General features: G+C 40.5%; 1 protein-coding gene across 1 annotated transcript; it reads left to right on the plus strand.

Moving 5' to 3' along the window:
* Positions 1–20448: 20448 nt before the first annotated feature.
* On the plus strand, positions 20449–113079 carry Cdh20 (cadherin 20). The gene is made up of 12 exons (XM_052201004.1): positions 20449–20696; positions 40827–41203; positions 47657–47951; positions 48492–48611; positions 51475–51642; positions 54137–54324; positions 60964–61217; positions 82299–82435; positions 91408–91529; positions 95261–95378; positions 100787–101038; positions 111583–113079. Exons 2-12 carry the CDS (start codon positions 40958–40960, stop codon positions 112086–112088), a joined length of 2406 nt encoding a protein of 801 aa, XP_052056964.1. The 5' UTR covers positions 20449–20696; positions 40827–40957; the 3' UTR covers positions 112089–113079.
* The last annotated feature ends 31100 nt before the right edge of the window (positions 113080–144179 follow it).

Here is a 144179-nt window from a genome sequence, read left to right on the forward strand (position 1 = left end):
GTCCAATTAGTGTTGGGCATATACTCTTGGACATGTACCCTTTCACTGGAGCATGGTTGATCTATCAGGGGCCACATATTAAAAAAAAAACAAAAATCAAAAACAAAAAAACAAAAACCACCTGACCTTTCCTCAGCAGTTATCAACTGATCTTCAGCTGGAAGTGAGACTTCTAGAAGTTGAACCTCCCTCTACAGACTGAGATTTTTGTCTGACTTGAGCTTGTTCACATGTGTAGCTGCCCCAGTGTGTCCAGAAAGCCCTGCTTCCCCACAGTTATCCACTGCCCCTGGCTCCTAAAATTTCTGCACCCTCTCAGCAATGATTCCTGAGCTTTAGTAAGGGGGGGGGGGTGCTTCAGAAATTCGATTTAGAGATGAGCATTCCATAGTCTCCTATTATCTGAACAACGTGCATTCCTCTGTATTAATCACCACCTAGTGCAATACCAATGGGAAATGTTTTGATGGCAGTAGAGAAACACACTAATCTTTGTGAATAACAAAATGTCATTAGGAATTTATTTAATGTTATGTATAGGTTCTCCCTTAATGCCTTTCACCTGTCTATCCTAAGATTCCTAGCTTAAATAACAGTACCAAATACTTCATCTTTTGATCTTAAATACAATCAGAAAGTGGTAGGTGACACCCAGGACATTTGTTCTGATGTCGCAGCACTGGGCACGCCTTGGCAGGCTAGCCATTATTGTTGCTCACAGTGTTTACAGTTGGTAAGATTGATTATTAATTTTCTCCTCCAGTAGTTTACATTGCAACTTCCAGCACGATGAATAGCTGGCCTGTAGGGATAACACTCCAAGGTCAGTACCAGTTTGATGTCTCCGTGTTTGATGATGCTGGTCCATGTCTTCAGTGAGTGACAAGTTCCAGCAGCTCACCAGAAGTAACGGCAATGCCCTGTAATATTTGGGCGCATGTGGGTTCTCACGGGCCAACAGCTCCAAGAGTTCCTGTCACTGGGCCTTTTACTCACTAGCCTATATGTCTGAGCATTTAAATTTGCAAATAAATGAACTAAATTAATAACAAAGACAAAAACCTCGAAGTGTACTGCTTCATATGTTACTATATTTTAAAATCATCTATGTTCCTGAAGTCAGTTATGACTATCATATATGGGAAACAGGTATGCTATCCATAGAGGACAATCTTGAATATTATTCCAACTCCATATTGGTGACCATGTTGGTAGTTTGAAATTATATTTTGTTAGGAGTATTTACCCTGTGGACATCATCAATTGTTCATACCTTAATTTAGTGATGAAAATGAGTTTTCAATTCATTCAAGAGTGATAGAGTATCACCACAATAAGTGGTAGGTAATATTTAGCTATAATAAACTTTCTAAGGAAAAAGGATAACTGTTCACGACTGACACTATAGTAGAAAAAAACAGTAAAAGATTTGAAATTTAACTGACTACACAGAATTACTTCTATTTACACTAACAAGTACCAAATATTTTCATTATGTATAAACTAAATTTCTTGATTTTTATATCAGTAGATTGTGTAATTAGTTAATATATGCATATATGTTTGTGTGCATCTAATTTCTTTAAAATTTCTAGTCGTTAAAGAGTGCAATATTACTATGCTCTGGGATTGCATTATAGACAGTGAGATAGGTAGGTAAACAGATAATTTATCTACTTTCTCTGAGATTTATAATTTTGAGATACCTGTGGTATTGCCATCACATTTTGAGGTACTTTTTTCCCTTTATTAAAAGGGAAACATCATTTTTGCCTGTAGTTTACCATTTCTAAAACGTGTGCTCTTTTCCATTCAACTTTTTCAATGCTGCCATCTTTTAAAAGATTATTTACTTTGGGGGGAGCTTTATAGATAGCTCACCAGTTAAGAGCATGTGCTGATCTTGCAGAAGGGCCACGTTCACTCACATGGCTGCAAGATGGCTCACAGTCCACAATCATTCTTGGCTTTGGATCCAGGATGCCATCTTCCGACCTCTATGGACACCAGGCATGCATGTGGTAGACAAAAACACATGCCGGAAAAACACTCTTACACATAAAGCGTTACGTGTATGCATAGGTGTCTGTATAGGTGTACATATATCTGAGTGCCTACGGAATCCAAAAGAGGGATCAGATGCCCCCTCCTGGAACTGGAAGTACAGGTAGTGATGAATTGCCCAACATAGATGCCGGGAACCTGAATCTTCTGCAAGAGGATTCTTTGTTCTTCACTGCTCAGCCTTCAGCCCGATTTTCTTAATAGTGCCATTATTGAACCAGTATAGCTTTAAAATGCTTTTAGCACTAGAAGGGCATCTAACAGTCACACTTTGCTAACCTCTAGCTATTTCAGATAAACTTCAAGAAAAACTCATGCTTCCCTCATGATCATGCTTCATTCCCTTCAACCCTTATTTCATATTCCTTCTCACAGTCTCACTATTTCAGTTTTATTTGCCTGTGCCTTTCTATTCCTCAGAATAAGGTATTTGTATCTTTATGTGCATTACATGTAAAACTGTAGCATACATTAAAATTATTATGTATCACAAATGTTTTGCTATGCTTTGAATTATTACAAAGTCTTTCTGCAAAAGCTACTTTTTTTTAAAAGCTGCAAACCAGCTCAAGCAAAAACAGTAGATGAATGATTGCTTTTTGTTACCATCTTCACAAAAGTCTCAGCTTTTTTTTCTACCTAGAACTCAGTAGTGTTTATTTTGTTTAATCTCCCACTTCTATAGAAAGAAAAAGTAAGGGTGATATTATGAGTTCTCAAATGTCAAAGCCAACCAAAATTGCATAATATTATCAGTAAAAGCAGGAATGTATTTATCTATTCCAGGAGTCGATATATGGAAACAGATGCAAATATGGGTTTTCTAATACATTAAGCTTCTTTTACTATAGGATATGAAAATAATATTGGTCTCAAATATGCACCAGTTCTGGTATTTGTTTTATTATTCCTCTTACTTAACAGATGTGCTCTTTCATGTTAACTCTTTCTTGGATATGACAAAATTTAAACAAAGAATAAAATTTTTATATTAATAATTCCCTGGTAGAATTCACATTCTATCTTATATTCTCTTTCTCCCTTTTGGAAATTTTCTTACTATATTAATAACTTGTGATATCTTCTTATTAAAAAATCTCATAAAATATTTTTTGGTAAAATAAAAGACGTTTTTCTTCTTTAAAGTCTGTCTTATATCTTTTAAAAAATCAATCCCTTTATTTTGGCATAACAGCATATAAATAATTAAGTTTGTAAGAAAGAATGTAGTGAAGTAAGTGCTATCCTTTACCCATCTCTCTCCACTGGTAACTATTCTACAATAGTACAAGTATGTTGACAATGATACAGTGGAGATGTTGACATTTCCATCACCACATGGATCCCTTCTGCTGCCTTTTTGAAGCTATGGACTCTTTTGCGTCCCTTCTTCTGGTTTCCAATCCCTACTGATGGCTAATTTTACCACTGAGATTACAATAATTTTGTTTCTTGAATATCATACTCAAGGAATTATAAAGCACATAACCCTTACGAATGGCCTCATTTTACTTGGTATAGTTTTCTGGAAATCCATAGGTTGTTGTATATATTGATCTCCTTCATTGTGGAGTAGTGTTTTATGGTCTAGGTGTAGCACAAGGTATTTAGCCATTCACCCCCCTGAGGGTTGTTTCCAGTTTGGAGTTATTGTCAGGCAAGTGCCATAAATACCTTTCTGTGCATTTTTTAGCAAAAATAATTCTTCATTTTATTATGACAAATGCCTAAGATTGAAATTTTGGGGAAGAACCCACTGCAGGCTCAAAAGCAAGTAGTTATATATTTATCTTTTTAAAAGACATATCCAAACTATTTTGGGAAATATTATTTGCCATAGCTCAATATCCCACAAATTCAGCTAAGCCTTGGCTTCAAGGTGATGATGCTGTTGAGAGATGATAAATCTTTAAAAACAGGGCCTAGATGAAGTAAGCCGGGTCTTGGAAACATCTCCTTGAAAGAAATGACTCATCACCCCTCCTCCTTTTCTCAGGCTCTCTGTGCTTCCTACCCACCATGAAGCCCAACGCTTGATACATGACAAACATTAGTTCTTTTGTCTCTAGGAGGCTGAGAGAGAAAAAGAAAGAGAGGAGGGAGAAACATTGTATATACATGTATGAATGTGTATACCTGTGAATACACAGAAACCAAAAGTTTGCCTGCTCTATCACAGCTGAACTTGTTGCTTTGTGATGGGGTCTCTTTCTGAACCTGGGGCTAAGCTGGTGGCCAAGAGACATTGATAATCCTATTTCTGTCCCCTCCTGTATTATCTGGCTCTTTATGTTGGTGCTAGGATCTGAACTCAGTTCCTTGTCCTTGTTCAAGAAGCCCTCTTACCACCAAGCCATCTCTCCTGCTCTGGCTGCAGTTCTTTATTGTGTTCCTTCAAGTTAGTGCAGAGTGCAAGCTGCCGTGGGTGTTCCACAGGATTTGGGAAGTAAATGCCTATGGCTTCCCTAGCCTATACTCCTCTATTCTCTTTGTTGTTTGAAGGTAATAAGCACATGAGAGTCATTTCTTGTAATTTGTGTTTAAAGTCTAGGAACTATGTACCTCAGTGACAGATGATAGTCTATTTAGTCTTTCTTTTGAGCTATCACTGTTCCCCTTGAAGAGCTATTCGGCCTGTGCCAAATATATCATTGGAGGAAACAAATAAAAACCTTAAAAAGTAAAGCTGAAAAACAGAACTCTTCAGTACTTCAAGGAATTCTAAGATTAATACTGTTTTTATGTCCAAAAAAAAACCCTAAAAGCTATTGCTCAACAGACTCTATAATTGCATAACTATTGAACTCCCCTTCCCCCCCAAAAAACCAAAGTTTGGGATGAGATATCTTAAGAGCAGGACAAGTTAAGTAAAAAACAAAAACAAAAACAAAATCCACCTAGATTTGGATGAGAGCTATTCTATAATGGAAACACTTTAAAAACATAAAGCCATCCTAGCTAACCAATTTGGGGATAGCAAGATGCCATGGTAGTCTATCACAGAGTGACCAAAACAACAATTATTTTTTCTCAGTTCTGAAGAAAGTGGAAGGCAAAAGAGACAACATATCTGCTATCTGACAAGGGCCTCTTCCAGAATATCTATGGCCTTCTGATTGTATCGTCTTCTGTTTGAAAGGGAAATCTCTTTAATGATTTTATTATTTTTAAGAGGGTTTTGAGGATAGGATCTCATTCTATATCCAAGCTAATCTGAGCTCGTGGCAATCCTCCTGTCTCAGACTATCAACTACTGGAGAAAAAATAGACTTGAGCCACCACCTCAGTTCAAGTTTATGCTCACAAAGTTTCTAATCTCATTCTCTACCCTTCTCAGCTAAATCCTTCCCTGGGTCTTAATGTTCTAACACTGTCAGACTGGGAATTAGTATGTCAAGGCACAAAATCTGAAGAACAAAAGCGCATAGTCCACAAGAACCCACTTCTCAGAGAACTTCTTCCAGACAGAGACCCTCCTACATGGACTCTCTTTTCGGCTTCAAACCTCTGTAGTGATGTGAGACTAGAATACTTGCTCTGTCTTAGTCTTTCCTAACAATCCGTGTGACGGTAGATGTGTATTCAGTGTGTTGAAGCTTCATCAACACTGTTCTACCTGATTGTCCATCCTGTCTCATTTAACAAAGAATCAACCTTTTAAAACCTGTGCTCGTATTACCATTCTCATCATATAGATAAGGAAGTAGAGGCACAGAAAAAATGAACAAAGCCCCTATTCTACCACACCTTCCTTCCTGGAGGGGTCAGTTTCTCAAGTTGTCACTATTAGGTGTTGATGTCCTCTGTTGATGCTTGGTCTTTTGCTATCTATTGTAATGCAAAATAATGGTCCCCAAGACCTAGTTGTCTCCTGGAACAATCGTAGACCCAAGTGACAATATGAAACCTTCTCCCACAAGTTATTTCTGATTGCTGAATAAAGATGCCTACAATTTATACTGGGTAGAAAATAGGTGGGGTTTTGGGTTGCTGGGCTTGTAGTTGAAGGTAGGGGACATGAGGAGGAGGGGAAAGAAGTTAGAGAGAGGAGAAGAATGCAAGGAGTAAGAACCTTGAAACAATGGCCATGAGGGTTGTTAAGAGCATGTTCAGAGCCCAGATGGAACATGGCAAGTCATATTGTGGGGTTATTGGTGGGGAAGTAAACATAAGGTAGATATCTGCCCAACTCTAGTGTATTAAAGACTTATTATAAATATAAAAGTTGTGTGTTTTACTGGGAATTGAATATCTACGTTGGGGTAGAAACCCAAATTTGAGGTTAAATATCTACCACAACAGTCACCTGCCATTTGATGGGACAACATTAGTGTTAACAGGAGCCGTATTATTTCACAGACTTGTTTAAAGGGTCAAAGAAAGGAACATGCTTTGAGTTTTCCCTTTTTAGGTAGTTGTTCTAAATATACAGAGAGTGCATATAAAATGTCTTGTAAGACCTTAGTCCTCCGGGAGAAGCAGACTATTCTGGAGCCAGGCTAAGCCTCTCCGGGCTCTGTTCTACCCCCTCTCCATAAGTAGGCCTGGAGACCCCGTTGCTATGGCAACCTACTGCCAGCTTCTGGGTGGCCTAACACCATGGCTGCCTCCCATCTCTCTTACATCTAATTTTAAAATGTAAGTTCTACAGTGAACAATCTGGATTCATAGCCAACTCCTTTTATTAGTAAAGAAGTTAATTTCTCAAGCAAATCTAAAGAACTCACATATTGAACACATGTGTTAAAATCATTGTGTCCTTGTGCTCTGAGGATCTCCCCTGCCTCCCTTATGTCTTCTTTCCAACTCTGTTTCTTATTCTCCTTTTGCCCTCCACCCTCTTTCTATCTCAGTTAGTGCCTATGTTTTGAACCAACATATCACTTATTGTTTGTTAAATCTCAAAATAGGTGTTCTGCAGTTAAAGAGTGGAACATTGAAAATACCTCTCTTCAGAATGAAGTGGTCAACAGTGCTGCCATCAGAGGCACCTTGGAAGGTGTGTTTTCCTACATCAGGTCACCATAGCTCCCTCTCTTTAAAAGTCAGCCAGTTAATTCTCAGCTCTGTCACACAGTGGACAAGCAGCTGTCTCCATGGTCCTCTTTGATTCTGCATACAGCTGTAGAACCTCCCTCAGGATAGAGAAACCAGGCTACAGAGGTCACAGCTGATAGATCCTTTGGTTCCTTCAGGACTGACCAGAAGCAGAAAGGCCCATACATAGGAACTTAACGTGAAGCTAGACTAGGCATAAGCATTTGAGAGCAGAAGTCAACCTTGCAAATACATGCAAAGTAATGAAGGCAAATTAGCCTGGAAGTTGTGTTTGTTGTGTGGGAAGGTGATGGCAGACTAAATCTTCCAAATTTAAGTGTATTTTATGTTAATTGCTGAAAGCACATAGATGTGTAGCTTTAAATCTCACTCGCAGGGAGCTGGTATTGAGCTTGTTGATTTCTTTTATTATCCTCTCGAATGACTCCATTCCTTGTTTGTGTTTACTTGAGAAGCACAGATCTATTTCTGAATAGGTCTTCAACTTTAAGTGGTTTAAGAAACTTCTTTTTAATACTAGCTAGTTAATTGTATGGCAATGGCTCCTAAATGGAACATTATATCTATCAGTCTAAGTGCTGCTCTGGATATAACAGCTTCAGTCATGCCACTATAATTGTTTATTATTATTATTATTTAGAGCATTTGGAGAGCTGAAAATTAAATATGTCTCAATCCACTGCCATCCTAGCCATTGCTAGTCTTGGTGCTAAGAACGAATGAAATTTTACCAAGGCCTATAAAATTATTTTCTGAATTTTCTCATAAGGAAATGCAGGTCAGTATAGACAAATGTCTTTCCTTCTCTGCAAGTGGGGAGGTTTTGTGTGCACTGCCTTAAAAAAAAAAATGTGCACTTAGTGAGGAAAGATTTGAAGTAGCAGGAAATGGGCAAAAGTAACTAGTATTCAAAGGGAATCCCTGTGAGCTTGTGTGGGAATAGCCTGAATCCCATGTCACTTACTTTCCTTGTTGTGGTGACCTAGTTTCTGACAAAAGGCAGCCTGTGGGAAGAGGGTTTATTTTGGTTCCAGGTTTGAGGGTACAGTTTACTGAAGTGCGGACAGATGGCAGAAGAGCAGCTGTATGGGTGTGTGGCTGTTTGCTCTTATCTCGCTGGATCAGAAAGCAGAGACCACACAGGAAGTGAGGCTAGGCTATGGCCCTACTGGATCAACTCCAGCAACCTGCCTCTTAGCCTCCCCACCCCCCAGCCTGCCCTGTGCTGGGCCTTGGCTTTTCAAGGTTCCAAGGCCTCCCACAATAGCACAACAGCTGAGGACCAGGTGCTATAACCCAAGAACCTGAGGACCAAACTCCAGCATCCAGAAATGGGCACGTAATGAGAGAAGGACCAACAGAGCGAATGGACCAAAACCACAGGTCTGTGTGTGATCTTGTTCTCCCGAGCGCTCATCAGAGAATCCACCATATTGACAGCCGATTGTGAGCCTTACAAATGCAAATCCTCCAGGCCCTTTCACACTGATACTGACCTATACAAAATCTACATGTCTACAAGACCTCTGAGGTTTCCTTTGCGCATTATATCTGAAGAACCCAGGAACACCATCTCAGAAAACTCTCAGGGATGAAGAGAAAGTCTCCATTTAACCTCCAGGTTTACTTAGGAATGTGCTAGCCCTTCACCTCAGGGGATACAGGTGCAGTAGTGATCCTACAGGTAGAAGACTGAGACTTTAAAGACCCAATCAACCTGGGGCCTGGAGCAGGAGAGAGGATAGAAGGAGAAGAGTTGTGCATTTCATCCTGGCTAACTGTAGCAGAGAAAAGCTCTCCTTGGAGGTGCTTTACTGTCTTCGCTGTGTGATGTTATTGGATTTGATTTCTTTTCTTCCAGAGGACACACTGGTTTCAAAAGCAATGACCTAAATTCTTTATTCTATCCAGACACTTTCCATTTGGCAGCCCAAAGCAGGTTTTGCATAGACTGAGCTCACAGCTCACTGAATGGGATTAGAATTTTGAGTTTGAAATTCCACAGGCATTTTAGAGTCAAGAAAAGGTTTAAGGAAATAAATAAACATATACAGATGACCTTGTTATAATTCTTCCAGGAAATGCTCATCTCAAAGCCATCTTGGATTAAGTTTCTCTAGTACCCCTAGGTTCAAAAAACAGTTTATGCTAAATTTCATTTAGGTAAATGACAGAAAGAAAGAAAGTGTACTAGGATATGAAATATATGCAACTTAACCACAGCAGCAAATATGGCAAATGTATACAGTAGTGTGACCATGTAGAGATAATGAGACACTGTACCTGGTTTCCCTACAACACCTTGACCTTCACTCCTTACTAAGAGCCCACTCTCGGTGGCTATGAAGCAGATAAAGCTAAGCTTCATAGAAGGGATGAAGTTTACATTATAAATATATAGATAAGTTACTGTGACATGAGTCATTCTTGGATAGCATGTGAATGTTTAGAAAGCACCATTCATACTATGTTATGCACCATTCTTGAATGAAAATCGAATGGTAAATTGCCCCTGTGGTTGCAGTGCTGTGCCAATATTCCCAGACCAGAACATTCTCATCTTCCTCATGCACTGTTCTCACAGAGTTCTATCTGTTTGGGATCCTTTCCCTTCCTGTGGGCTCCTGGAAAGACACCTCAGAGTCTGTTTCTGTTTTCCTGCTTCCTCCAATTATCCTGACTCCTCCCTACAACCGTCTTATCCAGTAGAGCCCCATGCTAATAAACTAACATCCTCCTGGGAGCTGATTCATGATTATTATCAGACTTTGGCCAATTTCCTAACCCCAAAATATTAAATGCTAGATCCTCAACTCTGAAGTGTCAGGTACTGTCAATAAACATGCTTGGAGTGTATTGAAAAGGGGGGTGGAGGGGACTCACCTGGATTCTCCCTCCTTGTACTCATTCCCAGTCAAACACTATAGTGTGTGCTGCCTGGTCAATCCTGCCACTAGTGAAATGTGTGGGAGACAGGAGTCACAGGAATGAAGCTGTATCCACTCTGATCCAACGGGATGATGGACCTTAGTGCTAGAGCACGTGCCTCAGACATGCGCTGTTCCAGGTTCAATCTCCAGTACTGATTTTTTTTAAATTAACAAATATGCTGTCCGTGTGCCTTCCTCAGCATCTAAGATCAATTGCTGCTCTTGCATAGGACTAGAGTTTGGCTTCTAGGCGGCTCATAACCACCTACAATTCTATCTCTGGGGGATCTGATGCACTCTCCTGGCCTCTGTAGACACCCATAGTCACTTGTGTATAAATGTATACATACACACTTAAAATAATAAAGTAAATCTTTAAGAAAAATTTTAAAAAGCTTCAAAAGAAATGTAAACTCCTAAGCCAGAGACCAGGAAAATGAAATGTGCAGCCCTGCCAAAAGACAGCATTATCAGTCCTCAGGAAGGTTTGGCAAAGTAACCCTTCTCTTTTCTGCCCACACAGGCCCTGGAGACGCCTTGATACAAAACACACTAAAGGAGATAACATATGTAAAGCAGCCAGCTTGCAGCCCAGCAGATATTAGAGATTCAATAAATATTAGTTCCCACCCCTATTAAAAAAGAAGAGGACTACAGTGTTTGTATGATTCCTTGGCCGTTATCATTGTGCAGCACAGTGAGAAGTGTGTGCATAATTAAACATGTACCACTATGCCAATGTTGTTTTTAAATTTTATTGATAACATCATTATCCACATTATGTAAACTTAGAGTAGTTTTTGCTTATGTAACATGACTTTCTGTTCATAATTTTGCTAAAAAAAAAAAAAAGGCAGGCACATTTGAAGAGAAAAGCAGTTTAACAACTTCTCAGAATAGCTCCTTCTGTGTAAGCCCCAATGAACCCACATTCCTCTACCCTTTTCTTCCCCACAAACCTACCTCCTCTACACATTTTCTCTGTCCACCCTTTTTATGACATTTTGTCTTTTGACCCCATTTAAAAAAATATAAATTTAAAAAACCTTCCTTTGTCACTGCTGGAAAAGACCAAGGATTCTCCAGGAGTCTGCCCTACCGTCTTTTCCTGGACACTTTAATGCATGGTGTAGTTCAGCCTTACACTAGTTACCCCAGTTCTCACTACAGGAGCTGATGCACCCCGACAGAACAATGCTGGATTCGAACTCATTGATCAAAACACCAACTGGAGGTGACTGTGAGCTGTGATGCAAAGCCACAAGGGGCTAAAAGCAGCCACACCCATTTATCATTATCTGAGACCAGAAGGAAACATTAGCATCAGATTGAAAAATAGCAAGACCTCTCAAACTTGAAAGCAGACATTAATGAATACTCCCATAGCCGGAGTTGACATGGAGCTTGTGGAGAAACTAGGTAGAACTCTCCATTATGATCTAGATGAGAATTGTTCTTTTTTTTTTTTTTAATCTAGGAAGGCACTGACAGTAATTTAAAACAACTCCTCTACTGTATTTACTAATTCAAACAATCATCTTGACTCATAACTAATGTCAGAAAATGACAATATCCACACATGGATATCCACACATATCAGTGCAAACTAAGCTCTGTAATAAACACTGTCAACCAATTCTCTAGATTAACCCTGGGGAGTGTGTGTGAGTGTGTGTGAGTGTGTGTATGTGTGTGTGTGTGTGTGTGTGCATGTGTGTGTGAGTGTGTGTGTGTATGTGTGAGTGTGTATGTGCTTGCGTGTTCATTATTATCTCCATTTACATAGCTGTGTTCACATGCACATACGGAAGTCCATGCTCTGTGCTACTGGAGCTGGAGATCAGTAGTGGTCATCGTCCTCAGTTTGTCAGCCTTATTTCTGAGAATGGGAATCTCTCTGACACCGATTCATGAATTTATCCAGGCTAGCTAGAGGCCAATGAGCTTCAAGAGTCCACCTGTCTCTGTGCCCCTTGCACTGAGGTTGCAGATGCATGCCACAATGCCCAGCTTTGGCATGCATGGGTACAGGGTACATGGGTACAGGGATCCAGACTCAGGTCCTCAGGCTTGGATGCCAATCATACCAGCTAAGCTATTGCCTTGGGCCCAGTCCTGAAGAAAGCTTTAAAAGGGCTCATCATAGAATTTACAGAAGTTAGAAGATAAACTTTCTGGCCTGGTTATTCAAGAATATCACTTGATACTGTTTTAAATTGAAATTTAAATGGAAAATAACGTCATTCTCAATAGGCACTAGCATGAATACATACTCCTGTAGCCACGCGAAAAAGAAGCTATTTATTATAGTCATTCTCCACCTCCTGTTTCCCCAGTCCTATCAAAGTGAAAGCTACCATTTCCATTTCTTTGTTTGTGTGAGTATGCTGCAGGTGTGTGTGTGTGTGTGTGTCTGTGTGTGTGTATGTGTGTCTGTGTGTGTGTGTGCATGCATATGTGTATGTGTGTGTCTGTGTGTGTGTGTGTGTTTGTGTGTGTGTGTGTGTGTGTAGGCCAGAAGTTGACACTGAATATCTTCTCTAACTTACCTTCACCTTATTTTTCTAGACAGAGTATTTGAATGAATCAAGAAGGTATTGATTGACTGAAGCTCTTCAATGGTCACTGAGTCTCAAAGATACACCAATCTTCACCCCTTGGTGCTGCAATTATATTCATATACAATCACATCTGGTTTTTTTTCCACATGGGTATAGGATATCCACTTAGTCCTCAGATTTGCACAGCAAGTATTTTACTAACTAAGCCATGTTCCCCAGCCCACAGGCACCATTTCTAGTTAAGATACTCACACTGCCCATATCATAACTGTGTGGTTATGCCTTTAGTATATATATTTCCAGTCACACTGAATTAAAAATAGAAATGGCAAGAATAAGAACACTGTAGTCGGCGAGAATTACCAGGGTGGCAAAACAAAACAAATACCTCCAAAAATGAATAAATATTCTAATAGATATCTCCAAGACAATTTTAAATTCTAACTGTAGTATCTTAAAGTAATACTTAATTCTGACAGAGAATGACCTAGACTGAATATTCATTTCTAAACAGAGTGAACTTTAATAGGTTGCTTAAAAAATAACTATGTAGGTCTGACCAGATGGTTTAGACAAACCTTTTAAATCCAGAGAGGTTTAAATCCAGAGAGGAAAGAAAATGATTCCCAAAAGTTGACCCCTCAGGCACATGTGCACATACATACATACATACATACATACATCACACATACACACACACACACACACACACACACTAACACTGTAACAAGATCTGGATTGTATCCTGGGAAGCAGAAATACTGGTTATAAAAGCAGAATAAATCTAAAAGTAGGCATATTTCTTAGCAGAAGTTTACAGACTATTGTCACTGTTTGAATAGTAATTGTTGCATTTTAAAAATAGATACAGATGTAATATTTATGAGGTAAATAATTCTAAGTGATTCCATAGCTCCCTTTTAAATAAAAACAACCTAGCCTATTTATGTCATAAGTGTTCAAAGTTCTTTTCTATCGTTTACCATAGAAACTTATTTCTTTTAAATACTACACATTGTACATTTACTTAAAAAAAAATATGTCTTTCATGACATTATTCTCTGGCCACATAAAGCTACAGAATCTGCTGTCCGTATTGTCATTGTTTCTTCTTATGTCCACCTTGATCAATTTATCTCACTAATAAAGTATTAGAAACAAATTAGGGGTCAGGAAGAAGGATCAAGGCCATGGAAATCTTGATACAATTTTTCCTTGGATCAACAACCTAAGGCCTACATCTCAAGAGAGAAATATAATTCCATCGCCAAAGTTCTGTTTAGAGAGAACCAGTGTTCTCTCAAGCTAACTTTAAGGAAGGGGGAGACCTTAGATTATAGTGACTAAAGTAATTGATAGTCTCAGAGTCAGAAGGCTCATCTCAGCTGACGGAAGGCCTTTTGGAAAGTGAGAGCATCCACCATCCCTTGCCCTCCTCCTGCTCTTCATCCTCTTCTTCACTAGGATTCTGCAAAGCACAAACACCCTAACCCCCACTGAGTGTTCCATTTTCCCTGACTCCAAAACTTGCTTTGACTGGGATAAGCGGCAGAATCCACTGTTAGCAATAAGACTGCCGGGACCCCTCCTTTGCAAGGCAGAAATGCTGAGCTAGACCCCCCAAAATCTCCAGTGCCAGTGTTTAGTCTCTCTATGTAATGGTGAGTTCACCAGGGAAACATCACTCAGATATCTTCATCAGATTCTTGCATTAGGATCAATTGCAAATAGCTTTATTGCAAAATGTGCTTTCTAGTCTATCACTGAAGAATCACATGTGGTATAGTTTTTCTACCTGTCCTCTTGAGAGCATTACTATAGTCACAGTGGAGGACCATGTTTGTAGCATTTAGAGGTTTGATTTCTGAAAAAAATGAACGTGAAAAATAGTATTGATGTGACAGTGAAGATAAATCTTTGCAGCCTAATGGTAAAGAGACTCCTTTTCCCAGTGTCCACCAAATGCCGAGCTTGCAACATTAACAGTCTTGGGGAAGCCACCACTGTTGACCAAAACCTGACATGACATTCTAAGTTGGAAAGCTCCAAGCACATGATGGAAACATCCAGATCATTATGGAGAAAGTTGTACATTATGGTTCACATCCTAGGATTGTTGTGTTTCCTGCTTTGGGAAAGGCTGTACCTTCCCTTGTCTATCATTTGAGTGTTACACAGTTATACAGTGCAGTGTGCTTTGGCAGTGTGTAAGGTAATTTCTTACATGTAGTAGCTTATACTTCTGTGTATAGAAAACCTCTCTGAGCCATAGGAACCATTAAGTCATTTTCTCCTGAGCACAACCGTAGAATCTAAACTACACTGAAAGTGGATCCTCTGCTGCTTTCCCTTCTTGTCCTAACAGCTGGTGTTTGCAGAGCACTCCGTGTGGTCCAGTGGTCCAGCCTCAGAGCTTTGCCAATGACTTGGGTCATCCCTGGGGGACTGGCTTCTATTACTTCCAATGTGCAGGCATGACAAAGAAAGCACAAAGAGGTTAAATATTTGCCCAGGATCACAAAGCCTGTGAGGAAAGTGAAGATCACAACATAAAATTCCATCTGTACATCAAAGCAGGATGTATCCTCTGGAAAACCAAGTTCTGTGGATATCATGTGTCCCTTCTTCATACCTACTCCCATTATTAATCAGCTTGCTTCAACTGCATTAGTAAGAGCATTTGTCTATCCCAAGTGAAGCTGACTTACCTTGCAAGTTACATGATGGGCAGAGATGACAACTCTGGGTGGTATATGGGATTCTCAGATCCTGCCTTCTTCCCAAATAGCCCACTCTCCTTACAGTTCATAAGACTCGATGCTCCAAAATATGCTAAGGACATTCTGAGGAAGCTCCCTTTTGGCTTTTGTGTGAGGGCGTGTGTGTGTGTGTGTGTGTGTGTGTGTGTGTGTGTGTGTTCAGCATTCTTTTTTCCTGCCTTTTCTTTTCAGTATCTATGCCTCCAAGAGACAGTTAGTGAGCTCTGCGTCTAGCTCCTCTGCTTCTAGCTCTTTTCTGTCCTCTTATTGCCCCATTAAGTCTTCCTATGTCAAAGCACTGTAGTGCAAGTTAGCCTAAAAAATACAATGCCACAATGGACACACATCGTGTCCGCGGGACTCTCCACTTACCATAGGCATCACTTTAGTTGTGGAGAGTCGACCCTAAGCCATGACTTGCTGGATCCCTATGGCCATTTATTGCACACTCTGGCTTCCAGGTGACAATAACACAGTTCTTCAAGAAGACATGTTTGTGTGACTTTACATCTTGCTGAGTTCCCTTTAAGTATGTACTAATAAAGGGGTAGGGAAGAGTAGTGGTTTGGTACAATGTCAGGCAAGCGGATCAGTGGAATAGAATTGAAGACCCAGAAATGAACGAACACACCTATGGTCACTTGGTCTTCAACAAAGGAGCTGAAAGCATCCAGTGGAAAAAAGATAGTCTTTTCAACAAATGGTGCTAGTTCAATTGGAGGTCAGCCTGCAGAAGAATGGGAATTGATCCATTCTTATCTCCTTGTACCAAGCTCAACTCCACATGGATCAAGGACCTCCACATAAAACCTGACACACTGAAACTAATTGAAAAGAAACTGAGGAAGACCCTGGATGACATGGGCACAGGGGAAAAGTTCCTGAATAGAACACCAATAACTTATGCTCTAAGATCAAGAATTGACAAATGGGACCTCATAAAACTAGAGTTTCTGTAAGGCAAAGGACACCTTCAAAAGGACAAAACGTCAACCAACAGACTGGGAAAGGATCTTCACCAACCTTAAATCTGACAGAGGGCTAATATCTAATATATACAAAGAACTCAAGAAAGTAGAACCCAGTGAAACAAATAACCCCATTAAAAAGTGGGGTACGGAGCTAAACAAAGAATTTTCACATGAAGAACTTCGGAGAGCTGAGAAACACCTTAAGAAATGTTCAGTATCATTAATCCTTAGGGAAATGCAAATCAAAACAACCCTGAGATTTCACCTCACACCAGTCAGAATGGCTAAGGTCAAAAACTCAGGAGATAGCAGGTGTTGGCGAGGATGTGGAGAAAGGGGAACACTCCTCCACTGCTGGTGAGATTGCAAGATGGTGCAACCACTTTGGAAATCAGTCTGGCGGTTCCTCAGAAAACTGGGCATGAGGACCCTGTTATACCACTCCTGGACATATATCCAGAGGATTCTTCAGCATGTAATAAGGATACATGCTCCACTATGTTCATAGCAGCCCTATTTGTAGTAGCCAGAAGCTGGAAAGAACCCAGGTGTCCCTCAACGGAGGAATGGATACAAAAAATGTGGTATATTTACACAATAGAGTACTATTCAGCCATTAGAAACAATGAATTCATGAAATTCTTAGACAAATGGATGGAGCTGGAGAACATCATACTAAGTGAGGTAACCCAGTCTCAAAAGATCAATCGTGGTATGCACTCACTGATAAGTGGATATTAGCCTAGAACTTTGAATACCCAGGACATAATCCACAAATTAAATGAGGTCCAAAAAGAATGAAGGAGTGGCCCCGGCTCTGGAAAGACTCAGTGCAAGAGTATAGAGTAATACCAGAACAGGGAATTGGGAAGGGGTAGATGCAGGAACAGGGGAAGGGAAGAGGGCTTATGGGACTTGCAGGGAATGGGGACCCAGAAAAGGGGAAATCATTTGAAATGTAAATAAAAAATATATCAATAAAAAAAATTATAAATAAATAAATAAATAAATAAATAAATAAATAAATAAATATGCTCCTCTTCCTGCCTTCTGCAGAGGTTTCCATTCAAACACTGCAGACGACCACCCCCAAAAAACACCTGCCCCCCCCCCCCGGGGAAAAAAATCCCAAAGAAAACTGTGGTAATGGCTCCAAATATAGAGCTATATAGAGCTTTATATGCAAAGTCGTCATGACATTCAGAGCTGGGACGAACAGCGACAGAGCTGTGCTTCTGGAGAGATGAAGCCAATTTCAGGATTCAATTTTCAAAGGGAAATGCCATGTTTGTTTCATGTCAGCTTCTGCTTCAGATCAGAACAAGACAGAAAAAAAAAATGAACAAGGCTGAAAACGTTGGTCTGGCTGGTTGTTTGCAAGCGGAGCAGAGGGCAGACTGAAAGCCGTTCTGTTGACTGAAGCCCTGTTTTGCCTGGTCCTGGTCACTCCGGAAAGCCGCTGAGCAAACCTCACTCCTGCTGAATGAGATTTAACACATACACACACTTCCAAATGTTTATATAAATAACACTATTTTAAAAATACAGACTGGCTGACAGGCAGACAGGTGGTCTGGCTGCCTTCTCAGTTTTCATACAGGCTTGCTGCCCAGATTGGCAGAAGCCTTGCCTCCCCTCTCTTTCCCTCCCAGGCATCCTCGGGGGACAATGACACCACAGTCATATTTGCACATATGACCCTCATGCTGATGCAATCTCTCTTAAAGTGAGAGAATTCTGAAAGAAGGCTCATGTCATGTTGTAGATAAGAAGCAGTCTTTGGAGCATAAATGTGGATGAGTGTCAAAACTACCCAAACGGATATAGCTCTCTGTGGTTACATTGCACATATGCATTATTGTTCCCAGATACCTTGTATGCATATAAAATCAGTGAATGAAAACACACAGCCAGGGTCTGAGGAGATGCTCAGTGCCTGGTGCTTAGACTGAGGACCTGAGGCTGGCTGGTCACTCTAGCTCAAGCATCAAGCTCTGGGGTCAGCAGAAACCCTCACTCAAAAATAAAATAGAGACTGAAATAACACTTCTTTTTGAAATGGCATGTGGAGGCTTTCCAACACAGGAAAGACAAGTGACTTTTTCTTAACCCTTGTCTTGTTTTGTGTTCACAGCAGAAGGGACATGTTTATAAAGTCACGTCCAAGGAATGAGTTCTACTCTGGATCCAGATGCCCTCATCTTTCCCAGCTTTTCTTTCTTTCTTTCTTTCTTTCTTTCTTTCTTTCTTTCTTTCTTTCTTTCTTTCTTTCTTTCTTTCTTTCTTAATCATATAATTTTCTTTCTTTCTTTTTATTTATATTTTTACACTCCAGATTTTATTCCCACCTACCCCTCCATCCACCCTCCAACTGTTCCACATCCCACACCTTCTTCCCACTCTGTCTGCAAGAGGTTGAGGATGTCCCCACCCCCACCTCCCACCCTACCTGACCTCTAAACTCCCTGAGTCCTCCTACAGGGTCACCCTCCTCCTCAGCTTCTTTCTGCCTTTCCCTAATTCAACCACAAAGATCAACAGCTTCTGTCCATTGGTTGGGTGCAAATATCTGCGTCTGACTCTTTCAGCTGCTTGTTGGGTCTTCCAAAGTGCGGACATGCTAGGTTCCTTTTGGTGAGCACTCCATAATAGTGTCAGTAATAGTGTCAGGACCTCCCCTTGAGCTGGATCCCACTTTGAGCCTGTCGCTGGACCTTCTTTTCCTCAGGCTCCTCTCCATTCCCATTCCTGTAGTTCATGCATGTCCTTTTGTGTCTGAGTTACCTCACTCAGATGATTTGCCTGCAAAACTCAGGATGTCCTCATTCTTAATAGCTGAGTAGTATCACATTGTGTAAATAAACCTCATTTTCTGTATCCATTCCTCAGGTGAGAGACATCTGGTTTGTTTCCAGGTACTGGTTATCACAAATAAGGCCGCTATGAACATAGAGGAACACGTGCTACTGTGGCATGGTGGGGCATCTTTTGGGTATATTCCTAAGAATGGTACTGGTGGGTCTTCAGGTATATCTATTTCCAATTTCCTGAGGAACCTCCAGATTGATTTGCAGAGTATCATTTTCTGTCTAGTCTACCTCATTACCTTCTAGAAAAACAATTAACTCAAATAGGTCTTGAACAAACTCTAAATCACTTCTCCTGAGAAAAGACACTTATTTTCAAAATACAGAAATGAATTGGCAGGAAGTAGGGGTGTCAGTTTTAAAATCTGTTCTCAGTTGCTTTTCTTTAACCCTAATGGAAGCAGAGGAGACTACGGATTCAACAGGAGACACTTTTTTCCATTATGAAGAATGTCTTACTCAATGGCTGAATAATTAGAAACAGGATGATCTCTCTGGCCTTACAGGACTCTACACACCGAAGTAAAAATGAAAAGTTTCAGATACATAATATACAATGAGATTCTTGGGGAGAGTGAAGTACAGTCCCCACTGAAATTAGTCTTGTAGCAACTAAGAGACTGTTGGAGCATTAACATCCTCAGGCAAGCTCAGAAAACCCATATTCCTTGCTGTCGGTAATGACAGATTTCTCATGGAATATTATTTAATTAAGAATAATTTGAAAGAGCAGCTCAGCTGAGAAACTACATTTACTTACTAGAAACACTAAGTAATGGAAAAAAGTAAAGAAAGTAAAAAAAAAAAAGTAAGTGGAAAAGACATGCAATTTGTTAGCCTTTTACGTTATCTTTCTAAAATATCAGTAGCTTATAGATGTCTGCGCTAGATTATTTTCAACTGTCTCTGAGGTGATTATGTCCAAAGAACTTTATCCCTTACTGTACAATGCTGTGATTAGTCCTTAGCAGTTGGATTCAGTTAAGAAATCCCTTAGGGCTTCAACTGTTCATGGCCAGCATCCTTTTTCTGTCCCCTCTCCAGACAAGGCCAACCGCCAGCTCCCTTTGCTTGAATACCCTGCACCCTCCCACCACCATCCATCACTGGCTGCTGGTCACCTCCCAGATGTGAGGCCTTTTATCCTAGCTCCTCTATCAAGTCTGTAAGGCTATATCAGCTATTTGGTGACTAGCTGGGTTTAACTCAAAAACCCCACCCAGAGAGAAGCACTCCAACTCTAGTCAGTAGGGAAGCACAGCCTGCCTCCTTAGACTTTCTGGACTAAATTCACTGCATCCACAAGTCTCTTTTAGATTTGATTATAATTTAAAGACAGATTTCACACTGGCAAGGGGAGGACTACTCTAAATTGTTCGGACATCCAGTGGGAGCTGGCAGCAGGAGGTGAACTCCACAACTCCAGAAGCAAGCTTGGGGAAAATACAAAAATAGAATGCATTTACTCCGTGGAAGGAGGAAAAAAGTAAGTTATTCACCCTTTTGTCTCATCTGTGATTTCTATGTTGAAAACTCACAAACTGTTCAAGGTTAGTTACTGAAATAGAGATTTTTCTTGGGGAGCAAATGTGTCCATTTAGCTTCCTAGGAAGTCAAACAAAGCTATTTAAAAGAGTAATTTAAAATGGTTATTGAGGAGTTGTTAACTGTAGTCACTAGAGCCTATTAAATCCCTGCCAGCAGACAATCTTTATTCTGACTTGATTAGTGATTGACTAAGAATTGAGCTAGATATAAACCCGATTGTTTACCAAAACATTTTCTCCAAGGATTCTCAAGAGGAGCCTAAAATCTCCACCAGTCAGGTCATGTGTTTATTTAGGAGCAGATCAGGGTGGGCTGTATATACAGAGACCACGGACCACCACGGTGGATTAAAACTGAGTGCAGAAAAAAGGAAGTTTTCTCTTTGATTCTTTTGAGTCCAAAGTAGCTTTCACTCAAACAATATCAAAGGCATCTGATTAAACACTTCTCCCAGCAGGGTTTTATGGTAAGGCATATTTTATCATACAGAGTGCAATCAGACTGATGTAATATAGAATCAGCCAGTGAGTGCCTTATTTATTTTGAATGAACTTGTGGAAATAGGTTTTTGCCTCTTTCTTTAATTCTAATCTGAATCTTCTAAACAATTCCATTACTTAAATTGACAGGTCAGATTGGAAGCCATTAGACATATCAGGGCAGATGTCTTCTTAATAAGGCTTTCATTTTTCTTCACTCATTAACCTTCGTTTACTGTTAACACTTAGCACAGAAACACTTGCAAAATCCTTCTCCCTAAAGTGGATTAAGGGGTTTCATTGCTGTTAAATGGTTCTTCGCCTTATAGTCTAATAACAAACCCTGAGTTTATGTTAATTTCCTCTGGTGATGCCTTACTAGGGAAGATGAAAAGAACCATAAGAAAAAAAGATAATAAACTCAGTTTTGCATATTTTCCATTCCAGAGAAACTCTGGTTCCTTTACTGACATAATAATGTGTAAGAATGGTAACTGCCAGTGCAGCTCCCACTAGTAACATCTGAACATCTCCGTGGCACTATTATATGGTATTTAAATATCAGAAGAGGAGAAAATGCCAGCTCAAAGCTGGGAAAGCTGACTGTAATTCCCTAATAACAATCGCTGTTCCACACCAAGGAGCCAGAGATCCTGGCCTCTCGCTTGTGTAGTGTGCAAACTCTTCAATCAGCAGGTTGTTAGGGAAAGGGTTTTATTTTTTATTTTTTCTGTTTAACTGACACTTTACAGCAAGAGTGGAACTAATTAGGACTGCACTTTTTCAAAAGACAGATAATTCTTCTTGCTGCATGCTTGAAATTCAACATTTCTACTGAGCAAATATAAGTGAAATGTTATCAGTGCTAACTGCTGGGCAGACAGACACCCTTGGATCCTAAGGTTTGTGGAGTGCCTGAGGGCTCTGTGTTTCCAGAACTGGCCTGTGACAGGTCCTCCCTTCTGTTGGTAGAAAAATGGCTTCCCTGTAGTCAGTGCAGCCACTGTCATGCCCTGGCCAGGAGAGGTAGGAGGTTTCCTCATCTCTGCAGTCACCAGTCCCTGTTTACAGGTCACAGTCAGGAATGCATGGTCTTCTAAATCTCTACTTATAAGGTTGTGGTCCCTCATGCTGCAGCCTAAGCCTTGTCCGTAATGATTCTATAAGGCTGTTTTTAAAACATCCGTATGTTACTGAGTTGTGTTTCCACCTTTTCTCCCCTTTCCTGGGTTGCTTGGGTTCCATCATCGGGGCTTCAAGCTCCTTCCTTCCCCAAACCCAGGTAAGTTACAGTGCTGAGAGACTGGCACACTAGTGAGGAGTCCACTCCCAGGACCTACTTGTCTCCAAAATGCATCTCTTTCAATACTGCCATGGAAATGCCAAGAGCTTCTCTGAAATGAAAATTCATATTGCAAAAATACTGTTCACTTTGTACTCAATTCTTCCCAGGTTTTATTGAATTCTTGGCTGGTGCTGATACCCTGCTAATTGCAAGAATGTGGGGGTGCCCAATTTTGTCCTCGAGAAATTCGCAGGCTACTCAGGAAGTTAAATCACACATGTGGGCATGCTTAGATAAGGACAGAATGTCATATGGTACAGAGGAGATAGGCCCAAGGATAAACAAATGTTCCCTGGGAGAGATGTTGCCAAGAAAGGAGAGGCAGAGCGAGCATTTATGTTTAAGCAAATGTATGGAGGCACTAAATAATAGTGCATGAATGGGCGACCCTCCCCAAGACACAGAAAGAGAGCACAGGAAGGACAGGAGAGGAGAGACAATGGCTGATTCCAGGAATCACATTGCTGGGTTCTTTTATTGTTCGGTCAAAGAATACAAGTTTTATGAGCTACGAAATGAGAAACCATTAGAGAACTTGTGGATGATGAGTAGCCAATAAAGAAAAGTAGATTAGGCATGGATACTAATCATAAAGCTTGCAGTGGTCAAGATCTTGGGTGCAAAAACACAAGAGCAGAACCAGAAAGATGGCTCAGCTAGTAAAGGTGCTGCAACCAAGCCTGACATCCTGAATTTGACCCCTGATGTTGACTGATGTTGTATGTGCACACACTTGTACACACACAAACACACACACACACACACATGAGAGAGAGAGAGAGAGGGAGAGAGAGAGAGAGAGAGAGAGAGAGAGAGAGAGAGAAGCAAGTGAAATTTAAAAAAAAAAACTTAAGACATAAGAACTATTGGCATGAAGATATGGAGACAAAAGACACTTGGGTATTTAAAACTTAGAAAGTATCCTTGGTAGAATCTGTCAGGTTTCAGTAGCCAGACATGGTGAGAGGTGGAAATGTCATTCTAACTTCCACATTTCTACATGGATGACTGAAATTGCCATCCCAGGGCAATTTCACTCCCACATACACACCACCCCCCATTTCCCAACATTGGGGGCATCTATTGAGCCTTCACAGGACCAAGGACCTCCCCTCCCATTGACGCCTGACAAGGCACTCCTCTGCTACAAATGCAGCTGGAGCCATGTGTACCCTTTGGTTGATGACTTAGTGTAAACAGAACCAGTGGACTGCAGATGAGGAACATACAAAATGCATACCTAGACTCAACTATACTAGTTAGCTCGTCTTTAATGTTTGCTAGATTAACAGGTTGGAATTTTATGTCACTGCTTGTATTCTTCAGCATTTAGTATTTGGGAAAATCAAATATATTTCTTATAAATTAGCCATCTCATATTATCTGTGAATTTTTGGCTTGTCATTTGCCTTTTCTCTATTCTAGTGATCAACACTTTAACACCAAACATGAAAGCCCTCTATAGTTAAGGCACAATGTGCGCTGTTCTCTCATACCTGCTCCCTAATTCTAATAACCGATCCATTGTTTTTCTAGATATTGAGAATTATCCAGCCCAGTACTATAAAATAATATTCTCCTATATATTAGTATTATAAAAATATTATTCACTTCACCTACAGGTTCTCTTAATGGTTTGGGATTTTTTTGGTTTTGTTTTTGTTGTTGTTGTTGATTGGTTGGTTGGGGGTATTGTTTTTGGACTTGACTGATCTGCATGTGTACTTTGTCCCTTTTAACTATTTAGTATGGGAGGAACAAGTGTACATCTAATGACTACTTGCTAACTTTTATTTAACCTATAGATAATCAATACAAGTAATGGCATCTTTCTTGCCATACTGATTAAGATGAAGCTTAAAACAATGATGTGGCAGACCCTGAAGAAACTTTAGAACTTCTAGTCAAGAACGGTATGGTTCTGGAAGCAACATCTACATTATTGGTACTAAAAAGTCACAACTGAAAGATACCCTGGGAGGCAGTTAGGTGGCTGAGTTAGGAAAGGTGTTGAGTGCTGAGTCTCACAGCCTGAGCTCATCCATAGGACTCATGAAGGAGGAGAGAGCTGACACATGGATGTTACTATCTGCTCTCCATACATGTGCTGGGCTACACGAGTAAGAAAGCACATGCATTTACCCACCAATGCACACACAGAGAGAAAGGTTTAAAATAAAACAAAATGGAAATGGACGAATATAATAGTTTCAAGCTTCTGAAGGAACAAAACCATTAAAACCTAAATAAAATTGATCTAAGGTTTATTTTGAACTTAGAAACCATTAAAAGTAGGTACTTAACCCAAAATAAGTACTAAGACATAAAATATTTTTAGTTAATAGTGTTTAGTTGGAAGCTCCATTTTTTTATTAACTATATTCTTTATTTGCATTTCAAATGCCCTTATCCTTCAAATTTCCTCCTTCCCAGACAACTCCTAACCCATCCTCCCTCCCCCCTCCACTTCTATGAGGATGTTCCTCTACCCAGCTCCCCTCCCCATTTCCCCACACTGAAGCATCTATTGAGCCTTCACAGAACCAAGGACCTCCCCTCCCATCGATGGCCGGCAAGGCATTCCTCTGCTACAAATGCAGCTGGAGTCGTGTGTACTCCTTGCTTGATGGCTTAGTCCCTGGGACTGGGGGTGGGTGGGAGGGGGGCAGGAGGAGGGTGCTGGTTGATATTGGACTCCTGTTTGACTATTCTGTTTTTTCAAACCATATTGTGCTTATTTCAATAAGTCATTTAAATAAACTCAAATCAAGTTGTCCTCTAAATCTCAATTTTCAGAGATAACTGGATGTCAACTCATAGCTGCTGCATGGTATTACCAATAAGTATCACATAACCTCAGGCTGCTGTTGTTTTCCCAATCCCAGTTCTCATGTGGGATTTCCAAGCAGTTCTGAAACGGTCTTTAAGCTTCCTGAGGTACGGCCACTCCAGATCACGCTCCCACTGAAGTCCTGACACGTTTCTGATTCGAAGCAAGGATCTCTGTGGTAAAAGCTCCCATTTCCTTCCTTTGTGCTAATGCTCCGTGGCCTTTGGTCACCCGTGCCCCTTAACATGTGCACTAATATGCTCTGGTAAGAACTGCTATTAAAGAACGGGCACATAGATGAGGAGATCCTAGTAAGCTCCAGGCCCGGGGCTCCATCACTAGCCCTGCAAAATCAATGACTGAACACATAAATGAATTTTAAAATTGAACATGGAAAACATAAATTATATCAGATTAAAAACTTGAAGGCAGAAATAATAACCAGCTATTAAATACACTTTTTAAACCTAAAAATATTTATTGGTACTCCGGATTTTGTTTGTGCCCAAGATTGTACTGTCAATGGTACATGCATAAAGGGTATTACCTGTGTCTCCAAAATCATGTAATGTGGATAAAAGACAGATAATTTGTTATAATACAAAGCAAAGCTGTGAAGGAGACTATACAAAGAGCTTCAACATACTAGAGAGGGAAACACACAGGGAAGAAATACTTTTTAAAATTATAATAATCATCTATAAGATTAGGTCAGGATAACCTTCAACAACCTTTTAAAGGTTATTACCCTCATTCAAGGCTTATAACATGAAGAAATCTGTCTGCCTTATACTACGAGTGGCAGAACCATAGCTGGTGTCAAAGCAAGATTCTAGAATATATGTCATTCTCCATGAGAAGTGTTTAAAGGCATACATTAGAAATTTTTATTTTCCCTCAAATAGACAATTTAAAATCACACACATTAAAGCTTTGTTTTTGCTTAGTTTATATTTTATTTAAACTTTTATGATATTTATTTCTGTGTGTGTGTGTGTGTGTGTGTGTGTGCCCTCGTGTGAGCAGCACTCCCAAGTGTGGGCATGAGGCCACAGCTGCTTATCAGCAGGAGTCAGAGAGCGCCTACACTAGGAGAGTCTGCCCTTCTTTTCTTTTTCCGGTCAGGATCACCCATCTTGTGTTATCAGGCCTAGGAATAAGCAGCCTCACCAACAGAGCCTCTGTTTCGACTTTCATTTCAGATTCTTAGAGAGTACATTGGTTTTCTGTTTTCTTTTGTTTTGTTTTTTCTTGTCAAGATCATCAGCTGTATCTGTGTCATTTTTGTACACTAGAGGAATGAGCGCTAAATACTCACTGTGATAGTATGAGAGAGAAAACATACAGAAGGAACAGCATTGAACATAGGCAAGTCCAAAACCAGGTCTAAGGAGAAGCTAAAGCTTCAGCAACACAGTCACAGGGAAGCCGCTTGGCACACACAGCCTGAGCCGTGGGAAGCTGGGTCACAGCAAGAGCTCAGGGGCAGCCAAGGTGTGCTCTGAGAGAAACGAGCTCACATCCTTTATGCCCAAAGCTGCTTTGAAGTTTTGGACTAAAAAGAGAAAGTTCCTGCCTCTTAAAATAATCAGGCAAGGAATGATGAATCTTTCATTCTGAAGACTAAATCCAAATTTATTACCTTGTCTCTAATGAATGCCTCCTCTCCACTTCCTGCTGCCGCCCAGCACAGTCATAGCCACTGTGAGCCCCTTCTCCCCCCCTGGCCTTCAGTGGGAAAGCCCTGGAGATGCTGTCTCAGTATCTCACCAGGCCTTCCTCCAGCAGGACCGTCGCCCACAGATGCCCTCCCCAGTTTCTCTTGGCCTCTTAGCTGCTTCCCTTGCACCGCCAACAGCCTTTCTACAGTTTTTCCTCACTGTAATGTTGGCATGTCGGAACCTTGGCTTGTTCACTATAAACAGTTACATGTGTTGGAAACACATCAATCCAGTTCCAGCTGAAGGGGCTTGTGTCTGATTTCCTGTGGTGTATCTTGTTATTCCCCACTTTGCTGATTTGTCCAAGGATGCTGTGATATGCATTTACATGTCTGTGTGTGTGTGTGTGTGTTCTTGTGTATGTATGTGCGTTCATATTGGATGCCAAAGGTCAATGTGAGGTGTCCTTCTCAATTGCTCTCCACTTTATTTACTGAGGCAAGGTATCTCACTGAACTTGGCATTCTCCAATCCAGCTTGTCTAGCCAGCCAGCTTACTCCAGGAAGCCTGTCTTCACCTCCAAATACAGTCGGGCTGCTGTGCCCATCCAGAATGTATGTGGATTCTGAGGATCTGAAGACATCAGGATTGCATGGCAAATGTTCTACCTATAGAGACATCTCCACAGTGTTTCTTCCCTCCCTGGAATAGACTCTGATCTCTAAGATACTATACTCTTCTCCTCCCAAACAGGCTCTTGACATGTTAGACACTGAAATAATCTACCTCTGTCTTTCAAGGCCCAGTTCATACACGCCCCTATACCTTCCCTTTCTCACAGAAATTATATCTCCCTCTCTGACAGGCCAAGCATCTCACATCCAAGGGCCTGTGTCACACACCCTGTGATACAATCTGTGGTGGCCTGAGGAAGAATCCCAGCTCATCTTCTTCCTAGCTGTGGATCACCAGCAATGTCCATTTGTAAAACTGTAAAACTGACCCCTGCATGCCACACATGGGTACTTTGCAGAAATAAAAACTTTCCACAGAATTCTAGAAATGACAAAATGAACATAAAGGCCGTAAAACAGCCTGGCCTACAGTGAGCACTCCCTGACCTCACATGTTGTTCATGCTGCCAGGGATAGCTGCAGCATTGTCATGGCTGCTAATGATGCTACTGCATCAATGCTTACTTTGACTAATGTTTCTACCACGAGCATTGACGGCAGCCTTTCCCTTTAAACTGTAAACTTCTTTTTTTTTTTAAAAAGAAGTTTTAAACTTCTTTTTTCTACATTCTTGTTCACAATTCCAAATGATTTTCCCTTTCTCTGTTCCCCCCTTCCCATAAGTCCCATAAGCCCTCTTCTCTCCGCCTATTCTCCAATCAACCCCCTCCTACTTCTCTGTCCTGGTACTCACCTACAATGCTGCATTAAGCTTTTCCAGGACCAGGGCCCTCTCCTTCCTTCTTCATGAGAATGATTTGATATGTGAATTGTATTTTGGGTATTCAGAGCTTCTGGGCTAATATCCATTTATCAGTGAGTGCATTCTATGTGTGTTCTTTTGTGATTGGGTTACCTCACTTAAGATGATATTTTCCAGATCCAACCATTTGCCTTAAAAATTTCATGAATTCATTGTTTTTAACAGCTGAGTAGTATTCCATTGTGTAAATATACCACACTTTCTGTATCCATTCCTCCACTGAGGGACATCTGGGTTCTTCCAGCTGCTGGCTATTATAAATAAGGCTGCTATGAACATAGTGGAGCATGTGTCCTTACTGCATGCCTGGGAATCCTCTGGGTATATGCCCAGGAGTGGTACCCAGAGGATTCCCCAGCATGCAATAAAGTGTAAACTTCTTAAAGGAAACAAAGCCAACCAACATTGAGCACCTGTGGTTTTCAGGCACAAGCTTAACCATCTTGTCAGACACTGTGGTAGGAACATCATACATTGTTTCCTAGTTCAATGACCTTCTAAAATAGCTTATGATCATATCACCTATATATGACAGACTCAAGAACTTGTGTCATTACTCAAAATTATACAAATACAAAGCTGTGAATCAGACTTTTTCTAGGTAGCCATTCATCCTCTGATTAAATATATTTGATAGTAAGGTCTTATGTCTTAATCTTCTGTTAGCTGTGGTAGCACTTGCCTATAGCTCCAGCACTCAGGATTCTTCTGATCCTTTGGAAGTACCAGCCACACTCAGGGTCCAGAGAAAGACTCTATCTCAAAAGGCAACAAACGTCATTTAGATAACAGATTTACTTGTACTCCAAATTTTTCCTCCTACAGGTAAATTGTTATGGCTCCTCCTAGTTAACTGTCAACTTGACACAGCTTAGAGTCACTGGAGAAGAGAGTTTCAGTGAGGGACTGCCCAGATCAAATTGGCCTATGGAACTGCCTGTGGAGGACTATTGTGACTGTACCTTGATGTAGAAGGCCCCACTGTGGCAGCACCATTGCCTAGGCAGGTAGGCTTGAGTGGCATATGAAAGTTTGCTGAGTATACACCAGCCTGCAAGAGAGCCAGCAAGCAGCAACCACCATCATTTCTGCTGTGCTTCTTTGGCTGTGAAATGAGTTCCTTGGTTGGAAGTAATGCTTTGTGGAACAGTAAGTAAGACCTCAGCTAAAATCCTGCTTGAGTCCTGACTTCCCTCAAAAATGGACTATCACCATGGGCTGAAAGAAATTCGTTCCCATGCTAAGTATCTTTTGGTCATGGCATTTGTCACAGCTACATGATGAAATAAGAGTATTCTCAAAGGCAAATGGCAGAGAAAAACACTGAGTAGGTCAGTTGCTAGCAACTTCTTTGTTTGCTTTTTTTTTTTACTTTATTTCAGACTTTCTCATTATGATTATGTAGACCAGGCTGGCTCTAAACATGGGGCAATGCTTCTCCAGCCTGTGCCTCCAGAGTGCTGGGTTTACTGGCAGGTACATCACAACTGTCCTCTGCCCCTTCTCAAAGAACTTTCTCAATGAATTATGCTTTTAAATATTTTAGATACATGTTTTAATGCACAATGACAAATGCAACACAATTATAAATGTTTAATAAGATGAGACATTCATGAGCATGCGGGACAATTCGCAGAAATCAAAAGTGATCATTCTTGACTGACTATAGTCAGAGAAATTGCCCGTGGACCGAGCTGCAGTTCCATTAGCTTGATTACAAGTGAAAAGCAGAGGAGGGGAGGAAAGCAGGCCAAAGCCTCCCTGACTCCTCAAGGAGTAAGACATTTACAAGGGACTTTGTGTGCAAGGACAACTGGCAGTCTATTTGCTGGTCTTGGAGGCACTAACAGGAAAGAATGGTAACCTCAACTGCAAACACTATTTACGGTGGAGACGAAGAGCTGAGAGGGCTTGGACATGGACACTAGCAGCAGAATCCTACAGTGGGAATGTCTGTATTCATGACAAAGGAGTGGGAGTTAGAGCTAGAAGGTCAATGAGGTTTCACAGTGGGCACAAATGCACTTTTTTTATTCGATATATTCCTTATTTACATTTCAAGTGATTTTCCCTTTCCTGGATCCTCCCTCCCCAAAAGTCCCATAAGCCCTCTTCCCTCCCCCTGTTCCCCAATCCAACCCTTCCCACTTCCCTGTGCTGGTATTCCCCTACACTGCTGCACCGAGCTTTTCCAGGACCAGGGGCCACTCCTTTCTTCTTAGTGGGCACCATTTGATATGTGCATTGTGTCTTGGGTATTCCAAGCTTCTAGGCTAATATCCATTTATCAGTGATGCATACCATGAGTGTTCTTTTGAGATTGGGTTACCTCACTTAGGATGATGCTCTGCAGTTGGATCCATTTGTCTAAGAATTTCATGAATTCATTGTTTCTAATGGTTGAATAGTACTCCATTGTGTATATATACCACATTTTCTGTATCCATTCCTCCATTGAGGGACATCTGTGTTCTTTCCAGCTTCTGGCTATTATAAATAACATATATAATATATATATATATATATATAATATTAAAAATAACCTATATAATAACATAGCGGAGCATGTATCCCTATTACATGCTGGAGAATCCTCTGGGTATATGCCCAGGAGTGGTATAGCAGGGTCCTCTGGAAGTATCATGCCCAGGTTTCTGAGGAACAGCCAGACTGACTTCCAGAGTGGTAGTGCCATCTTGCAACCACACCAGCAGTGGAGGAGTGATCCTCTTTCTCCACATCCTCGTCAGCACTTGTTTTCTCCTGACTTTTGATCTTAGCCATTCTGACTGGTGTGTGGAGAAATCTCAGGGTTGTTTTGATTTGCATTTCCCTGATGACTAAAGATGTTGAACATTTCTTTAGGTGCTTCTCAGCCATTAGATATTCCTCAGGTGAAAATTCTTTGTTTAGCTCTGTACCCCATTTTTAAGGGGAATATTTGGCTCTCTGGAGTCTACCTTCTTGAGTTCTTTGTATATCTTGGATATAAGCCCTCTCTCGGATGTAGTGTTGGTAAAGATCTTTTCCCAATTTGTTGGTTGCCATTTTGTCCTTTTGACAATGTCCTTTGCCATACAGAAACTTTGCAGTTTTATGAGGTCCCATTTGTCAATTCTTGATCTTAGGGCATAAGTTATTGGTGTTCTGTTCAGGAAATTTTCCCCTGTGCCCATGTCCTCAAGGGTCTTCCCCAGATTCTTTTCTATTAGTTTCAGTGTGTCTGGTCTTATGTTGAGATTCTTTTTTTTATTCGATATAATTTATTTACATTTCAAATGATTTCCCCTTTTCTAGCCCCCCACTCCCTGAAAGTCCCGTAAGCCCCCTTCTCTTCCCCTGTCCTCCCACCCACCCCTTCCCACTTCCCCGTTCTGGTTTTGCCGAATACTGTTTCACTGAGTCTTTCCAGAACCAGGGGCCACTCCTCCTTTCTTCTTGTACCTCATTTGATGTGTGGATTATGTTTTGGGTATTCCAGTTTTCTAGGTTAATAACCACTTATTAGTGAGTGCATACCATGATTCACCTTTTGAGTCTGGGTTACCTCACTTAGTATGATGTTCTCTAGCTCCATCCATTTGCCTAAGAATTTCATGAATTCATTGTTTCTAATGGCTGAATAGTACTCCATCGTGTAGATATACAGCAGGTGTTGGAGAGGGTGTGGAGAAAGAGGAATACTCCTCCACTGCTGGTGGGGTTGCAAATTGGTACAACCACTCTGGAAGTCTATGTCTTTTTATTAGGGAATTGAGTCCATTGATGTTAAGAGATATTAAGGAACAGTGATAGTTGCTTCCTGCTGTTTTTGATGCAATTTTCATTTTTATATGGTTGTCTTCTTTTGGGTTTGGTGAAAGGAGATAACTTTCTTGCTTTTTCTTGTGTGTAGTTTCCCTCCCTTTGTTGGTATTTTCCATTCATTATGCTTTGAAGGGCTGGGTTTGTGGAAAGATACTGTGTAAATTTGTTTTTGTCATGAAAAATCTTGGTTTCTCCACTTATGGTAATTGAAAGATTTGCTGGATATAGCAGTTTGGGTTAGCATTTGTGTTCCCTTAGGGTCCCCATGACGTCTGCCCAGGCTCTTCTGGCTTTCAAAGTCTCTGGTGAGAAATCCGGTGTAATCCTAATAGGTCTACCTTTATATGTTAGTTGACTTTTTCCCTTACTGTTTTTAATATCCTTTCATTGTTTAGTACATTTGGTGTTTTAATTTTTATATGACAGGATGAATTTCTTTTCTGGTCGAATCTATTTGGAGTTCTGTAGGCTTCTTTTATGTTCATTGGCATCTCTTTCTTTAGGTTAGGGAAGTTTTCTTCTATAATTGTGCTGAAGACATTTACTGGCCCTTTCAGTTGGAGATCTTGACTCTCTTCTATGCCTATAATCCTTAAGTTTGGTCTTCTCATTTTGTCCTGGATTGCCTGGATATTTTGGGTCATGAGCCTTTTGCATTTTTCATTTTCTTTGACTATTGTATCAATACTTTCTACGGTATCTTCTGCATCTGAAATTCTCTCTTCCATCTCTTGTATTCTGTTGTTGATGCTTGGATCCATGACTCCTGACTTCTTTTCTATGTTTTCTATGTCCTGAGCTGCCTCTCTTTGTGATTTTGTTATTGTTTCTACCTCCTTCTTTAGATCCTGGATGGCTTTGTTTAATTCCTTCATCTGTTTTGTTGTGTTTTCCCTTAGTTCTTCAAGGGCTTCTTGCTGTTCACATGTGTTCTCTTGTATTTCTTTAAGGGAGTTATTTATGTCTTTCTTGAAGACACCATGATACCCTCCATCAGCATCATGACCTGTGATTTTTAAATCAAAATCTTGCTTTCCTGGTGTGTTGGAGTATTCAGGACTTGCTGTTGTAGGAGTTCGGATGGTGCCATATTGCCTTGATTTCTGTTGGCAACGTTCCCACATTTACCTTTTGCCATCAGGTTATCTCTAGTGTTAGTTGGGTCTGCTATCATTGGCAGGAGCTTGCTCCTCCTGTGTGTGTGCCTGTAGGCCTATCTCAGCAACTTTAGGTAAGCTACTTTCTCCTGGCACAAATTGCTGTGGTGCTGCAGAGCTCCTGGGTGCAGGTAGAGTCCTCATGTGATGTGTCCCAAGTGAACCTCTACTCTGGTGGAGCCTGCCTACCAATCTGTTGCACAGTCACAGAAGCAAAGATAACAGCGGAGACCCACTCTCTTGTAGTTGTATTTGGGTATGTACCTCTGTGGCCCTGATCAGCTCTGGATGCAGGCTGTGCAGGCGGATCCTCCGCTCTTCAGGGCCGCACTCACCTGTATAGGCTGCCTCTTCCTAGCTGGCTGCTGGGTGTATAGCTGGCTTCCTGCACTGCTTCGAGATGGGGTGCTGTGGCCAAGGCTGTTCCCAGTCCAGAGGCGGAGAACAGAAGGCTCTTGCCAGAGGCCTCCAGACTGGATCCTCTGCTCTGCAGGGCCGGATTCCCCAGTGCAAGCTGCCTCTTCCTAGCTGGCCTCTGGGTGTGTATCGCAAATGCACTTTTCAAATCCAGCTCTCAATTACATAATTCAAGCTTGCTTCTCTATTCCTATCACACACACACACACACACACACACACACACACACACACAGAGCCTCATCTTCATATTCTTATGTAAAATCAGAGCCAATCCTAATCTTCAGTTAAACTCTGCTATGTTTTCTTGCTACAACATCAACTCCATAAGCAAGTGAACTTTACAGCTGCATTTGCATAGACCATTTTGGCTGTAGGGAAGACAGAGAGAGCAGAAGCCTGGGAAACAAAGAGAACTGGCAATAGACTGAAACAACACCATGTATTATGTAACCAAACTTAGAACAAGCAAGAGTGCTGCCCACTCTCCCAGGAAAATCTCTGGGGAAATTAGGTATCCTCTTATTTCATTTTTTTTCTTAATGCCACAGCCCTTCAGTTCTGTATACACTATCGGTTAACTAACCATTTTCTTGAGAGGTAAACAAGACAAATATTGGCATAAGAGATGTCCACATACTGGTGTTATATAGCCCATTTCAGAGATGATTTTGAGAAAATGTGGTGAGGTGGCACAGGTGAGACCTGTGTAGTATTAGAATGGAACTAAAACTCCAGTAAGTGTGTAGCAGGGAAGTCCTGGATGCATTAAGATTTAAGGACCTCACCCTCTAAAGCAACTGCATACAACTCATATGAACTCACAGAGACTCAGTGAAGCAGCCAACACTGGCCTACATGGGTCTGCACCAGGGTCTCTGTATAAATCACAGCTTTCACTGTAGTATTCTGTAAGAGTCCTGAGCGTGTGAATGAGTGAGTCTCTGATCCTTCTGCCTTCTACTGGAGCACTTTTCCTTCTGTTGGGTTGCCTTGTCCAATTTCACTGTGATAGGCTTTGTTTTATCTTATCTCTATTTTGTTCTGTTCTGTTGTTCTTAGAAGCCTATCCTTTTCTAATGAGAGAAAGAACTGGAGTAGATCAGGATGGGAGGGGCAGTGGGAAGGAAGTGGGAGGAGTAAAACTAAGGGACACTATAATGTAAAACATAATGAGAAAACTATTTTTAATAAAAGGGGGAAAGAGATGAGGGCCTCAGGAGCAAGGGATGTGGGGTGGGTTGGTGAATTCATGATCATGATGAGGCTGGAGGTTTTACTTACCTGAAGACTGATGGGAGAGAGGTGTGAGTGGGTCCTCTGGAGGTAGCAAAAGTGCCTTCGGCTAAGAGAACTGCCTCTTGCTTTCATGATTCAAAATCATGCCATGGACTCTTCTCCAAATGGAGTCCCAAGGTGGCGAACAGATTCAGGAATATTCAAATGTGATTGGCAAAGTCACTGAAAATATTACCTTTGTGGTATTCCATATGGGCTATTTTTGCAAGCCATGTGTGCTCAAATATACAATCACTGTATGAGCGTTTTAGTTATATATGTTCACACATGTCATTTTCTAGAAATCCTGTAGTTTATACTGAAGGAATCTGACTCCTACACCTCACAAGAGACTTTTGATGGAGGCATGAGACAACGTGGGCTGCAGAGCCCCATTCGGATTTAATGTGGGGCACCTTATGGTATACTGTCATGTTTCATTGTGATATGTAAGATCTCCATGAAATTTCTCTTTCTTTGTTTTCTTTGAAGTGCATTTTTGAAGCTCTTGATTAAAATCAGCCTGATTGCTGTTGAAGTATAGCAACATAAAAACACTGATAGTAAATGACAAGAGAGAGAGAGAGAGAGAGAGACAGACAGACAGACAGACAGAGAGACAGATGTTGTGAATAGTTTTGGGCTTGTATTTTGATGCTAATTCCACTCCTCAGAGGGGCTACAGATGCGGCATTGCCCTGTGAACCTTACCTTTTCAAATAAAGGCTTGAGTCAATGATTGGGCAGGAGGAAGTGGGAGGAGCTGAGAGTCTATGGGAGGAGCTGAGAGTCTATGGGAGGAGCTGAGAGTCTATGGGAGGAGCTGAGAGTCTATGGGAGGAGCTGAGAGTCTATGGGAGGAGCGATGGGCGATCCATGGAGAGGCAGCAGAGAGAGAGAAGCTCATGCCTGGAGAAACAGCATGTTATATGGGATAATATAGATGGAAATAGAGTAGTGTAGGGAGATCTGCCCAATCTAGGCTTGTAGCTTGTTTTGTTAACTGATTGAGTTGAGCTGTCTTTTACCAGGGAATTGGGTTGGAAACAAAGTAGCAACAGAGTGAGAGAGAGAGAGAGAGAGAGAGAGAGAGAGAGAGAGAACATGGTTTCTCCTAGGTATAGTGGAGAAGAAAGTTTATTGTAAATGAAAGGAAGAACATATCCAAAGACAAGGACATCTGGGAAGTCCAGAGTGAAAATGACCCTGAGCTTGTCCATGTGAGAAGGGAAGCTGGGAGAGGGGAGACCCAGGAGACTAGGAAATTACATAGCAGACAAAAGGGCCAGGTAACCGAATTGACTGGATTCTACAGGGAAGGGCAACAGGAGGAAGAAGAGCCCAGCTCTTAGACAAGGGGAGTTTAGGGTAAGGGGCTTCATATGCCAGTCACACCCTGTGACAGGCAGGGACTGAGGGATGTTGGGAGACCCTGGTGGCCAGGCCCACTTGGATATGCTATATAGAAACCTCAGCCATTTGTTCTGGGTTTGAGACCTAACACCCCAGTCTTTTGTTGATAATAAATGGTAAGGGAGGACATAATATTTTCTATGACTGCTTCCTGCTGGCATTGGGCATCATAGTTAGGAACCAGAGAAAGCTGGAATGATAACCAAGGCCACCCATCTCACTCCCTGTGCAGGCTCTCCTCAACCATCTGGGGCAGGCCACTTTAGAACAGCTTGTAAAAAACGACAACCTAGGGCTAGCAGCTTTGGAGACATCTAGAGTGCAGAAGTTCAGACTGGTTGGAAATTCCGTCAGAAGCACCTGGGCTGGTGAGTTTGGAGCAGTTTGCAGTGTTTAGTGAGGTGGCCCCGGTAGTTTGGAGAGAAGAGTCCCAAGATGAGGGAAGAGAGGAATCTGTCTCTCGGGAATCGGCAGGTGAAAAAACATAAGAACACTTACATGGGGTCCCTTTGACCTGGAAGATATGGATCCATGTCAACACCCTGGAGTTTACATGATTTTTTTTATAAGTTTGCAAAGAGATAGAAGTTTTAGATATGTTAGCAGATATCACTATCAACACAGACTTCACTACTTCATTAAAAGCATCAGAGCCCAGCAGCAATCCAAGCCCCCCACCTTCCCACAAGGAGTCTCTAACAGTCTTCTGGAGAGACCCCATTTGAAGTTCTCTGAGCAGTTTCTCCATTTTCATGAAAAGCCCAGGAAAACTGGATAATGAGGAGAGAAATCAGAGGAAGACAATAAAAGCCCAGTTCATTTCAAGGAGAAAGCAGTAACCATCCTCCGTCTACATTTTAAATATCACAACGAATTTAAGTAACAAAATAAACAATTCACTGAGAACACACTTTGAGCACAACTTTAATTTCCTCCTACTGTGTTCATTACCAAGCTGTTTGCTTTCTTTCAGGAGACTAGGGGGTTGGGAACTTCTAAAAGATTCATTTAGCACAGAAGTCAATTTCCACTAATGTAGTCTTCACATGGCATGGGTATTCTCCCCAAAGCAGACCTGTGTATAGATATTCATGTCAGCGTCAGCACTTACAGAAACAGTAATTAGCCTCAAACAAGTAATCTATTCATATCTGTAGGAAAAATATAAACGTGAGAACCATACCATCTATAATTGCGAATGGTTAGTAAGTCTAAAAAGAGTGGTATTTTTCCCTTCTTTTGTAGAAAGCAACTATGATAAGAACAGTGTTACTATTGCACAGCACGGCTTTTCATTTCTGAACATTGAGGCAGGGATGTTGCCCATGCGTTTCACCCTGAGGAAGCAGAAACAGTTTGCTTTCCACCATTTGTTACTACCCAGTTCCGTCACCCAGAGTTTACATGCATGGGAACCGTCATTGCCGAATCAGAGGGGCCCGGAGATGACCGCCTTTCCCAGAATCTTGGAGAAGTCCACATGCCCTAAACACCCCAAAATCATTTTTGTGTATATAAAGTGAAAGAAGAGGAAACAAGAACATTACACTCATTTGTAGGGAGCACAAGTCGGCAAGAGATGGGGAGAAAAACTGACGCAATTGAACTGAGGTCAAAATATTCATCACAAGGTTACTACTGATTTTTTTAAACTCCTCAGATTGTACCTATAGGTAAGGTCAGGGGAGCTTAATTGGCAATAATCCTTGTCTGTTTATGAGAGCTAGGAGAATATAATGCTCATGACTTAAAATCCCTCAACATTGCCTTGCATCTTGCTCTGTTGATGAACTTTAGTCATGTGAAGAGAGCAGGGGCCTTTAAACACACACACACACACACACACACACACGCATGCTTGCACGTGTGCACATGCACATGCACACACAAACACATAGAGCAAGCTGCTGGGGGAGGGGGCAACAGAAAAATAAGAGTGCTAGGGAGAAATCATGTATAAAGCCCAGACATTAGCCAAAATGCGCATGTATGCACAACTATAAAGCACATTCTATGTTGATAACTGCAATCTATAAAAGAACTTTCTCTACAATTTCAGAGTTTTCCAGTAGCTGCCCCTTTATTAAGTATCTTCATAAGGAAAAGCTATGAGTGGTTACTATAGAATCGGACTGAGACAGAATCTTCTATAAAACAGTACTCAACACACATTAGAGACCTGTGGAATGATTTTATTACCATTCCAATCCTGAAGGACTTTGTTCCCAGTTCTATCCATGAAACATGTTTTATGTTTGTCTTTATTATTTTCAATATGCCCCTGGCAATTTTTGTGATTCTCCAAATTCCAGTGGTTACTTTTGTCATTAACCTTCATTATCCCATCATATCCTCATAAGAGGCCATGGAGTAGACAGGAGAATTACTGTTCCCACTTGACAGACAGGAAAGTAAATAGGGGAGCCTCTCACAGAGTCTACCATCAGAGCTCTTGACTTGTGGTAGATAAGTCAGGGGGGAAGACAGAAATGGAGAACAAATCTGTTGCTCTTGTAGAAATTTGTGTGTTGATAATACATAAATCATCTATTCCCTTTGTGACTTGCCGAGCATGGTAATCTGCCTACCAGTTTTGTGGAGTGATGCCCTATATTTCACCTTATATTTTCCAAAGAAAGCATATCTGTGCCTCATCAATTCATCTCCCATATTAAGGTTCTTCCTTCCAAAACACTTCTCCTTAGAAAGGGACCAAAAAAAAAAAAAAAAGAATTTCTGTTTCTGTTGGTGAATCCATAGAGAGAAAGAACTGCTGCTGTCTGAAAACTCACTGTCTAACAACAATACCACAAAGGAATCAGCCTAAATAAGGCACACCTGGCATGCATTTTCCTTAAGACACTATCTGTAGATCAGAGCTCTGAAGAGGCATGACTATTCCAAACCAGTTTCCTCAGACTTTCCTCTCTGTTAACTCCACTGATGTGACTTGTCACAAACTGAAATAACTCTATATGAATGACTGTGGAATATTTGTGAAGTTTTTCATGCTTCTCACTGGGGAGAATTAGAGAGGATGCTAAGCCGTCTCCTGGAGATTACGAGCGGAAGGCAGTGAGTTAGCATCGATGCATCTCTTCTGGACCACATTCAAAACAAAGGTCACTATTTAGTTGCACAGATCTGAAAATCTCAGGTGCACACATTCATTCCAAGGCACAGCAGCAGTTCTGCCAGTTAGCAGTGAAAATATTAAGTGCACAGAAAACATTTCCACTGCTCTGAGGAGTACCCTGAGTGCAAGGCTATCTCATCAAACCCAGGCATGGGAGGGAATAAAAGGCTGATGGGGTCATAGCCAAGAAGTGAGGCCATGGGTGAAATCTGCCTCGGCAGCCACAGAAGAAGTGTGACTGATGAAAAGGTGTTTCCGGGTAGACATTAACGTCCTGGTGCCTAAATGAGTCTTTCAGGCCAGAAAAGGAAATCTGTTAGAACAGTTCTTAGCTTACTGTGGTGGCATATGACTAATAGCACTTTAAAGTCCCCTGTGAAAGATATAATGATTAACTGACCATTCACAGCCCTGAAAGGTCTCATTAGCAGCCCCTATCAGTGCTCCACAGCTGAAGCAGTAGACTGTGAAACTTGATTCTCATGAGTTCAGAGAATGATTCAAGTTACAAGTTGTCATCTATGGCCACTTATAAATGAAGCCCAAGTTTCATAGCATAATCAATAACAGAGGTAGGAAGAAGATAATTGTCACTGGCAAAAGAAAAGAGTCCAATTTTGTTCTATTTTTTAATAAGCCAAAAATATCAGCTGAGCTAATATGTTAGTTGTAAGTAGATGTAAATTTTCAAACAGAATGTTCTTCTGAAGAGTTCAGGAGGCTTTCTGATTATAGATATTTTGAAGAACATACTATTAATTTTTTCAAGACAGTCAAGCCCTTAAGGTAAGCTACTGTTGAGAACAAGTTTTTCATGTTTTTTTTTAACGTGTTTTATCGTCTCCAAATCCAAATCCAAATATTTGGGACTGATGTAGAACAACATACTATGTTTTTATAATCAAAATATTATTTATTGGGAGAGATTTCATAAGGGATAGCCAGCTGACTCATTCAACAGAAGACAAATTATTTCCTGCCATTTCTGGAAAACTTAAAAGCAGTCCCAGAAAGGAATCCCCTGACAGTCTTTCCCTTAACTTGACAGGACTTCAGCTTGACTTGAATGGAGACCTCCTTTGGGAAGCAATGAGTGTCCAGTAATCTGTGCTGTGGCTTGTTTTGTTTGGAAACTCAAGCCCAGTGCTTGCCACCGGCTTCTGAAACTCCTGCAAGCCCATGTGGACTACGGGTAGAATGAGCAATGCAAAGAGCTGTCTTGGACTTGGCACATCTTTGTACTTGTGGGCACTGATGGACCTCACAACCGCTGTTCTCTCCAGCACTCCAATGCCAGAAGCCGAATTAGGAACACTCTTCTCAGAAAGGCCACAGCCACATCAGCGAAGCAAGAGAAGCTGGGTTTGGAATCAGTTTTTTGTCCTGGAAGAGTACACTGGGACTGACCCCTTGTATGTCGGCAAGGTAAGATGTGCCCAGTAGAAAGAGAAATGTTCAGGGCATCTGGTGTTGAGATTGGGTATTAAAGTGAGTTGAATATGAATGATCATCTAGCCTAGGTCTGAGGTCTAAGGAAAATGCTAACTAGTTGGACAGTGTTGACCACCAACTAAAATACAGCACTGCTTTGTCAGATAGTGGTCATAAAGAGAACTCTCTTTCTCTAAGCTTCCATTCAGTGGTAAAAAAGAAAAAAATCCACAAACACATTTTGCAGGAAAAGTTTCAGACCTTAACAAAAGCCACTCAACCCTTAATAGAAGTAGCAGGGACCTTCTAGGAATATCATAATTGAATATTTGTAGTGTGTGTGTATATGAGTGTGTGTGTGTGTGTGTGTGTGTGTGTGTGTAAGCACTTCTATAGGTTTAGCTTGAGACCTAAGTTTCATGAAAATCAACATCAAAACAATAAAACATTCTCCTTCAAAATTTCCTAGTATGACTGTTTTGGGGTTAGTTAGAGACAATCGATGAATATATTTATAAACTTTATATTCAAAGCCCCTTAATTTATCTATTACCATTTTCATTTTTAACCTTGGCTTTCTTTTCTGTCTGCCTTCTTTGGTTGTTAGTCAGAGACCATTTTATGAATGCAACAAAGGGAGAGAGAATGGGAGACAAGAAATTAATTAGAAAATAAATAATTCATTCTATTAAACACTTGTTTAGTGCCAAAGCTATAAGTGTGTGCTTCTGATACAAACACATGTGGTTCCATGCCCAGTCACGAGCTTCCAGAGAGCCCTGTGAGCCCAAGTCCGCAGTAGTCTCAACAGCTGCCTACAACTCCCTTCTCCTTTTCTTAAGGATTTTTAAAAATTATTTAACTGGAGGGGGGGGTGGAAGTGGGGATAGGTGTGTGTGTGTGTGTGTGTGTGTGTGTGTGTGTGTGCGTGTGTGTTCACACATGTGTATGTCTGATTGCAATGGCTGCGAGGCCAGTCATTGATTCCCTTGAAGCTGGAGTTATATCCAGTTGTAAGCCATGAGATGAAAACTAAATTCGGTCCTCTGTAAGACTGGTGACCACTCTTACCTGCTGAGCCTTCTCTCCAGACCCTTCTGCTCCCTTCTTAATCCCTGGCTAGACTACAACCTCCAGGAGGTCAAGAACATTCTTCTCAATTATCCTTAACACTAAAATTGTCACTCGATACAAAACCTTGGTGAAAACACAGTTAGTAAAGGGGAAAATGAATGACTACCTGCTGGAATGGTAAGGACTGAATAAGCTGACACACATAAGACGCTTAACATGGCATCTGTGGTAATTACTCCTTGTGACATTGGAATGCTCACTAGTAGCAACAGTAGTACAGAGTTCACTCTGGGAACCCAGCAGCTCCTAAAGTATACCTAATGCTCCTACAAATTAAATGTGTGGCCTCTAAATTCTCCATCATCTTCTCTATCCTTTCTGTACAATTAGTCACCAAAGATATCAATATCTCCTTGCCAGTTTCTCTCAGATTCACTTCTTCCCCTCAGAGTTTCTTCATTGTCATGATTTTCTGTTCCTTGAGATCAGATTAACTAAGCAGGCATCACCTAGTCTCACTGTGTAATGATTCTGTTGAGTACGTTTACTTTGTGAAAGCACCTACTGCAGTATGCCAACCTTGGGAATCAACACCTGATTCAGGGACATCCTCTACCTCAGACTCACGATAAGGGACAAGATGTGCCTTCTTCCAGCTTCCTCCCAGCACTTACCATGCAGCCCAGGTGTTTGCTCAAGCTACTCTCCTGATAGGCATATACTATGGCTGCCTCTCTAAAGTGGTGTTCAAGTTACCTAGCATCTGCCCTACAAACTACTTACAGCATGAACATTTCTTCAGCCTAACAGAGATTTGAAGACATCCAGTTTCTTGATAGTTGCAAAATAGTCCTTCATAGTAGAAATTTGTGGTTAGTGTGGAAATACATTTAAGAAAATAACATTAATATTCTGTAATTATTTTATATTCTCATATACTTTAGGGCCATCTTCCTTCTTTTAAAAGATAGAAAGAGGAAGACTGATTGCCAGTCTTGTCTGTATCGCCTCCCAGCCCCGGTACAAAAGTAATAATAGTGTAGAATAAAGTGATCAATAATCATGCAGAATGAAAATGTCAACTAATATTGTGGTAAACTTGGCTCATCCCTTCAGTCACATGCACACAAAGTAAACAATTATAACAATGCTGTGAAGTGAATGCAACAGAAGGAACTGGGCTTGGGGTGAGGGCTTTTGTCCACAGGGCAGGTTACACTAGTGGTAAATAACGCTCCATCACCATCACGCTTGCCCCACAGCCATGGGTTTTCTTCCCTGTTGTTCAGAAAATAGCTGACCAACGACTTGAAATTTAACCATGACAACATCCACACAAGTGCAGTGGGATCCGGGACCTGAAGACTTGCCTCCTGGGCTTCTCACGGATGTTGGGAAGTGTAGGCATTATATTATTGTGCCTGTTTAAAGATTATACTTGTATTATTAAAATGCTAATTTCTGTGCCCACATATCTGATGGTAATCCTTATTCTAAGAACCTCCTGCCCCAATGATGTGTAAACATTGCTATCCATTTCTTTCCTGATTGGTCAATAAATCTAGCTGATTAGCCAGAGATTCTTCCCACCTAGGGGAGGAAGAGAGAGAAGTGAGGATTCATCACAGGACACCACAGTCTCTAGGACACTATGAGGCATGAAGAGAAAACTCCTGGAGTAGAGAAAGCCATAAAATGCAAGTATCTCAGGGATTTTGGCTGGTTTAGTTTAGAGAATTAAAACAGAATAATATTGCTCAGTTTTTGCCCTAAAATTTAATAAATAAATACAACAGTCCAGTGCCAATTAGTTAGGAATCATTTGGGTTAAGAAGAAAACAAGAAACAAGTTATTAAAAGACACTAACAGGGAAGTATATAAATATCTAACAAAATTGAAAGGGAAGCATGCTCAACCCAGGGTACAGAACACCTACATACCTGGCCAGTCACCTGCCTCACTCCCTCACTGCGGTTTACCCTGCACTGGTGGGTCGCTCCACACATAAGACACTTAGATATGCACTTGTTCATGTCCCTCTCTCTACTTTCTTTTGAATAGAATTCATCCATCTTTCACTTGCTATAGTCAGCTTGTCGCCTAAAGCCCTGGGAGATGTCTTCGTAGAGAGCCTGCCAGATCATTTGCTTATTTCAGGGAGGAATATGGCAACAGTGATCAGCATTAATTTGTATGGCCTTGTAAAAATCCACACCAGGCTTCCCATGGATGTGGCAGTGTCGAGTTAAAGCTAGATTATATTGACACGTGAAAGGAAGGTTACTGAGAACTCTGCCTGGGTGCAGACCTGTAGGCACAAGTCATGAACAGGCTAAGCTTCACACGGCCACTGTCTAAGCACAACTATCTGCACTCACTGTCTTTCGAGAATGTCACTAGGCACTCAGAGACTTCATCCCAAATCAACACAGAGTATTATTGCTGTTATTTTTTTTTAGAATATACATCTACTTTCAAGCATTCCCTTATATTCTAAGATCTTAAACACTGTGGATAGAAGAGATATCCATTCATCTGTCTAGAAAATTTCTACAGGAAAGATGTCTTCCCAGAATGTACTTATGCATTGTAGCTGGAGTTAACTTAGTATTAGCTGAAATAAAGATGAATAAAGGTAAAACATTTTAAGGGCATTACCAATTTCCCAAGAGCCTTAGAGGAGTTACTTAGTGGGGAGGACTCATCCATGAGCCTGAAACTTTACCCAGGCAATACTCTTTTCTCAGAGACTTTCAGGCCCATCCTCATGCGGTGCCATCCACATTTAAGTTCTGGAAGCCCTAACCTCTGCCCCCAATCTGTTGCCCCTGTCAAAAGATCCCTGGTTATTTCCCAAAGTCACAGTACATCTGACACCCTAGTGCCCTCTCCTCCTTCATTGCTATTTAAATAACCTTCTGGTAGAGGAATTGTTTTCTGCAGGATCCTGGAGACATACAACAGTATTCCTCAGAATCAGCTCTGGCTAAATCTCTTTATAGCTGGCATGCTCCTTGTTCATAGAAGAGCCTTCTCATTTCACTGCAGGAGCCCTGTGCCCCTCCCCTTGTGCTCTAATCTACTTTCTGTTGCTATGTTAAAACACCCAGACCAAAAGAAACCTGACCAGGGAAGGTTTATTTCATATTACACTTCCAGGTAACAATCATTCACTGTGGGAAGTCAAGCAGAAACTCAAGAATGACCCAAGATATTAACAATGGAGGCTCAACTACTGTTCTTATATAACCCAGATCCACCACTACCAAGGGATAGCAGTGGACTAGGCAATCCTAAGAGAATTAGCAATCTAGCAAATGCCCCCAAGAGACATTCCCACAGGTCATCTGATGGAGGCAATTCTTCTACTGAGGTTCCCTCTTCTCATATGTGTCAAGACAACAACAAAACCTTCAGTACTTGTTGACACACTCAGAAGCAACCTAAAATATACTATTAAAAAGAAAGCAATATGAGATTACCTCCAAAAGCTTGAGGCCTGAGCCTGTACCATCTACTACATGACACCAGGATGATTGCATAGTCTTTACCTCCCGATAACTTATTGTCTGCAAAGTTTCCTCAGTATCTTCTCCTATGGGGAACAATAAGAGAGCTAATGTGAGCTTCAGCACTGATTCCATTGGACCACAGCCAGCCTTATCAACCTCAGGAAACAGAGCTTCCCCTCAGCACTGCCAGCTTTGGTTTCTGTTGTTTATTAAGCCTACTCCAAAGGCAGGGCACTCACACTTGGCCTGTGATAGCATCAATAGTGCTTTAGTGTATCAAGCTCTGAGTCCATCATAACTTTCATGCCTTAACCTGTTTTATTGCAAGTTAAATGCAATAGGCCATAAAGTTCTACATGTACATACACATATGAACAGATATTTTTCTTTCACAATTTAAGAAACTTATAAGTGTTTTGCTTTCTCCTTACAGTTCCACTCCTCTACTCAGGAGCATATTTTCAGAGGGAATGCATTTTTGTTTCTTGTGTCCAGTTCCAAACTAAATGTCTTTTACTTCTACACAATAAGTGTTAGCTTTTTCGCTTTACTTTTTAAGCTGCATAAATGGATTTTAGTGATAATAGTGTATACGGAATAAAGAAATGTGAGAACACCATATTCTATATAGAATACTTTTAAGCAAATATAAATCCAAAGCTACTTAAAGGCTGATTTTATTCTCTAATTTCCCTTTGTAGGTAAGACACAGCTTGGATGGTTGGTTGGCCTGAAATAAGTTTGGAATTAGCTCAAAACTCATGCCAGCATTTGAAGCCATCCCTGTCTGAAGAGGCTGTGAACACGTTCAGGTGTCCTTTAAGCATCAAAGTTCATAAGATAAAGTCAGTATCCCTAAACTTTAACCCTCAGTGTAGCAGCGCCAGGGCCCTTTCAATGCTGCAGGGACTCTGGCCATCAAACTGTGCATAGCAACAAGGTCTTTAGCTTGGTTTTACTCCTGGAGGATTAAAGAAGGCAGATAAAAGATGAGTATGTTAATATCCTTTCTCGTTGAAGATACATCATATATCATCACCATAATTGGCCCCATTTATAGCTTTCCTACTATGGGAAAGAAGCAGTCCTCTTTACATATGTTAATCTCTAATGATCCCAGAAAGCCTTGGAAATAAGTGTTTCTGCTGCTCTCCATTTATAATATAATAAAATCAAGGGTTTGAACAGTATGTTTACTCATGTCAAGGACACTCAGTGGATAACTGACACAGACCATATTCAGGTCAGATATGTTGGGCTTATAGCATTAAGCCTAACACTTGTCTGTCTATTGATTTAATATGGGGAACTTTGGTCCTTAAGTATGTGAGTTCTGAAAACAGACAGCAACAAAGTTAGTAGTACTAACTAAACTTAATATTTGTGCTGATTTTTTAGAAAGAGACCTAAAGGATAACCCAAAACCCCAGCATTCTTGCTGACCATTTGCCCCTTAAATGCTGGGATTAAAGGCATATGCCACCACTTATTTTTAACTTTAAGACATTTAAACTTGTCTGCTGACTTTTCTCCTTCTCGAATAAAAGGACAATCTTTCTCAATAAATTTGCTCTTATTTCTATAGATGTCTTCTAGGTTTCTCAAGCACAATCATTTTAAAGTATCAAGATCATATTATGTATTAATATCATAAGAATATGATATAGAAAAAAACCCTCCCATATTGCCCTTTACTTATCTCAAAACATGTTGGTTCTTTACAAACAGACTTCCTAAATACTGAAGGGGAAAGAAAATTCCTATGTAAAGGGAAGTCTTAAGTCTGTCCAAAAGTGAAAATTAACGTGTTTCCAATACCTGTGCATATTAATAATGACATTTCAGTGCTTTTGTCCCCAGCTTCACTCAGACATGGACAGGGGAGATGGATCCATCAAATACATCCTTTCAGGAGAAGGAGCAGGCGTCGTGTTTACCATTGATGACACCACTGGAGACATCCATGCCATTCAGAGGCTCGACCGAGAGGAAAGAGCCCAATATACTCTACGGGCTCAAGCCCTAGACAGGAGAACAGGCCGGCCAATGGAGCCAGAGTCAGAGTTCATTATCAAAATCCAAGATATCAATGACAACGAGCCCAAGTTCCTGGATGGACCTTACGTTGCCACTGTGCCAGAAATGTCACCAGTAGGTAAGGTGGTGGTGAGCTCATTTTTTACCAATAGTAATTGCACTGTAGGAGGTCCTACTCTGTACACATAGAAGAGAAAAGATGCAGAAATCATAAAAGTAAAACTAAAATGACTGCCAACTCCTTCAACAGGTAGCGTCCTGGAGCTATGGAGATACCAGAAGCAGCCACATTAAGTAATAATTTTCCAATGCCTTCTAGTTCTCGAGTTCTTAAGAATCAAATATATGATAGCTGGATGATAGATTATATTGTATTAGAGTAGATTAGATTAGATTGTTAATGTAAATATTGGTATTACCAATAAACAAAAAAGACCACATAGGCAACGTTACCTTTGCTGGCTGCTAAGAATTTAACACAAATGACTATCATCCCTATTGAGTAACAAAAATGGCAGTTATAGAATTGTGATCATGAAAGGGAACTCTCCCAGAGAAGCAGGCAACATCTGTAAGATGTTTTAAGGCTGCCCATGCAGGGTTATGCCAGCTCTTCTTCACCGGGCTTCATTAGGTGTCTCCCACTTCTCTCCCTCAGGCACCTCTGTTATCCAAGTGACGGCCACAGATGCTGATGACCCAACATATGGCAACAGTGCCCGGGTAGTGTACAGCATCCTCCAGGGCCAGCCGTATTTCTCTGTGGACTCCAAAACAGGTACATAGTACAAGAGTTAAGTCAGAGGTGTTTGCTTGTTCAATCATCCCTGTGTTCTGACTTGTCTTGTCAAGGACTCTTCATGGAGTGTATTGCAGAAAGAAGATGGTCATAGTCTTTAGGATTAGGAGTACACACTGTAATTGCCAGGGGGTGAGACAGTATGGATTACTGAGAGACACCAAAGCCTTGTCAACAGAGAAAGTCTCCTTACTACCTTTCAAAACTCCCAAGGCTATATTTATTTACAAAGCTTTAAGGTCGTCTATAACTTCAGAAAAACCAAAGAAGATCGACTCATTCTCCAGGGATGGTTCTACAGCTGGAATCACAGACTCTGAAACCAGGAAGAGCCTTCTGAGCCACCATGCAGCCCAGAATCACTAGGATTCGCTCAGAGGAGAAAACTGAGAAGTCAGGTGCTAGTGAAGCTCCTGTGACTATCAACATACCCCTAATGTTATCTTTGCTGAGCCAGCATCAGCTAAGCAGAACCCAAGGCTGGGCAGGCAGGTTTCAATGTGAGTGGAAATAGCACATGAATACGGCCCCTAAAGGCGCAGAACCTGGTCGGAGTCACTCTGACAAGGGAAGATGGTCAAGAGACTGATAAAAAGCATCATGGCAGAAAAGGAGACACCAGAGGAACCTGGGACTTCACCTGTTTCAAGAAATTTTACCTCAGGATTCACCAAAAAAAATCCACTTTAGTTTCTCTGTTGGGCAGAATTACTGTATCATTGTTGTCTTATGCTTGTGCCAGAATTTCTCCTTTTTCAAGAACTTTTGTAAACATTACCATTTAACCTCATAAGTAAAATATTTAAGAAGTACTATTACCCCAACTTTACACAGGGAAAGCAGACCTAGGAGAAGTACCTTGAGAAAAAATAACAACACCACCAAAAAAAAAAAAAAAAAAAAAACCCACAGAGGTAAAGTCACTGGTGAACAGTCAAAGTCACTTCTTTATTCTAAAGAGAAAAAAATATAACCTCTTTTATAACTAACCTGATTTTCCCCTACAAGTCATCAAGGTAGCCATGCACTCAGAAAATGCTACCATAAAGGCAGGAAGTGAGAGGGTGTAGATTAGTAGAAGGAAAAAGAAAAGATGGCAGTTAGGGACATCTATAAAACAGAAACTTCAATAATTCTATTAATGGGGGAAAAGAGGGGGAGGAACAAAGAAGTGCCTAAGGGGAGGAAAAATACAGGCAGGATCAGGGCCACGTGTCCTTGATATCCTCAGAAGTGTTTTACATTATTCTAACAGGTCCCAGGAGGAGCATCTGCAGAGTAGAGGTCAAAAATACATGAAAAGTTTGTCTTGCTTTGGCTAAGAGTCATTTGCAAAATAATAATAATAATAATAAATTAAAAAAATGCTGCACGTACCATTTTATAACGGTCTCAGTGACTGTGGCACGGAGATCATAGGAGGAAACTCAGCCGGGGTGTTGTTCCCACACACTTGCCTTTCCATACAAAAAGTCAGCTTCACCACAAGTTATATCGTAACCCTGTAACAATAATCACGTTACCTTCCCCTCCAGTATACGAAAGATGGCTTCTCTAAGCCGAAGGAGCAACAGGAGAAAAGAATGTCTGCACATTCCTAGCAGGATCGGAATCCTACATCTCTGTTCATCTGGTTTAGACCCCTCTTCCTCCTTTCTTATTTTCGGTTTCCCATCCCTCCTCTGCTCCCGGTCATTCCCCACTCCCACCCCTATCCCACCTCCCCGCCCCTCAACTACTCCATTTCTCTTCAGAAAAGGCGAAGCCCTATCAACCCCCCTGCACATCTTCTCCCATTGAGACTGGATGAAAGGGTCCCTAAGGCAAGCAACAGAATCAGAGACAGTGTTGGGAATCCTACTTGAAGACCAAGCTACACAACTCTGACACATGTGCGGAGGGCTGAGGTCCATTCAAGCAGGTTTCCTGGTTGGCAGTTCAGTTCCTGAGCTCCTATGTGCCCAGGATAGTTGATTCTGTAGGTTTTCTTGTGGTGTCCTTGACCCCCTCTGGCCCCTACAATCAATCGATCCTCCCATCTCCCACAGGATTTCCCAAGCTCCACCTTAGGTTTGACTGTGGTAGACACACCCCCCTTTTTTTTCCTTGATTTTTTGAGACAGGTTTTCTCTGTATAGCCCTGACTGTCCTGGAACTCACTCTGTAGACCAGGCTGTCCTCGAGCTCAGAGACCCCTCTTCTTAAATGATACCCTGTCACTACACGCACTGCTTCTGCTCTGAACCGCCTGGAGAAGTTCATTTCTTATGGACAGTAAAAAAAAAAAAAAAAATGCACAATACGAATATGCCTTGAGCCGCTAGTGCCCCTCCCTGCCCCAGGAACTCAGGAAAGCACAGAAGTAAGCAGAGTAAGGAGACAAGGAATTCATATTAGGAGCCAGTAGCTAAAGTCTTTGACACTACAAGAGCTGTAGGGCTGAAGGCAAAAAACGCTGACGGAAAATTACGTGAGATCACAGACTTGTAGACACAAGAAGGCTTTTCTGGACTCAAAGTCCAGGTTTTCTTCTGTAAAGACAGAGGCGGCTATAATCACCACAGACTGCGATTCCAGGAGTCTGTAAGAAAACCGCTGCTGCCGCCTGCTGTTCGGCCTCAGTAAAGTTGCCAAGGACTCCAGCCTCTGGGCCCTTCCTGCTGGGTGTTGATTTCTTAGCCCTTTGTCTGGTACTGGAGCCTTTCTGAAGCTGGGAATTTTAACCTCGAGTTTAATAAAAAAAGAGGTGACGTGCATCTCAGATAGGTATTTGCAGCACACAAGGAAGACATATGCAAACAAGTCCTCAGAAAACTAGCTTCGTGGTTTTACTGTCCTGCAGGTGTAATCAGAACAGCGCTGACAAACATGGACAGAGAAGCCAAGCAATACTATGAAGTGATTATCCAAGCCAAGGATATGGGAGGGCAACTTGGAGGATTGGCTGGGACCACAACAGTCAACATCACCCTCTCAGATGTCAATGACAACCCACCCCGATTTCCACAGAGTAAGTACCAACCAGAGCACACCGCTCAGCCAGGGGGATCCACGCTTCACTGAGGTTCAGATGTAAGGTCAGTTTGCCTTAAAAAGCTTTATGTAGACACTCCTTTGTAACACACCTCCCTTCTGGTTTTAGCTTCCCATGGCACCTAGAGGCTGGTTTGTTTGTTTGTTTGTTTTTACCTGCCAGGTTTTACCTGGTGGCAGGTAAAACCACCACACACACCAGCACAAAATGAAACACTACGATTAAGATTTATCAGGTAGGATTAAACTTTTATCGGCCACAAATCATTTCCATGAGTAAGATTTGTTTTTAAGCACTAGCGCTTTGCTAAGAGCTCATCGTCAAGGTGATTTTTTTCCATGGGAATTGGTTCAAAAAAACATTTCCTGAAACAGCCAGAGCTGTAGCTGAACACACCCCCATCTGACCACACTAACCAAGCAATGTGCAAGTTGGTGCCAAGTAGCACATGGCCTGTCAGGACACCAGGCATGAGGAACACAAGATACCAGGCCTGCCAGTCAAAGCCTAAAATCTAACCAGGAGCACACATTCTATTCATAAAGGGAAAGCGAAACAGAGGGTTTGCTGTGCCACCGACCCGTTCCCAAACGGTGCAAATGAAGAGTCTTACACTGACTCATCCTACAGCCTAGAAAAACTCAAGTATCACACAACAGTTTGTGAGAATGTGAGTGAGTTGGCTTCTTGTCCTCTACAAATGGCAATGGATAAAGCTTTCACAGGGTAATGAGATTGAAGAATAGAAAAGATTTACACCAGCACAGAAGGAAACATGACAGGATGAGGAAGCCACGGTCACTAAAGCACCATTTAGGCATTCAGCCCTGTGCAAAGCCAACAAAATCTTTGCCATATCAGAGGCCATCTGAGTAGAAAATTAAATGCATATATATATATATATATATATATATATATATATATATGTGTGTGTGTGTGTGTGTGTGTGTGTGTGTGTGTGTGTGTGTGTGTATAGAGAGAGAGAGAGAGAGAAGAAGGAGGAGAAAGAGGAGGAGGAGAAAGAGGAGGAGGAGGAGGAAGAGGAGGAGGAGAAAGAGGAGGAGGAGGAGGAAGAGGAGGAGGAGAAAGAGGAGGAGGAGGAGAAAGAGGAGGAAAAGGAGAAAACATGGACTCTTGACTATTAATCTCCTGGCTTGGGAAAAGGCTGAGGGTAGAGGGAATCAAAGATTCATCTGAGTATAAAATTAAATGCATATATATATATATATATATATATATAGAGAGAGAGAGAGAGAGAGAGAGAGAGAGAGAGAGAGAGAGAGAAGGAGGAGGAGGGGGAGGAGGAAGGGGTGGAGGAAGAAGAGGAGGAGGAAGAGGAGGAGGAAGAGGAGGAGGAAGGGGAGGAGGAAGAAGAGGAGGAGGAGGAAGAGGAGGAGGATTAAAAACCTCCTCTTTTTAATCTGTGTGGCAAAGAGAAGAGACAGTGCTGACAGAACAGAAGATGCATAAAAGAACTCATGGCAGGCAGGGGCATGACAAATTCAGATTTGAATAGTAAGTGACCACAAAACAATCAGGTTGAATGTCCTTAAGAAAGGTGGAGAGACACAGAACCAAGACAGTGGAACAAAGCTCCGGGGATGGAGGTGTGACTTTGGAAAGTGAAGGCCTGCTGGGAGGAAACTGGAGATGTCAAATGGCAAACCCAGTTCCAGGAACAGGGAAACACAAACAAAATGGAGATGAGGCGACAACACCATTGGTCAAGGGCTAGCTTTGTGTGTGAGCATAAGGACCCCAGTTCAATGCCCAGAATCACATGTCAAAAATGCTGGCACCCTTTTGTAGCCCCCATGCTGGGATATCAGAAGAGTAGGTCCCTGGCATTTCCTGGTCAGCTGGTAAGAAGCCTGTTTCCAAATAAGGTGAAAGACACCTAAGGAACAACACAGAAGGTTTACTAATGGCTTCTATACTCAAGTACTCACATGCCCACAAGAACAACACACACACACACACACTTAAACTATAAACCAAATGAAACCAGACTATTAGCTTAATAGCTTGCACTTTGAACCAGCCAGACCAAAAGACTCTCTAATTTACATTGATAAAGAGAGCTCAAATAGTCATGTGAAACCAGTATACACAAAATCGCCATGGGCATTAATGAAAGGAAAAAGAAGCAGAATAACAGGCAAGTGTTTAACAAATGATAGACACGAGTAAGTTGCTAAGTTGACAAGTCCAGCAATCAAGATCGAGTGGATCAAGGAAGTGTCTGGGAATGGCTGTTTGCAGTGATTGGTACAGCTTACTGATCCTCCGAGTGCCATTAGAGTTCACAAAGCACTCCTGTTGTGTACACCATATCAACATTGTGAATTCCTGGATACTTTGAATTATTGGACTTTTAAGATTTGACACAAAACAGATATTCTTAATGGAGGTTGGCAGGGGAGCAGAGGAATCTGGAAACATGCATTCTTGTTCCTGGTTTTCTTCACAGAACATTATCAGATGAGTGTGCTAGAATCTGCTCCGATTAGTTCTACTGTGGGCAGAGTGTTTGCCAAGGACCTGGATGAAGGAATCAATGCAGAGATGAAGTATACCATTGTGGATGGAGATGGGGCAGATGCTTTCGATATTAATACAGACCCAAACTTCCAAGTTGGCATCATAACTGTGAAGAAGGTAATTCAGTTTCTTTTTGCAAATCTTTTTAAAGGCACTTTGTGTTTGAAATTGTAGTGCAGGGTGGTTGTATATGAGGATATATTTTATTTCAAGCCCACTGATAAAATACCTTTCCTAGACCAATGAAAATTTCAGCAATTGAAAGTACTTTCAATCAAGAATCTGACCACCTAGAATCACATTACTAGGAGAAAATCAGCTCCCAAAAGCTTTACTCCTGACCTCCAAATTGCAACATGGCGTAGGCACACACACACACACACACACACACATGCACGCACGCACGCACATACACACACACACACACACATGCAAAAATGTTGACTCTGGCATTATTTTATAAAAAGGATTATTAAAAATATAAATGATGCACTTCAATCTACCCACTTAAAAACTATATAATAGCTTGATGCTCTAATGTTGTTAATATTTCAGTCAATACATAAATCTCACATCATTACATCAGTTTACCATAAAGAGCAAAGCAAGCTATAATATTATGAATAAATAAATAACACATGGCGCCTTTAATCACTTCTTGAAGATCCATAAATGCAAATAAAATGTGAAAAAAATCATCAAATGTAAAACGTCTTTGTTCCATCATAAGGTGCCATGTTCCTTAAAGCACATATGGATAAGTTCAGTAAATGAAAGATAAATTTTTCCTACTTTAATTTGTGTGTGTGTATACAACATATGTATGTCTGTGTGTGCATGTTTTTATACTCAGTACATTTGTCCAGATGCATGTGGAAGAAAGAAGTTGACAAACAGGTCTTGGGAATCAACCACTTTGTCTCCATAGCACTGACATTATAGACATGCACTGGTGCCTGGCTTTTACAAAGGCACTTGAGATCCAACTCAGGTCCTCATGTTTGTGTGATGAGTACTTCAGTGACTAAGCCAAGTCCTAACCCTAATTAACCTGTTAAAAAGACAGAATTTATGACTTAAATAACTGGACCAGTGGATAAAGCATGAGGACCAGAGTTCCCCAGATCCCACTTTAAAAGTGAGCAATTGTGGCTGCCTGTCTGACCTCAAGCAGTACTACAGAGCAATAGTGAGAAAAACTGCATGGTATTGGTACAGAAACAGGCAGGTTAATCAATGGAACAGAACTGAAGACCCAGAAATGAACCCACAAACATATGGTCACTTGATCTTTGACAAAGGAGCTAAAACCATCCAGTGGAAAAAAGCATTTTCAACGAATGATGCTGGTTGATCAGCATGTAGAAGAATGCAAATCAATCCACTCTTATCTCCTTATATAAAGCTCAAGTTTAAGTGAAAGACCTCCACATAAAACCAGACACAATGAAACAAATGGAAGAGAAAATGGGGAAGAACACATGGGCAGGAGAAAATTTCCTGACAAAACACCAGTAACTTATGCTCTAAGATCAAGAATTGACAGATAGGACCTCATAAAATTGCAAAGCTTCTTTAAAGCAAAAGACACTGTCAATAGGACAAAACGGCAACCAAGAGATTGGGAAAAGATCTTTACCAACCCTTCATCTGATAGAAAGCAAATATTCAATATATACAAAGAACTCTCTGGAGTTAGACTCCAAAAACCAAATAGCCCTTTTAAAAATGGGGTGGATTCCTCCTTGTATTGGATTGGAGAATGGATGGAGAGAAGAAGGTTTATGGGACATATGGGGGGGGGGGGTCGGGGAAAGGGGAAATCATTTGGAATGTAAACAAAGAATATAGAAAATAAAAATATTTTTAAAAACTGGGGTAGAAAGCTAAACAAAGAATTCTCAACTTAGGAATACCGAATGGATGAGAAGCACCTAAAAAAATGTTCAACATCCTTAGTCATCAGGGAAATGAAAATCAAAACAACCCTGAGATTCCACCTCACACCAGTCAGAATGGCTAAGATCAAAAACACAGTTGACAGCAGACTGGTGAGGATATAGAGAAATAGGAACACGCCTCCATTGCTGGTGGGATTGCAAGCTGATACAACCACTATGGAAATCAGTCTGGCAGTTCCTCAGAAAATTGGAGATAATATTACCTGAGGACCCAGGTATACCACTCTTGGGCATTTACCCCAAAGATGCTCCAACATATAACAAGGACACCTGTTCCACTATGTTGATAGGAGCCTTATTTATAATAGCCAGAAGCTGGAAAGAACCCAGATGTCCTTCAACAGAGGAATGGATACAGAAAATGTAGTACATTTACACAGTGGATTACTACTCAACTATTAAAAACAATGAATTCATGAAATTCTTAGGCAAATGGTTGGAACTAGAAAATATCATCCTGAGTGAGGGAATCCAATCACAAAATAACACACATGGTATGCACTCATTGATAAGTGGATATTAGTCCCAAAGCTCGGAATACCCAAATTCTCAGAAGGGGAAACAAAATACCCACAGGAGGAGATACAAAGAAAAAGTGTAGAAAAGATACTGAAGGAAAGGCCATACAGAGACTGCCTCACCTGGGGATCCATCCCACATACAGTTACCAAACCCAGACACTATTGTGGATGCCAAGAAGTGCGTGCTGACAGCATCCAGATATGGCTGTCTCCTGAGAGTGTCTGTCAGAGCCTGACAAATACAGGTGGAGAGAAGTGGATGTTGACAAGCAACCAATGGACTAAGCACAGAGACCCCAATGGACGAGTTAGAGAAAAGACTGAAGGAGCCGAAGGGGTTTGCATCCCCATAGGATGAACAACAATATGAACCAAACACTACCCTCAGAGTTCCCAAAAACTAAACCACCAACAAAAGAGTACACATGGAGTGACCCATGGCTCCAGCTGCATATGTAGTAGAGAATGGCATTGTGGAATATCAATGGGAGGAGAGGCTCTTGGTTCTGTGAATGCTTGATGCCCCAGTATAGGGGAATGCCAGGACAGGGAGGTAGGAGTGGGTGGGTGGGTATGGGGGAAACACCCCCATAGAAGCAGGGAGAGGGGATGGGATAGGGTGTTTTCAGAGGGGAAACCAGATAACGAATAACATTTGAAATATAAATAAAGAAAATATCTAATAAAAATTGCAAAAAAAAATCCTAGCATGGAATTTAAAAGTTAAAACAAAAAAATACAGGGTCCTGGGAATCCTGGTTAAGTGAGATCTTACATCAATACATATAGAAGAAAACAAAGACATGTCAACTTTGGGCCTACACACACATAAACTTGTAAACATATACACACACAAATATTTTTGAATCAGATAACATATAAATGAATATTGCATTTAAAACATTAATTTATAAAACATTGCTTTGCCACAACCTTACCCTGCTCTCTGCAGGGAACCTTACTCAAGCAGCTGCTCACCCCTGGTAAAACTCCTCAATCCACCCCACCACCTGCCCCAGGACCCTTCCCAAGCAGTCATGTACTTCTCAAGAGCCATGTTCTTCCCAAGGTCCACTGGTGACTCTATCCTGCCAGCTCTCCAGAGACCTTTCCCAAGCAGACACACTCATGTCATTGTGCTAAGATCTCCTAGCTCCACCCTACTGCAGTCCACTCAAAGACCTTATCCAAGCTGCCACATAGATGACCTCTGGTGGTAAGTTCCCTGCCCTCACACTGCCATCCTCCTGCCTGCAATATTACCCAAACAGCTCATTGCATGGCTGATAGGAGGACCCCAGCTACCCTGGGTAGACATTAAACTGGAATCACCCTTTCTGTTTTCATTTACAAATCAATAATCGTCCAAACAACTAAACCTCAGAAACTTCTTACCTGATCCAAAGCCAGTCAAGGTAGAATCACAGCAGCAAAAATACAGCACAGCAAAGAAACAGACTTATGCTAAATTCTTCCAACCAGAAATCTTCAGGGTCAGCAAACAATGATGTTGAAATAGTACAAAATGCTTACATTGACTTATAAATCCTCAAACACATTTATATAATTAGAATATTACAATTTATTGTTTTTGAAAGTTAATGACAATAATTTCATAGGTGATAAAATAATAATTTATTATATGGGAAAAATTAAAAGTATCTTCAACTAAAGAATGTCCAATGTTTTGAATAAATATTGTTTCTTGAATGCAAAAGTAGTCCATTAAAAAATTAGCCAATTATAAAATGGAGCTTTTCTAAAGGCTGATTGATTAATTTCATTTGGAAAAAAAATGTTCTAAATAATAAAACAATAGTGACTTATATTAAAATATTATTATATAAGTTAAATATAATTACTAGCATTTATTTTTAAAAACATTTATTAGTACTTCAATTTGAGTAAACTAAAAATGTCTTTTCTTGCCTCCCTTATCTCGAAAAAATTGACTTTGCAAGTCAGAATCTTCTCTCTCAGTGTCACTCTCCAAATTGTATACATGTTCAATCAAAACATATATCAATTTTTCTTAGACTGTTTTAATCCCTTTTCTGACCATATGAGCTGTCAGAAAATATAATTAAGAACAAGGCCAATACTTTGGGTAGATGGACTAGTCACATATAATAAATATTTTAAAGGCTATGACTGTTCAGTCCATATTTCTGGAACAACTCCCAGACCCATCATCTTCCTTTGTCATCAATAATGTCATATAAAATTGAAACAAAAGTTTTGCTTTTGATTTATTTCTCTTAGGTCTATTATTTGTCTAAAAGCACACTATTCAAAAAGAGAAATGAAGTTGATGTGAAAGAGTCGGGTATTCGTACAGCCACAGTGACTGCTCCACAGGACTGTGTGTCATTTTAGCTTCTAAATAATCGGATGATTGATGTCCAGTCTCTTGAATGCGTGAAATATGTAATTTTCAGAGTGTTCTTTGTTCTGTAGTATCATGAGGGTATGCCATTTTCTAGTTTTCAGCTTACCTTCCATCTGCCAGTGGAAAATAAGTAACTGTAGTCAGTCCCGTCTCCGCTGAGTCAGGTCATAAAACACAAAACTTCTATTCTTTTCTAATTCTAATGTCATGATTTACAATTCTCATCATTACTTTATATACCACTTAAAACTCTCCAACTGTATGTTATCCAATGCCTTGTTTGTCATTACTTGAAGAACTCTCCTAGAGGCACAGTTGAGCATGTTTGCCTCACCTGTATCAGATTCACTCCCTGCTCCTGTTTCTGTACCCTTCTGCAGATAGAATCTTTCAGAAGCCATTTTAGATAGCAATAAATTCCAGTACATGTAGTATCAAGATCAAGCCCAGCACTAATGTTAACTATACACAACTTGGAGGGTCACTAACAGCTGGAGCTCAACACCTGTTAAGTACACAGCAATTGTAATATAGCTTCAGCTAGAAAACAGCTGTACTCCCAAAATATAAGATGCAAAAGAACCTAGATGCCACACATCTCCAAAACAGTTAACACCAAATCCTTATATGCCATCACATAAATGTTAACCCAGTAACGTTTGTGGCACTAGTTAATGAAATAATACTTTTCTTTTTAACTACATATTGGATGTTTGTCCTTGCTACATACTGGGGAATAAAAATCCAACTGAGTCCTTGCTTTTGGCCATGAATCTGCAAAAAGAAAATACACAGAATTTTTGTAAAAAAAAAACTCACCCTCACTATATGGGTGCTGTGAACAGAACATGGGTCCTCTAAGAGAGCAGCAGTCATTCTTAACCACTGAACCATCTCTCTACTCTCCCAATTTTATATTTTATAATATGGAATCATAATAGAAAAACCTGGTTTCTTGTGCATAAGTCCTGGTCACACAATTTGTAAGTTTAGACCAACATCTAGCTGGCACCATGAATCCCTGCCACCCTAGTCCTGTCTTCTGTGCTTTCTGAAGCTTTGAAGTTTTATGTTGAACAGAATTTTAAAATGAAGTTTCAAAGGGACCATCTATATAAACTAAAGAAACGAAGGTTGATGTGGTATAGTGTGCCAGGAATCTTAGTGAGGCACTTAACATATTTCCTTAGAAAGAATCATTGTTGCTTTGCAAGTCAATAAGAAAACAAGTCTATCACATTTTTTAACCCAGCATACAAAGTGATGGGTTTCCCTATAAATTTTGTAGACTCCATATCATTATACTTGCTCATATTCATTCCCCTCTTTCCTTCCCCATTACTCCTCCACTCTCCCTGTCCCATTCCTCCTCCAAAATGGTTCCCCTTGAAAGAAATTTAAGAGGAAAACAAAACCATAAGCTTAATCACAGAGGGATCCTAGGACAGAACACGAACTTGATCTTAATTGTCCAACATCATTCCAAAAGAGAAAGCCAAATCACAAGGCCCCCCAGCCATTTTGTCTGCTTGGGACAGAAGGGTTCTGGGGAAACAAATCCTCTTCTTACAATTTGGTGAAGACGATGAGGTTTCCCCAAACTTTCTCTACAGACCATGCAGGGTAAAGTCAAAGAGTTAAAACTGAGCCTTCCAGATACCATCCTTCCTTATTACCTATGACCAAACTGATGTTATCACCCAGAACTTCAGAACAAGACTAAAGGTGGTCCTGTTTTTACTTTTTTCTTTTTTCCGCGTTTTGGCGAATCTGGGGTTCTCTTCTAACCATCAGTGTTGGGTGCTCTTGTCACTCAGGGCACGAACCCTTCCCGCTGACCACTGTTCCATGCTTCCTGCTGACCACTGTTCTTGTTGCCTTTCAGCCCCTGAGTTTTGAAAGCAAGAAGAGCTACACGCTGAAGGTGGAAGGCTCCAATCCTCACCTAGAGATGCGTTTTCTGAACCTTGGTCCATTTCAGGACACAACAACAGTTCACATCAGCGTGGAGGATGTGGACGAGCCCCCGGTGTTTGAGCCTGGCTTTTATTTTGTGGAGGTGCCAGAGGATGTTACAATTGGAACAACCATACAGATCATTTCTGCCAAGGACCCAGACGTGACCAACAACTCAATCAGGTTTTCCTATAGATTTCCCTTTCTTGATATAGTCCGGCATCACCTCACCGTCTACGTAACACTCTAGCAGTCTCACCTTTGGTTCTTCCTCTTTAAATCCCATCTGTAGAAACTTCTCTGACTTTTCTTGTTCTTCCTGATGTTCAAATAGCATGACAACATCAAGTAAATGAAAATTAGATGTCATCATGCCTTAGCTTCATTTTCATTTAGTTCAGATATGCACATACACACAACCTACATCTCAGTCAGAGCTCCACTGCCACTTGGAACTGGATCAGTCTTTGCTCATTTCGGGGTCCAATCCTGGGAATTGAATACTCAAATGCCAGGATGTCCAATCTTCACCTACAAAATGCTAATATCAGCCTCCAAGCTTTTACCACCTGACATGTGCCTAGATATTGCTAAACATCCTGGGGATGTGATGCAAACAACCCAAGAACAGACCCACCAACACAGAGCCACTGGAGTCACGCGCACGCGCGCGCGCACGCGCGCGCGCGCGCGCGCACACACACACACAGGTCAAATTCTTCAAAATCATTCCTCCTTTCAAACTTTATTAGTCTTTTAAGTTAGCACACAAAATAATGGATTTTGTAGCATTTTTACATGTTCATACTTTATTCTTATTCATCGTCTTCCCTACTACCCTTTACTCCATTTTTCTGATCCACCTCTTCCCCCACAAATAGTCTTCATTGCTTTCATATCAGAGTGATTCCACTATCCCATTTCCCTTAAGATATATTCTTTTTTTTTAGTCCCCTTTCTATCTTTATGTCATATTCCCTCACATCTTTCTCTCTCACACACACACACATACACACACATTTAAATCTAGGTTCCACATATCTGAGTAAACATTAGTTTGGTTTGTCTGGTTTATTTTGCATACCACGAGCTCCTACTCCATCTATGGCCCTGAAAAATGCGATGATTTCATTTTTCTTTTGTCATAAATGAATAAACTCCACTGTGTATATTAGCTATATATTCTTTATCTACTCATGGGTAAATAGATGTCTAGGCTGGTCCCACAATTTAGCTATTATGAACAGAGCAGCAAAAAACATGGTTGTGCAAGTATCTCTGTTGAATATGAACTTGGAATTCTATGGATAAACACACCCAGAGGAGATACAGCTGTGTCCCATGGTAGCTCTATTTTCAGTTTTGGAACCCCATACTGACTTCCACAGTAGCTGCAGCAGGTTACACTTCCACCAGTGATGTCTAAGGGCCTCCTTTCCCCACATCCTCAGCAGCATTTTTGTTTGTTTTCTAGAGATGAAATGCAATCTCAGAGTAGTTATAATTTGCTTTCCCTGGTGGCCAGAGTATTGAACGCATTTTCAAATGCTTATTACCCGCTTTTATTTCTTCTTTTGAGAACTGTCAGTTCATTTTATTAGCCCATTTCTCAACGTGGATGATTTGTAGGGAGCACTGGTGTTTAATTTTTGTAGCTCTCTGTGTATTCTAGACATTGATCTCCTAGCTGATGAATGGCTGGAACAGACTTCTTCCCTTGCATAGGGTACCTATCTGGCATGAAGATTGTTTCTTTTGCGGAAGCTGCTTGACTTCATGTAATCATATTTGCCAGTTCTCAGATCTTCCCTGTGTAGTTGAATTCCTTCCCATATCTGTATCTTGAAATACATTACCTGGATTTTCACTGGAAATTTCAAGGTTTTATGCTCTGTTAGGACCTGTTAAGGTCTAGAGCTGATTTTTGTAAAGGGTGAAAGACATGGCTCTAGTTTCACCACTGAGTGTCCTGATATTAACTGTTCTCAGCATCATTTATTTAAGTGCTTGTTTCTTTGCCAATATACAATTTTTTGACAAGTTTGTAAAAAAAAAAAATCAGGTGGCTACAGCTGTCTGGGTTTATTTCTGGGTTCTATTTTCTATTGTGTTGGTTACATGTCTGTGTTTGTGCCAGGAACTCGGTTATTTTGTGAATACGGCTCTTTAGCATAATTTGCCATCAGGAATTATGATACCTCCATTGTATTGCTTTGGATATTTAGGAGTCTTCTTTGCTCTTATTAGTATATGTTATGCATACTTACATAGCAATAGGCTTCAAGCTGTCATTTTTGTAGATGGACACAATGAATTGTTTTTCACTCACACTTCCTATTACCCTCTTTTGTCCCCCTCCCATTCTCTCTGATTCTCTTCCCAATTAGTACCCATTATGCTTTCATGCCTTTGGGGATTTTTGTTTGTTTGTTTGGTTGGTTGTTTGGTCGGTCAGTTGGTTGATCAGTTGGTTGGTTGGTTGATTGGTTGGTCAGTTGTTTGGTTGGTTGGTTGAATGTTTGGTGTTAGAGGTTTTCTCTGGGTTAGGAGTATCTAGTGAATTTTGTGAGGGTGCCTACAGGAACATCGGTATAGGGTAATTTGCAGTAGTGTGGGCATCTCTCAATTGGCTACACCTCTGAAGAAAATGTTTCTTCCTCCTCTTGCAATCATTATCTTCATATAGAATGGCAGAGAATGCTGAGACCTCAGGACCCCTCCCACTTCCATGGCAACATTTGGGTGGGTCTAATCTTCAGCAAGTAATCATAGCTGGTGTGACTCAAGCATGCAGTAGCCATATCATGCTTAGAGGACAGCATTCCTCAACACTCTATCACTTCTTCCAGCTCTTAAATTCTTCCCACCCCTCCTCTACAATATTCCTTGAACATTGAAGGGTACATGCAGATGCTGTTTTGCAGCTGAATATTCAATGATTAGTCTCATCATTTTGACCTGCTATTAGCCTCTGCAGTTGCCATAGCAGCTGACAGCAGCACCAGTCTATGGGCATAAACATTTTGCTTCCATATGAATTTGAAATTGGTTTTCCAAGCTCTGTGAAGAATGTAATTGGAATTTTGATGGGGATTACAGTGAATTTGGGATCTCTGTAATGTGGCCATTCTTACAATACTAATTCTATCGATCCGAGAATGGAGTACTTTTTCATATTCTAGTATCTTCTTTAGTTTCCTTCTTCACTATTTCAAAGTTTTCATTGTAAAGATCTTTAACTTCTCCTAGGTTAATTTCAGCCTTGGGTATTTTTAAGTGATAGTGAATTAACTTCTTCCTGCTTCCTTCCTCCGAGTTTATTACTTGTATATAGAAAGACTGCTGATTTTTGTAATTTGCAATCACTTAGTTGTAAATATATTCACTGTACATTCTTTCAAGTTTTATTAGATTTTGGCATTTTCACATTTAAAACAAATGGAAAAGAGCAAGTTTGTAATAGCACATACCTGTAATTACAGCACCTGGAAGGCAGAGAAAGAGAACATCAAGTGTGATCTGCATAGTGAGTTCCAGGCCAGCCAGAGCTATACGACTATAGAGTGGTGCCCTGCATAGTTATATACATTGAGTCCCCTATCTCAAAAACTAAATAAACAATCAAAGTGGGAAAGTACCACACATCAAATTTATCATTCAACATATTCCTTTATATTCGAGAAAAAAAAAAAAAAACAGACATGGAAACTCCTCCTCAGATCAGTAGCTTTGATGACAGACAGAATGGCCAGAGTCCTCTATACTACACACAGGCCTACACCTGTCTCTACAAGCTATATTTTGATACTGAAGATTCCACCCAAGATGCTTCTGCCTCAAGCCTGGAGAATTACTCTTGCAATCTTGGCTATTTAGGGTTCACTCTGGAAGCAAAGTGTAAACAGCTGGTCAGCAGGCTGATACCTCAACCTTCCACACCACTGCCAAGCCTCTGAATCCAGATTCACAAACGATTAGAATTCCAAGGCTGTTTGAGGCCATCTGTCACATTAATTGTTGAAAGCCACACAGTAAAATGAATCTGCAGCTTTAGTACAGATAAAACGTTTTAAACACACCCCCATTTATCAAATGCCTTTTCTGTCACCTGGCGGCTTCCCTCATCTGGTGCCGTTTTGTATTTAATGAAAATGTGCTTTTAGAGTTTAACAAGAATGGTTTTCTCTAGGGGATAACTACACCGGGGGGAAATCTGCTCCCTCTGACTAACTAGTAAACACATTACATGTTCAAGCATCAAAATGGCTAAAATTAATTTTAGTTCTCTAATTTTTACAAAAACAACAAATATTTCTGAATTATAAAAACCTTATAAATTTACATTTCAATCTTAAGCTCTTTTTTATAAGGCAACGTGAGTGAAACTATAATGTCCCCCATAATAATGAAAACAAAAGTGAAACAAATGTATCACAAATTTATATTTTCAGAAAAACATGATTATGTGCTTTGTGATGAGTTGTTAATTATATATTTATTGTTTTATGATGTAGTAGTTAGTTTTCATGTCAAATGTGGGACTACTGTAGAGGATAAAGCCTCATGGCAGAGACAAATGAAACAAGCACAGATATAAATGAAAAAAAAAATCTAAGTTCTAAAATAGAATATGAAAGGGACAGTATATTTCCATATTGTCTTCCAAATTTTCACTATATAACTCTATGTGATAATCACTGGAAACAAGATCTGATTAGGAGGCACACTGATAAGCAACAAATAAGTCAGAGACTAAATATTATTAGATGCACACGCATTTGCACAGTGCACACGCAGCACACACACAGCCTCACAGGGTATGTCTGGGATTCAGTACTACAGCCATTATCCGAAGACATCTCAGTGGTGGTCAGTGGCGGGGGCAGGGACGTACTCACGGCTCAAGATTCACTCATGAATGCAGCATAATAAGACAAGCAATGTGAAGGAACCTGTCTGGCTAACAAAAAATGTCACTTGAGATAGGCCCTTTGAAGACTTCTGTCAGCATGGGGTAGTCGTAAGGAGCTCCAGTAGGTTCCAAAGAGCTTAGACAAGATGAGAACTAGAGCACAAAGATGAAGGTGAGGGTCAAAATGCTGTTCTGGGGCAGGACTCTGCATTCTTGGCGAGAAACTGGAAAAACCAAGGTCCAATACTTGGAGATAGGAAGACATGGAGTCACATATACAATTGCCCCTCTAAATTTTTGTTAGCAAGTAATAGAGTTCACATTGGTGGATATAGGAAACTTGACTCTGCGCCATCCCAAAGCAATATAGAAAATAGCCTCTAGGTCCACAAAGGACATCAAGAGTTCTAAATTCTCAGATCTCAAAAAGGAAAGTATTGAAAAGTCAACTGTGTAGTTTTTATTTACTAAGCTATTTGGAATCACTTTCCCCTAGTATAGTTCTCAAAATTATCCATGTTATCCTCTTTTTATATAAAAGTTAATTTGAGGAGATAGAGAGATGGTTCAGTAGTTAAGAGGCTTTGCTGATCAATCATGAACATCAGAGTTCAGAACCTATCACAGAAAAGCTTCTGCAAATGCCTGCTAATGTCAGTTCCCAATGGAGTTGAAGCACTCATTATGTCTTTATATGAGCAAATTTTGCATACTTGCACAAAAATGTGCTTGTACACTCACATAAACTAACAGACACAAAGTATTATAAATAAAATTTAGAATAAAATTTAATCTTAAAATAATTTGTATATTATGTTACATAGCTAATTCATACACTTTTATTATAAATAATTAATGGTATGGACTATTAAAAACAAAGTGCATGCTAAAGAGCCTCCCAGGTCAACATACCACCTACAGTTAAAATATTATAAAGTAAAGGCCATTTAATACTTCTTTAAAAGGATTATTAGGGTTTCAATAATCTCCTCTCTGAAAAGCTTATGTGTTGGTCATTATTCACTAGTAAGGCTCCAAACACTGTAGAAAGTTAGGAGGATACTGAGCCATTTAGCAACTAGAAGCAGCTTCTGCTGGTATGGAAACAGCCAGGCTTTCTGTATCATCCTGAAATGTGTGAATCCAGCAAGCACACTCGTGACAGAGAATGCCTTCACCCAAGCAGACAAATGGCAATCCTGTCTGCTGACAGCAGCTTCGCATGTGTACCCTAAGCAGATTCTGCTCATAATAGGTAGAAACACTACAGCTGGAGACAGGAAAACCACCTATAGGATTCACTACTAGGTCCCAATTTTCTCATTTTCCATCTGTATCTGAACTTTCAATTTGTTCTCCTGCACCCCGGAAATTGGCCCAGTGCCCCATTCAGAGAAATGAAGGCCATTATTGCCTCACTGGAGCCTGGCTTGGGAAATTGAAGGGGGATTCTACTTGATGAGAGAAGCTCCTGAAGGCAGGCTCCTGCTGTGTGAACCAGGCGGTGCTGTCAGGGGTCCTGTGACTTGGTTATTCCCATCTCTTCATGCCCCATGCCATCTGTGACATTTGTCATGTGGGAGTAGGTTTATGACTCCTAATGGGACAGCCCCCCAACCCCAGAAATAACCCTACACCCTGGAGAGCTTCCATCCAGTTAATGTTCTGTAGACCAACTGTGGGGCTTTTCATGTGTCTGAGAGCTAAAAGACCAGAATGTCATTTGCCAACTTCTATTTCCTAAAAGAAAATTTAACTCTTAAAGCAGCTGATACATTTTGAGGCTAAATTACAAGTATGCCCTGAAAAATAGCACACTTGAGCTTATTTTAAAATAATTTTGTAAGTACACAAGTGTTTTTATTTAAAAGTTAACCATTTGTTATCATGTCTCCTCTTGAAGTGGTAAAGCTGTGTTCTTGGGCAATCTTCTATAATTCATATGTCAATAACAGCCAATAAGGTGGCTAAGGTGCTAGACATGAAGCTGAACTGTGTATATTTGATTCCCAGTAGTGTGACCTTGAATAAGTGATTCAGCCTCTGAAACCTCAAGATATTCTTATCTGTAAAACAAAAATGATAATAGTGCCTGACAGTGGTGGTATTACGAGGATAGGTGACTCACTACATATGATATGTTAAACTAAGTCTGGCAAATAACAAATGTCCATTAAACAGGATCATAGGGAGAGAGGTTAATTGGCTTCCTTAAATTTCGTAAGATTTAAGACATCATAACAGAAGTTATTCTATCTTAATTCATAACAGAAGTTACTTCAACTTCTCTGGATCCAACTCATCCACTACCCCTTTAAACCTGAACTCTCTGAGTGGCAATCATGAATCTCCAAAGAAATGTGTGTATTTGAAGAAAAGCATTTCATATACATTCTTATCTATAGATAGATAGATAGATAGATAAGATAGATAAGATAGATAGATAGATAGATAGATAGATAGATAGATAGATAGATAGATAGATAGATAGAAGCTTTATATCAATATTCGCCCTGATTGCATGTGATATTTTGGCATGCATATATCTCATTCGATCTCATTTTCTTTTAATCCTAATCACAATCAATCATATAAATTGCACAACTCACCAAGCTGCAGTATGCAAAACACTCCACTTTGGAATTGTATTACCAACAAAATTCCAGTTTGGGAGGAGAGACCTAGTGTGGCACCCAGCACTCACATCAAGTGGCTCACGGTTGCCCATTAGCTCCAACTCCAGGGGAGTCAATACCTTCCCCTGGCCTTGGCAGGAACCTGTTCAAATACACAAACTCCACAAAGATACACAATGTATACACATGTAATTCAAATTAAATTCTTAAGAAAATTGCAGTTTCTTTGCCTCAAGAACCTTAAAACAGACTGCAATTTCTGCCAAATTTTATTAATTTTTAATTCAAAATTGCCTCTGTAAAAACAATCTATAAGCACAGTAAGAATACCTGGAACTCCACATAGATAGTTTTAAATCTTAGTTGAAAGTGACTTAATTTTCCTAATCTTCATTTTGCTTATCTGATGATTAGGATAATTTTTCCAAAGATATGAGAATATTAAAAGGAGCTATGTATTAAATGCACAACAAGGTGACAACTGTTAAACACACATCAGTTATTACAAACATTCAGCCTTAAAGAATAGGATACTTTTGCATTTTGAATACTAGCTCCTTATATGTCCCCCAAACCTTGGGTTTTCTTTCACCTTTTAATTGTTTCCTTTGGTGTGTAGAATATTCAGTTTGGTGCAATTTCATTTGTTTACTTTTGCTCTTTCTGCCTCTGTGCCATTATGGTTATATCCAAAATATCATATCCCAGACCAATGTGATATAACATTCTTCTAGTAAATTTACTTTCAGATCTTAAGTCTCTACTTCATTTGCTTATTGTGAAGGGGACAAGGTAGGGTTATTCTGTAGGTAGACAGCCAATTTTCCAAATACTAGTCATCAATGTCTGTTCTTTCACCCTATTACATATTCTTGTTATCTTTACAAAAAATTGAATGAATTGATCATAAATATATGTAAGGTAGAGCTTTCAGATGTCCAAGCAAAGATGTAAACTGTGCAGAGGTGAGAATGAAAACTCAGCTCAGATTGACTTAAGGGAGTCTGATGCCAGGCACTTTATGATCAGTGTTTTTAAAACAGAATTTGGGGAAAAGTTTCCTGTTGTAATACAATCTCCAGTGCACAAGGAAGTATAATTACATTAAAACTTGATTCAGGGCACATACAATTTCCTCCAAGGAGATGGGTTCTAAAGATAGTCTTCCTATGCTAATTTAAGGACTTAGGGAAAACTCTGGCCTGGTCTCTCGATCATACAGTTAGCGCAGAGGTCATTTTAGGTCTTAACTGCCTCTGCCCAGGTTGTGGGAGCTTGGGGAGCCTCTGGAGGTGAGGGTCATTTAGATTACTAGCCAAATCCAGTCCAGGCTGTAGGAGCATTATAAGGCCTGGCCTAACAGATAACATAAATCACCAGGCTGTTAATCACTCACCTCCAATTCCCACCTTTCTGAAAAAAACACGTTGTATGTCCTTCCCTTTGAAAGAACAATCCTGGGTGCTTAATATTTCTGGGTTCCCTGGAGATCTGTGGGCACAAGGACCTTTATGCTCCCTCCCAACATATATCCATTCATTTCCAGGCTTTTATGTAGCTGTCCAGCAGCCACAGAGAACTGGGTACCTGAAAAGGAGTCTGGAAATGAAAAAGGATGGGCTGGTGAGATAAAGAGGAAGCCAATACAAAGGTTTCTGATCAAGGCACAAAGTTTAATTTTCAGCACTGTGTTTATATAGGGAAAACCCACAAATCCATCCTTGGTTTCAGCTGGATTGAAATTGTAAAGCTCAACAGGCAGTCAACTCCTCAAAGCTCCTGTAGGGGGCGGAATTGCAAATGCTGCAAGGGCCAAGTTGTAAAACCATCCAGGGGTTTGTTTAACCTACCCAAGGCTGGGGGAAGGGCACAATTCTCCCTTTTTTTGTTCTTTTAAAGATGAGCTGGACAGGGGCACAAAATTTATTTGTTTTCCATGATCCCATCTAGGGAATAGAGTGGCTAGACAGCTGGCTGATAGGGATTTTGAGCCGTCTTCATCACTCGTATTTCTAATATTGGATTGATATCTAGGCCAATCCATGATGGAGTCAGAATAACTGGTCACATTAAAGGAAAGAGAAGAGTCATTATAACTTCTCTTTTTGATTAATTTTTCTTAGTTTCTAAAGTCTCCTTGTTCTCTGTCCTACAAGTTCTAAAAGCTTGAAGCAAGACAGCTTGTCCAATTTGGGATATAGGCAAGCAAAGGCAAGTCAAGAACATATGTCCAATATGGCTTTCCTGTCACCATGGTAAGGGCACTCAGCAAGCTCACGGGTCGGCATCATTCTCTGTCCCAGCTGTAGCATGTCTCACCAGTCACTGTGGCAGCTAGCACATTCCTATAGCATCCTGCAGAAAAACACAAACATGCCCTCTTCCCCATATTAAATACCTGATCAGGATCATGCCATATATCAGAAAGTGGATCCTTCCATTTCCCCTAGGCGTAAGCATGCCTAGTTATAGGGTGCCATAGACACTCAGCAAAGAGTTCCTTGGCATTCAAATTTAATTTTTTAAAATAAAAAGCATGATTTAAATAATGTGGTATATGGGAATATAATTCCTCTTGTTTGTCTTTTAAAAAGATATTGTTTTAAAGTTTTGCATTACCTTGTCCTTGAGAATTATAAATAATATCAGTAATATGGGTAATATTAAATTTTTCACAAAACATCTCAAATCTTTAACTGTAATAGCCAGTTCTATTATCTGTTTTAATCTGATTTGGAACACCAAGCATAGAGAAATAATATAGGCAATGACTGATTATATTTTTAGTTGTTTTTCTTGTTAAATAATTTTAAGCAATTGTAAGCTATGAGCTTGGCTATATCTGTATACAAATTAAAAATTTGATATTTTAACATTTTCAACAGTGGCTATAACACATAATTTAATTATTTGTGAAGCAGGGGGAAAACTCAAGAGAATAAACATCTGAACCAATTATATATGTTGTTTTCTTGTTAAAACAGTTTTAACTAAAAAGCTTGAAAAGGTCTTAATAGTCACATCTGTATATTTTAATTTTCTAAAATCAGAATGAGTACCACCTATTTGTCATAATTAATTAGGTATGTCTTTGAGGATTAACACCCTTATGTGGTACAGGCAGAATCTGAGAACAGGTCTTTACAATTTGACATGTATATTTTCTAGAAATACCAAATTATTGTCACAAACTATTATTATTTTGATGATGTAAACAACGAGATTGTATGGCCAGTTGTTCTTGTGTAAGGCCTATAATCTGTCTGGTGTATAGTTCTATTGTGGCCTTGCCCTAAGAGGTCTGTCCAGGCAATCTAGTGTGAGCTCTTCAATGTCCAAAGGCAGTCCTTTAAAGTAACAGCATTTTCTCTGAATTTGAGTTGTATTTGTATAAATAGTTGTAAAATGTGAGAATTAGCAGTATGAAGAAAAGGAACAATTTTAAGCAATCGTAAACTATGATCTTGGCTATATCCATATACAAATTAAAAATTTGATATTTTAACATTTTAAACAGTGGCTATAACACATAATTTAATTATTTGTGAAGCAGGGGGGAAACAAGAGAATAAATATGTGAGCCAATTATATATGTTGTTTTCTTATTAGATGAATCATCTGCAAATATAATAAGCACTTTTTCTATTGGCTATATATACAAACTTAGAAATATAAAAGCATTTATAAAAGCAAATTGTAACAACTTGTCCTTTGGATGATTACCAATTTTGTCTAAAACATTTGTCATGTAATAGGCCAAATATCAGTATTTCATAATAACCAATTTAATTGTTGTTTGGAAATAAGGAATAAATGTTTCATCAGGTTTTTAAGGCATTTTTATATATATTTTTTAATATTTTTATTTTCTTATTCTTTGTTTACATTCCAAATGATTTCCCCTTTCCCGGATCCCCCCTTCCCATATGTCCCATAAACCTTCTTCTCTCCATCCATTCTCCAATCACCTCCCTCCTTTTCCTCTGTCCTTATACTCCCCTCCAATGCTAGATCAATCCTTTCCAGGATCAGGACCCTCTCCATACTTCTTCATGGGAGTCATTTGTTATGTGATTTGTGCCTTGGGTATTCAGGGCTTCTGGGCTAATTAATATCCACTTATCAGAGATTGCATTCCATGTGTATTCTTTTGTGAGTGGGTTACCTCACTTAGGATGATATTTTCCAGATCAAACCATTTGCCTAAAAATTTTGTGAATTCATTGTTTCTAATTGCTGAGTAGTATTCCATTGTGTAAATATACCTCATTTTTTGTATCCATTCCTCCTTTGAGGGGCATCTGGGTTCTTTCTAGCTTCTGGCTATTACAAATAAGGCTGCTATGAACATAATGGAGAATGTGTCTTTTATTGCATGCCAGGGAATCCTTTAGGTATATGCCCAGGAGAGGTATGGCAGGGTCCTCCAAAGTGTCATGTCCAGTTTTCTAAGGAACCGCCAGACTGATTTCCACAGTGGTTGTACCATCTTACAGCCCCACCAGCAGTGGAGGAGTGTTCCTCTTTCTCCACATCCTCGCCAACACCTGCTGTCTCCTGAGTTTTTGACCTTAGCCATTCTGATTGGTGTAAGGTGAAATCTCAGGGTTGTTTTGATTTGCATTTCCCTAATGACTAATGATGTTGAGCACTTCTTAAGGTGCCTCTCGGCCAACTGAATTTCTTCAGGTGAAAATTCTTTGTTTAGATCTGTACCCCATTTTTAATAGGGTTATTTGGTTCCCTGGGGTCTAACTTCTTGAGTTCTTTGTATATATTGGATATTAGCCCTCTATCAGATGTAGGGTTGATGAATATCTTTTCCCAATTTGATGGTTGCCATTTTGTCCTTCCAAAAGTGTCCTTTGCCTTACAGAAACTTTGTAATTTTATGAGGTTCCATTTGTCAATTCTTGATCTTAGAGCATAAGCTATTGGTGATCTGTTCAGGAACTTTTCCCCTGTGCCCATGTCCTCAAGGGTCTTCCCCAGTTTCTTTTCTATTAGTTTCAGTGGGTCTGGTTTTACATGGAGGTCCTTGATCCACTTGGAGTGAATTTTAGTACATGGAGATAAGAATGGATCAATTAGCATTCTTCTGCATGCTGACCTCCAATTAAACCAGCACCATTTGTTGAAAGGCTATCTTTTTTCCACTGGATGTTTTTGGCTCCTTTGTCGATGATCAAGTAATCATAGGTGTGTGGATTCATTTCTGGATCTTCAATTCTATTCCATTGGTCCACTTGTCTGTCACTGTGCCAATACCATGCAGTTTCTAACACTATTTCTCTGTGGTATTGCCTGAAGTCAGGGATACTGATTCCCCCAGAATTTCTTTTGTTATTGAGAATAGTTTTAGCTATCCTGGGTTTTTTGTTATTCCAGATGAATTTGAGAATTGCTTTTTCTAACTCTGTGAAGAACTGAGTTGGGATTTTGATGGGGATTGCGTTGAATCTGTAGATCGCTTTTGGCAAGATGGCCATTTTAACTATATTAATCCTGCCGATCCACGAGCATGGCAGATTTTTCCATTTTCTGAGGTCTTCTTCGATTTCCTTCTTCAGAGACCTAAAGTTCTTGTCGTATAGAACTTTCACTTGTTTGGTTATAGTCACACCAAGATACTTTATATTATTTGTGGCTATTTTGAAGGGTGTCATTTCCCTGCATCCCTGGAATGAAGCCTACTTGATCAGGGTGGGTGATCGTTTTTTATGTGTTCTTGGATTTGGTTGGCAAGAATTTTATTAAGTATTTTTGCATCAATATTCATAAGAGAAATTGGCCTGAAGTTCTCTTTCTTTGTTGGATCTTTGTGTGGTTTTGATATCTGCGTAATTGTGGCTTCATAGAACGAGCTGGGTAAAGTTCCTTCTGTTTCTATTTTGTGGTTCCTTCCTGTTTGAAGAGTATTGGTGTTAGGTCTTCTATGAAGGTCTGAAAGAATTCTGCACTGAAGCCATCTGGTCCCATGCTTTTTTTGGTTGGGAGACATTCTATGACTCTGTTTATTTCTTCAGGTGTTATGGGACTGTTTAGATTATCTATTTGATCCTGATTTAGTTTTGGTGTCTGATATCTGTCTAGGAAACTGTCCATTTCCTCCAGATTCTCCAGTTGTGTTGAGTATAGGCTTTTGTAGTAGGATCTAATGATTTTTTTTGAATTTCCTCAGTTTCTGTTGTTATATCTCCCTTTTCATTTCTAATTTTGTTAATCTGGATACTGTCTCTGTGCCCTTTGGTTAGTCTGGATAAGGGTTTATCTATCTTGTTGATTTTTCAAAGAACCAGCCCCTGGTTTTGTTGATTTTTTTGTATGGTTCTCTTTGTTTCTACTTGATTGATTTCGGCCCTGAGTTTGATGATTTCCTGCCTTCTACTCCTCCTGGGTGAAATAGCTTCTTTTTTTCCAGGGCTTTCAGTTGTGTAATTAAGCTGTTAGTGTGTGTGTATATATATTTATATCTGTTAAATCTAATTGATCCAAAGCTTCAATTAGTTTCACTCTGTCCCTGTTCAGTTTCTGTTTTCCTGATCGGTCCATTGAGGAAAGTGCAGTGTTGAAGTCACCCACAATTATTGTGTTAGGTGCAATGTGTGCTTTGAGTTTTAATAAAGTTTCTTTTATGAATGAGGGTGCCCTTGCATTTGGAGCATAGATGTTCAGGATTGAGAGTTCTTCTTGTTGTATTTTTCCTTTGACCAACAAGAAGTGTCCCTCAGAGTCTCTTTTGATGACTTTAGGTTGAAAGTCAATTTTATCTGATATTAGAATGGCTACTCCAGCTTGTTTCCTGAGACCATTTGCTTGTAAAATTGTCTTCCAGCCTTTTACTCTAAGGCAGTGTTTGTCTTTGACCCTGAGGTGTGTTTCCTGTATGCAAAAAAATGTAGGGTCCTGTTTACATATCCGGTCGGTTAGTCTATGTCTTTTTATTGGGGCATTGAGTCCATTGATGTTAAGAGATATAAAGGAATAGTGATTATTACTTCCTGTCATTTTTGATGTTATTTTTTAAATTTGATTGGTTAACTTCTTTTGGGTTTGATGAAAGAAGGTTACTATCTTGCTTTTTCCAGGGTGAAGTTTCCCTCCTTGTATTGCTGTTTTCCTCCTATTATCCTTTGTAGAGCTGGGTTTGTGGATAGATATTGGGTAAACTTGGCTTTGTCATGGAATATCTTAGTTTTTCCATCTATGGTGATTGAGAGTTTTGCTGGGTATAGTAGTTTTGGCTGGCATTTGTGTTCTCTTAGAGTCTGCATGAGATCTACCCAGGATCTTTTAGCTTTCATAGTCTCAGGTGAGAAGTCTGGTGAGATTCTGATAGGTCTTCCTTTATACGTTACTTGGTCTTTTTCTCTTACTGCCTTTAATAGTCTTTCTTTGTTTAGTACATTTGGTGTTTTGATTATTATGTGACAGGTGGTATTTCTGTTCTGGTCCAGTCTGTTTGGAGTTCTGTACGCTTCTTGTATATTCATGGGCATCTCTCTCTTTAGGTTAGGGAAGTTTTCTTCCATAATTTTGTTGAAGATATTTGCTGGCCCTTTAAGTTGTAAATCTTCACTCTCATCTATGCCTATAATCCTTAGGTTTGGTCTTCTCATTTTGTCCTGGATTTCCTGGATATTTTGGGTTACAAGTTTTTTGCATTTTGCATTTTCTTTAACTGTTGAGTCCATGGTTTCTATGGTATCTTCAGCGTCTGAGATTCTTTCTTCTATCTCTTGTATTCTGTTGTTGATATTTGCATCTATGTCCCCTGATTTCTTCCCAAGGTTTTCTATCTCCAAAGTTGTTTCCCTTTGAGTTTTCTTAGTTGTTTCTACTTTTGATTTTAGATCCTGGATGGTTTTGCTTAGCTCCTTCACTTGCTTGTTTGTGCTTTCCTGTAATTCTTTAAGAGATTTTTGTGTTTCCTCTCTCATGACCTCAGCCTGTTGGCCAAAGTTCTCCTGTATTTCTTCAAGTGATTTTTGTTTCCTCCTTATTGGCTTTTGTATTCTCCTGAATTTCTTTCAATGATTTTTGTGTTTCCCTTGTAAGGGCTTCTAACTTTTGATCCATTTTCTCCTGAATTTCTTTAAGTATGTCCTTCATGTGTTCCTCTACCAGCATCATGACCAGTGATTTTAAATCCAAATCTTGTTTTTCTGGTGTGATGGGGTATCCAGGACATGCTGTTAAAGGAGAATTGGGTTCAGATGCTGCCATATTGCCTTTATTTCTGTTAGTGACATTCCTGCGTTTGCCTTTTGCCATCTAGTTCTCACTGCTGTTAGTTGGTCTTGTCAATGCTGGACTCACCAGTGCAAGCTGCCTCTTCTCAGGTGGCCTCTACTGCACAGCTGACCTCCTGCACTGCCTGGAGACAGGGTGCTGTGGCACAGGCTGTTCAGATAATGAAGCAGACACCTGAAGGCTCCTGCCGGGGCCTGCTGGAGTCACCAGAGCACACTGACTCCTCCCAGCCGGCCTCCCGGGTGCCCCTCTGGCCTCTTGCGGGACCTGGAGATGTGGCGTTGCAGCCCAGGCTGTTCTGGATCCCAAAGCGGAGATCTGAAGGCTCCTGCCAGAGGCCTCAGGACTGCAACCTAAGGTCCGAGCCACTGGGAGCAAGCTGTGTGCTCCCAGTCTGCCTCAGGGTGCACACCAGACCTCTTGCACTTCCTGGAGACCTAGTGCTGTGGCCCAGGCTGTTCAGATCCCAAAGCAGACACCTGAAGGCTCCCGCCGGGGCCTGCTGGACTCCTAAGGCATTTTTTCTAAAATATTTTTATGATTTTATCTTATAATTTTTTTATTAACACATCAACAGTTTTATAATAGGATGTTTAAACTTTTCTTGGGGATGAAGAAAAATTAATCTACATTAATGGTCCCTTTTGTGAAATACTGTTGTGGGCACATGAATAGCTATAATGTAAATAGCCAACAAATAATTATAGTAGTTTCTTTTATTTTCTTTAAAGTTATTCATCCCTCACCAGTTAATTTGTATCCTCCTTGAGAACATCAAACAAAGGCTTAAGTTTTCCTGTGGTAAGATGAAGGTGAGGTCTTAGCCAAGTAACATCTCTTAGAAGCTTCCTAAAAGTAAGCAAACTATCTTTTCTTATTTGAATTTTTTGTGTCACAGTTTGTTTAGGATAAAACTGAGGTCCCAAATATTGGAAAGAATATTGTCATTGAATCTTTTCTGGAGCAACAACTACTCCCAAATTTTAACGCTTGTTGTATAAGAGTAAAGGCTTGTAGTAAAACTCTATCAGAGGAATTAGCTAATAAAATTTACACAATATAATGAATAATATACACTGAAAAATTTAAAGTCTTAACTTTTGTATTGAAGCAGAGACAATATTTTTTTTACAAAATGTAAGACCATGTATCCATCCTTGAGGCAAAACTTTCTTATGATATCATTTCATAGGTTACTTAAAATTATAAGCTCGCTAAAAGCAAACTCTTTACAACTATCAGGATGTAAAGGAACAGTATAAAAGCAATCCTTTAAATCTATAATAATTTTATACATATTTTTGGAATGGCAGAAGGTAAGCCAGGTTGTTATGTTCCCATAAATTCCATAATTTCATTAACGTTTTATAAATCTTGTAATGATCTCTACTTGTCTGATTTTTTCTTAATTACAAATATCGGTTAATTGAAATCTTGAGTTTATGATTGAATTGTAGACTGTAACTAATGGAACACTGGCAGTTTAATTATAATTTTTAAGTTTTTTTGTAATATTAGAGTATAACCATAACTTTGGAAAGTAAAACCAAATTTTAACCAATCTGTACTCTTTAAAATCTATGTCAAAAGTATTATTTTCATGTTATAAAGTTTGACTGTCAGTTCTTATATATGAATTATGACAGTGTAACTTTTAATACCTTATTAAAGAGACATTGTTTTAAATCGTATCTTTTATGAGTCTAGTTTCTAGGATAAGAATTACACAAAATATTATCCTAATTTAGAAATATCTTTAGAGACTTCTTGGGTTGGCTCATGTCATGTGTTGTTCTGAGTGACTCTAAGCATGAGTTATCAGTTTCAAGCTAACTTTTTTCTTGTCATTTTTACAATTTTTTAATCATACCTAATACCTTATAAGCCAATAATCTACAGCCAAGACATGTAAAACATATTTATAACTTTAAAACTAATCAGAAACAAAAATGAAGTGGCTACACACATCTTATATATTTAAACCAAACAAATTGCTTTGTTTTTTTCTTCTAGTTGTAAATTCAAGAGAAAAAGTACCTTGTCATTTGTTGAACACAATAAACACAAGTGTAGAGATTTTTTTTTCTAGGAGAAAACACCCATCAGCTTACTTGTCAGAGAACTTGAGAAGCTGATGGCTCCTTTAAGAACAGCTTTTTAGCTCCTGGCAGAGCCTCTCCTGTTGTGTTTGACTCTTAGCTAAATGTGTAGGGCAATTTCTCCATTTCTGTTGTGTAAATTGAGACTGTCTTCTAAACAAGTTAAACTAAATCAAGGGATGGAGAGCCAGATAACGTTTTAACCAGTTTTTAACATGAAACATAGAAAAAAAGTCATTGAAACAACGAAACAAAACCAGACACAAATTGACTTTTGAATGGATTGGTATACCAAAGACAGAAAATAGACAAAGAGAGAAGAGAACTTGATGTAACCAGAACTAAGGATATCTCCAATAGGAGCCAGATAGGAAGCAGGACATCTCTTGATTTCCTCCTGTTCCTAGGAGAGCTCTGAAATCTATTCTTTGTCAACATGTCTTAGACAGGGGACAACTGTTTTTCTAAAACCTATTCTCTATCTTTCTCATGTTATTTGCATGTTTACCATTTTTACTTCTGGAAACTATGTACAACATAAATATTCTTAAGCAAAGGATTTTTTAGCATCTGGTTTTTTGTTGTTTCTTTCTCTCTCTCTCTCTCTCTCTCTCTCTCTCTCTCTCTCTCTCTCTCTCTCTCTCTCTCTCTCTCTCTCTCTCTCTCTCTCGTTTAAATCCTGCTCCTCTTGCCTGATGTAGTTCTTGGCTGTGGACCAATGTCTATATAGAATTCCCATGTGCCATATGTGCTGTCACAGCTGAGGTGATTTCGGCATTGGGTGGACACTGACTCAGCCTAGTCTGTATTTTCTTTTGTACCTCCTATAACAACAGCCTCCAAAAAATGAAATTTATGGCTAGTGCTAGCAATAATGTTGTTTGTTGTTTACCATCTTGTATGATACTGTAAATTCTTTCGTTTTCTGTGGAGTTCTACCAAGACAGCATTCCTCAGTTGATTTTCCCCCCTCCCCTATTCAGCCCCACATTGGGTGCCACCTGTTGCTGTCCAGCAGCCGTGGAGAACTGGGTACCTGAAAAAGAGGCTAGAAATGAAGAAGGATGGGTGGGCAAGAAAGGAGCAACCAAGACAAGGTTTCTGATCAAGGCTCAAAGTTTAATTTTCAGCTCTGCATTTATATAGGGAATATCCACAAACCCATCCTTTGTTTCAGCTGGATTGAGTTGTAAAGCAAGCTCAGCAAGCAGTCAACTCCTTAGAACTCCAGTATGGGAGGGAATTACAAATACTGCAAGGCCAGGTGCCTCTCCAGCTAGGTTGTAGAACCATTGGGGGTTGTTTAGCCTACTCAAGACTGGAGAAAGAACATTCTTTTACACTTATTCTTTTGAACAGTGTCTCTATTCTATAACCATACTACACCGTTTTGATTACTTTGGCTTTGTGTTGTATTTTGATGCCAGGACAAATAATCTTATTTTCAGAAATGTCAGAATATCTGAACAGACAATTTTTCATAATACATAAGAGCCTTGAATATATGGGAAAGCCATAATGAATCAGAATTAAAAGGTGCCTCACCCATTAGAATAGTCATTCTCCAAAGCGTGAAATGTAAAAAGAATGTCCAGAAATGGGAACCTTGTGGTGGGGATACCAGTTAGCACAGCCACCTTAAAAAACAATGTGGTGATTATTCAAAATACTAGATCCACCCATCCCATTTCTGGACATATATCCAAAAGAACTACCATCAGTATGTAGAATAAGCATCTTCATTTCCATGTTAACTGCCACATTATTCACAAAGCCAAGATATGGAAATGACCTAAGTGCTTGTCAACAGATGAATGGGTTTTCTAGTGTGGTATTTTATATATACACAAGGGAATAACACTCAGCCTTTAAAAAGAAGGAAATTCCATCATTTACAGTAACACAAATGAATCTAGAGAACATTATATGTGTGAAATAAGCCAGTCACAGAAAGGCAAATAGCTCATGATCTTACTTAAATATAGAATCTAAAATGTTGAAGAGATGAAATGGTGATTAGCATAGGCTTGCACCAGCAAGGCTGATGGAGAAAGAGAGGCCAGTTTTGACTGAGGGAAACAAGTTTCTAGTTAGACAGGAAGACCTAGGGATCTATTGTACTAATGATAACTAGTTAATTATGTACTGCATATTTCAAATTTACAGGAATATAAAGAATAAATGCTTTTGCCACAAAGAAATAATATGAGATGATTTGTATGTTAGTCTATTTTTTTAATTCCACAAGATAGAGAAATATTATATTATATCCTAAAGTACATAATCTCTAAATAAAAGTAACAAATTGCTAACTTTTACCAAGGTGTACACGAGACTCTAAATGGTGGTACTCAATCAATTATCAAAATCCCTCATTTTTAAACATCCTGATGAATGAGCTTTCCTCCATCTTCCAAGATGGAGAGCAGATGAGATAATACTGGTGAATAGGGAGGAATCAGGTTGACAAACCAGACTGAACAAGATTTACAGGTCTTACTCACAACCAAGTTCACTAAAGAGACAAAAGACAGAGCAACATCAGAAGGAGTCATGTAATTCTTCCTTTGCAGAGGTTTGAGACTGTCCAGCCCAAGTGCCTGTAAGGCCCCTTCTTTTCTTACATAAAATGTACATTGGTCCAGACTGACACAGACAGTGGGAGCAGCAAGGAAGGTGTGTGGCCTAAATAAACAATGGCCTTTGTTTTACTGAACATTTACCTATAATTATCTACAGATTTTGAAGGTCATATGATAGCTTCCAGCAGATTGTTCCTAATAAATGCACAAAGCTATGTTTTATTTATAACCTGCAACCTAAATATACCTGTGTATCCCACTAAAAACATCCTATATAAGGAACCTTCGGTTAATAAATTCTGTGTCAGTCAGAAGTTGAATCATTACATATTCATGACTGGGAAGGCCTGGAGCAAAGCTTTCTCCCAACAGTGATACCAGTTCTAAGAAGCAGAACCATGAGTCTACAGCTTTGCCCTTTTTCAAGTTTCAGATTAGCTTTTGAAAATTTAGCTGAATTTCAAACACATGAAAGGAGAGGCTGATATTTGTAGTGTTCCTAAATTCTTGGAGCAGATTTAAGCTTTAAATAGCATAAATTACTTTTTATGTAAATTAAATCTGCCATAAGGGTCTCAGTGCTCTGTTTATTTCATTTTACGATACTTAGTAAAAAAGTTCTTTTGTTTCTCTTAAGCATGGTAAATCTACAGTGTTCTAGATATTCACAGTGCAGAGGTGACTGAACAGTCTTTCACACCATGTGTATACTCAGTTCCCCCATGTGCTATGCTCTCACGCTTATCCAATGAAAATAAGGTACATGATCCCTCTCTTTGCAGATACTCCATTGACAGAGGAAGCGACCCAGGAAGATTTTTCTATGTTGACATTACAACAGGTGCTCTAATGACTGCAAGACCATTAGACAGAGAAGAGTTTTCCTGGCATAATATAACTGTCCTTGCTATGGAAATGAGTAAGTAACATATTTTATTAGTCTCCACAGATTTACAAAATATAGAGAGTGAAAGTGTCTAAATCTTGTAACAAACAATATGTTTCTGAGGAGAAACTGAAATTATATGTTCTCCAAATAAATGATTGTGTGATTTAGTCCTTAGGTCATTTTATGGTTGAGTACAACATTGAGTTCAGAGCTTTATTGAAAAAAATTCTACATAAGTCAGAATTTAAATTACTATATGTTTATAACTGGGGAGGCCTAGAGCAAAGAACTCCTTTCTTAGAGCGATACCAGTTCTAAGAAGCAGAACCACAATACTATAGCTTTGTTCTTTTCAAGTTTCAGATTAGCAAAAATAACAAAAACAAACAAAAAACAAAAAACAAACAACTGTATTAGAACTACTTTTGCTGCATCCCTAAAGTTCTGGTAAGTTCTGTTCCCATTTCCCATTTTGTTTTTATTCTAGGGATTTTTTTTATTTCCTCTCTGATTTCAATAACCCAAAGATTATTAAAGAATATATTGTTTAATTTTAATTTCAAGTTTCTATGGGTTCTCTTGGTATTGATTTCTAGGTGTTTTTTATTGCATTATGATCTGGTAGCAGAAATTACTTTAGGCTCATTTTTGTATTTGTTAGAATTTTTTGTAACCTAACTTTATTTTTGAGAAAGTTCCATATGCTGCTAAAAAAAAGTGTGTATTATACATATGTTGGGTAAAATATTATGTAGATATTTAAAATGCCATTTGATCTGTCGGGAAGCTTAACGCTAAAATGTTTGAATATTTTAAATCCAGATGATCTATATCTGGTGTGTTGATGTCACCCACTGTTATATCTGGTTCTTTGTGTCCTATTATGTCCAATAATGCCTGTTTTGTCAAATTATGTGCACCAATATTCAATACATATATACTAACAATCATTTTTTGAGCCAAAATCTCACTGTGTAGCCCTAGTCTAGGCTAGACCTTGGTAGGTGAAAAGATTGCCCTCAAACTCAAAGAAATCTGTCTGCCTCTGTTACCTCCATGCTGGGATTAAAGGCATTCACTACCATGCCTGGCTACAAATATTGCATCTTCTTAAATGATTGTACTTTTACCTAACTTGTGTTACCACTATGTACCTCTTCTAATTAAAAAAGCATACTTTAACTATTCATATTTGCTTCCAGATTTCACTTGTTAGGGGTTTGTAATTATATCCTTCATTTTCAGCCTGTGTACCTTTTCATGTGAAATGAGTTTCTTGCAAAAAACAGTCATGTCTTCTTCTTGTTATTGTTGTTGCTAATGTTGTTATCCAATCAATCTGTATTTCTTAAAAGAAAATTTAAAGCAATTTACATAAGTTTTCTGACTCCTTTAAAATTTTCACTGTTTTTCTCACCGGCTTTTAATACTGCTTGGTTTTTCTTTCTCATTTCTGCCTTACTTCATTGGGCATGACTTGGCCTTTCCCATTCACCTCTGCTCATTTACTTATTCATTTCACAAAATTTACCCTTCCTGACCTCTCATGTTTAGGACTTTATTTCTTTCTCCTGTATATAATATTCATTTAAGCATCTTCTGCAATGTGGGTTTAGTGGTCAAGAACTGTTTTAGTTTATGTTCATTAATATCATTTCAATGAACAACAGCTTTGTTGAACATTGGTAATTTCAGTTGGCAGTTATTTAGCTTCAGTGGCTATTTTCAACTAATCACTCGATGCTGTCCTGGCTTTGGAGTCTCTAATGGAGAGTCTGGTGCTACATGGGTTTGTCCTTTTGAAGTTAGTGATTCCCTGTTGCTGTCTTTACTATTTCTGTCCCTGTGATGTCTCAGCATTTTATAACTGTGATGACAGGTTCTTCACTGAACATGGCTACTCAACACTCTACAGGTCCTTTGAGCTTAGATGCTGATTTCTTGGAATGTTCGACCACAATTTTATTGAGTAGGTTTCCTGTGCCTTTAGATTATATCTCAGCTCCTTCTACGCTATGAATTCCTATGATTGCTCGCTTTTTCCTGTCTCAGAGTTGTTGAAAGTTGTGGTTGTGGTCATTATTGATACCTGACGACAGTATTTCCCCAAATTCATCTTCAGTCCATGATATTCTTTCTTCTGCTTATCTAATTGTTGAAAATGATGCTTTTCAGAATGTTGTTTACATATTGCTTTTATTTATAACAAATGTATAGTGGTTTGTTTTTCATCAAAATGTCAATTTTCTTGCTGAATTTGGCTTTCTTATCCAGGCTCTGAACTGTCTTCCTTATCTCATTGTCTACTTGTTTGTATCCTCTCGCAAACCACCAGCCAAATGAATTCTTTATGTGGAATTTTAATCATTTCTTTCAATATTGTAGGATTCAGCTATTAACATGATATGATCTTTGGCAGAGCAAGCTATCTACCTCTTCATAATTGTGTTTCTATGTGGTGATTTGAACATTTGTTAGAATGGTTATCTTTTCCAGTTTATTATTGGGCTTAGAAAGCAGTCTTTTCTTGAGAACTCAATTCCAATACCACTCAAGAGAAGAAAAACAGGCCACTTTAGTAGTACCAGGACTAAATTAAAGCAGATACAAAAATACTATTAAAAAGGGTTATAGCCAACTATTCCATCACTGATAACCACAAACAAGCAAGTGGAAGAAATAATGTAATCTATGAGATTAGCAAGTAGATGGATTAAGGCAAAAAAGATGATTTGGCCAATAAATGCATTTACCACAAAAGCAAAGGTTGATTCTGGAATCCACATAAAAATGGAAAGAGAGAACTGAGATCACAAAACTGTCCTGTGACCTCCACACACAATGCCAAACATGACATTATATGAATTATATATACATCATGCATATGCATAGACACATATCCACACGTTTTAATTAATCAGATATGTGAAAAATAATAAAAAGCAATAAAGAGAATGAGCTAAAAATGAATTAGTAAGAATAAAAGAGAAAGGGAAAGAATGTTATAAAAAGAAAGAGAGAAAATAACACATTTAAAATACTATTGTACAAGAAAGAAAAATATATAGGATTAGAGAGTTAGATCAATGGTTAAGAGTACTTGTTGCAAAATCATTGAAAGAAATCCAGGAGAATACAAAAGCCAACAAGGAGGAAATGCAAAAAACACTTAAAGAAATACAGGAGAACTTTGGTCAGCAGGCTGAGGTCATGAAAGACGAAACACAAAAATCTCTTAAAGAAATACAGGAGAACTTTGGTCAACAGGCTGAGGTCATGAAAAAGGAAACACAAAAATCTCTTAAAGAATTACAGGAAAACACAAACATGCAAGTGAAGGAGCTAAGCAAAACCATCCAGGATCTAAAATCAGAAGTAGAAACAACTAAGAAAACTCAAAGGGAGACAACTTTGGAGATAGAAAGCCTTGGGAAGAAATCGGGGGACAGAGATGCAAATATCAACAACAGAATACAAGAGATAGAAGAAAGAATCTCAGATGCTGAAGATTCCATAGAAACCATGGACTCAACAGTTAAAGAAAATGCAAAATGCAAAAAGCTTGTAACCCAAAATATCCAGGAAATCCAGGACACAATGAGAAGACCAAACCTAAGGATTATAGGCATAGATGAGAGTGAAGATTTACAACTTAAAGGGCCAGCAAATATCTTCAATAAAATTATGGAAGAAAACTTCCCTAACCTAAAGAGAGAAATGCCCATGAATATACAAGAAGCCTACAGAACTCCAAACAGACGGGACCAGAACAGAAATACTTCCCGTCACATAATAATCAAAACACCAAATGTTCTAAACAAAGAAAGAATACTAAAGGCAGTAAGAGAAAAAGGCCAAGTAACGTATAAAGGAAGACCTATCAGAATCACAGCAGACTTTTCACCTGAGACTATGAAGGCTAGAAGGTCATGGGCAGATCTCATGCAGACTCTAAGAGAACACAAATGCCAACCAAAACTACTATATCCAGCAAAAATCTCAATCACCATAGATGGAGAAACTAAGATATTTCATGACAAAACCAAGTTTACCCAATATCTATCCACAAACCCGGCCCTAAAAAGGATAATAGGAGGACAACACCAATACAAGGAGGGAAACTTCACCCTGGAAAAAGCAAGATAGTAACCTTTCATCAAACCCAAAAGAAGTTAAGCATTCAAATTTAAAAAATAACGTCAAAAATGATAGGAAGTAACAATCACTATTCCTTAATATCTCTTAACATCAATGGACTTAATGCCCCAATAAAAAGACACAGACTAACTGACTGGATACGTAAACAGGACCCTACATGTTGCTGCTTACAGGAAACACACCTCAGGGTCAAAGACAAACACTACCTCAGAGTAAAAGGCTGGAAGACAATTTTACAAGCAAATGGTCTCAGGAAACAAGCTGGAGTAGCCATCTTAATATCAGATAAAATTGACTTTCAACCCAAAGTCATCAAAAGGGACCCTGAGGGACACTTCTTGCTGGTCAAAGGAAAAATACAAAAAGAAGAACTGTCAATCCTGAACATCTATGCCCCAAATGCAAGGGCACCCTCTTTCGTAAAAGAAACTTTATTAAAACTAAAAGCACACATTGCACCTAACACAATAATTGTGGGTGACTTCAACACTGCACTTTCCTCAATGGACCGATCAGGAAAACAGAAACTAAACAGGGACACAATGAAACTAATTGAAGCTTTGGACCAATTAGATTTAACAGATATATATAGAACATTCTATCCTAAAACAAAAGAATATACCTTTTTCTCAGCACCTCATGGTACCTTCTCCAAAATCGACCATATAATTGGTCACAAGACAGACCTCAACAAATATAAGAAGACAGAACTAATCCCATGCCTCCTATCTGATCACTATGGAGTAAAAGTGGTCTTCAATAGCAACAGAAACAACAGAAAACCCACATACACGTGGAAACTGAAGAATACTCTACTCAATGATACCTTGGTCAAGGAAGAAATAAAGAAAGAAATTAAAGACTTTTTAGAACATAATGAAAATGAAAACACAACATACCCAAATCTATGGGACACAATGAAAGCAGTGCTAAGAGGAAAACTCATAGCCCTGAGTGCCTCCAAAAAGAAAATGGAGAGAGCATACATTACCAGCTTAATGACACACCTGAAAGCCCTAGAACAAAAAGAAGCTATTTCGCCCAGGAGGAGTAGAAGGCAGGAAATCATCAAACTCAGGGCCGAAATCAATCAAGTAGAAACAAAGAGAACCATACAAAAAATCAACAAAACCAGGAGCTGGTTCTTTGAGAAAATCAACAAGATAGATAAACCCTTAGCCAGACTGACCAAAGGGCACAGAGAAAGTATCCAAATTAACAAACTTAGAAATGAAAAGGGAGATATAACAACGGAAACTGAGGAAATCCAAAAAATCATCAGATCCTACTACAAGAGCCTGTACTCAACACAACTGGAGAATCTGGAGGAAATGGACAATTTCCTTGACAGATACCAAATACCAAAATTAAATCAGGACCAACTAGACCATCTAAACAGTCCCATAATGCCTAAAGAAATAGAAGGAGTCATAGAAAGTCTTCCAACCAAAAAAAGCACAGGACCAGATGGCTTCAGTGCAGAATTCTACCAGACCTTCAAAGAAGAGTTAACACCAATACTCTTCAAGCTATTCCACAGGATAGAAACAGAAGGAACACTACCCAATTCCTTCTACGAAGCCACAATTACGCTGATACCAAAGCCACAAAAAGATCCAACAAAGAAAGAGAACTTCAGACCAATTTCCCTTATGAACATCGATGCAAAAATACTCAATAAAATTCTTGCCAACCGAATCCAAGAACACATCAAGACTATCATCCACCATGATCAAGTAGGCTTTATCCCGGGAATGCAGGGTTGGTTCAATATACGGAAATCCATCAATACAATCCACTACATAAACAAACTCAAAGAACAAAACCACATGGTCATTTCATTGGATGCTGAAAAAGCATTTGACAAAATTCAGCATCCCTTCATGCTTAAAGTCTTGGAGAGAACAGGAATTGAAGGCCCATACCTAAACATAGTAAAAGCAATATACAGCAAACCGGTAGCCAGCATCAAACTAAATGGAGAGAAACTTGAAGCAATCCCACTGAAATCAGGGACCAGACAAGGCTGCCCCCTTTCTCCTTATCTTTTCAATATTGTACTTGAGGTACTAGCTCGGGCAATTCGACAACATAAGGAGGTCAAAGGGATACAAATTGGAAAGGAAGAAGTCAAACTATCATTATTTGTAGACGACATGATCGTCTACCTAAGTGACCCAAAGAACTCCACTAGAGAGCTCCTACAGCTGATAAACAACTTCAGCAAAGTGGCAGGTTATAAAATCAACTCCAGCAAATCAGTGGCCTTCCTATACTCAAAGGATAAGCAGGCTGAGAAAGAAATTAGGGAAATGACCCCCTTCACAATAGCCTCAAACAGTATAAAGTATCTTGGGGTGACTCTTACCAAACATGTGAAAGATCTGTATGACAAGAACTTCAAGACTCTGAAGAAGGAAATGGAAGAAGACCTCAAAAAATGGGAAAACCTCCCATGCTCATGGATCGGTAGAATCAATATAGTTAAAATGGCCATTTTGCCTAAAGCACTATACAGATTCAATGCAATACCCATCAAAATCCCAACTCAATTCTTCACAGAGTTAGAAAGAGCAATTATCAAATTCATCTGGAACAACAAAAAACCCAGGATAGCTAAAACTATTCTCAGCAACAAAAGAAAATCTGGGGGAATCAGTATCCCTGACCTCAAGCAATACTACAGAGCAATAGTGTTAAAAACTGCATGGTATTGGTACAGTGATAGGCAGGAGGATCAATGGAACAGGATTGAAGATCCAGAAATGAACCCACACACCTATGGCCACTTGATCCTCGACAAAGAGGCTGAAAACATCCAATGGAAAAAAGATAGCCTTTTCAACAAATGGTGCTGGTTCAACTGGAGGTCAGCATGCAGAAGAATGCGAATTGATCCATCCTTGTCTCCTTGTACTAAGCTCAAATCCAAATGGATCAAGGACCTCCACATAAAGCCAGACACTCTGAAGCTAATAGAAAAGAAACTGGGAAAGACCCTTGAGGACATTGGTACAGGGAGAATGTTTCTGAACAGAACACCAATAGCGTATGCTCTAAGAGCAAGAATTGACAAATGGGACCTCATAAAATTACAAAGTTTCTGTAAGGCAAAGGACACCATCAAGAGGACAAATCGGCAACCAACAAATTGGGAAAAGATCTTCACCAATCCTACATCAGATAGAGGACTAATATCCAATATATATAAAGAACTCAAGAAGTTAGACTCCAGAAAACCAAACAACCCTATTAAAAAATGGGGTACACAGTTAAACAAAGAATTCTCACCTGAAGAACTTCGGATGGCGGAGAAGCATCTTAAAAAATGCTCAACTTCATTAGTCATTAGGGAAATGCAAATCAAAACAACCCTAAGATTTCATCTTACACCAGTCAGAATGGCTAAGATTAAAAATTCAGGAGACAGCAGGTGTTGGAGAGGGTGTGGAGAAAGAGGAACACTCCTCCACTGCTGGTGGGGTTGCAAATTGGTACAACCACTCTGGAAATCAGTCTGGCGGTTCCTCCGAAAACTGGGCACCTCACTTCCAGAAGATCCTGCTATACCACTCCTGGGCATATACCCAGAAGACTCCCCACCATGTAATAAGGATACATGTTCTACTATGTTCATAGCAGCCCTATTTATAATTGCCAGATGCTGGAAAGAACCCAGGTATCCCTCAACAGAAGAGTGGATGCAAAAAATGTGGTATATCTACACATTGGAGTACTATTCAGCCATTAGAAACAATGAATTCATGAAATTCTTAGGCAAATGGATGGAGCTAGAGAATATCATACTAAGTGAGGTAACCCAGACTCAAAAGGTGAATCATGGTATGCACTCACTATTAAGTGGATATTAACCTAGAAAACTGGAATACCCAAAACATAATCCACACATCAAATGAGGTACAAGAAGAAAGGAGGAGTGGCCCCTGGTTCTGGAAAGACTCAGTGAAACAGTACTCAGCAAAACCAGAACGGGGAAGTGGGAAGGGGAGGGTGGGAGGACAGGGGAAGAGAAGGGGGCTTACGGGACTTTTGGGGAGGGGGGGCTAGAAAAGGGGAAATGTAATTTGAAATGTAAATAAATTATATCGAATAAAAAAATAAGTAGAAAAATAAAAAAAAAAAAAGAGTACTTGTTGCTCTTGTAACAAATGTAGGCTCCATTCCCAAGACCCATACGATGGCTCCCACTCATCTGTCACTCCAGTCTCAGAGAATCTGACAATCTCTTCTGATCTCCACAGGAACCAGGCACAAATATGGTGTACTTAGATGCAAGCAAAACACTCATACGCATAACAAATCTTAAAAATGGAAAATATATATAAACAAAACAAGAACATTACAAGAGGAATAAAAATCATAAACGCTTCTTTTAAAAATAAAAATAATGGACTGGTGAGAGTGCTCAGTAGTTAAAGTACTCACAAGTTTAATGACCTGTATGAACTGGAAACCATGTGAAGGTCAAAGGATAGAACTAACTCCACACACGGGTAGTGGCAGGGGTGCCTACTCATATACATATATGAAAATACTACCATGTAAAATAAATAAATAGAATACCAAAAGCATAGCAACAAGAAAAACCCAATGAGTGAAATGTTGCCCTTTCCTGTAGAGACCCTAATGACAAACGCCCACACAGAAGACACTTGCTTGTCCCGGCCTCTGCATGGTCATGCTCTCAACAGGAAACACATGTCCTATGAGCATGTTATCATTTCCACATTTTATTCATTCCTTGACAAAGCAGATCGAATCAACACAGCTGTCTTTCTGCCTTACTGAGCTCTCAGCATCATTGTTCCTTATGTTCTCTTGAGACAATCCCTCCCAAGTGGGAAGTGTTGCTGTCACAATCAAAGTCCTCGATGTGAATGACAACGCTCCAGAGTTTCCCAGGTTCTATGAAGCTTATATATGTGAAAATGCCAAAGCAGGACAGGTAAGCTGATTACCTTGGTAAACCCCAGATGCACAAAGGTTACTGTTGATAACTGTCTTAGGAAGGGTTTCTATCACTGTAAGTAATCTTGGAAGGAATAGCTTTATTTCATCCTATACTTTCAGGTAATAGTCCATTACTGAGAGAAATCAAAGTAGGATCTCAAACAGTAGAGGACATTGGAGGCAGGAGCTAATGCAGAGGCCATGGAAGAGATCTGCTTACTAGCTTGCTCCTCATGGCTGACTAGACCTGCTTTCTTAAACAATTCAGGATGGTACTACCAACAATGTTCTGGTTAGCATATCAATCATTAATGAAGAAAATGTTCTACACACTTGCCTATAGGCTAATCTTATAGAAGCATGTTCCCAACTGAGGTTCCTTCTCCCCAAATGATTTCATTTTATATCAAGTTGGCATAAAACTAATCAACAATTGCTGAATTCATGATCAGCAACATGTACACAACAGAAAGTATGGATTAGAAAACAGAGTTTCCAATTTCATTATATCAGGTTCTAGTCACTTGTTTGTTAAGACAACTTGGAGTCCAAATTACATTTTGTGGTCTGAATAGTGCTTTAACAATACTTGTTACTTGATTCACAGAATAAATATTCTGGTTATGGAAGTAAGCCCAGTTTTACAAACTTTACAAACATATTTTAAGATATGTTTTTAAACCTAACCTGGTATTTCAAAATCCAAATGATTTGACTAAGAAGCATCCAGCACTACATTTCCAGTGGCCAAATATCAGGGTGTCTGTCAGGCACTGTACATCCTGTTCATCCACAACCTCCTTTTTCCTCCTGATGTCCTATGCTTCCTTTCTCCACTAAGGGTTGTAATGTCCATATTAAAAACTGTGGTCTTATAGAGTCCAGTAGAACAAATGAATGAAGGTCATTTATTATGAAAATTGGAAAGTTGAGAAGTCCACCTCTGGCTCAGATTCTGACTACAATGTAGCTTTAAACTCATGTTTACCCCTCACTAGGAATATCACCCAATGCCCTCTACACAACGCTGTGTCTCTAGAACCAATATTTACTTGAACTTTTAAAATCCTTAGCCCAACATTTCTTTGTCTTCTATCCAAAGAAAGTGACTTTGCTTCTGAAAAGCCAAGAGCCCTGCAGTGATTCAAATCCAAACTGACCTCAGCACTGATTCTTATATTGTGGTGCAATAGTCTGCATCACTCTTAAAAGCTTTTTCCAATGCTCCGATAATTGTATTTCCATATATATTAAATTTCTAGTCTAAGAAGGCCTAAGATATTATCCACCTAATAACAGTTACAATAAAAGCTTTGTTGAACAAGACAGGTCCATGGTAATGGCTGTAAAGAACCACATTAACAAGCCTGCAGTTTGGTACATTATGTTACACATGAAGCAAGGTCAGAGAGAAGACACAGGACAGAAGATGCTATGTTGAGGTGGACAAGCTCATATAGGCTTTTTAAGTTCTGACTAGGTATTCCAAGCTTTTAAAATTATTTTTTACTATCATGCTTTTTGAATACTATGCATAATATAGCATATTTTGTTTTACTATAAAATAATATTTAATATGAGTATTAAATATTTTATGCCATGGCAAAAGAAGCTAAATTTAGTCATGAACTTGGAGGATGCTAAGTAGCACGGTGAAGAAAGCTCCCTCTTTCCTCAAATCACAGCACTTTCTGTCTTGAAGGTGTTGGGACAGGAATTACACTATGTCAAGAGCATAACATCTAACCACCACTCCTGCTTTTGGAGCCAAGTATGTCCTCCACTTCCAAGGACATTGCTAATGGTCCTTGCGAAAGTCTTTGAAATGGACTCTCTGGAATTAGGCGACAGTGTCATAAGTCTATCCCATTGGTCAGCTTCAGCCAGCCATAAGGCTAAGCCTAGTCTAACGTCATCTCTGAGTGTATGTATGCTGTCCCCTTCCTCACAGTGGATGAAGGGCACACAACAGTGAAATGCATGCCTAATGACTACATAGGAAAGACTGCAGAGCGCTAAGCAAGATATCAGACAAGAGGGGCTAAGGACTCTCAGAAGAAGAAGGCCAATAAAGCTGGCCAGGGTGCTCCCACGATGAACCCCACCACACTGTCTATGTACCCTTTAAAGTCCCATATCTACGGTATTCTCAGTTTTATGATCTGTCTTAACATTTTCCCACTCTATTATCTATTCAAAACATTCCCTAAGAAACATTTCATCTCTTTACATTTGGCAATCAAAACTACAGGATTTGTCTCTCCGTGGAACTAGAGCAGATGGTGCCTCAGTTGTGAGCAGCACTGACGTGGGTCTGAATCATGTGTGGCTCTCTCCATTGCTCCCTGGCCCTTCATCTTGTTACTACTCCATTCCATGCCCCTTCAAATTCAATATTCAGCTCTCTCGGGAGGCTTACCCTGAGATGGAGATCTGAAATATGATGTTTTTGAGACCTATTAAAAGGAAAGGCAGGAGGACTAAGCAAAATAAAGTCTAGCTGCAGTAAAGATACATTAACATCCTCACAAAGTTCTAGAATAAGAGCTATCCCAAGTTTAAGGGGGAGTATGAGGCCTTTATTCTACCCCAGCATCTGCTTAGCACTGGCGGCAGGTTGCCCTGAAAGGATGTGGTAACTATGGATAAGGTGGCTGATGCAATAAGGGTGATCCCTGAAGAGACAGGCAGGCAAAGAGCAGAGGAAAGGGTCCTTTGAGCATCTGCACAGAATACAGAACTCCCTTGCTCCTCTGATCTTCAGCATGCTATAAAAATCTTAAAAGCCCACCTGGGTCCTCAAGCCTATTTGATATAGTCATTACTGTCCTGGAAGAAAAATAGCATTTCCAGCAGAAATGACAGCTTTACAGGACCAGGCCCAAGTTGACTAGGATCATCTGTAGTACAGCATGTTAGTGCACACCAATAGGAAAGAGCTAATGAAACCTCTTTCCATGCTCCATCCAACCACAGCCTACCAACTGATGCTCCAACCATCTAGTCCATGCTGCTTTCGTTAATGCTTTTTCAGGAGGTTCCATAGCCTTCATGAAAGGAATTCCTTTGAAGAATATTGTGGGAAAGACAGAACTTGGCCAAAGGGATCAAGGGGAAGCACTCCTACTCTCTATCACTAAGCTCTGTTTTTGTTTTGTGTTTTTTCCTAGCTAAGCTACACCCTCATACCTCTGACTACAGTCTGCTTCCCACCCTGACAGGCTTATGCACTACACCTTTCCTAACTTCCTTCCTTCTAACTAAGCATGAATGTTCTGAGGCCCATGCACCTTGATCCACACTCCATAGCTCAACACTGCCCTGGTTATTTGCTTTCTAGTGGTAGTTATTCTTAAGAAGGGGATTCTCCCCGATATCAACATAGCTGCCAAACATTCGATGGTGGTATACAGATTATGCAGTACCTTGTGACATTCCAATGGTTCTTTCACTGTCTTCTGTTTATAATACTTTACCTGACCAAGCTGTGGGGATATGCGGCTGAAGCATTTAGACATTGTTTATCATTTACCTATCAACATATTCAAGATCAAGAATATACTTAGTTAATTCTAAGCCGTGTAATGGCATGGAGGGTTTTCAGGTTACTTTTAGGACATCTAATGGGCAAATGACTTACTATTGCACTCCAGGTTTAGGGTTTCACTAGACTTTGTTTTTCCTTTGGCTCCAACTCACCCTGAATTCATTCATGTCCCTCCTCAGCTGATCCAGACAGTGAGTGCCGTGGATCAAGATGACCCTCACAACGGTCAACATTTCTACTACAGTTTGGCTCCTGAGGCTGCTAACAACCCGAACTTCACTGTCAGGGACAACCAAGGTAACCAGGCGACATGGCTCTCTGTGTTTTTCTACTGCTCAAGATTGACATTTTGAGTTACTACACCACATAAACAGTGTCACATATTCAGGCTTTTTAATAACAGGGAGGACATTAGTGCTAATCTGTAGTCTACCAGGTTTTGCTACATAACATCTAAGACAAAGAGTGCCCTCTGCTGTCTCTACAGCTTTCATTCCTCAGTTAACTGACAAACATTTCCTGATGAAAGATACTATTAAATTTACCACTGCTTTAGTCCAAATCAGAGCAACTATGTTTACGTGTTCTATAAAGACAGAGATGGCCAAAGTAAAAAAAAATGTCCTAAAAAAAGAAAACAAACCTTAAGCAACGTTTCAAATCAAAGATTTAAAAACCAATAAAAACAGGAAGAGAGGAGTAAAAAAGCTCCCACAGCAAAAGATGTACGGCTATGGGAAAGGGTAACAGCAGCAATAGCAGTAGCAGTAGCAGCAGCAGCAGCAGGAGCACCAGTAGTAGTAGTAGTAGTAGCAGCAGCAGCAGCAGCAGCAGCAGCAGCAGCAGGAGCACCAGTAGCAGTAACAGCAGCAGCAGCAGCAGCAACAACAACAACAATAACAACAACAATTATAACAGCAATAGCAGCAGTAGCAGCAGTAGCAGCAGCAGTAGCAGCAATAGCAGCAGCAGCAGCAGCAGTAGCAGCAGCAGTAGCAGCAATAGCAGCAGCAGCAGCAGCAGCAGCAGTAGCAGGAGCAGTAGCAGCAGCAGCAGCAGTAGCAGCAGCAGATCCCCTTAAACTGGAGTGAGTACTGAGAGCAGAACTTAGGTTTTCTGCAAGAGCTCTTAACCCCTGAACCATCATCCATCTTTCTAGGCCCCACAGGTCTCTTCTTTGATCACTCTCTACATTATAAACTGAGGCAGGACCGCTCACTTGAACCCAGAGCTTGATTCAGCTAAGCTAGCTAGGCAGCTTGCTCCAGGGATCCTGATGGCACCTCCTGAGCACTGAGGTTAAGAGTGGCTCACCATGCCTCGCATCCGTGCAGGTGCTGAAGATCAAATTCTGATCTTCACCCTAAGCAGGCCCCTAAGTACTCGTTTGCACAGCAGCTGTCTCCCCTTCCTACCCCTCTCTAGGAAAGTATTTTGAGTCAAAGTTTTGAATGATTGATTCACTTACCCATTTCATAGGAAAATCCTCCTATAAACAGTAGTTTCTCCCTCCTCAGGGCTGGCAGAATCTCCAGGGTAAGGAGTGACAGGCACTTTTTTTTTCTTCAAATGACAGGGCTTTTTTCTTCAAACTTTCAGCTAGGTGTCACTCTTTCATACTCGCAGAACTACCACCAAAAGCAACACACAGCAAAAGGCTGCACGGTTCTTCAAGGTGACTGCCAGCACCTGCTCACAGAAGCAGTATCATATAAAGGTGGGCAAATACAGAACTGTAAGAAAAGGAGGTGACTCCTCTCCGGAAAGGTTTCCCAAAGCCTTCAACATCTTCAATAGGAAGTGTGAACTCATCTCCATAAGACAGTTTCTCACACTGGTGGTGTCTTTTCCTAGGACCCACTTCTAATACAGTGTGCTTCCAATGCCTGCCTTCTACAGTACAGTAAAGCCTTTTAGTAAGGGCTGGGGAGGACTGTGGATCAAGCCCAGGGCCTTGCACATGCTGGGCAAGCCCTCTACTACCAAGCAACATTCCCATTCCACCCCTTTCTCTCCTCTGTCTTTTTATTTGTCATTGGCTTTTAGAGAGCAAATCTCACGATGTAAACTCACTGGACAGGAACTTACAGTACAGATCCTTGGTGGCCTCAGCAGTCCTGCTGCTTCTGCCTCCCAAGCGCTGGGATTATAAAGGCACACCATGTTCCAGCCCGCCTGGCTTTTCTTTTTCAGTCTTAAAACATGAAATGGATTAGATGTAGAAAATAAAGTTTCAAGGCCATTTTCTTATCTTTTCTTTATTTGGCAAATACACCACGCACACACACACACACACACCAGAGCTGTCACCTTAGGAAAAAAAATTCTCTTTCTAAAAAAGTTGCTAAAGCTCTAATTATCACTTTTAATGAAAACACTCCAAATGGCTAACATTGCCATGTAATATAAAATTATGGGTGGCATTTTATCTGGGTTTTTCTGGTGTTTTGTTGTTGTTATTGTTGTTTTTGCTGCTGCTACTGCTGCTGTTTTAGCTCTATGTCAATTTTTCTTAAAATCCTCATGCTGTAGGCTAACTTAAAGCAAAACAATAAAAATACAAGTTTGGTTTAGAGAAATTGATTTAAGAAATAAAATTATAAAGGATAATTAACAGCAGCTAGCTGTTAAGTCGGGAAGGCAGAGCCTGGGCTGTGTGGTACGTAGGTGAATAAATCCTCATACTCGTAGCTGCTTGCTATCATTTTGCACAGAGAAGAAAATTGAAAGCAAACCCATGTCAAAGCAGGAAATAATTATAACTATCTGAACAAGAAACTTAGGGTTTCCACTGCAGTGATAAAACTCCATAACCAAAAAATGACTTGGTGAGCAAAGGCGCTGTTTCATCGACAACTCTCAGGTCACTCCATCACTGAAGGAAATCAGATGGGAACTCAAGGCACAATCCTAAAGACAGGACCTGCTACCCTGGCCATAGCGGACACTGCTTACTAGCTCGCTCCCCACGGGTTGATGAGCAATGCTTTCTTGCACCACCCAGAACCCACAGCCCACAGTGTGGTGACCCCCATCACATCAATTATCAACCAAGAAAACTGCACCGCAGGCCAATGTGGTGAGAGCATTTTCTCAATTAAAGTTCCCTCTTCCAGCATGAGTCTAGCTTGGGTAAAGCAGACATAAAACCAGTTGACACAAGACTAATGCTAGGAAACTAAATACACAGTTGCATAGCACCATGAAAGGAGTCCACGCTTTAGAGTCTGAGAAACCAGAGTTCAAATGTCAGCGTCGCTACTGGTTAGGGACTATAAAGAAATTGTAATTGACCTAGGCTTTAACTGTCTCACCGTAAAGGTGTGGAACCGTTCCGTCCACAACAAATTATAATGAGGATTAAATAAGACACAACATGTACAGATCACAAAAACCGGTACTTTAGTTCAAACAAACAAACAAAAACCCTACCTGGTTAGATAAAAAAAAAAAAAAAAAAAAAAAAAAGCCTCCAGTCAGGTAAGCCTAACTTAAGGGAGACTGTATTAGAATTGTTTGAGTCACACCTGGGTTGTCCGCCTCACTCAGCTCTGCCCCAGGCTGTGTGGCTCTTGTATTCCTTCAATCATGGTTTCAGAACAAGAGAACAGGGAGAAGCAGACTCTAGCTCTTACCTGCTTATTCCTCATCAATTAAGGTAAATTATTTTGCCATGCCTAACTTAAGAAGAGTAGGAAAGTATAGTCCTTTATTCAGGAAGGGAAGGAGACCCAGAAATATTGGCGATCACTAGCCAGGTCTGCTTTCAGCCTTTAGTAATTTTGTGAAATTCTAGATCATGTGAAACATGCCCAGAAGCTCTTCTGTTAAGGGTAGTGACTTCTTGTTGGCTTGGATGTTTTAGTTTATTTGCGTTTTTCTAGAAGGACCTCACTCTGTAGCCCTGGCTGGCCTAGAACTCGGTAGTTGTCCTGGCCTCAGCCCCCTGTCCCAGCTTCAGGATTACAGGCACGTGCCACCACATCCAGCTTGGATTTTGCTTTTGAGTTACTCCTTATGTATCCCACCACATCTCTCAAATTGTTTGTCTGCCGAAATGATCGCAGTGTTGAAAAATAATCTGCTTTATGACTCAAAGCCATTCCAGGTAACTTAGAAAGATAAATTTAAAAATCCTTAATTCTAAAACTGTACAGCATTTGACGACTATCAGCACTACACCCACCCACACGATGAGCTTGGAGGAGCACACACCAGCTAAAGAAGGATTCTGCTCTGCTACACAGAAGTGTTCAGTCAGCTACAGTGTGAAGTCCAAATGGCTACAGGGGCCGATTGTCCAATGTTCTCAGTGCACAGAAATGAGAAGTGTTTAAGGCAGTGGCTAGGCTGGGGATATGGCTTAGTCAGTACGTGTACACTGCACAAGCCCGAGGCTGAGCCCAGACACCTACCACACCCTTGGAAAAGCCAGGGGTGGCGGTGCATGTCTCTGTGCTTGGCTCTGAGCTTAGGGAAACAGGTGGATCCCCGAGGCTCACTGGCCAATCTGGACAAACGGGAGGTCAGATGTCCAGGTCCAGTGAATGACACTGTCTCAGAATAATATGAAGAGTAGAGCAAGGCAAACACCCTACCTCGACCTCTGGTCTCCATACTTGTGAACATACATGTACACACAAACTTATACACACACATAAATACCTTGCATATAAAAGGATTTGCCTACAATGCCCTGAGTTGATCATTATATAATGAAAAAATATACTGAAGCATGACGCTATGCCTCATAATGGTATATGATTAACTCTTAAATAAAATTCTCACTTTTTAAATAAAAAGAAAATAATAATTTTTAACCAAGGTTGAAAAGATGACTCAGCAGAGTACTTGCCGCTCTAAGAGGGGAAAGGTTCAATTCCAAGTACGCAGGTGACAGTTGGCAATCATTTGTAACTCCAGTTCCTGGAGGCATGGGGCGCTGGGGTGCCCTAGGTTTGGGGGGGGGGGTCTTACATTTTAATGCTCTTTCCTGGCCTCTGCAGGTACCAGGTACACAAGTGGAATACTAGCAGGCATGTAGGCAAAGCACCATGTGCATAAAATAAAATGTAAAAATGGAAAGAATAGAATTCACCAGATTCATATTAACCGCCTAAACTCGGCCCACAGGCCAGGAGAAGTTACAGGCTGTGTCATATAAGCCAGGGTTCACAGAAGCGTCTGAAAATGAGCAGGTTCTTCAGGAACTTGCTGAAGCCAGGTGAGAGTTATTAAAGAAAATATCAAAAGACATAAATTCCAACCGAAATAGCAAAAATAAACCGTCTTGACCAGCCATCCACGTGGGTTCCTTGGCTTTCCTCCGCTGGAGGCAGAAAACAACCCAGGCCTTGGCAGGCTGCTGAGCCACAGATCCCAGTGACTGTTCATTCCTGTCACGTTTTCCCAGGGAACATTTGTTAGATCTGAAGGCTCTCAGTTCGCCCTGGGCGCTTCATGTCACAAAGGGTAAGACAGCCTCTCAGAAAAGAGCTGCTCTCCTAGGCCTCAGGGTTTTGCCTGAAAGCAAATGAAACTCTTGATTTTCAAACCTAAGCGCTGAGCCAAACCAATAGACATGGTTGTATCAGTGCACACAGTGTAACTCCTCTCCCTCTACCCTGCCCCTGCCTCCCTGCTTCCGTCAATCCAAGAATTTCTCTTTTTCTCTCCTTTTATTCCTAAATGCCTTTCTCCTTCAGATAATACTGCTCGGATTCTGACCAGGAGGTCCGGCTTCCGGCAGCAGGAGCAGAGTGTCTTCCACCTGCCCATCCTCGTAGCAGACGGTGGCCACCCAGTCCTCAGCAGCACGGGCACACTTACCATACAAGTGTGCAGCTGCAGTGACGATGGACATGCTGTGTCCTGCAGCCCAGAGGCCTATATGCTCCCAGTCAGTCTGAGTCGGGGTGCCCTCATTGCTATCCTGGCCTGCATCTTTGTCCTATTAGGTAAGTCGGTGGCCCCCTTGGGGCCTGGGGGTTGGGTTGTCCACATGCTTTGAGACATGAGCAGTTAACCGCCTATCTCAGCTACTCAGAACTGGTCTTCTTCTCCCAAGCTTACTTCAAAAGGTGGTAGAGTGATGCTTGGGGAAAAGTACAGACGATGAAGACAACCTCTTCCCTCAAGGCCTCTTGGGCAAGATTAAAGCACATAGGTTTATCAAGTATCGATGGCACATCTCCACCCCATGTTAGGCACTGTGATTAGAAGACAGGCACACTTTGGCCTTCACAGTTTATTTCAGATGATACAAGTTCACACTGACGTGATAGAACCGAAATTACATGGAAGAGGCTATGATAATGACTTCTCCGAGTCCATTTCAAGTAAGTAACAGCTAAATCACAGAGGTTCAGCAACAGGCCAATAGCCAAGTGTCAGAGGCAGAGCCGGCCGGGACCAGCGTGCAGGCAGGCCACACACTGCTCACACTTCCTCAGTGGCGCTCTTCTGGGCCCTCATGCCCATGCGCCACAGACAGCTAAGTGTCACTGAAAGGAAAGAGATACCTGATGTGTAGTATCCTGACAAGAAAGAGACCGAGGAGAGGCACCGCAGCAGGGAATCCTGGGAATAAGCTGTCTGTGGCACAGAAGTCCTCTCAGGCACTGTGAACACCTAACAGACAGCAGTAAAGCAACAGAACCTCTTTGCATCTGTTGAGGAGCACAGGGGTGAGAGCAGGCTGTGGGTGCGTCTTCTCTCTTCCTTCGGCCTCCAACGCTCTGGTGCCCACAGGCTGCAGTGCGGTGGCCTCAAACTAGACCCTCAAAAGCCAACACCTAAGCCATCTCTGGAATCCCAGACACCATCTACACATGTGTCTAACCTCCACTCTGCTGCTGAGTTAAAGCTTCACACATTCATCTTCCTTACAGAAAGCAAATGAAGAAGACAGCGCTATCATTCAATATAAGTGAAACCCCACAGCTTCTGTGTTGATACGCTGCAGTTCCAGCATTAGCGGGATAAGGCAGGAGGACTACCTTGAGACCATCCTGACCATCAGAACAAGTTCTAGACCAGTCTAGAAGCCCTTGGCTATATAATGAGACCACGTCTCAATAATTAAATAAATAAATAAATAATGAAAGAGAAAATTAAATTTCAGTAACTTTCTACAGGGAAAAATATAAAGCACTTGGAATTTACACACCCTTGATCTCTAGTTAACCTAAACACCGAGTGACTGAGCGCCACACGAGATAAAGAAATTCATTGTTGAAAATATCAGCATAGCGCTGATATTTTCTGCATAGGCCTTTGGAATAGACTTCTCAAAATACATGTTAAAATATAATGTAAGCTTTCATTGTATTTTGGGTGTTCTGTCTTACATTACAATTAAGGAATATAAATAGCCTTCCATACTCCTTTACCTGTACCAAGTAAAATCCACCTGCAATTCCTAAAGTGTCCATAAGGTGGCACTGGGAGACCTTGAGTGCAGAACAAGAAAAGCTGTTTTTTCCCTGTTAAGTAATCTGCTCTGCTTGGGGGAGAAATGTCCAGGTTGGTGCACAAAGGGCCAGCATTACAGAAAGACTGATTTAAAGAGACTGGCTCAGAGTACTATGCAAGAGATAACTTAGTTTGTAAACCAAGACCCAGTGTTTTTAAACCTCACAGAGTAAGAAGTCTCTAGAAGCTAAGGTAAATGTGTCATAAAATCCCAGGGGTTTCACACTTGCCTACACACTTCCAAGAGAACAATCCAGATTACATGGTCACACAACTCTAACATTTATGCTCAGGTTGACTTGTATACAGACACACACACAAACACACATACACACACACAAACACACATACACAAAGGAGGATAATTAAGCATGTTCATTTGGGCAGTGTTTACTGGTGTGGGGGGAGGTTCGTGTACCCAGTTCCTAGAAAACCTTGTGGGCCTGGACCCTTGTGGGCCTGGACCCTTGTGGGCCTGGACCCTTGTGGGCCTGGACCCAGTACCGACGGCATGCTCAGAACCAGCCTTCCCAGCGCTGGGGCTTTCCTCTCAGAACCTGCGCATTCTTCACCTGAGCCTAAAATCCCAAAACCTGATTTTAAAGCACAATGTAATGCTCATTATTTATAGCATCTTATGTGAAAACAATATTTTTTTCAAGAGATGACTAGTTTTACACATTGCCTAATCCTACACAGCCATCAGTGTTCTCTCCAGGACACACCCAGGGACTTTGATGGTGTGTGTGTGTGTGTGTGTGTGTGTGTGTCTGTGTCTGTGTCTGTGTGTGTAGGGGGTATTTCATTAAAAATAGATATTTTGCATATAATATATTTTGACTATGTTTTTCCTCCGATCCATTCCTCCCCAACTCTCCTCCCATCCAGATCCACTTTTTCTGTCTCACAGTAGAAAATAAGCTTCAGGAGATAATAATGAAATATAATAAGATAAAAAACAAAAACGTTGAAATGCAATAAAACAAACAAGAGGAACAGAACCCAAGAAGAGGCAGGAGAAAAACAGATATATGCACAAAAGACAGGCTTATTCCCACATAGAATATCCATAAAAACACAAAATGGAAGCCATAATTTAAACTCAAATGATTGGTAGTGTAATGTCAGACAAATAGCTAGATAGACAGACAGATGGACAGAGAGACAAATTAGGAAATAAAATTAAAAAGAAAATTTTTGAAAAAGGAAAAAGCCTTGGCATGACCTTGTACGACAAAGAGCCTTCATGGACACTGTTAAGTTCCATTTCTGTTGGCCATCTATGCTGAGTATGTGACCTAAACATGAGAATAGATTGTTTCCCCACTGAGACTCCATTGCAGAAAACAAAATTACCATTTGTAATTGGTTGACAGTTGCAGATTGCTTCTGGGCTGGAGATGGAGGCGCGTGACCATGTCCCCTTTCAGCTTTAGGACTCTAACTGGTGGGATCCCACGCAGGCCCTGTGCGCAAGAGCTGCCTCCATCTCTGAGAGTACATTTGGGCTTCCGGAGTGCTGACTTAGAGGGGATTGTTTTCTCGATGTCCTCCATCCCCTGTGGCTCTTATGGAGTCTGCCTACTCTTCCTCCCGAGTTCCTCCAGCCCTGCGGAGAGAAATTTGATAGATCCCATTCCAAGGTCTCCCACTCTGGATATCTCCTGACTGCGGGTCTCTACACATCGCCTGGCTGTGGGTCTCTGCACATCGCCTGACTGCGGGTCTCTGCGTGGGTTCACGTCTGCTGCAGGAAGCAGCTCCTAATGATGGCTGGACAAGGCAGTGATCTATGGGCAGAGCAGAGTGTCCTTAGGATATATTTTATTGCTGAGGTCTTTTAGTAGAACAGTAGCATTTGGTTTTACCCTAGGTCACTGGGCGGTCTATCTAGTATCAGGGTCTTAGTCACTGAAGCCATGGTAGGTTTGGGCTCCATCTCATGGACTGGGTCTTGGGTTAAATAAGATATTGGAGGATTATTTCCACAATATCTAGCAGGAAGGACATAAATTGTAGTGAAGAGTTGATGTTTACTTTTCTCTTTGGGAGTTCGCAGAGCACCTTCTATACAAATGACATTTTTGCACTTAAGGGTGAAGGCTCTGTGTAAGCACCAAGATCTGTGAAGAATTATGTTGGAATTTAGATGGCATGTACACTGAATCTATAGATTGCTTTTGGTCAGATGGCCATTTTTACAATATTAATTCTATCCATGAGCATAGGAGATCTTTCCATCTTCGGCTGTCTGCTTCAGTTTCTTTCTTCAGTGACTTAATATATTTATCATACAAGTCTTTCACTTGTTTGGAAACAAGTCTCACTTGTCTGGATAACTAGAGTTATCCAGAAGATATTTTATGTTATTTAAGCCTACTGTAAAGGGTGTAGTTTCTCCAATTTCTCTCTCAGTCCATTTGTCATGTATGTATAAAAAAGCTACTAATTTTTGTGAGTCAACTTTATATCCAGCTACATTGCTGAAAGTGCTTCTCAGCTGTAGGAGTTTCGTGGTGGAATTCTTAGGGATGTATATCTGTGTGTGTGTGTGTGTGTGTGTGTGTGTGTGTGTGTGTGTATGTATGTATACATATATATGTATAATCATATCATTTGCAAAGATACTGTGACTTCTTCCATTCTAACTTTGCATACTCCTAATCCTTTCAGTTGTCTTATTTCTCAAGGCTATATTGAGTAGGTATGTAGAAACAGGACAATTTTGTCTTGTCGCAGATTTTAGTGGAACTGCTCTGAGTTTCTTTCCATTTATTTTTATGTGGGCTATGAGATAGCTGTAAAGCACCTTTATTATAGAGCATGTCTCTTGTCACTTCCAGATTTTCTATCATGAAGGGATGCTGATTTTTGTCAGAGACCTTTTCTACATCTAATGAGATGATCATATAGTCTTCTACTTTCAGTTCTGTTTATATGGTGGATAACACTGATTTACATTTACCATCCCTGAAAGTCAACTCAATCATGGTGGATGATCTTTTTAATATGTGTTTGGATTCAGGTTGCAAGTATTTTACTGAGAATTTTTGCATCTATGTTTATAAGGGAAATTGATCTGTAATTCTTTGTTTGGTCTTTACGTGGTTTGAGGTTGGAGTAGCTTCTCCTTGCAAAACTAATTAGATAATGTTTCTTCTGTGTCCATTTTGTGCAATAATTTGAGGAGTATTGACCTTAGCTCCTTTCTGAAAGTCTTGTAGAATTCTACACTAAAACCATCTGGCTTCAGGCTTTTTTTTAGTTTGGAGGATTTTAGATACTATCTCTATTTCATTAACAGTTATAGATCTGTTTAGACTGCTTATCAGATCTTAGTTTAACTTTGGTAAGTGGTATATATCAAGAAAATTATGTTTCTTTTAAATTTTCCAATTGTTGAAGTACAGATTTTCAAGATCCATCACTGTAGTTCTCTGGTTTTTTTCAGTGTCTGTTTTATGTCTCTCGTTTCATCTCTAACTTTATTAATTTAGGCCTTTTCTGTGCCCTTTAGTTTAGATAAGGATTTGTCAATCTTATTTTCTCAAAAAAAAAAAAAGCCCTCATTTTCTCTGTTTCATTGATTCTATGTAGGTTTTTTTCCCTTTTTTATTGATTTCAGCTCTATGTTTTATTATTTCTTGCCCTCTACTTCTTTTGGGTGCAATTTTATCTTTTTGCTCTAGAGCTTTCATGTGTGTTATTAAATCACTAGTATACAATGTCTCCAGTTTTTTGTTTGTTTATGTAAGCACATAGTGCTCTGAACTTGCTTATTATAACTGCTTCAATGTGTCCCTTAAGTTTGAGGATATTGTGTATTCATTTCAATCAGTTTTAGAATGTTTTTAATTGATTTCTTGATTTGAGTCTTAACCCATTTTTTTTCAGCAGTGAGTTGTTCAGTTCCCATGAGCTTGTGAGCTTTCTATCGTTTCTATTGTCGTTGATGTCCACCCTTCATCCATGGTGGTCAGGTAGGATGCAGGACATTATTTTATTATATACATTATATTTTCAGATTTGCTTTGTGTCAGAGTATGAAGAAATTTCCTTGAACTGCTGAGAAGAAGCTATATTCTTTTGTGTTTGGGTGAAATTTTCTGTAAAGATGTTAGGCCAGTTTGTCTTGTGACATCTGTTAGCTCCAGCATGTCCCTGTTCAGTTTTTCTCTGGATGACCGGTCTACAGGTGAGAGTGGAGTATTACAATCTCCCACTATCCATCTGTGAGGGATAACATGGGATTTCAGCTGGAGTTGAGTTTCTTTGTATGAATTTGGATGCCCTTATGTTTGGGGCATAGATGTTAAAAATCACAGTGTCCCCTTGGTGGATTTCTCCTTTGACAAATATATAGTGTCCCTCTCTACCTCTTCTGATTAGTTTTGGTTTGGACCCTATTTTGTCATATCTGAGATGGTCACAGCTTGTATCTTAAAGTCTGTTTGCCCATATTATCTTTTAACATCCATGTATCCTGATGTAATATCAATCTTTGATGTTAAGGTATATTTTCTTAGCTGAGGAAAAAAAAAGGATCCTGTTTTCAAATCTCCGGTGTTAGTCTGCATCTGCTTACTTGGGAACTGAGGCCACTGATGTTGAAAGACATTGATGAGCAATAGTTTGTTGGTTCCTGTCATTTTGGTGGTGGTGGTGGTGGTGGTGGTGTGTGTGTGTGTGTGTGTGTGTGTGTTTCCCTCTTTTACTTGCTGGCCTGGGATAATTTATTCCTTGTGTTAACCTTGTGTTGAAGTTTTCCTTTTAGTACATTCTGTGGGACTAGATTTGTAGATAGACATGGTTTAAAGGTGGTTTCATCATGGGATGTTATTTTCTCCATCTGTTGTGATGGAAATTTTTCTGGATATAGTACTCTGGGCTGGCTCTGTTATCTCTTTAGTGTTTAGATGATCTGTCTAGGTCCTTCTGGCTTATATAATCTCATTGAGAAGTTGAGTCTTATTCTAATAAGTCTACCTTTCCCCTTTCAGCTTTTAATAGTTCTTTGTTCTGAACATTTACTATTTTGATTATTATATGCTCAGAGGAATTTACTTTCTTTTTTAAACTTTTTAAAAACGGTTTTATTTCTTATTTTATGTATGTGAGTACAGTGTTGCTGTCTCAGACACACCAGAAGAGGGCATCAGATCCCATTACAGATGGTTGTGATCCACCATGTGGGTGCTGGGAATTGAACTCAGGACCTCTGGAAAAGCAGTTTGTGCTCTTAACTGCTGAGCCAACTCTCCAGCCCAAGGAATTTATTTTCTGATCCAATTTATTTGGTGTTCTGTGTTCTTCTTATACCGTAATAAGCATCTCTTTCTCTGGGTTAGGGAAATTCTCTTGTGTGATTTTGTTTTTTATGATTTTATGATTTTGTTTTTCTGTACTCATGTCCTCATTCTTCTCCTTCCTCTATTTCTATTATTCTTAGACTTGCTCTGTTCATATTGTTACAGCTTTTCTGGATGTTTTGTGCCAGCCTATTTTTTTTAATTTAATATTTTCTTTGACTGAGGTATCCATTTCTTCCATCTTGTTTTCGGTGCCCGGGAGTCTCTCTTCCACCACTTGTATTCTTCTATTAGTGAGCCCGCCTCAGAGACTCTGCTCCAACTTCTACATTTTTCATTTCCAGATTTCTCACAGTGTGGATTTACTTTCTGGATTCTACTTCCACTTTCAGATCGGGAACATTTTTATTTACTTCCTTTCATTGTTTTCATTTTTACAGGTTTCTTTATGGGATTTATTCATTTTTCTCTCTGAGGATCATATTCATAAAGGCTATTATTTTAAGGCCCTTTTTGTGCTTTAGCCTCTCTCTCTCTCTCTCTCTCTCTCTCTCTCTCTCTCTCTCTCTCTCTCTCTCTCTCTCTCTCTCTCTCTTTCTCCCCTGCCCTCCCTCTTTTGGGACCTACAGTAGTGAGTTAGTGGAAGCACTTTGTTCTGTCTGTGACTGTGTTTTTGCACTGGGGTCTAGGCATCTAGGTTTGGGATGACGTTATTTCCACATGCTGATATCTGGTCTTGTCTTTATTGAGTGTTTCTTTCCTTGGTTTCCATTGCCCTCCCTCTGTTTCTTAGGGAATTGTGTTGGTTGTGTGTTGCCTAATAGGAAATTCTTATGGAATCCTGACGTGTTTGACCAGTGACGATTCCAGGTAAAATATGTTTCTAAGGTATTAGGAGCTGACACTTAGAAATGGGGCTGGGCTGGGAGGGTGAGGCCCAGGTGGTTCTTAGAGAGGAGGACAGGTAGCAGGGTGTTCCACCAGGATTTGTCTAGTCCCTGGATCGGAGCAGTGAGTGAGTGAGGAAAGGCTACATAGAGTAGTCTGCTATAGAGCTGGAGATGAGCCTAGGAGATTGGATCTGGAGGAGAAGAGAGAGACTGAAGATCTGAAGCCTGTGGGCCTCCTAGCTGGCCTGCCTGCTTCCCCGGCAGGCGTACCCAGCATTCCCGTGGAATGCGCACTGCTGGAGTGGAAGATAGGATGAAGCAAGAAGGGGTGGAGGGAACTTGGTCGGCAAGCTGTGTGATCCACCGGAAGTGGGGAAAGGGAAGGGAGGGAGACCACAGCTGGTGATCTGCTGCAGAGCTGGGGGTGTTAGAGAAGAGGAGGGAGAGGTGAGAATCTGCAGTTAGACTACCTGCTTCCCTGTCTGGAGTGGCCTGTGGAGTAGGAACAGAGCGTGGAGGGGGGTGGGGGTTTCGCCGGTGGTCTTCGGGAGCTGGGAAGGAGACTGGGGATTGGATGTGGAGCGAAGGCAGGAGAGGTGAGGATCCACTTAAGCTTTGTCTTCTCCGACTGGAGTTATTTTTGTTTTTGAAGATGGTGTCTTGCTATGTTGCGCAAACTGGCCTCAAATCCTCAAACTCCTATACTCTCTGATCCTCTAAGCTCAGACAACCAAGTAACTGAAACTAGACACACACACCATGCCCAGTCACTTTAAAACTTTTCCCATTTTCTTCCTGACATCTTCTAAAATGTCATTGCTATCACTTTAAGATCAAATGACCGGTCAACTTTCTTCTTAGTAGTTCCAGCAGAATTTAGTATCCTTGTCTCTATACATTATCAGCAACAGTCATAACCCAAAGAAAGCCTTCATCATAGCCTGGTTTGTATTAGCATTAATCTCATTAATACTGCTAGTCCACAGGACAACTTCATGTTAGAATTGTTATAATCAATGCTGGTTCATCATTGTTTAACATAGAACATTTAAAAATACATGCTTAGTGTTCAATGTATCTCACACACATGAATATACACTTAGAAACCTATGTTCCTATGCTGCTTTAGATATAAATCATGATCCAACCTTTCATACCAGATTTCAACCTCCCCCTCAACTCCTTAGAATCTTATTAGTCTCTTCTGAATCCCCACAATTCTTGTCCAAGTCTCATATTTTTACACATAGAGAAAACATTCAAGAGGATATCATTACTTTTGTGCATATATTTTATTACCAAGTAAGTATATTCACAAAATATTAGGTATTAAAATCACTAGCTATAATTTGTGTACTTCAAGAACTTTAAATCTGTAGTTCTGAGTTCTCTTAGCCAGTCCATAATCTCTTCCTGCACAGATGACAATCCTCTTCCTCCTCCTCCTCTTCCTCTTCCTCTTCCTTCTTCTCTTTTTTCTCTTCCTCCTCCCCCTCCTCCTCCTTCCCCCCGCCCCATCACCACCATCACCACCACAACTGCCCTTGAATAAACTGGGCTTTATTTTGCGCTGCTGTCAGGCTGTCCCTGTTCACCAGCTGTAACAAAGCACACCAGGAAAAAAAATCAATAGCAGTTCTATAGCTGAAGCCCCAACACGCTTCCTGGAAAAATGTTTTAAGTTACAAAGATAAACAGTTCAATGGGATTATCTCTATATCTCCTCTAAACCCCAGTGAACACACCTAAGGGGGGAAAAACACATTTGTTGGGATAAAATTTTATCCAAACCTTCAAGGGCACGGCTAACAATGTGGCACGCCTTTGGTAACACACTGAACTATATAAAATATCACTGCTCATTCCTTCCCTCGCATGAAAACTGCTGGCTTCAGAAAATTACAAATACCTCAATTATTAAAGGTCTTTAATTAAATAATTAATAATTAAAGGAATCCGGGGTTAGTGGACCTAAAGCCGTTCATTTATGTTTTTAAAATTATTTCCATTCATTTTTGGAGAATTCATGAAGCGTATCTTAAAGTCTTCCTAGATCTACCCACATCTCCAACTTTGTGTCCTTTGAAATAAATAAATAAATAAATAAATAAATAAATAAATAAATAAATGCTGGGATTTGGGCACCCTGTTACTCCCGAGTATGGTGCTATCCAATGGAAGAGGTTGCCCTACCAAGAGCCAAACCGTTAAAGAGAACTCCAGAAACTATGAACTGTCCATAGCTCCTCGATTGGGTTTGGAATCTGATAAGCTCCTTCCCACAATGCTCTTAGTTTTTGAAGAAGGCATGAAAGACAAATGTCTTTAGCTCATACTTAGTATAAATGTCTGCATTTATTATTTGGGGATGTATGGTTGTACTTATAGTAGAATCCTATTAAGACACTAAAGCAAAAAGGCAGAATTTCACCTAATGAGATTTCTAGATTACAGTAAATGTATATGAAACTCATTACTCTATAAAAGTGTATGAACGATCGATCCATAGCATATCTTCTACAGCAGGCTTCTGTGCTTTGTGTTATCTTACAGACTTTCATAATGGTTCATTGTGTGTCTACGCACAATTTTAAAGCAGCAAGCTTCTATGAAACTACGCAGTTTCTTAGGAGTCTAAGAAATATAAAACCTCCTTCACCCCAAGAGCTCTTAAATGCTCACAGTGAGGATCAGGCAGACCTGAACTAAACTCATTAACGTTTGAAATACCAAAGCTGTCCCGGGTGCCACTCTGAACCCTTCTTTGCCCCCTTGCTTAATTAACCATTTCTAGAGGCTGACCCATCTCGTCCTCTGTGTTCCCGTCAGTGTTGGTACTGCTCATCCTGTCCCTGAGGCGCCACCGCAAGCAGCCGTACATCCTCGACGACGATGAGAACATCCACGAGAACATCGTGCGCTACGACGACGAGGGAGGCGGCGAAGAGGACACAGAGGCCTTCGACATCGCAGCCCTGTGGAACCCGCGCGAGGCACAGGCAGGCGGCGCCCCCAAGACGCGGCAGGACATGCTCCCCGAGATCGAGAGCCTCTCCCGCTACGTGCCCCAGACCTGCGCGGTCAGCAGCACGGTCCACAGCTACGTGCTGGCCAAGCTCTACGAGGCCGACACGGACCTGTGGGCCCCGCCCTTCGACTCCCTGCAGACCTACATGTTTGAGGGGGACGGCTCCGTGGCCGGATCGCTCAGCTCCCTGCAGTCGGCCACCTCAGACTCAGAGCAGAGCTTCGATTTCCTCACGGACTGGGGACCCCGCTTCCGGAAACTGGCAGAACTCTATGGGGCATCGGAGGGCACCGCGCCCTTGTGGTGAAAGAAGCCCGGAGGCAGGGGTGCACCCAAATCCAGACGTTCTCAAAGGCTGCCTCTCGTGCAGGAGGCGCGGCCACCACAAGAGCAATATTGTGTTGGACAGAGAGGACGGTTGTGGAGCCAGCAGAGAGCTCTCTGGATCAGCTTTACTTGATTAGACTAAATTGAATAATCGGAAGGAAACCCAGGAGAAGAGAGAAGAATCTCCAATTACCTTTTTAATTTCTTTTTTGACACTGTATTCACAGGTTGAAAGTATTAAAGCTTGGCTCTTTTTTGTTTGTTTCTTTGTTTTTCCTATTCACCAAGGCCTTCATCACTTTTCCACCAAGAAAAGGCAGGTGCCGGTGTTACTACAGAGATAGTAGGTGAGGGCGTGGAGGCAGGGAACGAGTTTTACTCCAGAATCTATTTTATCTTTATTCACCATTTCAGATTGTTTTTCTGCATCATCAGATCTGCAGAAATCAACACACACACACACACACACACACACGTCAATAAAAAATTATTCCTCAGTGAAATCATCTTTCTTGTTCTAAGATGGGTGGTACATTATTTAACGCTTTTGAGACAAGGTTTAGACTCTCAGCCTTGCATGGGGCATGGTTGGGGAGGGTGGGAGAAGGAAGAGACATTAACTTGTGCTCACACTTAAGAGCTGACCCGAGAGTTGGCATCCTAGCTGATCCAGCACCAATACGTTCGCTGCGTACCATTGCGTGCGCTGTTCTCCTGGCAGCTTTTTATGCCTTCGCAAAAGCCAGAAGGAAACCAGGAAAGCTGCCTCTTTTGCGCTGTAGACGTCTCTTTCGTGTGCCAAATGTGGAGATCAGATGCAACAAACGAAAGCCAAATAAGAAGTATCTGACAAAAGCATGGGTTAGAAGGCTTTCCTAATCTGTGTAAAGTCAATCCAAGGGATGTTTACATACTGTAGATAACCTACTTGAACAGAATCAGTATTATAGAGAAGAAATGGATGTAAGAGTATTACCTGTAAAAGTTTTGTATATTTGTTAATAATTTTGTTAATAAATATGATGTACTACATCTCAGCACCTTAGGACTTCTTTTAATAAAAGCCAAATAGAAGGAAAGGTGTACTTTGAGTTTGCTTCGCTGTTGGCAGAGAGCTTCACGACCCTGGTTTAGCCCTGGGTGCTGGGACTGGGACTGATTCACCGTTGCAGTGCCAGTGTGTTCCATTTCCGTAACTGACCAGCTTAAAGACAAGGATCGAGGTTGATTTTTTTATGATAATGTCATTCTTGTATCTCTGAAAAAAAGGCAAACAACTATTTAATATTGATGACACAATCATAAATTTCGCTTGTATTTTTAGTTTTGTGATATGGAATACAACAGCAAAGAGGTAGGATAGCATTGTTTTCCATTTTGTGTCATTGCCAAGTCAAACACAAATCATCCCATTCACTGCAGAAAAGCTCACAGTTGAGCGGAAATAAAGTAAGTAATTAAAATAAGTAGTAATTAAAATAAGTAGTAATTAAGATAAGTAGTATATAGTATATGACTAACTGTATCCTTTTTGTATATTAGGTATTTAAGAAGTGCTTAGCTGACACAGTTGGGAGAGATCTCCTTCATTGACATATTACTGTCAAAGTATATGGATTATGATTATAATAATCTGGGTTATGATCTGGATTACAGTAGTGCTGTCAGATTTTTACCATGGGTCAGAATCACATGGAAGACTCATTAAACTGTCCCACCACAGAATTTCTGATTCAGGAGATGTGGAACAATTTGCCTTTGTATCAAGTTACCAGCTAATGCTAATACAGCTGGTGCAAGGACAACATTTTAAGAATTATGTGATATACTGCTCTCTCATGCGCTCTCTCCTCTCTTCATCTTCCTCCTCCTCTTCTTCTTCCTCCTCTTCCCTCCTCTTCCTCCTCTTCCCTCCTCTTCCTCCTCCTCCTCCTCCTCCTCCTCCTCCTCCTCCTCCCTTGCTCCCTCTCACTCTTCCTCCTTGCCCCCCACTTCTCTCTCTGGAAGACTCATATTACCATCCCAATTGAGGCCCGCCCTGTCATCATAGAGGTGCTGGTACTCTTCTCTAACAACAAAAACTATTTTTCAGGATGTACAAGTATGGTGGGCAAAGATTTAGGAAAGCAACTGAGAGTCTCCCAGCCAGCGGGATGTGATTGTGTGCATGTTGCATGTCACAGCCAGCGGGGTGTGATTGTGGCACATTGCATGTCACAGCCAGCAGGATGTGACTGTGTGCACATTGCATGTCACAGTCAGCAGGATGTGATTGTGTGCACCTTGCATGTCACAGCCAGCAGGATGTGATTGTGTGCACATTGCATGTCACAGCCAGCGGGATGTGATTGTGTGCACCTTGCATGTCACAGTCAGTGGGGTGATTGTGTGCATGTTGCATGTCACAGACAGCAGGATGTGACTGTGTGCACATTGCATGTCACAGCCAGCAGGGTGTGATTCTGTGCACATTGCATGTCACAGCCAGCGGGATGTGATTGTGTGCACCTTGCATGTCACAGCCAGCGGGATGTGATTGTGTGCACCTTGCATGTCACAGCCAGCGGGATGTGATTGTGTGCACGTTGCATGTCACAGCCAGCAGGATGTGATTATGTGCACCTTGCATGTCACAGCCAGCGGGATGTGATTGTATGCACCTTGCATGTCACAGCCAGCGGGATGTGATTGTGTGCACCTTGCATGTCACAGCCAGCGGGATGTGATTGTGTGCACCTTGCATGTCACAGCCAGCGGGATGTGATTGTGTGCACCTTGCATGTCACAGCCAGCGGGATGTGATTGTGTGCACCTTGCATGTCACAGCCAGCGGGATGTGATTATATGCACCTTGCATGCTACACTGACAGCCCAAGTCTCATCTGCAGCTTTCTGTAGGTGAACTTCAGTGTCCACGAAAGGCAAGCAGCTCTCTCTGGGCCTCCTCAAGGGTGACGTGCAATATAAAAATAAAGATATTTAACAAAGCGAGAGACTAAAACAGAAACATGTACCCAAACTTGATTCTACAGCATACCGATTGTGTGGAGTCTGGCAAATTAACCTCAACACCATCCTTCCTTTCTTCCATAAGCTCTGAGGATAATTTTGCAACTATTTCAGTTTATGGTGCTTGCTTTACGACGGGGCACAGCTGTTCTCTTAACCCCAGGGGGTTACCATGGCCCACATCCTGCAAAGTCAGTCCCCATGATAATGGGCATGAAGTGATTAAACAATTCCCTGTGTCTTCTAGTTCCCAAGAGGATGTTTAATAGTGCAACACAGGAAGTTTGAAAGAAGCCTGCAGTAGGCCCTCTATTGAGGCTCATATTGGAAACCGAAAGAGATTCCAACCCTCAGAATGGATTTGGAAAATCTTTTTCCCCTACCACAGTAAGCCACCACGCTCCCGCTTACAGGGAGCAGGATAAGACAATCACTAAGCAGGTAATGGACTCAAGTTAGGCCAGAGACTCATAAAATTACCCCACCGTTTCCTTGTCAGTGGGTGAATAGAGTAACTTATGAATGGCATGCAGGGAGAAGCAGCCCATGTACGAGTTAATGGATTTCATACTCAATAGAAACCTGCGGTCTGAGTGATAATGCAAGTGAAGATTAAAATTCACAATGATTTAATAAAAAAAGAACTTTCTAAGTAACAGGCAAGAAAGGTAGAGATGAAATGAAGGAATCTATAAACTCAGAAAACAGAACCCAAACATGGAAAAATCAGCACAGCTGATGAAAGGTTGATCGCGGCTCACCAATAATGTGCGACTAGACCTGGATATCAGAATGTCAGCATATAACAATAGCCCTGGGACTCTCCCTAACAGAAGTCACGCCACACAAATCGTTCTCATGGATCACTTCACTAGGAAGTCTAGTTACCGATACTCTCCAAACTTTTCCACGAAATAGAATCTCAAGGAACACTTCCCAACTCATTCTATGAAGCCACAACCGTGCTTATACCTAAACTAAACAAAGACCAAACAAGGAAGGAGAACTTCAGACCAATCTCCCTCATGAACACTGACGCAAAAATGCTGAACAAAATCCTGGCCAACCGAATCCAAGAATGCATCAGAACTATAATTCACCACGATCAGGTAGGCTTCATCCCAGGGATGCAGGGATGTTTCAATATACTGAAATCTGTCAATGTAATCCACTACATAAACAAACTAAAGGAAAAAAACCTACATGGTCATTTCATTAGATGCTGAAAAGACTTTTGACAAAATTCAGCATCCCTTCATGATAAGTCTTGGAGAGATCGGGAATCCAAGGCCCATACCTAAACATAGTGAAAGCAATATACTGCAAACCAGTAGCCAACATCAAACTAAATGCAAACCAGACAAGGCTGCCGACTCTCTCCCTATCTATTCAATATAGTACTTGAAGTCCTAGCCAGAGCAATTAGGTAGCAAAAAAGAGGTCAAAGGTATACAAATTGGAAAGGAAGAAGTCAAACTATCACTATTTGCAAATGATAGGAAGGTATACTTAAGCGACCCCAAGACTTCCACCAAAGAACTCCTAAAGCTGATAAACAACTTCAGCAAAGTGGCTAGATATAAAATTACCTCAAGCAAATCAGTAGCCTTCCTCTACTCAAAGGATAAACAAGATGAGAAAGAAATTAGGGAAATGGCACCCTTCACAATAGTCCCAAATAATATTTCATACCTAGGTGTGACCCTGACTAAGCAAATGAAGGGTCTATATGACAAGAACTTTAAGACTCTGAAGAAAGAAATCGAAGAAAGTCTCAGAAGATGGAAAGATGTTCTCCCATGTTCATGGATTGGCAGGATCAATATAGTAAAGATGGCCATCTTGCCGAAAGCAATCTACAGATTCAATGCAATCCCCATCAAAAGTCCAAATCAATTCTTCATAGATCTAGAAAGAGCAATTCTCAAATTCATCTGGAATACTGTTTCTCTAATAATTAAATAACTGTTCAGATGTTTCTGTAGGTGTATGCCAAAGCTTTTGCTTGACTCTTAAGAAGATTCTTGTTGGACAATAAACAGAATTAGGTTAAAAGTTCCACTGTTAAAATTATCTACTAATGGAATACATGTCTCATAATTCAACTTTTATTTTTAAAATGCTAATTTATCGTATGTATCAAGCCAGGTATGGTGGCACTTAACAGTTCTGGAAGAATAGAGTTGCTGCCCAGGCAGCTGTCTCCATTCGCTGAGTGTCAGGCTCAGTGAGTCTGTCTCAGAAGATTAGAAGAGTTAGAAAACTCTTGATGTCATCCTCTGCCCTCTGCCCTCTGCCCTACACACACACACACACACACACACACACACACAGAGAGAGAGAGAGAGAGAGAGAGAGAGAGAGAGAGAGAGAGAGAGAGACAGAGAGAGAGAGAGACAGAGACAGAGTCAGAGACAGAGATAGAGAGACAATGATGGACAGAGAGTGGACAGTAAAAGGCAGACACAGAAAGAGAGAGGATTTTTTTCTCACATAAACTTGCTTTCACATACAAGCATATGTAAATAAAAATAAGTTAAAAATAAAACAAAGAATAATTAGCATAATATCAACCTAGAACACAACGTTTAATAAATTTTTCTTCCTGGTACACAAAACTGATACATCCTGCTGCATTTCTCTGTCCGTGCTCTTAGCTGCTGAGGCTGATCAGATGACTAGAGATAGGATGAAGGAGTTTCTTCCATTCAAGTATTTTAGTTGTATAACTGCCGTGCTCATGAAACCAAGGGTTCTACCTACTGTTCCAGAATTCTGTAGACCCTTCTCTATATGCTGTCTACACTCACAAACTAGAGCCGTTACTCACAGACTCTTACCTGTGTTTCTACCATGGCCAGATCTTAGCCTTACTTTTACTATTTCCATTTCTTCCTCTTCTTTCCTACCGCCCATTTGACTTACCATCCTGCACTTAAAAACAAATTAAAAACCAGTGGCATTTAATGATAACTGTCTCGCTGTGTCAAGGACTTATAGGTCAGAAATTCACAAAGTGCCCAGGAAAGACATAATGTCTCTGGTCTACCAGGCCAGGGATCCCCACTGGAGATTGCAACGAAAGGGGTGATTCACTGCCTGGGACTTGACTCATACAAACACTCATTCACGCACATTGCTGGTGGTTAGATGGACTTCTTCATGCCATGGAGACAAAAGTTTCCCCCCAAAAAGAGCACAAAGACCATTTAGAAGGTGAATGCACTGCCAAGAATGTGGAGTCGAATAACATAGAAGAGCTACAGCTACATCACAAGAAGAGATGGTGTTGGGTTTGCTATGAGAAATTACCATCTGCAGATCACCTTTTCTGCTGTGCCTCTTTTCCTGGCCCAGGAATCAGGTTCTTTCCCTTCACCATTTCCGGCTCCTGCTCCCCTCCTCCCCGCAGGTTCCATGTTTACTCTATAGGTAAGTTACTCTCCTTTGACCACCAACCTTATCTTCACCACACAGTGGTTTCAGAAGCAAATGAGTATTTCACTGAGCATCACCTAGGGAGATATCTGACATGTCACAGGAGTGCTGGCTAGTTCTCTGTCAACTTGATATAAGCTAGAGAAAGGAGACAACCTCAACTGAGAAAATGCCTCCATAAGATCCAGCTATAGGGGCATTTTTTTAAATTAGTAATTGACGGCAGAGGGCCCACTCCATTGCGGGCAGGGGACCTGTATTCTATCTGAATACAGGCAGAGCGAGGCATAAGGAGCAAGCCAGCCAGCAGCACCCCTCCCTGGCCCCTCAGTCAGCATCAGCCTCCAGGTTCCTGCCTGTGTGAGTTCCTGTCCTGACTTCCTTTGATTACAAACTTTGGTGTGGAAATGGAAGCGAAATGAACTCTTTTGTCTCTGACTTGTTTGGTCATGGTATTTCACCACAGCAATAATATCCCTAACCAAGAGATCAAGCATATATTTTTCCAACATATAACTGGCACTCAACAAACTGTACATGTTTAATTGTACAATATAATGATTTGTATCCATTTATACACCAGTGACCAATCTCAGCAGTGACTGTATTTGTCATGTAAAATGTTTTCACATGCTCCTTTATAATATCTACTCTACCCTCTTCAACCCCAATTCTTGATGATAGATGTTATGTCTCTATAGATTGCTTTACACTTTGTAGACTTCTACTTGGAAGGAATCAAACAATATATATTTTCCTTTTACCTAAATTCCTTTCATGAGCAATAATTATAGATTTGTCATTGCCATCATATTCACAACTCACTATGCTTTCTTGTTGAATAAGATTCCATTGTATAGACATACCACAACTTGTATTTTTCATTTTTTAATAGATACTTGATCTGTTTATAGTTTGAAACTATAAGCAAATATGCTATGAGCATGTAAGTCTTCCTATGGGCATATTTTCTCTTCTTTGTAAATTCAGGAATGGAATGGTTGGATCACATGTTGAGTATATGTTTAAATAACAAAAACAAACAAACTGCAAAGTTTTCAAAATGAAGTTTTTCAAAGTGACTGTTGACATTCCCAGGAATAGTGTACAAGAGCTTTGGGTCATCCACATTCCAACAATAGCTAATATCTTTAATTTTAGTAATAGTAATAATAATAATGCACTATAATAGTATCTCATTGAAGCTTTAATTTATAATATCCTAAAACAAAGTTGAACTTCTCCACATGCTTGTCTGCCACCCACATATTGCCCTGGGTGATGTATCTAGATGTTTTGTCCATTTTAAATTAGATTGCTTTAGTGTTATTGAGTGCTGAAATGTCGTTATTATTTCTAGAAACAACTATCAGAAATGTGTTTTAGAGAGAGAGAGAGACAGGGGGGAGAAGAAAAATAGAGAAAGGGAAGAGGAACAGAGAGAAGGGAGAGAAAATGTGAGAAGGGAGGGACAGAAGGGGAGGAGGGAGAAGGAAACAGAGAAGAGAACCACTATCTTTTAACACTGCATTGCTGAAAGGACTTTCAGCAGCAAGATGAAGGGGCTTAAAAGGGGGGAGTATAGGGGGTTAGGTGAGTGTGGCTAGGTGACGTGGGGGAAGGCGGCGTGGGGCAAGGTGTCCAGGCAGGCCCTTGCCTGGGCACCTCTGCCCCTGAGGGACCACACACACACACACACACACACACACACACACACACAGACATGGTATAGAATAGAGTTTATTCAGAATAGGGGATGGGAGTTAGTGGTAGAGAGAGAGAGAGGTAGAGAGAGAGGTAGAGAAAGAGAGAGAGAGAGAGAGAGAGAGAGAGAATAGAGAGAGTGGAGGCCGGCCATGACCACGTGGAGGGGGGAAGAGCCCCAGGGGCAGAGAGGTGAGAGAGTGTGGGAGAGCAGAGAGCAAAAAGGGAGAGGAGGAGCAAGTAGCCCCTCTTATAGTGGGCCAGATCTCTGGGGTAGGGCATACCTGGCTATTGCCAGGTAGGTGTGGGGTGGAGCTTAGACAAAAATCCCAACAACTGCGTCTCAGATTTGTTGTGGGTTAACCTGTACACACACACCCAAGTCATGCTCATGGTCTAAGCTTCAGTGGTTCTGAACTTAGTTGGAAACCGGAGTGCTATTTATAAAAGTAATCAAGTTAAAATGAGGCCACACTGGATTCAGATGGATCCCCATCCTGTACACACACTCAAAGTGGGAGGTTTGAATGCCGAGACACAGAGAGGAGAACACATAAGGCTGGGGACATATTGCAGTGATGTCTCTCCAAGTCAATGAATTGATCCCAAGTTTTGGTAGCAACCTTTGTGTGAGAGGCAGAGCATCAGCACCAGAAGAAACAGCCTCTGTCGACACCTTGGTTTCCAAAATCTGACCTCTTATTTTACACGATAAAATAATTATGTTGTTTTAAGCAAACCAGTCTGTTTTACCTTCCCTAGGACATAAACTTAGACAATGCATGTGTAAATGTATGTGACACGTTTTAAAATTCATTGTAACATTAAAAGAGCAAGACTAAGTCCTTCACATGTTCCTGTCCCCTTGGATCCTCAGCAGAGGTACACACGTATACACAGCAGCTTTCCTATTAATTAACTGGTGTGTTCATTTTGTAGGATATTTTTTACTCTCAGCCCTGACATATGGCTTCAGGGGGCTCTGAACATGCTATTGCAATCTGGCAGGACGCAGGTGGCAACAGTCCTCTGCCGCTGACTTGGCAGAGTTTGGGAAGAATTCTCACTGTTGCAGGCGGGGAGGAGGGTAGAATAAATCACCAGATGGCTGGAGCCATACTTCCATTCATGTGACTCCACTGCTACAGAGCATGTGGGGTGTCAGGTTGTGGAGGAAGGACACTAGGCTGGCAGGAAGCAGGACTAGTGTCCACTGGTACTCAGGCGCAGACAAGGGACAGTGTTCAGAGCTCCAACACACTGATCAGCTGTGGACCATATGTGTAAAGCCAGGCAATTCACCTTTGCCTTGACACTCTGTAGGTAAAGAACTGTGATGCAAAGTGAAAGAATTAACCTTCAGATCCCAGTCTGTGGGGTTTCCTTCTGCCTCACAAAAGCATTCCTTTGCTGTCCTGGTAACCTGATGTAATCCTCTGTTGTTTTCCTGTCTGGTCCATATGCAATAAAATCAACTCATTCTAATTGCTATTCATCACTTCTCAACTGTAGAGCAATAGTGGTCTAGCCTGGTGCTTGCAAGATTAGCCTCATCAACCTCAAAACTAAGCATTTGCCACCTTCTTGAAACTGCCTGGTAAATGTTATGATGGTTGGTACACAAGGCACCTCTCTGGAGATGGATACTGAATAAATACACTCAGGAACCACAAGGGTTCCTGTTCTAAGCTGACATCTCTACTCCTTAGCTTCATGGTTTAGGGCAAACAGTGCAGAAGGAGGCTAGTTGTTTTTATACACAGTCCCATGTTAAAATGAGTGAGGTTCAGTGAAGTAGCTCAGGGTATTAACCATGCTTGCCAGCCCTACAAGCCTGACTTCCCAAGTTCAGTCCCAGGATCCCGCAGTGGCAAGAGAAGAGAGAAGTAACTTTTGAAATTAATCCTCTGACCTCCACAGGTACCCGAGAATGTGCACACACACATAATAATTAATAATAATAATAATAATAATAATAAATTTCAACAAAAATGACATTCAAAAATTAAGCTAAGTACACACAAAAAAACATGGAAAGAAATGGGAAGCAACTCAGGAAGCACTCACCTTGGAATGAGACAACTTGTTCTTCTGAGAAGAGTAACACAGTAATTGACTTCCTAAACACTAACTGGCAATGTTCTTTTTATGCTTCTAACTCCGAGGAACTACACATTGTCTTTAGTAGTATGCAACAAAATTTTACGGGTAAGGACACCTGGCACAGATGATGTGAGAAATAAGTGTATATGTTTGCTCACCATGTTCCATAATGTTTTCTATGAAAAACGATTATTTTACTACACTTTTGTCCTGGTTAACTTTGACTATCAGCCTAATGTCACTTGAGAGGAAGTTTCAATTCAGTATTACCCAGATCAGATTGGCCTACAGGCACATCTATGGGGAACTGACTTGGTGGTTGGTTGATGTTGGAGGCCCAGCTCACTCTCGGCAGCACCATTCCATGGGCAGGTGGTAGTCCTGAACTGTATAGGTAGCCTAGCTGCCTTAGCCTGAGTTGAAACTAGCAAGTAGGATAACCTTCCTCTGCGCCTTCTGCTTTAAGTTCTGACATGAGTTACTACGCAGATTCCCCCTCCGTGATGGACTGTAACCTAGAAATGTAAGCCCAGTAAACCCTTCCTCCACTAAGTTGCTTTTGGTCAGAATGTTTTACTACAGCAACAGAAGGGAAATTAGAACAACTATGTAAAGGGTATTTTTTAAACAAATGTCATCAAATAGGACTGTTATCAAGACCTTATATAACCCTAGACAGCCTCCTCTTGAAGGAACAGAAAGCTATTTCTGGAGGGCACTGGCATACTGCCACATTACAATATGCCCCATCCCTACAAACAGGATTCAAATCCTCTGTAAACTCAGGAGCACTCGCTATATCCAGCTCCTACATGGGTCTGAGCATATGCTATGAGCATGTCAGGCACATTTGGCAAACGATTATGTATGGGACTTGGCAGAGAAGTAAGTCTTCATTGTGGGATTTTAGCCACGGTCTCTCTGACAGCACCCACTGTGACACTGAGCAGATAAAGTGAATGATAACATATCCAACTTGGAAGGTCAATTCCTGCTCATATTTCTAATTATTACACACACCATCACCACGGAGCTCCCTGTAGCACTTTCTTGCTGTGAAGGTAGATTGTTCATTACTCAAGAGCTGGCCTTTCATTTTGGAAATCCATAACAGTGGGGCACAAGAAATCCCCAGACTGGTGCTGACTGGAACATTCATTCTCCAAGGAGAAGAAGGTAAGTGTGTTTGTCATTTTGTTGTTTATTTGACTTCTTGGGACAGAAAGCTGGTGTCTTTCCTTTTATTTCAATGTCATCCACACTGGTAGATGATCTTGAGACTCTACCAAAATAGAACTTTATTAAGATTTGTCCATTACTATCACCTTGATTTGTTTCTCTTCTGACGAGATGCTTTCCTGTAGGAGAAAAGAAAACAATGGGGATCTCTTGTCTCCAGGAAGAATATTGAAATGATATAAATAGCAACTCTTAGCAGAAAAGTCTTGATCATGTGCTCCTAGAAGAGCACAGACTATTGTTCCAAATACCTATTTAGGCAAAATGAGATCATCTACATGGGATCCTAATTTCTAATTAAATGTGTTCTTTGACCGTACTTATCTAAGATGTCTATAGACATCAAGCTTAAGCATATCCCAAGCTCTGCTCTAGTTGCCTTAAGACCAGCGAATTCTCATGTGTGCCAGCTTTTGTTATACAAACCTTGCTCCTAAATGAAAACTATTGGTTAATAAAGATGCCTGCAGCCTGTATCTGGGCAGAAGAGGTAGACAGGGCTTTGGTTCCCAGACTTGTCTTCTGAGGCAGAAACTATGAGGAGAGAGAGTAGAAGGAAGAGGGCCATGAGGTAGGTAGAAAATGACCACATGGCCAATGGGGCCGGCCAGTGGAAGTAGGAGCAGCCCAGGTGGAATCTGGCAGGTGATACCTTGGAGTTATTGACAGGAAAGTATACAAAGTGGTATAGAGCGTTGTATCTGCCCAGGTCTAAAGCTTTAAGGCTTATTATAAATATAACAGTTTTTCTTTTTTTATTGAAATTTTTTTAATCAATATATTTTTTATTTACATTTCAAATGATTTCCCCCCTTCTGGCCCCCCACTCCCTGAAAGTCACATAAGCCCCCATTCCCTCCCCCTGTTCCTCCACCCACCCCTTCCCAATTCCCTGTTCTGGTTTTGCCTTATACTGCTACACTAAGTCTTTCCAGAACCAGGGGCCACTCCTCCGTTCTTCTTGTACCTCATTTGATGTGTAGATTATGTTTTGGGTATTCCAGTTTTCCAGGCTAATATCCACTTATTAGTGAGTGCATACCATGATTGATCTTTTGAGACTGGGTTACCTCACTTAGTATGATGTTCTCCAGCTCCATCCATTTGCCTAATAATTTCATGAATTCGTTGTTTCTAATGGCTGAATTATTGTGTGTATATATACCACATTTTTTGCACCCATTCTTCTGTTGAGGGATACCTGTGCTCTTTCCAGCTTCTGGCTATTATAAATAGGGCTGCTATGAACATAGTGGAGCATATATCCTTATTACATGCTGGGGAATCCTCTGGGTATATGCCCAGGAGTGGTATAGCAGGATCTTCCGGAAGTGAGGTGCCCAGTTTTCTGAGGAACCGCCAGACTGATTTCCAGAGTGGCTGTACCAATTTGCAACACCACCAGCAGTGGAGGAGTGTTCCTCTTTCTCCACATTCTCGCCAACACCTGCTGTCTCCTGAGTTTTTAATCTTAGCCATTCTGACTGGTGTAAGGTGAAATCTCAGGGTTGTTTTGATTTGTATTTCCCTGATGACTAATGAAGTTGAGAATTTTTTAAGATGTTTCTCCACCATCCGAAGGTCTTCAGGTGAGAATTCTTTGTTTAACACTCTACCCCATTTTTTAATAGGGTTATTTGGTTTTCTGGGGTCTAACTTCTTGAGTTCTTTGTATATATTGGATATTAGCCCTCTATCTGATGTAGGGTTGGTGAAGATCTTTTCCCAATTTGTTGGTTGCTGATTTGTCCTTTTGATGGTGTCCTTTGCTTTACAGAAATTTTGTAATTTTATGAGGTCCAATTTCACAATTCTTGATCTTAGAGCATAAGCTATTGGTGTTCTGTTCAGGAACTTTCCCCCTGTACTGATGTCCTCAAGGGCCATCCCCAGTTTGTTTTCTATTAGCTTCAGAGTGTCTGGCTTTATGTGGAGGTCCTTGATCTATTTGGATTTGAGCTTAGTACAAGGAGACAAGGATGGATCAATTCGCATTCTCCTGCATGCTGACCTCCAGTTGAACCAGCACCATTTGTTGAAAAGGCTATCTTTTTTCCATTGGATGTTTTCAGCCACTTTGTCGAGGATCAAGTGGCCATAGGTGTGTGGGTTCATTTCTGGATCTTCAATCCTGTTCCATTGATCCACCTGCCTGTCACTGTACCAATATCATGCAGTTTTTAACACTATTGCTCTGTAGTACTGCTTGAGGTCGGGGATACTGATTCCCCCACAAGTTCTTTTGTTGTTGAGAGTAGTTTTTTTTTCATTTTTATTTTTATTTATTTATGAGAGTAGTTTTAGCTATCCTGGGTTTTTTGTTATTCCAGATGAATTTGAGAATTGCTCTTTCTTACTCAATGAAGAATTGAGTTGAGATTTTGAAGGGTATTGTGATATAACAGTTTTTCAAAGGTAGGATAGAAATTCTCAAATAATACTTACCTCAACAGACTTTGCAGGCCGTGAACATACATCCTTCAGCATTCTGTTCTGAAACACTGTTTATAAATGGTATTTTTATATTTGACCATGTTCTAAAAGTTTAGTCAGCACTGTATTCAGTTCTTTGGTTATGCCTCTGTATGGCAGGTAAAAAATTTTCTCTGAAGAGGTAAATAATGGTAAAGACAATATATAACCATTTGAAACTAAAACACCCATAACAGATGAAATCACAGGAGTCATTCCATCTGCTCACAGATACTCTCCTGCTCCTCTAGTGGACTTCATATCTGTACCAGCACACAGCTTATACATTAAATGCAGCCTAGCTTCCAAAGTTACTTGGATTTAAATGAGGAAACAAGAGAATCTGTATAAAAAGAGAAAGAGATTAGCTTATTCTCTTGACCATATGAGGGCTCATAAATACAATAGTTGTATACAAGCAAGGAAAAATGCGCTCATCCAGAACCTAGTCTACCATGGCCTTGGTCTGAGGATTCCTAGGCCTCAACTGAAACAAAGCAAAATAAAACAAAGCAATGTTCACTTGATTAAGAACTCCAATCTATAGTATTCCATAATGTAGTCCAAAGTGAATAGGTCATTGCCTCCCAGGAAGGGCTTCATTTCTCTATCCATGTAGAAGAGAGCTTTGCCATCTAAATCTATCTAGCTAATGGATGTGTATGTTATCCTTATGAACCAATGCAGGTTCTCTCCACCTGCTTGCCTTGAGGGACTGAGCAACTGCTAGATATTTGGACATTCGTTCACCACTGCTGCTTCCATTGCTGGGGAGTTAGACTACAGACTAAATAATTTCCAGTCTGCACCCAGAGCTGGTCCTGCCACAGCACCCAGAGCTGGACCTGAGCCACATCTTTCCATACCCAAATACTACCAGGAGGAGCTGGTCTCCCAAGAGTGATAACATGTGTGTAAGCACAGGTAAGACCTCCACTTCTGCTCCAAGGGACCCACCTAGAGCCCTCAGGACGCAGGAACAGGGGAGCAGCCTAGGACAGGATCTTTCCATTTTCCATTTGTACCTGAAACTGACCCAGTGCCACAGCTCTCCATACCCAAATTCTTCCTGGAGAGATCTGGTTTCCCAGGAGTACTGACACACAGGCTTGCAGGACAAACAAGCCACAGTCAGAGAGAGCAAGACCAGCTGACACCAGAGATAACCAGATGGCAAGAGGCAAGGGCAAGAACATAAGCAACAGAAATCAAGGCTACTTGGCATCATCAGAACCCAATTCTCCTGTCACAGCCAGCCCTGGATACCCCAAAACACCAGAAAAGCAAGACTCTGATTTAAAATATTTCACGACGATGATAGAGGACTTCAAGATGGGCATAAATAACTACATTAAAGAAATACAAAAGAAAAGGAAATACAGGAGAACACAGGTGACCTGGTAGAAGCCCGTTAAGAGAAAACACAAAAATCCCTTAAAGAATTATAGGAAAACACAATCAAACAGGTGAAGGAATTAAGCAAAACCATCAAAAATCTAAAAATAGAAATAGGAACAATAAAGAAATCACAAAGAGAGACAACACTGGAGATAGAAAATCTAGGAAAGAGATCAGGAGTCATAGATGGAAGCATCACCAACAGAATACAAGAGATAGAAGAGAGAATTTCAGGTGCAGAAGATACCATAGAAAACATCACACAACAGTCAAAGAAAATGTAAAATGCAAAAAGGTCCTAACCCCAAACATCCAGGAAATCTAGGACACTATGAGAAGACCAAACCTAAGGATTATAAGTATAGAAGAGAGCAAAGATTCCCAACTTAAAGGACCAGTAAATACCTTCAACAAAATTAGAGAAGAAAAGATCCCTAACCTAATGAAAGAGATGCACATGAACATACAAGAAGTCTACAGAAATCCAAATAGATTGGCCTAGAAAAGAAATCCCTCCCATCCCATAATAGTCAAAGCAACAAATGCACAAAACAAAGAAAGAATATTAAAATCAGTAAGGGGAAAATGTCAAGTAGCATATAAAGGCAGACCTATCAAAATTACACCAGACTTCTCACCAGAGACTATGAAAGCTACAAGATCCTGGGCAGATCTCATACAGACACTAAGAGAATACAAATGCCACCCCAGGCTACTATACCCAGCAAACTTCTTAGTTAACATAGATGAAAGACCAAAATATTCCATGACAAAACAAAGTGTACACATTATCTTTCTACACATCCAGCCCTACAAAGGATAATAAATGGAAAATGCCAACACAAGAAGGGGAGCTAGAAAAATCAAGAAATTAATCTTCTTTCAACAAACCCAAGATACCTGCACAAACATAACCCCACCTCTAACAACAAAAATAACAAGAAGCAACAATCACTATTCCTTAATATCTCTTAACATCAATGGACTCGATTCCCCAATAAAAAGACATAGACTAACAGACTGGATATGTAAACAGAACCAAGCATTTTTCTGTATACAGGAAATGCACCTCAGTGTCAAAGACAGACACTACCTCAGAGTAAAGGATTGGGAAACAATTTTCCAAGCAAATGGTCTCAATAAACAAGCTGGAATAGCCATTCTAATATCGAATAAAATTGTCTCAACCAAAAGTTAACAAAAAGGATAAGGAAGGACACTTCTTACTCATCAAAGGAAAAATCTACCAAGATGAACTCTCATTTCTGAACATCTATGCTCCAAATGCAAGGGTACCCACATTCATAAAAGAAACTTTACTAAAGCTCAAAACACACATTGCACCTCACACAATAATAGTGGGAGACTTCAACACCCAACTCTCAACAATGAACAGATCATGGAAACAGAAACTAATCAGAGACACAGTGAAACTATCAGAAGTTATGAACCAAATGGATTTAACAGATATCTATAGAACATTTCATCCTAAAATAAAAGAATATACGTTCTTCTAAGCACCTCAGGGTATCTTCTCCAAATTGACCATTTAATTGGTCACAAAACAGATTTCAACAGATATAAGATTGAAATGATCCCATGCCTCCTATCAGATCACTATGGAGTAAGGGTCATCTTCAATAGCAACAAAAACAACAGAAAGCCCACATATACAAGGAAGCTGAACAATGAATGCCCTAATCAATGATAACTTGGTCATGGAAGAAATAAAGAAATAAATCAAAGACATTTGAGAATTTAATAAAAATGAAGGTACAACATACCCAAACTTATGGTACACAATGAAAGCAATTCTTTCATTGTGAAAACATGAGGAAAGTTTTCCTCATATGAGGAAAACTCATAGTTCTGAGTGCCTCCAAAAAGAAACTGGAAAGAGCATACACTAGCAGCTTAACAGCACCACTGAAAGATCTAGAACAGAAAAAAACAGCAAATACACCCAAGAGGAGTAGACAGCAGGAAATTATCAAACTCAGGGCTGAAATCAACCAAGTAGAAATAAAAAGAACTATACAAAGAATCAAAAAACCCAGGAGCTGGTTCTTTGAGAAAGTCAACAAGATAGGTAAACCCTTAGCCAATCTAACCAGAGGGCACAGAGACAGTATCCAAATTAACAAATACAGAAAGGAAAAGGGAGACAAAACAACAGATACTGAGGAAATCCAAAACATCATCAGATCCTACTACAAAAGGCTATAGTCAACACAACTGGAAATCTGGATGAAAAGAAACAAATGCTGTGAAGTTGGTGCACTTACCACAGTTAATCCCTTTATCTTTACATGAACTTTTGGCTTGCTCCTGCCTTCAGGATTCTGTGGGCAGAGATGTGCAAATGTCTTTTGAGGAACTGCTTTCAAGTGTGGAGAGATGTGAGGCCGCTGAATCATGTGCTGGTTATATGTTCAACTTTTGAGGAACCACCATACTCTCTTCTACAGAAACCAGACTGTATACACATATTGATAGTATAAAAAGGCCGCAATAAAAAAAAAAAGTCTGTGAACAAAAGAGCCAATGTAGACTATGGCATGTTCTCCTCCCTGCCCCGCAACAGCAGTCACCTCTAAAATCTGTGCCAGAATGGAGGCTCCTTCTGTTTGGATCTCTGGAGTCTGGAGCCTGAGCTAAAACTGACAATCTCCAGATGACGGAGGCATCAATGTTTACAGGGTTAACCCACTGAACTTTTGTAATTATTCACTGCCTTAGTGTAGCTTAGCTTATCCCAACTAACATAACAATTGTGAACTTCCCAGAGAAGACTAAGAGTGTAGTTTGCATAGATAGAACTGTAACTTCGATGTAGAGTATGCTCCACCACTGTGGTGTTTTTCCCATGAAAAGAATGAATTTAATTAATTCACCTTCCATTTATTTCTTCCAATTTAACAGTTTAAGTATTTGAGATTGAAGACATAAGGCAGTATTGTACTCTTTGGTCCTTCTCTAACTACTTAAAACACGTTCATCTACCAAACTCCCTCTTATGACACCTTCTGGTCCAGAGATTTCTACCTCTTTGAAGCTCTCATATACAGACCTTATATCTCTTGTGAAAATCAGTACATTTGCTGGTGTTGTGATTCACTGTGCCTGAAGGTTTAGAGTTCTGTACCCTTTGAAAACAACATTTTCAGCAACTTAAAAAAATTATGGAAGTGTATTCATGTGTCCATCATTATTTCATGACACACACATGCCTTTGATTATTGGCTTATCTTGCACCCAAATGTTTTAGTTAGATCACCAAGAAAAACAGAACCGATATGTGGATAAAACACACGTACACACACACACACACACACACACACACACACACACACACATACTCCACTAGACTAGAAGCCAGGGAGGATACAAAAGTACTAGAGAATAAGATGTCTTATCTCAGATCAGAGACACAATAGTTCCTTCCATCTCAGGATTAACACTACATTGTTTCTTAGAATAAAAATGAAAGATTTTGTGACAAGAGGATAGAAGAGAACAGAAAAAGGCAATACAGGGCTGCCCAAAACAGTTTTGCCAAAGAATTATCACCACAATGGGGAAAAGCCACTGCCCTTTAGGAAGGTGACACATGAAGCCAGCACCAATAACACTGTGAGGAATGGGGCATGAGAGAAAGATGTCTGAATGATGGTGAGAAACCAGGTGGAATCAGGGACGCTGAGGACTCTCTGTCTGAACCTAAAGCTACTACATGCTTTAAGGGGGAAAACCAAAGCTACCTCCTGATTTCCTGGAAGCTAGTTCCAGTTCTGATTTTATCCCAGCATTCAGGACAGACCAGTTGACAAAAATCTGGGGAGAGAGTAACCAGGAAGAGGTAAAATCTGGACTAGAAAAAAAAATGAATAAAGCCAAAGGATTTCTGTACAGAATACAGTATTTCAAATTATTCCAAGTTATCTGGGTATATTATTGCATACCTTTAATCCCAGCCACTAGGGAGGCAGAGGCAAGAAGATATCTCTAAATTCAAGGCCAGCTTCATCTAAATAGTGAGTTCCAGGATAGTTAGATCTGTCTCAAGAAGAAAACCAAATAAATATGTAATAAAAATAAAATACTCCAAATCAGAATATTCTTAGTTCATACCCTGTTGTCGTCAATATACATTATGTAACAGAAGACATTGTCATCAGTGTGACAGGATAGCAGCCAAGGCATAGCAGATAGGGGCTTAAGCAACACTTTTTATTTTCTCTGTCTGAGTTGTGTCAGTCTTGGATTCCTCTGGGCTGTCTCACAAGGTCCAAGAGGTCACAAAGTCAGAAAGGGCAGCTTCTGGATTCAGGCTGCATACTGTGTTCAAAGGCGGAGAGCTGATGAGAAGGCCAGAAGGTCTTCTGGACATCCTTTCAACTCGGAGAGAAAGTTCTTTCCTGGAGGATGCAAGGACACTGTTTACATCCTTACTCATCGACACCACAGTTCTGCAGTCAGACAAGGGTCTGAACCCACATTCCTTAAAATCAATAAAACCTCAACTGACTCCTGACCCCAAATGGCTTATTTTCACTTGCTTCTTCCTATATCTGGGAAGATGGAGGACAAGGTCACTGTGTGAGGAATGAGGGGGACTCTGATGTCTACTTTTTCTTTAAGCCGAGGATAGAGTCAATGCTGTTACATCAGTACAAAACCATTAAGACTGGGTGAAGCAAAAGGACATGCAGGTTCTAATCAAGGGAAAAGCACCCACCTCAGGTAGGTGTGCTCTTGAAATTCAGAAGCAAGAACCAGCCTTCCCAGAGGCTTCCCTGAAATTGTTAAGAAATTATAATTAGACTCTGTGCTTCCACTAAAAGGCTCATCTCCCAGGAGCTCAGGGCACTTCCCTGCATCATCTCATTCATCTTCAAGCCATTCAAGCAGCTGCCCTCTATTGTCATCTTTATTTTCAGGGTGAAGGAACTGAGGTGTGGGCCCAGGTTAATGGCTTGCCCAATATCATATGCTCAGTGAGTCAGCACCGGCTGGAGATGAGATCAAAACCTAGCCTCTGAAGACCCTGGGAGAACGCTTGAAGGTTATTTACTTAGCCAGAGAGCATGAGAACCTGCAAGGTGCCTTAATGAAGCAAAATCAGAGCTCTGTGAAGAGGGCAACGGAACACAAGCCTGACTCACGCCATGGAGGAAGCGTGGAAAAAACTCCAAACTCTGAACACTCTTCTCACCTAAAACTGAGGGAGAATGACAGGAAGTCATCTTATCCATTGACTATTTTAAAGAAAAAAGTTGGGGCAAATTAAATCACATGAAGTAAGATATTCTGTAAAGTCCAATTGAGTATAAGGTAAGGCATGGTTATTGGATACATTGATTGAACCGGTAGTTAAAGTGAAACTTCTGGTCTGGGCTGTCAATGATAGTCCTAAAACACAACCAGACAATTATACAGAAATCTTCCTGGATGATCAACAAATTCCTTTTTGCCATTCAATGGCTTGAGAAATACATTTGCTGCACCAGCTCTGTAGAAAATACAAGGTCCAGGCATAAGAAGGCTCTGATTCCCATCCTTCAGAAAACAAAGTCAGCTTGAGGAACGGACAAAGCCCTTTGTTCTCCTGTGAGTTACAAGGGAACAAATTCTGTAGTATATAACGAGGCCCACAGGATTCTTCTTTCATCTTCTATTCAGATGGTAGGAGGAAGCCTCTGTGGATGTTATAATGTTATAGAAAAGGCGAATCCAGGTAACTGTAGTGTTGTAGGGAAGAGCTGGAAGCTGAATGTGCTAAGACAGTGTAGATGGAGGGGCAGATACTTGAACACCATCTGTAGACGGTCCACTGAAAAACCTGTTCAACAGGAAATATACAGGATTTGTTGTTGTTGTTGCTGCTGCTGTTGTTGTGTTTTATAAAAATACAGAGAGAGAAGGAATATGTTTGGTGGAGGTGCTGTATAGGGGAAGGGGGTGCCTCTGCTTCCCTTCTCTGAGGGACCAGCCATACAGTGGTATAGTGTAGAACTGGAGTTGATGGAGTAGACACACAGAAAGGCAGAGGGAGAGGAGAGGAGTCGAAGCCTGCGTGAGAACATGGGGGGAGAGGGAGGAGAATGAGAAAAGAGGGGGAGCAGAAGCCAGAGAGTAAAAGAGAGGAGGGGGCAAGCATCCCTTCTTATAGTGAGTCAGGCACTGTTGCCAGGTAACTGTGGGGCAGAGCCTAGACAAAATGTCTACAGTCCTTTTGTTTTTCAGTACTGATTTCCCTAACTGGCACTTAAAGCCACTAACTGAGGTCAGAGAGCCCTAATTAACTCTAGGCACAAGGTCACAGAGAATCAATGTTTCCAGCACCATCTCTCCAAAGCCTTGTTTCCTCTGGCCATCTTGTTTCTCAGACAGGTACTTACCGTGCAGAGAACGGCCTGCTCAAAGCCACCACTGCTGTGGGGTATGGTCCTTTCCAGACCACTGCGACTTCATTCTTGTCACTGATGCTTAGCAGAGTCTTTCTCTTAACAGACGGCTGTCTATTTCTAGAGATTTCTTTAGGCAAATGACCTGGGATGAAAGGCACAGTGTTCATGAAGAGAGGAGAAAAGAAATTGTGAGGATCTAGAAGAAGAGTGCAGTGGTTCCCAGCCCCACATGGATACAAATGTGAGTGCAGGAACCGGAGCTTGTGGTTACTCAGGTAGTCACTGAGTGAGGGTTTCCAGTCACGAGAAAGGATTGAAACATGCACGATTTGGAGGCCAAATGGAACCGGTAAGATTACACTGAAAACGACTCCCAAATAACCAGCCATGAAGAACTGAACACACACACGCACACACACACACACACACACACACACACACACACACACACACACACACCAGAAGCCACCAGCCTGAGACTGGCTATCAAATAAAGAAATAAAGACTGGTCTAGCAGAATATTTCCATAGCTAACTTCTAACTGCCACATGTGATTTCTCTTTCTCCTTATCTTCCTCCTGAATTCCACCTCCCACATACCCACAAATGTTAAGCCTGTTTAGAACAAGAACCACAGTAAGATTTACATGATGATGTAAAATATAGTATGGACCATATGAGCAGCCAGAGGTTTCCATCACCTCCATTTTAACACACAACACAATCAAAGCAATGTTCAATGCATTGTTGCTCCCTTATATAAAAATTATCCTGCAATTTGTATTCTGTTCGATTTCTTTTTAAAAATACAAACTGAAACTTTCTAAGTTCATTTATGATCCAGTAATGGTTTATAACTTATATTTTGGGGGAGAAGACTGACCTAAGACGATATGAAAAGGAAAATTTTCAGAGCTAGTACATGTTCCTTAAATAGTGGCAGGAAAATAGGAAAGAGGCGGAAAGAGAAGAACAGGAGGGGGAAGGGAGGCCAAGGGAGGGAGAGTGGCCCTATGGTTCCTTCGTAACCTAAGGAACAACATCAAATGCGCATGAACTGAAAATGCAAAGGAAATGAAATATGACTCCTACAAGGGACTGGTCAGCTGAAATTGATGTGTCTGGAGAGAACAATAGAGTAGAGTTAAAAACAGTTATCCAAAATTGAAAATAAGACCACTTCTTGTGTGAACTCATGATGTCAAGAGTCCTGAAGTAAAGTTTGGTGGGTCAACATGGTGGAAGTCCTTGACAAGAGCAATGCAGAGTGACTAGAAGGCTGAGAAAAGAGAAAGTATCTGCTCAAGCCCGATGAAGATAGCGCAAAGAATTCTGGGTCACAGAGGCACTGACCTCCCACAGTAGAAATGGAAAGACCTCCACATCAGCAGTCATGGCCTCTGTGTCAGAGATGGGGGCCCTCCCCATGGAGTGAGTTGATTGAGCCTGCTAGGGGAGGCTGGCAGCACACTACATCTGGAAGAGAAAAGCTTCTTGGCACATCTTCCTTTGTCTCAGTATCCATGTCTTTCCTTTTGCAGAGAGGGAAGACAGCGTAATGGATCAGAACCCCAGAAGTGGTCCAGTTGCTTCACTTCCTACAGGGTAGCTGTTTTCAGAGGAAATGTTTTACTCTCTGAGGCAAAAACAGTCAGTCCTGCATCTGCTCTCGGAAGGGAGAGCCTCAACTCTGCCAGCATCTCGCAAAACAGGTGGAGTCTTCGACACCTGCAGCTCAGAAGCTCTATGGCTATGCTAGGAGAAAGGTCCCCAAGCACGTTCGGCTCTAAAGAGAAGTCAGAGTAGATATTCAAAAGGCAAGAACTGCCCTATAACCCACTACAGGCACTGAGGTCAAAGATCCCTATAAAATCATCAGGGAGCAGTGTTGTGCTGTGCATCCTGCAAACGCTGAGATCCTTCAGTGGATGGAAATGCTTTCCCTGACTACCCCGTCTCTTGCTCAGGACTAGCAAGCAGTACACTTAGCCCACTGGTATCTCAGGACAGCACCCAGCCCAGAGTCACCCCTGCTGGAACAGCAGATATTGAAACAAGACACCAGGCCTTGCAAATCTGAGGAAGCACCAGAAAAGAATCAACCACTTTTATTTATTTTTGTTTTGACAACTACTTGTTAAAATAGTTGAAGGGGTGAAATTGTTTGGGCTGGCTCAGGATGAGGATAGAATTCCTAAACCACACAAAATGGGCTGCTGGTCAGAGCCCATTTGTTCTCTCCACACCTTCCTGTAAACATGCACACCCACCACCATCCTTTGTTATTTGTCTTCAATGAGCTGGAAGGACAATATTTAAGATAAACAGGCTAAACTGACAGCAGACTTGCTACCCAAAGCCAGTGCTCAGAATTCAGAATTAATGAAAGATGGTTTTGTGTATATTTTTTAACTCAAAAATAATTGATTCCCATGAGGTTGGTTTAGTCAATTGAGTGGTTTAAAGATTCATAAACTTTGAGATCAACAAGAGTTGTCACTGCATTAAAAAAAAAAAAACCACCAGACAGTTCTTGCATAATCTGAAGGTATTTGAACCGAAATCTCATAAATTGCACCAGAATACTTGCCAAATTCCATGCCCAATGCATATTCTAGGTAGCCACTGTCCTGTCAAATGAGGGGCTTGTCACCATGAAAGGGGCTTGCCAGCTGGAGAGTACTTTTTTAGAGTCCATAGTTAAACATTTCTAACCTAATCTTTCTTCTTTGCTCACCCCAGTCATCAGTGTTGAGATAGTTCCTGGGACATGGGTGGCTTTCAGTATTACCGCAGGAACCAACGAAAACTTCTGTCTTTCCCCCTTCCACGGGCGAGCTCCACAGATTAAGTCAGAAGGGTATAATTTTTTTCACCTGTAAAACTTGACTGAATCCTTCCACCTCTGGTGATTTCTCTTTGGAACACTTGTCTGGATCCTACGAATGTAAGTGAAAAATAATTCATATATTTTCTATAGTGGTTCTGCCTTTTCTCTGAGGTACTCCGCTGCCATTGTATTAAACAAGTTTGACCTGGAAAATTTTGAAAGATCTTGAAATCCTGGTGTATTCCTATAAACCTATCTACTCAGAAAGCTGAGATAGGAATGTGTAAACTGACGAGAGGATCATTCCAAGGTCCATAGCTAAGCAGAAATCTTGTATTGTAGATACAATGAAAAGAATAGCCAGAGGCTTCTGAAAGATTCTGGAGCAGAGAGAGAAAGCAACAGAATAGACAAGGCAAGCAGATTGGACCAGGACAGGAGAGAAGCAAGAACAGAACAGAGGGAGTGTAGTGTAGTGTAATGTAGTGTGGTGTGGTGTGGTGTGGTGTGGTGTGGTGTGGTGTAGTGGAGTGGAGTGGAGTGGGGAGCTAAAGACAAGGACAAAGGACACAAGAGCACGGAGCTGAAATAGCAAGGTTATAAGGAGAAAACGCACAGCTGAGGGAGGGAAGCTTTTGAGCAAGAGGAAACTCGGCTTGGAACAGGAGGTAAGAAGACCTGAGCAGAGCCAGGAAGCCAGCATGGACTCTGAAGTGTGTAACTGGTACTTGTGATACCGAGAGAGCCTGGGGGCCAATGTGGGTTTTCGTATACTAAAATGCAATAAAGAGAGACATTTGTCCCTTTGGTAGATAGGACTGGGCTTCATACATCCCTAAGGAATGCTAACTTCTGTCTAACTACCAGAAATTAGGAAAATGGGATTTTCTTTGGACCTGACAAGGAAGATTGTGAGTTTGAGGTCAGACTGAGAAACTTAATTCCTGCCTCTATGATTGATAGGTAAATATTAAAACAAATGATAGATAGATAGATAGATAGATAGATAGGCAGGCAGACAGGTAGATGATAGAATTTATGTAATGAAATATTAGTGACTGAACTGGTTGTAAGTTAAGGGTAGACTGCTTTCTAGCATATATAGAGCCCTTATTTTCTTAACAAAGCCATAGAAAAAAATATGATTAATTTTAAATGTCAGCTTAGATTGATGATGATGTGTGGTTGTTTCACAAACATTAGTTTTCATATAATGTACTTTGCACATGTGATTAACAATTCAGTGAGTGTTTAGTAAAAATTAAGTTCAGTGTTGTTAATGTGGCTTGTTGATCAGGTGAAGACCTCACAGAAAATACTGGAGTTTAGTGAAGAAGTGATTTTGCTTCAGAAATACATCAGCATCTCTCTGAGCTTTTAGCATTATGGTCTATTCTACAGATTTCATATTTGCTGGTTTGAATCAGTGCTTTAAGCTACTTTTGTGCCTTTGGGTACTCTTGTTTCTATGGAGAACCTGATACAAGTGAATCTATTTTACTTTTGTGTCTCCTAGATTAAAACAATGATAAAATATTTTACATAATATTAGACACAGCAAAATATTTCTGTTTGTGTTTGGAAATCCATCCCTGTCTTAATTGGCTTTGTGTCTCACTGGAAATTGATCTGAATATTTTTATGGGTGGTGCTTCTTGGCCTGAGGAGAGCCAATGGTTGTCTGATGAGGGAATCATCTGGCAATACAAAACTATGAAAAGAGGTTTTCTGCTTGTTTTGTTTTGTTCAAGAGGCTTTTACAGAAGGAGCATAGTCTTTCCTTCCATCTGGTTCTTTTTCTTTCTTTTCCTTTTTCCTTTGTCTTTTCTCCCTCTTCCCCTTCACTGTCCTCTCTCCCTCCTCTTAGCAGAGAGTATCACTCCATTCAATAATACCTCAGTAGTACAAGCAGCTGCCTTTTGGTCAAAGGAAATGAACATGAATCCAATAATGCAATTGACTTAGCTGGATTTCCCAACCCCAAAGTTTGCATTGATCGGAGACTTCTTTTTCAATGAACTATTACATTGTTTGTTTGAATTGTCTGCCTGTTTGACCTTCACTTCTTAGCTGTAGTCAAATAACCAAGTCTCCATGCCCTTGGTTTCTTACCTGTAACAAGCAGAGCAGAATGAGGTAGCCTGAGATTTCTTCAAAACTCTGTCTGAATTGCACACTTATGTACTGGCACTAAACCACTGCATTATTTGTCAATTACTGTTCAGGGAAGCCATTATTAGCTATGTACTTCTAAATACATCATTTATTTTAGAAGTAGAACGCTTGAAAAGTTCAATTCCATAAAGTGTTCACTCTGTTTGTGTTGTACAAGTTGGCTTTGCACTCTGGCTCAAGTGATCTTCCATCCTCAGTCTCCCAAGCTGCCAAGTCTAAGGTTGTGTGTTTCCTTGCCAAGATATAAAACATAATGCAAGATTATTTTTTGTTCTAGTGGCCTTAACCCCAATGAACCGTTCTTATCAACACTTTAACAGTATTTTGGTGAAGTTTTTAGTATACAAAGTGGTTTGACAAATGAACAATAAGCAGAAAAAGAGCCTAGTATAAAAATGAGGAAAGAATAATGGCAGAGATCCTGGCAGACACAAATGAATCCTAAACCTATGGAGAGCTGTCCAGCCTCACCCAATATGAGAGCTGCTAGAATAAGTTGTGTAAACATTCTCACAGGCTCATATACTTGAATACTGACTCCCCAACTGATGATGCTGTTTTGGGAACTTGTGGCACCTTTGTAACCCAGAGGCTACTTGGCATACATAAACTAGTAGGAATATATCTCTTAAGGGCTGTAGCCAGTCTCAATTCACACATTTTTGTTGTTGTTGTTGTTGTTGTTGTTGCTGTTGTTGTTGTTGTTGTTCCTTGGCCTGGTCACTGCATCAAGAAGAAGCAGCCTTAAGACCATATGTTCATATTGAAGGTTCCTTCTACTCTTTTCCAACCATAACAGACTGAATCCATGAGAACACATAAATCTCTACTAAGTCACTTCTGTTGGATATTTTGTTATAACAACAGAAGTGACTGACACAAGTGCAAATTGATTTGGCAGATTCTCATTTACAAAACTGGTAATTTATCAAAAAATTTAAAGACATTATTAATAAGGATACAATAAAAGAGCTTTTATATCTATAATGAGGAACTGTCACCAAAAATAGTAATCACAAGTAATGGCTCAATTTTAAAGGAAGGCAGTTTAGCATTAGTTGTAACAGTTAAAATGCCTATAACCTTTGACCAAACAATAGAATTTTGTCACTGTGACCAAAATATCTGTCATGAACAATACAAGGAAGGAAGGATTTATTTGGGATCACAGTTCAGAGGATCTGTCAAAGTGGGAGTAGTGTGGTGAGCATTCATACCATGGCAGGCTAAGGAGCAGGAAGGGGCAGCCAAAGCATTTATCTATCTCCCGACTTGTCTGCCCTTGTTCTTCCCGGGCCTCCAGTGCATGTGATGTTTCTGCCTATATTCAGTCAATCCTTTTTGGAAACTGGCTCACAGGCATGCTAATGGGTCTACCTTACTAGGTGATTTAGGTGATTTTAAATCAAGTGCTGTTGACAGGAAAGTTGAATCAACATACCTTTCTCATCTCTACCCAACAATTTTACTTGCTAGTGTACAAAATTATATAACTTGTAAGTTCAGTATTTAAAAATAAATATATATCAATCAAAAATGGCTAAAGCATCACAACTGAATTAATGTTTAGCTTTTAAAGAACTGAGAAAGCTCTCTGGGCAAGAGAATTGACAATCCCTTCCTCAACCTACATGGGGGACTATAAGAGAAGCCAGCATAAACTGGGTGATTTATAAATAACACATTTATTTCTTCATAACTAAGGAAGATGAAGGCACTGACAACTTTTCTTAGCTGGTTTTGGCTTATTGTCAAAGAGAGTCTCCTGTGTCCTAACAGGGTAAAAGAGATGCACTGGTGTTTTGTAGTCTCTTATAAAAACACTCTTCCAAACCATGAAGGCTCAGGCCTCAGCCTTAGCTCCTGAATCATTATCTTGATGGGTAGAATTTCAATGTATTGATTTGAGGAGGCAGGTTCCAACTACAGCAGTCTCAAAATTACATATTAATTCAGAACAAGAAGATGGAGGAAGAACACTGAAGGTATCTTATACTTTTAAAGAAGAATGTCTGAATGTATGTCTGTATAGAGAAAAACAAGAAAACTGATTGAAGAAGGAAGAATTGTCCTGAAGCTAGGGGTCATAACTGAGAACTACCAGGCAAGACTGAGAAGGAGACTCAATTTGTCACTAAATACCTTTAAATTATTTTGACCTACAAAAATATGTCAGTAGTTCTGAAAATTAAAAAAAAAAAAGGCAGGAGGGGAAGTAAAGCTATTATTACAAATACATTTTGTAATTTGCTGTAATTTGTTTTCAGTAACTCAAGTTGAATTACAGGGCCTGTGCTTTGGATAAGTGATGATTAATGATCAGATGTGAAACAATGACTTGGTACATTTATTCTCATTTCCATTTATGTCTAAATAAGGGCAGTAGAAAATGGATTTTGAATTAAGGGGTAGAAATCAATCTTATCTATAACATTTTAAAAGCTGGTTTGTTGGCCACTTGACTGTCTATGCATAATACCCCTAAAGTCTTCCCACCCAGGGTTTTAGCAGCCTTTTTTTTTTTCATCTCCGCATCACAGTCTTCTAGAAGCTTCACCAAGTAGCTTCTGAGAGCCCAGCACAGAAGACGTCAAGCACAAGCATTACCTTCCTGAGCTGAGAATTTCTTCACCTTTACCATTCTAACCATAAGGAAAAAGCAATAATGTCATCAATAAGCTGAGAGTTCCAGCCCTTTGCATGGAAGAGGCACAGCAGGAATGCCCACAGTTGCCACCCGGGAAAAGAAGACAATGGGAAACTGTGGGCAAGACACTTAGTCCACAGGAAAGAGTTTCAAATTTAACTTTGGGCATTTCAAAGTGTTTCAATAAATGTTTGTCTTGGGAAGAAAACTAAGAAAGAAGGGAGGGAAGGAAAAATAAAGAGAAGGGCCCAGCTGACAAAACATTCTAGGGGAAATAACCCATGAACCTAAGATTGATTTATTCATTCATTATTCATCTACTCCTTTAACAAATATAAAGCAGGATACTGACAATATAGCTCAGTGACACTTCTCCAGCATGCCCAGGGCTGTAGGTTTAACCTCCAACTCTCAAAGAGGGGAGAGGAAGAGGAAGAGAAGACAGACAAGTACACCAAAAATGTTCAGCAGTTGGAAGTTGTACTGGAAATAAAGGAAAGTCAAAAGTGTGAAGACAAGGCACGAGGTGCTGTTTTAGTTGAGTGGTAGGGGAAAGGGATGGGACCACTATTTGGGGGGTGGGGGTGCGGTAAAGCCAATCTCTTTGAAGAGAGGACAACTGAGCAGAAATATAAAGTGAACCAGGCAGCTGCCTGAAAAAACTTCCTAAGCAGAGGCAAAAACTATGGCAACCCAAGCCCTGTCATGGAAATGTACTCGGGGAGTTGAAAAATCAGTGCCAAAAGAGAGTGTCCTCATGGAGTTTGGAAAAACATAGCTGAGAAACAATGTCAGCAATTCTTCCAGAAAACATACCCAGCAGTTATATAATTCCACGCAAACAGTTCTAAGTATCTAAAGCAAAAACAGTCTTATTTATAAGAGAAGGCAGGAGTCCATTCACATGGTATATGCCATCTGTAATACTGACTAATGGCTATCAGAGCAAGACATATTTTCAGGGCTGAGGTACAGATTAACTATAGTTAATAGGTTAACATGAAGAGACAAGACCCTAGGTTCAAACCTTGTGCAAAATAAGAACAAAAATAATAAGAGAAGAGAAAAGAAGAGAGGAGAGGAGAGGAGAGGAGAGGAGAGGAGAGGAGAGGAGAGGAGAGGAGAGGAGAGGGAAGAGGAAGGGAAGGGAGGGAAGGAGAGGAGAGGGGAGGGGAGGGGAGGGGAAGGGAGGGGAGGGGAGGAGAGAGGAGGAGAGGGGAGGAGAGGAGAGGGGAGGGGAGGGAGGGGAGGGGAGGAGAGGAGAGGAGAGGGGAGGGGAGGAGAGGAGAGGGGAGGGGAGGGGAGGGAGGGGAGGGGAGGGGAGGGGAGGGGAGGGGAGGGGATGAGAGGAGAGGAGAGGAGAGGAGAGGAGAGGAGAGGAGAGGAGAGGAGAGGAGAGGAGAGGAGAGGAGAGGAGAGGAGAGGAGAGGAGAGGAGAGAAAAGAAGGGGATACATTGGTTCAGACCCATATTTTAGGTTAAATCTTAAAATCTGTTTAGAGCTCCTTGGAGAAATAGTTCAGGGAGTTTAATTCATACCAAGATATAAATAACCATTAGCTAATATGGTGTGAGCAGTGCAGGTTTTCAGAGCACAGGCATTGAAAACTAAAACACATTCAATGCAAAAGCAGGGAGTGAAGAGATCCAGCCCCAGCTATCAGACAGTCACTGAACAGAAATAACCTTTCTCCCTTGAGAGATTGCTGTCTCTGTTAAGCCACCACAGCTTGTTAGAAATGTCCCTCCGGGACGGTTTCTCCCTTTCGAGTCCCATTATGTACTTACCCAGCAATGCTTCAATCTGAATTTGGTTTTCTGAGACATACCCAGGAAGGGAATAGATTAGCAAATAGCCGCACTCAGTAATAACATTGTAAATTAATACATTGGCCATTTTATATAATTCTAACTCCAATGAATTTTGCAAGTGCAATAGAGCCAAGGACACAAATCTGAAATGGTCTAATGAACCATTTCACCACCAAAGTGCTGCTGAACTCTAAATCTGTGAACCCCTTGCTTAAACCTCAGTCTTGTAAGCTCTTTCCAGTTCTGATAAGTAAAAACATTTAGTTCCTAGACAGGATTTAGGACCATAGAGGAAAGGATATGCACCTTCTGCAAAAGATGTGGTTAAGTGGATATTCTTGGCTAGGTACAGAGACCTGCCCCTTTCCACGGGAGGCCATCATGTCTACCAGTTACACAGAGTGCGACCAACCTGACCAGTGGGCTAATGTTCATGTTCAAGATCTTAAATTGCCATTGCTTTATTTTCTCAAAGGAAACCTGCTCTTTGGGCACCACTATTAGATCCTGGATCCTGGATCCTGGAGCTTTGGCATCTCAGCCTCTTGTCCTAAAGTCATCGAAGTGGGCTTTCAGTAACTCAGTCAACACTTCTATTGGGGCCAGCATGGAGTTCACACACAAAAAAATGGGGCCTCCTGAGGTGACAATTGTGACCTCTGTCCTGTATTATTAAGATTCAAGAAAGATTCAGAACTGGTGTTTGCACTCAGGCCCATCAGTTGAGGACTGATATCAGGAGGAAAAGTAGAGATCCCCAACAGGGCAGGCTGCGATACATTGATACCCCCGGAATTCTGCAGTCAGAGACAGGAGGTTTCCTTGAAGTTTGAT

Source organism: Apodemus sylvaticus, chromosome 12 (assembly GCF_947179515.1).
Source record: "Apodemus sylvaticus chromosome 12, mApoSyl1.1, whole genome shotgun sequence".
Taxonomy (NCBI): domain Eukaryota; kingdom Metazoa; phylum Chordata; class Mammalia; order Rodentia; family Muridae; genus Apodemus; species Apodemus sylvaticus.

What these genes read in the sequence shown, in the direction of transcription:
- Cdh20 (XM_052201004.1), top strand. Translation starts at nt 40,958, where the DNA reads ATGTGGACTACGGGTAGAATGAGCAATGCAAAGAGCTGTCTTGGACTT. An exon ending in GCATCATAACTGTGAAGAAG is followed by an intron (nt 54,325 to 60,963) that starts GTAATTCAGTTT and finishes GTTGCCTTTCAG; the next exon opens with CCCCTGAGTTTTGAAAGCAA. An exon ending in TGTCCTTGCTATGGAAATGA is followed by an intron (nt 82,436 to 91,407) that starts GTAAGTAACATA and finishes TGTTCTCTTGAG; the next exon opens with ACAATCCCTCCCAAGTGGGA.